The sequence below is a fragment of the Astyanax mexicanus genome, chromosome 11 (genome assembly GCF_023375975.1).
Source record: "Astyanax mexicanus isolate ESR-SI-001 chromosome 11, AstMex3_surface, whole genome shotgun sequence".
Taxonomy (NCBI): domain Eukaryota; kingdom Metazoa; phylum Chordata; class Actinopteri; order Characiformes; family Acestrorhamphidae; genus Astyanax; species Astyanax mexicanus.
This window is the reverse complement of record NC_064418.1, coordinates 26,183,347-26,327,525: the sequence shown is the minus strand read 5'-3', so window position 1 is coordinate 26,327,525 and position 144,179 is coordinate 26,183,347. Positions and strand designations below refer to the sequence as shown.

Below are 144,179 nucleotides of genomic sequence, written 5' to 3'. Positions count from 1 at the left end.
TGACTGCAACTGCATGTATATCTATAAAATATGAAACAAAGGAAAATACAGCACATGAGCATACGTTTTCAGGCACATGTAGTGCTTTGGCGACAAAACGGCTGTAACTCAGAACTGAAAACTCAACTGGGGCAGAAATAAGTAATTATAAGGCAAAATATGTTTCAATACTAACTAAAAATGTATAGAAGTGTGACCAGAACTGTTATAAAACCTCATTTTTATATCTGCTTAAAACAGCACTTTTTTACGGAGCTTCTCAGCTCTGCTTACCTCCTGCGCTGCTTGCAAGCTCCTCTGGAGCTACGGGGGGGCGCAGAGGAATAATTAATAAAAAAAAACATGCAGTTGCCTTGCTGGTGCAGGGATTTGTTGTTCAAAATAAAAGCACAGAAAAATAACTACCTTTTCACTGTTAAAACACATTAACCAACCTCCAACAGGAGTAAAAAAAATATATAACAAGAGTCCCTTTTGTTTACTAAAGGTTAATATAATAATAATTTTGTGAGAATTCATATAATTTTATGCAGTTATTTTTAACTCTGTTACACAGGAGAGATTAAAGGAGGTGGAGCAGGTGAGACGGGATGAGGTAGAGCATGAGAGACTAAAGGAGGTGGAGGAGCAGAGGCTGGAGGAGGTAGAACAGGAGATACAGGAGAAGAAGCCATTTGTGCCAACCCAACCCCCCACCCCACCTCTGAAATAAAAATTTCGTCCAGGGGCATGCATTCACTGTGGCATTGTTTCGATAAGGTTTTGCAATGTCACAATACTTATTTCAATTTAGTGCTGCATTCATTTTTCACCAAGATCTTGCAGCATTGATGATGGTAGAGTCTGACCGCTGCACAAAGTCTTCTCCAGCACATCCCAAAGATTCTCAATGAGGTTAAGATCTGGTGAACAACCCACGTTTGATGTCTCATGCTCCCTGAATCACTCTTTTACAATTCCAGCCCCATTAATCCTGACACTGTCATCTTGGAATATGTCAGTGTCATCAAGGAGAAAAAAATCATTGATGGAATAACCTGGTGTATATTCAGTATATTCAGGTAGTCAACTGATCTCATTCTTCAGCACAAACTGTTGCTGAACCTAAACCTGAACACCTGCAACAACCCCATATCATTTACTTAGTTTTTTTGGCCAGGCAGTCTTTCTTTCTTTTACTTATTTATGTATTTATTATTATTTTTTTAGCTTTTTATTTTTTCAGAAGAAACACGCTTTATTCTTTATTAGCAGTTTTTGACTTCTCTTCTCTTTTCTTCTACTCTCCATCTCCTGTCCTCTCAATCATCTTCTATCATCATCTACTTGCTCTCCTTCTCCTTTTTTCTTTTCCTCACCATTTAACTATCCCTTTTCCTCCCCTTCTTTCTCTTCCTTTACCACTTTTTCTCCCTCACACTCTCACAGAGCTCAGACTGTACAACCAGCTCAAATTCCAGTGGATGGTGGTCACATTCCTCCATCTCTACTATGTCAGTAGTGTCTAGTACTTGAGGTTCTGCTGCATCATCAATTTTATGAGTGGGCAGATCTTCTTCTGCAAGGAAGTTGACTCTTCCGTCTTCCAGCAGCATCGTTTCCACCACACATTCAAGGAGCTCAGGCTGTACAACCATCTCAACTTTTAGAGGATGGTGGTTATGGTGCTTCACCTCTGCCAGGTCAGTAGTGTCAAGTACTTGAGGTCTGTCAGTTTCTGCTGCATCATCTATTTGATGTGTGGGCTAAACTTCTTCTGAGCTTTAAGTATTCAGCTTTCCTCTGAGTTATGTTGCTTAATGGTAGTTATTTTACCTAAAATATCTGTGCTTGTAGGAAAATTACTGAAACCATTAACATTACTATTAACCATTATTACTGCTCTTAATCATTAATAGTGCAGAAAAAGTGAGTTGCAGTGGAAAAAGAACCAGAATATTATCCCCTATTTAAAGCCTTTTTGTTGATCTGAGAAGTAAAAACTGTTAACTGTGAAAATGTATTCTCTCTATGATACTGTTCACAAAATCATTATTTTTGGAGTCCAGTTTAGAGATAATTGTTTATTTGGGATACACTGAATGAAACATAATTTAATACATGCTACATTCAAGCTTTGTTACTGTGCATTAGTTGATCTCAGAAAGCTATACAACAATATAAATACACAGCCATTATTAAATCAACATAATTTTATTATTTTTTTCCCATTTTCTTTCTAATTTGCTCAGCCCATTACCCAATCCACTCATTAGGACTCACCCTATCACTAGTGATTCCTCAACACCAGGAGAGTGAAGACTAGCACAGCTGATGCAGCATTGCTGTGTAGCATCAGCAACTCAGTTCTGGTAAGTCATCTCACAGACGCCTTGTGCTGATCAACATCAATCACCCTGTGATGTGGGGAAAGAGCACCATCTACCCACCCAGGGAGAGCAAGGCCAATTGTGCTCTTTCAGGGCTCCGGTAGCCGATGGCAAGCTGCATGAACACGATTCGAACCGCGATCTCCTGATCATAGTGGCAGTGGTTAGCATGGTAGACCATTCAGAGCCCCAACACTTAGTTTTAACAGTTACAGTTTAATTGCAAAATTATTATTGTCGATTTAACACTGACAAATTTGCTCTGTATTCTTCAAGTTTTTTATGTTTGTAAGTAAAATAAAAGCAATAAAAGCAATCTAAGCAAACAATGGGCGCAGATGGCACTGGGGACGGGGGGGACATGTCCCCCCCAGATTTATAGTGACCTCATCCGAAATCTAGCATCTACAAGCATAAACGTTGGGGTTTTAATTTAATTAACTGTACGTTTGTGGAATTCTGTGTTCCACAATGCCCTCGTTTTTAAACTAGGAAGCGTTCAGTTCAGAGGTTACATTGTTCGGAGCTCCGTGTTCCAGTTCCAATGTAAATTTAACGCACCTTCTCAAGTCCGGGGTTCTAAGGAGCTGGTAACTGCCTGTAGACTACAGACACAGGCAGTTACCAGCTCCTTACGGTACGTGTCCACTGGCACTTTTTTTAAACGCAATCCGCTGCGCTGGATCTCCTTGCTCGTTTTTGAATTAAAATGAAGCAACAGAAGTAGACAGTCATAAGTTTAATATATATATATTTTTTTTTACCAAACTCACTGTAACCTATAGCTCTATAAATCCATATTCTGCCGCTTTCAGCTTCTCTTCTGGGGTTGAAAGGCGCCTGTTCTGTGTGTGTGTGTGTGTGTAAGAGGCTTGTGTGTGTGAAGACGCAGCCTGCTCTTCCCTCATTGGCTGGACGCAGCCTGCTTTTCCCTGATTGGCTGGACGCAGCCTGCTTTTCCCTGATTAGCTGGACTGGACACAGTGCGGCGGCCGGATTTATTTGAATAAAGTTGAGATCTGTTCAACTTTCCTGCCGGAGGGCGGGGCTGCGCTCAACGCAACGCAACATGCGTTGCGGCATGCGGCGGCTCGCTCCATTGAAATGAATGGGATGCGTCGGGGCTTAAGTGCCAGTGGACGCGTACCGGGAGGGCGGAGCTGCGTTAAACGCAACGCAACGCAACCCGGCATGCACCGAGGCATGCAGCGGCTCTCTCCATTGATTTTATGTATGATGTTATTATGATGTTATTTTAGAAAGCAGTCGCTGTTAACTGAAATTATAAGATGTAAAATGTTAACATTGTCTTCCTGGTCTTGCCTAGGCTGTAGCAATGAGGAAACAAAAAACCATAACATATAACAATAACAATATTCTAAAGTTTATTGCAGCATATATATATATATATATATATATATATATATATATATATATATATATATATATATATATATATATATATATATATAGATTTTACAGCTTGGTCCCCCCCCCAGTTCAAAATTTCAATCTGCGCACCTGAAGCAAACTAAGCAATTAAGGCAATACAACAATTAAACAAATAAATTAAGCCCTGACAAAATATGTATAGACCCAGTGGCTTAAATCAATGATTCTAGTTCTGTTACATTAGTGAAACTAAACAGATGTCAAATGGTAAAAAGCATTTAATAAAAAAAAGCAAAATCACAAGCATAGTGTCAAAGCCAGACTGGATCAGAACAGCAATTAGATACATGGACACAAAGGACTTTAAGTACAAACAGTAACAGAAGGCAAAATCAAAATATCAAAATCCAAAAATGAAACCATGCCAAAATGGGAACAATAAATTCTTCTCCTGTACAATGCTGTTTTGGAGACAAGGGTTTTGTCTAACATTAAAGAAATACAGAAACAACAATAAACAGCAATGTTTTTATAAAAAAAATTAATATCAGTAATCCATTGATGTGAAGTTGAGGAGGTGTCTGGTTGGTTGTCTGTGAGCATGTGACTGCTCATGAATCCACCAATACTCATGCCTCAATGTTGTTTGTAGATTAGACAGTGGGAGGACAACGAAACATGCCATGTTCAGAAGTCCTAAAGTAAGAGAGGTAAAATGAATGAGAAAATACAGTAAAAGACATCATTTAAGATATATGGACTATAATACATTAACATGTATGTTATATATAGAGAGAGATGGGATACCATGGTAAAGTTAGTTTCATGCTTGGCATTTATGGTAGATTCAAAATTCTGCTCTTTTTCACAATTTATGAAAATGTAGATTATCTGAGCAATAGCTTAGTTTTGTGTTTAAATCACTCAGGGAAGGGGTAGGTGGTATGGGAGGGGTGATAGCCTCCCCTGGTGCCCCCAAAGTTAAATAAGCATTGCAAATATGCCATCTAAAACAGCAAAAACTAGATTAAGTGCCCTTTTTGACTACTCTTCACATGATGTGTTTGACCATTTGAGGTGTCTTAATAAATGTCCTTCTATGTGTGCCCCCCCAATAGAAAAGGGCACCCCTACGAGTGCAGTGGTTTGGTCATTGCCCCAAAGGGAGCTCTTTCCAGTTAAAAAGAGAGGTGCAGTGTTGTATATGGTACTTTAATAAGTGCTCAATTATTTGCCCCTGTAATAGAGAAATGCACCACCACAGAATTAAAAGTGATACAGTACTGTAATAGGTGTATATCGTCATGTATAAGAAAGAAGTTTAGTAGTGGAAGCCCTGCTAGGTAAGAAAATGTAATGTGGTGCTCAATAGGTGCCTTCACAATAGCATAAAATTGATGTTCCTTACAGCTGCCTTTCACACTCAACAAGGAATGCCTTTCCAAGAGAAAACTAAATTAAGTTCCCTTGCAATATTGAGAAACAGTACAGGTATTAACAATCATTTTTTGTTCTTGCAAGGGGCTAAAAAACATTTACAGCATTAAAAAAGATCTAAAACATGTAGACCCTAAATTTGTTTAACCTCTTAAAATACTTTTAAAAATTGTGTATCTATCTTTGTGATGCATGCAGTGCATGGATAATCCATGTGGGACTGATTATATATTACCATTTGATTTGATTGTTTATCATTTATGTTATTTCTATATTTATAATATTTAAAACTATTTAATGTTTATGGTGATGTTATGGTGAGTTCTCAAAAGTGTGTGTCACAAATAATTATATATATTAACTATAGTAGTCTTAGATGGGCTTGTCTTTCTATAGTTACCTATAAAACCCATAACAGTCACTGAAATAACTTTTCCTAACTAGTTACAAGGCATGAAACTAGGTTTACCACAGTGAAAATAAGGGTGGAATGCTTACAGTTGCTGTCTTGTTTCTCTTAGTTTCTCCTCTACACTGGGTTTTGCTTTCTTCCCAGCCAGTTCTTTTATTTCTTTTTGTATGAGATGGTCAGTCTCATCGAGCACATATTCATCATACACAGACATATAATACTTGTATCTTTCACTTTTGTAACAACATGCACATTTAGCTTTTGAACAGCAATTTTGATTTTCGACGTTTCTTGAATTTTCTGTTGGAACAGCTTGGTCTGCATTTGTTGAAGAGCATGTTGAACAGCAACAACTTAGGAAGTATGAACAGCATGGCCTTTTCAGTTTTGACAAGCATATGCCCATTGTCCATAAAAATAATACAATACACAGGATTCCCAATCCAATGACCTTTAAAAAGAGTATGAAGAACATCATTATAAAATTATTAGGTTATTTTAATTTCTGAATTAATGATTGTTTACATGTTATAAACTTTCCTAATATGTTACTTACACGTGAACGATTTTTCCACATTCTCATGATTGCAAATTCTTCATCATTAGGCCTCTCTTTACAAGCTGGTTGTTCCCTACTAACTGTTGTGTTCCATGATGTTGTTTGAAGACACACCAGCCAGTCTCCGTCCGTCAGCGCCGTGATCATCCATATTGATCCCACAGTCAGAGCTTTTGCTGTTCGCTTACAAAGTGCATAGCATTTACAAGACCATAAAACATCACAACAAATTTTGTCCACAACAATATAAATTAGGGAAAAAATGATGACGGGTAAAATAATGTATATTATGCAAAAGCCTGTATTTTTGTTAGGGTTACACGGACAAATAAACTCCACTTTAAAAATGTACTGGAAGATGGCAAAAAAGAAGAAAATCCCAAATGTACCGCCGGCAGATGCAAATAGTTTGGATAGAACATCAGAGGTGAAGTCTGGATGATTCATTGTTGCTGCTGTTGCTGCTGTGCAGTAAGTGCCTGCTTATATATAACAGGGAGGAGTCAGAATATCACAACAATTTTACACTGAGTTCTATTAAAAGTTACATTTTCTGTTTGGGGATACATTATGGAGACTATACAGGAAATCGAGAATATGTAATCAATTGTGTGCGTGTTTCAGTCCAACATCATTGTACTGTATAAGATTTTTAATGTGGGTTTGAAATAAACAGCGATTATCTATCTAGTGATTTCAGATAACTGAAAGTACGCCAAATGAAAAAAAATGCTGATGTCTGAATTTGTGTTTTGGGTTGTAAGCAATTAGTTTCTTTTGTATAGTGGCTTTAACATTCTTTTGATCAGTTACACTTTCAACTCTTTGTCCTCTACTACTAAATATATATCTCCCCACAAGGGTACAAGGACTAGACTAGGTATAGAGCCATGCACTGAACAGGATCGAAATATGCCAATAGGAGTTAAACATGGAGTACCCTGAGAAATGGGAACTGGAATGATCTGGAATGATGGGAACTGGCACAAGAGTGGATAGGGGAACTAAAACTGAAGGGCTCTAACTTATAGAAACTGATATTGTCTCTTTTTTTGCAGGAACAGGAACTGAAATAACTATTAACACATTTTTACAGAATGAAAGCAGACATATACACCTCCTGTTTTTCACAATGTGTAACTGTCTATAGAAGAGGATCTTGTTTGGAATGTAATATTTGTGCAGTCCTGGTACATTAATGAGTTCTTCCTAAAAAAAAAAAAAGGTGTTAGGGGCAAAGAAACTCCTGCTTCAACTTACAGATCTGGCCACTGGGGTAAATTATGTTAAGTCTGACTTTAGTCCAAAACACTTGATTAAAAAGTTTAAATTCAATCATTTCATGCTTGGCACAGGGATTTGTCAAGGCTATGTACTCGAAAGTTACAGAAAAAGTTATTTTTATGGATTGAGAACTTTTCTTTTGGATACTGAAAAGATGCAAAAGTGCCCTCAGCATATAAATCGCATAGTGTTTTAATCCCTGCTCTATCCCAGTTAATGAATCCTTTATCAAGAGTCAGTGGAAGGAAGAAATTGTTTGAGATAAGTGGACAAGATAGGGGGGATTACTAAAATAAAAATGCTTTCCAAAATGTTTTCAAACTTTCACTGAAAATGTAACATTTTTAATGGTGGCGGGACTGTGGTGGTCTATGTAAAACAGCACACAATCCAACCATAGCCATTCTGGGGGAGACTAAAATAAATTGTAATAGGTCCAGAAGTTTAATTGTACGTGGAAGTGCCATACCACCTATTGATTTTGGTTGTTGTAATAAGAATTGAGTAATAGAGGAGGACTTTTCTTTCAAATGAATCCCAAAATTATGGTATCCAATTTTCGAGAAAAATAAATGGAATAAAAATTGGTAATGCTTGAATGCTAGGCTGTACTGAACCCACCCATCACTCTACACAAACACACAGCACACACACCCTTGGCGCACAGAGACTGAATTGTCTCTATCCCTATGAGCAAGGGAGGGCGGCGCTGGGGTGGGCAGCCTTCAGTCGCACCGCAGCATCATTAACGTTTGTTCTTAGACTCGTGGACAAGCGACGCTGAGAGTCTGACGTTAAGTGAAGTTTAAGGGTTAACTTTACCTAGCACTCAGTTCTATATCTTTAAAACTAAGGCTTTATCTCTGAAAACATTTAGTTCTTTGTGTTTTATAGCTGTAAAATTCACTGTGGGGTGAAGGAAGGTACAGTTCTCTTCTGCAGGGGTGTTAGCCAATAAGAGATTATTAAAAAAAAAAACATCTCACATGGCATACTAGAGACCACAAATATAAATTCATAAATAAATGAAAAAATGATGAAATGAGACATTTAAAACCAATATTAAAGGAAATGATTTCTCAAGTTTATAATTTAATCACCTAAAAAGAATGTATCCATTGCCTATCTATAGCCAAATTTGGAATAATTCAGAGTAAAAATGAAAAGAAAAAAAAAATCCGTGAATGGACCCAATTTGTGATTGCTGCTGTCTAGATCCAGCCTCCCTAATACACATTTTGGTTATACACATCACTGTTATAGCACTTTAAAACTGCTGCACTGTTTGTTTTTTACAATGGTATTGTCTGTACTTCATAGCACATAGTTTGTGTTTTTTTTTCCTTAGTTTAATTATTTGTTTGTTTATTTTTTATTTGTTTCACTTTTATATATATATATTCAAAAGAATTATTTGTTGTTCAATGGTAAAGCAAAAGAAACAATGACACTTTACTCCTATTGCACAGACCATTCATTCCACCTCCGTAAATGTTTTTAGGTTTAATGGGATGTTGGTAAGGGAGGAGTCATTTTGACCACTAACATTTGAGGTAAAGCAAAATAGGTAGTGAAACATTTAAATCATCAGACTTTTTGTGTGGTCACACGTTTTTACAGACAGCTTACTGCCATGCTTTCACTTACAGATTCTTTAGGTTTTCAAGTGTAAAACACAAAAGCAAGCAATCAGTGTGCTGATTCATCAGAAGCTACACAGCCTCGGCATCCATCTATACATATAACTCTGTGACCAGAGACAAAGTAAAACAAAAGTAAATATTTGGAACCCACAAATCATATGAACCCGCAAGATGGACGCCAAACTTTTTCCTTCTGAACAGGTAATCTCTGAATGTCTGTAAGGTTCACTAACCATAGGTGGGTAATTTATTGCCACCACCAGCATAGTAGGGACAGCCATTTCAGTCATTTCAACCAGGCCTGTTGCAACAAGGCATGCAAACAAATCAGTTGCTTAGGGCCCTGAGCTGGCCTGGGCCCAAAGACAACAACTGGATATGATTTAAAGGCAGCATCAAACTGTGAGAACTTATTGGAATCAGTGGCGTGCACACATAGACATCAGGTGGTGCTAAAGCACCACAAACTCTGCCCTAAAGTGCCCTTTTGAAACTGAAAGTGCCCTAAACAACTGAATAAGAACTGCGCGCACCAAACCACCCCCCCTCGACAACTGAATAAGACCCCTCCCCCCCCCCCCCCCCGGGGTCGACAAATGAAGACTTTATTTATTAGCTTCCTCTGTGGGTGATTTTACAGTCTAACATAGTTGTTTAATAACTGTAGAATATATGTTGCAATGATTTAGGGACTGCAATTTTTCATTGGTACCTAACTTTATGGTATACACCTCCAAAGAGCTGCAGCATCATCTTGCTGCATATGGTGTCACTGTGCATCAGTCAACAATACAGCGCACTTTGCACAAGGAGAAGCACGCCAGGTGTGCTTTTGCAGAAAGGTGTGCTCTTGCAGAAATGAGCTTTTGCATACCTCAGGTGACTCTGTTTGCTGGTAGAAATGGCTTCTTTTGCATCACTCTCCCATACAGCTTCTCCTTGTGCAAAGTGAGATACCTGTGGAGAGAGACAAACAGACAAAGAGGTGCATTTAGAAATACATTATAAAGAACTTGCACATAAAAATGCTAATCTAAAATACTGAATTAAATTTTATAAGAAAATAAAAGCAATTGCAAAGCGCTAACAGGCACACATTTCTTATGATCATATTGTAAATAGAAATGTCAGTGGAGGAACAATGGCAGTCAAGTTGAGATCAGGAAGGTCAAGTGAAAACACTTCTTATGTCCTCAAATCAAAATTAGGCTTCAGAAACACCATACCAACCACCTAGTTACACCATAGCAACCAGCATGCAATGATTCTTCATTTCCTTCTGGAAAAGCACTTTGTTCTAGTTTCTAACTGCAAGCTATGGAGTTTCTAATCAAGCTACAGTTTCTGTTCAGAATACATCTGTCACTTAGTTGTGCAGTATCCCAGCTACAAACTTAAGCACAATAACCAATCACATTACATTTAGAGGTTCAGGAATGTAAGTTGAGGGAAAGAAAACATTTTTGTGAAGGACACACTTTTAAAAGACATTATCTTAAACCCCCTGAAATAAGGAGAATGAGGGACAAGGTTGCTGCAACATCAAACATCAACAAAACTGAAAACTGAGTGAAAGTAAAAGAAGTATAGGAGTGGTAGTCGTGGGTTATGTCAGGACATTAATGCATGAAATGCTTGTGGTAAGCATACCGAACATTCTAACATACATAACATTTAGTACAAGATTTTTCTTTTTATTCTGAACAAAATTAATTAGGGTGCTTTCACACATGAAAGTCTGGACCGTGGTCCGAACCAAGGTCCATTTGTTTGCTACATTGTATATATTTGGTCCGCTTATTTTTGTTTTTACACTGCAGTTTACGGAGTGCACCAAAGACATTTGTGTGATACTCCTACATCCTTTCATCATCACTTATGTATCAATGCTTTTTCCTTAACTTAATGCTGATTGGTTTCAGAAGGAAATGCGTCTGACGTTGGCAGATTCATTTCGTCTCTATAGTAGTGCTGCTATTGTGTTTTTTATACCAGCAGCAGCAACTTCAGGCACAAGTTAGTTCAAATTCTCTAGGTTGGTTCACCTCCAAAGAGCTGCAGCATCATCTCGCTGCAGATGGTGTCACTGTGCATCGGTCAACAATACAGCGCACTTTGCACAAGGAGAAGTGATGCGAAAGAAGCCATTTCTGCAAGCACGCCACAAACAGAGTCGCCTGAGGTATGCAAAAGCAAAAGCACACCTCTAGGGACTCTGTTTGTGGCGTGCTTGCAGAAATGGCTTCTTTCGCATCACTCTCCCATACAGCTTTTCCTTGTGCAAAGTGCGCTGTATTGTTGACCGATGCACAGCTCTTTGGAGATGGTCTGTGGATTGTCCTTGACTGTTCTCACCATTCTTCTTCTCTGCCTTTCTGATATTTTTCTTGGCCTTCCACTTCTGGGCTTAACAAGAACTGTCCCTATGCTCTTCCATTTCCTTACTATGTTCCTCACAGTGGCAAATCTCTGAGACAACTTTTTGTATCCTTCCCCTGAACAACTATGTTGAACAATCTTTGTTTTTAGATCATTTGAGAGTTGTTTTGATGAGCCCATGATGCCACTCTTCAGAGGAGATTCAAATAGGAGAATAACTTGCAATTGGCCACCTTAAATACCTTTTCTCATGATTGGATACACCTGGCTATGAAGTTACTATCATTTGAAAGAGGCTGTCCTTGGCTGTCGCCTGTGCGATTTTCAGCCACTTTCACCCTATGGTTGATTTTATATTAATTTTTTTTATTAAAATAATGCTTTAAATTCAATTACTCAAGATAGGAACACACCACGATGACGATTCCACCACCATTTGAAAGAGGCGGTCCGTTGCTATCGCCTGTGCGATTTTCAGCCACTTTCATCGTATGGTCAGTAAAAAGTAGTTAGGAGTATTCAAATCAATAAAATGATAAGGGTGCCCATACTTTTGCATCGGTCAAAGTTTGGTTTAACGCATATTGCACATTTTCTGTTAGTACAATAAACCTCATTTCAATCCTGAAATATTACTGTGTCCATCAGTTATTAGATATATCAAACTGAAATGGCTGTTGCAAACACCCAAATATTTAGAACTAAAAATGATTAAGATTAATAGGGGTGACCAAACTTTTTCATTTGACTCTATATTCACTTATTTTTGTAGTACAATCATTAATAATAATTAATTAAAGTTTTTTTATCCAAATAAAGCAACCCAACAAGACATGGACTAACATGATGTTAAACATTATCTACATACTATTCTACATTCAGACCCAGATTCCCCATGTATTATAATGCATATGTTAATAAATATGAAGCCATAGATATATGATAGATGAAAACAACAGTATACAGTACACAACATACAACAACATACAAGATTCACTCATGTTTACAAAGCTCTCAGTATCCTGTGGTAAACACATCCCTGTCTTTGTAATGCGAGTCCCTCAGTACTCTGTCTGTTGATTTTTACTAAATACAGGTTATATAAATATATATATATATACACTGGACACAGCAGTGCCAGTCCAGTGACCTAAAAGTAAAAATACATATTCTTAACAATATTAAAAAAATTAGCTAATAGCTAGTTACTGAATTAATAAACGTATCCATATCAACATTTTACTCTTTATTCTTAAAGTAAAAAGGTGAGGATTAAAATAAACATTATTTAATAGAATACTTGCATGTGAAAAGATATGTTCAGTTTCCTCAATGATGGTTTATTTATGGTCTTCTTGAAACTGGTTGTTCTGCAGTTTTTGTTATGTTTCGTAGTAAAGCATAGTAAGCCCACACTAATGGCTCTGAAAATCTGTGTATTACAAGAACTCTTCAAAAGAACTTTATCTACTATGATTAAAATTAGCATAAAACTTAGCATAGAACACCCAATTGTTATTAGGCTCGCACGGACAAGTAAACTCCAGCACAGACTATACACAAACACAAACTATAAGTTATAAGTTATTTTAACTGAATTATTTATACCCAGCATATAAATAACTTTACTAAAAAAACAAAGAAAATTATTTAAATAAGTAAACAAGCAGAGAATTTGCATTTTTACTGCCTGTGTACATTAGCACTTGGTTTACAGTAGTACAACTTAAAACCCAGTGTATTTGCAGTGATGCAAATATACTGCATATTGTTAATTCATCACTCTTATTGTACTGTATAGTTCCTTTGGGCAAAATCTGTTAGTTTAGGCCAAAAAAAGCTAAAATAAATGTTGCTTTTACTGTCAAAAACTAAATGAAACTAAAAAGGGGTTGGTTGTGTTTGCACGTGTATAGTAAGAAATGTGGAACTGAAAGTAATGAACTGGATTACTAACATTGTAATGGACCGATCAACAGACCAACAAATGATTCACAGCACAAATATTTTTACTGCTATGCTGCTTTCAGTTTTGATGGAAAATATGCAGGACTGCTTATTTACTGCAGTCACAGTTCATACAATAATCCCAGTTAGTAAAAATCATTTTATGCATGGCTTTTTCCCATCCATTTTCCTTATTAAAACCTGTCACAACAGTAAACATGGAAAAAAGTTTATTCTTATTATTATACTCTATTTCTTTATTCTGTAGCTCCATAAAGCTCCAAATCTAATCCAATATTATTAATATGAACAACATTTCCACATGCAATCACAGTTATTGTGAGGTTTTGTGCAACAAAAAATGTTTTGTATTTTTTATTTAAAGTAGTTGCATATATTAGAAAAAGTGTCCAAAAATGTTGGTACAATTATTTGTGCACAAGAAAAACAGGTAGATTTATTTAATTTTATTTAGATAGTTTTGTCATAAATGTCAGTTACATTTGACAACTGCAGTTAATAAAGCTTAAGCAGGTTTGACAGATAATATTTCCCACTTTTATAGTGTATCTGTTTGATTAATATAAAGACAGTTTTTGCTAAATAAATGCACCCTTTTCAACTTTTTTTCAAGTGTATACAGTATGTGTATTGTAGGGTAATTTACCACAGCACGACTTAGATAAATCTCGGATGTGAGAAATCCCAGAACATGAAATGAAGACCAATGAGTCAGAGCTTAGAATTTAAAATATATTAAAGTTTACTGGAAAAATAGTTTCAGCATTACAGATATATATAAAAGGAACAAAAAATAATAAAAATATATTAGAAAAGAGTAGAAGTACATCAACGAGTCAACACATAGTGTATTAAAATCGTGATAGATCAACACATTCACAACCCAGAGAGTAAGAAAGAGAGAGAGAGAGAGAGGGAGAGAGAGAGGGAGAGAGTAAGAGAGACAGAAACTAAAGCCGGTCCAGGGACAGAGAGAACCATTCAGACTGTATCCAAGCAGTTATACATTTATGCAAATGACATGTGATTGGACAGAATTTATAAATATGATTATGAGGATTCTTGAGATGAGGGACAAAAGATGTCCGAGAGATCAAACTCATTGTAATTCTTAAAATGTGTTTAAAAAATGTCAAATAATTAGATTAAACAATAAAACAAGAACTTATTTATACCACAAAAAAATAATGTTTTTTACACATATATTTTATTTTACATCGCCTAGTGAGTACAATACTTAAATAATTGTTTAAAGTAAAATAAAACAAACACAATAGCTACTGTGATCATGTTTTTTAACCCTTGTGTGGTGTTCATATTTTTGTTACTCGTTTACTTTGTTACTTGTATTTAATTCAGCAAAATTAAGCAATTTTACATTAAAATGCTTTACACATGCTTGCTTCAATTGCAAGCAATATAAACAGCTTACATGGTTAATATTTGCCCTTTACCTTTCTTATGTTACATTTCTTTCAAAAAGTGCTACTCTTTTTTTATTAGTTTTTTAATAAAATGTAAAAGAAAACGAATTAAACTCAAGATATGAGTAGAAAATATGTTTAGTTTCAAATTTACAAATGAAGCAATGTTTATTAGCCCTTGGCCAAACATACTGTATGTAATATAAATGTGTAGGGGGGGTGTACAGTGTGTGTTTATCAAAAACGTGTTTTGATATATGTTTTACACAAAAAATGAGCCAATGCCAATGAGTTTGAGTTAGAAAAAATATTTTTTTTAGTATCATTTGATGAAAAATTAAAACGGGTCCCACAGACCCAAACACCACACAAGGGTTAAGTAATTATTCAAACTGGATATAAATTTACAATTTAAAAAATATATTTATGTACTTTTTACATGATTAAAATCTGTCAACACCATAAGATTTTTCTAAAAATGCAAAAAACAGGCATTATATTGGCCAAATCACACTCTAAGAACCACTTTTTCACTTCCTGTTTGGTGGACATGCCCTGAGGCCATGGTGAGTAAATATGTCACAACCATAGAGTGTCAACACCATGGTCAATATACAATTGAACGATACAATTCAAGGTTTATGTGATTTTATTAAGAAATAAACGTTTAATATAACTTTATTGTTGAGGCCACAAGCAGCTGGAGATAAACAAGATGGCTTCTGCAAAGAAATCACGTGTTATGATGAAAAATTGAAGATTTCGTCAACCCCGTAAGACTCCATCAGATGTCAACTCCGTGAGAAATTTTGTAATGAGGACCTTTTAAATCGGTTGTTGCCAGGTGTTTAAAAATCATGTCATGATATAAGATGAGTTCAAGATTTCTTTCCATTTCCAAAGGCTGAATTAATGTACATTCTTAATGTTTTTCTCCATGATCTGTATATTTGATGAGTTTATGGACTGTTCAAGAGATCTGATATGCCTACTGCCAAGTTCCTGTTTTTAAAGTGGGTGTGAGTGCAAAAATAAGGATTGATGTTAAATTGCCTTTTATCCTGAAATGTTACAGTTGATAAGTTGAGTTTTTGAAGTCCACTGGTCATGTTAAATGAAGTTATCTCCAGTTCTCTTCTAATGCGTCAACACCGTCAACAGCTCGTCAACTCCATAAGATAAGTTTTCTGTTCATTTTTGTTTTTAAAAAGACATTTTATTACATTGTCTCAGATTATCTCAATAAAAACACTGCTTTTCCTAAATAAATTTGTAATTTCTCTGTTGCTGACTATCATTGTTTGTTTTTGAGATTAATAAATAAATGTGTAAATGTACATTTCCCCAGTTATAATAATCAGCAGCTTGATAATTTTAAAGTAATAGTATTAGTTTAAAAACATTGATTGAATAACGCTAGTTACGTATGTAACTGTGGTTATGTGAATAGTGGATGACCGCCAGGGCGGTGCTTAATGTGAATGTATTCCCTGCCGTGCCCACGGCGAACCGAGAGTTGTATACCAACGAAGTCACTACACGTGACACAGCGTGTGACGCAAGCGGGGTATAAATGCCCCCTGGCACTCGCTGCTCCTCCTCAAAACTTGGTCCTTCTCGCAATCCGAGTGACCAAGAACCCTGGCGGTCATCCACTATTCACATAACCACAGTTACATACGTAACTAGCGTTATGTTTCATAGTTACTGACCGCCAGGGCGGTGCTTAATGTGGATGATGCATACCAGCGATGTCACGAGGAGATTCCAGACAGAACCGCCGTAGATAAGCCCTCGGCGGCTGCCACGTTCACACTGTAGTAACGAGAGAAGGTGCATGGTGACGACCATGTGGCCGCTGCACAAATCTCTAGTAGAGACACTCCTTGAAGCGCAGCCCAAGATGTGGCGATGCCTCTGACAGAATGTCCTGTAGTCGGGGCAGGCAAAGGGCGATCTGCAGCCCTGTAGGCCCCCTGAATAACCTCCACCAGCCAGTGGGATAGTCGTTGCTTCGAAAGTGGTTTCCCCAACTTCGCAGCAGAAAAACATACAAACAGCTGGTCCGTTTGACGAACAGCCGTCGTAGCAGAAACATATGCCCGTAGAGCTCTTACAGGGCATAACTTTAGCCTCCTGGTATCAGAATCGTCCCCATAGGCTGGAAGATCAATGGTTTGGTTCACAAAAGCAGGATTCAACACCTTAGGCAGAAACGCAGCGTTCGGCCTCAGTTTCACACTGCAATCATCCAAGCCCCACTGTAAACACAGGGGGCTGATAGACAGCGCATGCAGCTCACAGCTCCGCTTTGCTGTGCAAACAGCCAACAGGAAAGCAGCCTTTAGAGAGATCCATTTCAGCTCTGCCTGCTCTAGCGGTTCAAAAGGAGCCTTGCAGAGAGCGTTCAAGACTAGCGGAAGATCCCAGGGGGGATACCGCGGCTTACGAGGGGGAGCCAGTCTCCTAGCTCCCTTCAAAAAAGCAGTCACAAGCTTATGAGAGCCCAAGGAAGTACCGTCCGCCGGCATCACGTGACAGGCTAAGGCCGCCACGTATACCCTGAGCGTCGAAGCGGCCCTGCCTTCCTCCAGTAGCGTCTGGAGAAAGGACAAGACAGTCTGTAGTGTGCAGAGGTGTGGTACCACACCTTGGTTAATACACCAAGCTTCAAAAGCCTTCCACCTGCCCTCGTATAGAGCCCGCGTAGAAGGAGCTCTAGCATTATCGATCGTGCGTCTGACCTGGGCCGTGCACGAGTCTAATGTGCTGGTGGGCCTAAGGGCCACAGCCATAGCCGGAGTTGCTCCGGACGTGGGTGCCACACCTGTCCGTTCAGCTGTGAAAGCAGGTCTGCTCGACACGGAAGTTCCCATGGAACCCCATGGAGTAATGACAGCAGCGTTGGAAACCATGTTTGACACGGCCACTTCGGGGCCACCAAGAGGACCCGATGCTGTTCCAGGCGTACTCTGTCCAATACAGCCGGAATCAGAGGCAAAGGGGGAAAGGCATAGAGCAGAGTTCTCGGCCAGCTGTGAGCCAGGGCATCCTGGCCCAACGGGCTGTATAGTGCCATCTCCGAAAACCAGAGAGGGCAGTGTGTCGTGTCTGGAGAGGCAAAGAGGTCTACTCGAGCCTCCCCGAACCGTTCCCACACCAGCTGTACCACACGCGGGTGTAGCTTCCATCGTCCTGGGTGAAGAGAACGGCGAGATAGCGCATCCGCCGTGACATTGGTGGCGCCTGTCACATGAGATGCTCTCAGAGATAACACTCTGGGGTGAGCCCACGTCCAGAGTTCTTGTGCCAGCATTAATAGCCTGCGGGACCGTGTTCCGCCGAAGTGGTTTACATGATAGACTGCTGACACATTGTCCGATCTCACCAAGACATGTCTGCCGCGGAGCACCGGGAGAAAATGTCTCAGGGCGAGCACTATGGCACGTAACTCCAGGATGTTGATGTGGTCTCGCGCCTGCCGCATGGACCAAACACCCTGCACTGCGCTGTGGTTCCAGACAGCCCCCCAGCCTGTGGCTGACGCGTCTGTAGTGATCACTTCTCTGCGAGAAGGAATCTGGCCCATCGTTACCCCTGACAGCAGGAAGGGTGCAGAGTTCCAGACATCGAGGGCAGCCAAGCACTCGCTGGTAATGCGAACGCGTGTGTGCCTGTGCCGTGCCGCATCCAGTTTCAGACTGATGAGCCACATCTGAAATGGTCGGATGTGGAGCTTCCCCAGTGCCACCACCTGCGCAGCGGCGGTGAGAAGACCTTGTAGTCGCAAAAGCCTCACATACTGCACCTTGGCGCCCCACCTGAGGCTGTGAATGGCCGATAGTATAGCCGCAGCGCGAGCTGAAGGCAGGGTGGCCAACATGCGACGTGAATCCAAGACCATGCCTAAAAAGGTTATGGACTGAGCAGGAATTAAAACACTCTTGTTCCAGTTCACCGCGAGCCCCAGCGCTTGCGTGTGCTGCAGTAATCTGAGTGTGTCTGTGTGAGCTCTCTGCTCCGAGGGGGCACACAGCAGCCAGTCGTCTAGATAGGGCAAGATTTTCAGCCCCTGAGCCATAAGGGGGGACAGGGCCGCCCGCATACATCTCGTGAACACCCTTGGTGCCAGTGAAAGGCCGAACGGTAGCACTCTGAACTGGTATACCCTGTCTCGGAAGGCGAACCTGAGAAACCGTCTGTGTTCTGGAACGATTGGGACGTGAAAGTAGGCGTCTTTGAGATCCACTAGGGTGAACCACTCCGCCTCGGAAACCGCGTGGAGAACAGCCGCGGTGTGTAACATCCGGAACGGAAGAACTTTCAAAAATTTGTTCAGGCGACGGAGATCTAAGATCGGTCTCAAACCGCCGTCTTTCTTCGGAACAACAAAATAAATTGAGTAGAACCCCTCGGGGTGAACTTGAGGGTCTACTAACTCTATGGCTCCTCTGGCCAGCAGGGAGCCTATCTCCTGGGAGAGACTTGCAGCCCGAACGGGATCCCGAACTTTGGTCACCGTAGGGCGAGAACATACTGGTGGCCGACGGCGAAACTGCAGTCTGTAACCCACTGTCATGGTGCTCAGAGCCCACGGGTCTGAGATCATCTTTGTCCAGTAGGCCAAATGTGATGGTGAGAGCAACAGCGTCACCGGCCGTAGCATGTCAGCGGCGGTCAGCAGCGGCAGCTGCACGCGGCTTGGAAGGGTGGGGGGGTCGCCTAGGCGCTCTCGGCGGGACCGTGGGGCCTGCGGGGCGCGGCGGCGGAGCTGCGGCTCCAAAGCGCCTCTCTCTATCGTGTCCTCGAGTCCGCTGTAGTGGGCGACGAAAACTCTGTGGCTGCCCGGTATTATGCAGCTTTCGAGCCTCCGTCAGGGAGGATCGTCGTTCTAGGGCTTCCTTGGCTGCTGGTCCAAAGAGAGACCCGGGTTTGAGAGGCACGGACCGCAGCGTAGCTCGGCAAGGTTCGGGCAGAGAGGATTGGGCCAGCCACACCTGGCGCCGAGCATGCAGGCTCGTAGCGACGAGCCGACCAGTATCGTGGGTCATGTAACCCGCGGTCAAGAGGGCTAGATTCAGAAGCTCCTCCGAGCTATTTGAGTCCTCCGTGGATGCGGGGGAATTCTGCAGCGCAATAAGCAGGATGCAGAGGGAATTCAGCAGTCTCCCCATCCGCGTCGCTGAGTTGTGCATTTTAACAACCAGCTCGTCCGTGCGCCTACACTCCGCGCTCGGGCAGCGAGGTTCCGGCCGTAGCGCTTCGTCTGGCGAAACCACCGTGGAAGCCACACAGGGGTCGATCGCAGGCATGGAGGCCAGTCCATAGTCAGCCGCTCCGGCCATGGATGCTAGCAAGCGCGCCGTCTCCGTCGGCCGACCTGCTTTTTCGCTCTGAAAGGCAGCCGAGAATTCAGACACGAAGTCCTGACAAGGCGGCACCGCGAAAGCACCCGCTTCCAGGCGTTTAAACAGCGCGTTAGAGCGTACGCTCCCTGCTGCTGGTGTATCCAGGCCTAGCCTAGCTAAGGCTAACTTAAGCGTCTCTTCCACTGAAGCCCTGCGAGAGGCTGCGGGGTGTGTGTCCTCACTTCCCTTGGCTCCATCCGAAGACAGGGAGTGTGGGGGTGCAGGAGAGCTATCGGTCGGAAAAGATCCGAACCCCATCTCGTGCTCGAGAGCCGACCCTTGTGTAAAGTTCGCGTTGGAGGCAGCCGTTGAGAGAACGTCAAACTCAGCCTCCCGCCTTGGCGAAACAGACTCCTTAAACTCGACCGAGGGGCTCTCACCTGCTCGGTCCTGTGTCTGGCTGTTCATAGCTAAGATCAGGTTCTTTAGCTGGTGTAACTCCGATACAACCGAGTCCACACGGTTAGAGAGAGCTCCATAGCCTTTCTTTTTTCGCGGTGGCTCTAACGAGCTATCCGCGCTCCGTTTTCCCCGAGCCTTGGGCGTTGTCGCGGGGAGGGATGCCTCGCTTCGTGCTCCCAGGCCCGCTAGCCGCTCGTGGCGGATAGCCATGGGAATCATCGCGCAGTCGATGCATGGGTCTGTGAGCGCTTCGCGCAGATGGTCCAAGCCCAGGCACGACGGGCACAGTCGGTGTCCGTCGTCGGGCTCCAGGACGGCCTGGCAGTGCATGCAGCTAATCGAGGCTAGCATAGCAGCGCTAGGTAGGCCGCGGCTCCGGGAGGGGGTCTGACAGCCGCTCGCGGTGGCCGCTGGCTCGCTTCGGGCGTCGAGCGCCTCGCTGCCCGCTAAGTCACTCGGTGTACCGAGCACCAGCTAGCTGAAGTAGATAGCTCACGAGGAGTTTGCGCTAGTTAGAGCTACGGTTGAGAGTACTCACCGTGTCAGGCTCCGGCGAAAAGGCACAGCAGTGCTGACAGCCGCTCGGCTGATAGCTACTCGTGGGGCCGCTAGCCTCTGGTTAACCCCGGCGTCGAGCGATTCGTAGCCGGCTAAATGAACTCGGTGTACCGAGCACTAGCTAGCTAGGTCAGATAGCTCGCGAGGCGTAACGCTAGTAGAGCTAAGGAGAGAGTACTCACCGTGTCGGCTCCGGCGAAGACACCACAGTGTAGATAGCCGCTCGTGGGGGCGTTAGCTGAGGCTAATCCCGGCGCCGAGCGCTTCGCTGCGGTCAAAGTGAACTCGGTGTACCGAGCGCACGATAAACTGAGGCAGCGGACGAGTACTGAAGCTAGGTTAGAACTACGGTGGGAGTCCTCACTGGTTTCGAGCTTCGACGGGAAATGCACAGTAACCCGAAGCTTGGAGCCCCAAGCTTCGTGTAGGTACTGGCGACGAGTAATCCAAATAGGAGAAGAAAAAAGGATGATGAAAAAACAGCTCTAGAGGTCGGAATCCGAGCTCTGAAGCGAGCTGCACTCAATCGGTTCTGGGCGAGAAGAAAAAGAGGAGGAGCAGCGAGTGCCAGGGGGCATTTATACCCCGCTTGCGTCACACGCTGTGTCACGTGTAGTGACTTCGTTGGTATACAACTCTCGGTTCGCCGTGGGCACGGCAGGGAATACATTCACATTAAGCACCGCCCTGGCGGTCAGTAACTATGAAACATAACACAGATTAAAACAACATCCAGTAGTCAAAATAATTGCAATAAGTTTATTAAAAATACATATTTTTATGTTTCTTTGTGTCTTACGGTGTTGACAAAATTCCAGGCTTGTCCACTAAACATGAAAAAAGGTTAAAAATGTTAAACCTGGGAGATTGTATTTTCAAAGCATCAAAAGGCCAACACCTGGGACAACTATAATATATTAATATATTTTTAAAAAATCAACATTTTATTTTTAGAAATTAAAAACCCATTGTGTCCCTTGTCTCAAGAATCCCTGATATATAACAGAAATAAGGTTATACATTTTGCTTACTGCTGGACTGGTTATAAGTGATGTACTGGAAATAAAGATTACATTTTACATTTCTACTGTATCATAGTCAAAGATGTTGCTTATATAAAATATTTAGCTTGTTTCACAAATTAATAAATAAAGAGAGAGAAAACTAGCTGTTAAAACTAGCTCTTATATCATGTAAGAAAAACAAGCTGAATATGTCTAAGCATTTTGATTTCCTCATTTCCTCATGTCTGAGTAAATTCTTCTGCTGAATCTACGCTAAAGTCTTTGATATCGCACCTAACAGTTTTCATTCACTTAATTTTTTTCCTGTCTAGAGATATTTTCCTGTCTAGATGTTTTATATTATTTTATTGTATTTTTTATTTTATAGATATTTTCCTGTCTAGATATTTTATATAATGTCATTTTACTTTTTATTTTATAGATATTTTCCTGTCTAGAGATGCCTCAGCATACAAAATACTCCTCACAAAGTGTCTCAGTTCATCAATACATTTTGATGAGGTAAATTGAAACCAAAAACAAATGAATACCAACACATGCATGCCAAGCACTACCCAGACTGGAACAACGTGATGGTTAGGTTATCTCTCTGTAATTAAAGTTTTTTTTTGCTTTCTCTTGCCCCACAGCCTAATAGGAGTTGGTCCCCTGTTTCTTAAAACTCCTCCCAGTTCTGTTTAAACCCCTAAACTCTGATATGTTTCTTAAATATTATATAAATATTCTTATTGCTTTAGATCTCACTGCAGCTTTTAATACAGTTCATTAAATCATTCTTTAATTAATTATTACATTATTCTTCTCTGGAATGTTCTGGCATGGCTTATGTCTAGTCTAAATCCTTAATTTTCATTGTACTGTGAGAAATACAAAGATCAATGTAATGGGAAGACCAGCACTCTATTTTCTGCTTTTTACTATGTATAGACTTTCCTTTGGCCAAATCATTTTGTGACACCATCTAAGATTTCCGTTATGCAGATGATATACAGAAAAAAATATGTGCGTTATTAAACAAATAAACTACCATCAATGTGATTAATAAATATAGTAAAAAGAAGTGGTGCAAATATAAAATATAAAAAAATAAAACCTAGTATATTACAGATTGTGGGTGTTACACAGTAGGTATGAATCACCTGCAGTATCTCTCCTTTCTACATTGTGGGTGTAACAATCTGCTGCTGAAGAGCTGCTCAAGGCCCCCACAGTCTTATATAGAAGGATGAGAGGGGTTGTCCACAATCAGGGGCGTCTCCTGGCATGGGCTTCCGAGGCTTTATCCCCGAATTATTTTCCAGCAGCCCCGAATCGTTTTGCTCAGCTCAGTTGTATTATTAATGAGGAGACAGACCACTGAGCGCTGTGTAAATGGAAAATCTTTTATCGCCAATCACGGAGCCAGTTCAAGGATAAAGTTTCATCTTTCAAGAGAAACAGCCAATCAGCTTGCTGGTTTTGCGGAGCGCGGTGGGCTAGTAGGGAGTGTTCAGTTTGTTGTTGGTCAGGATTTGGAGGTTGTTGCTGGTTGTGTTCAGTTTGTAGTTGGTCAGGATTTGGAGTTTGTTGCTGGTTGTATTCAGTTTGTATTTGGTCAGGATTTGGAGAATGTTGCTCGTTGTGTTCAGTTTGTTGCTGATCGTATTCAATTTCAAAGGGTTCTTCCTCATTGTTTTTTAGGAAGTAGGGGTTGTTTCTCATCAGAATTAGTTAAATTTTGTTGTGAAATACCACGCATCCCTGCATTTTTGGGATTTGCAGTAATTGTTGAATTCTGTTGTGAAGCTCCAGAAATGCCAGACTGTTTAGGATTTGCAGTACGGGATGAATTCTGTTGTGTAGTTTCAGACATGTCAGGCTGTTCAGGATCTGCAGGAAGGTTTAGTTCTCTCAGATTTTCTTCTGCATTAACATATGCCATCTTTTTGGCCTTTTCTTTAATTTTGTCTTCTAGAAGTAGTTCATTCTGCTCCAGCAAATGTTCATCATACAGAGTCTTACTATAATATGTGTGTCCTTTGCATTTTGAACAACAAGAGCATACTGCCCATAAAAGTATTACCCCAGCCAGCACACCCAATCCGGACACCTGTAAGAGTTTGATTAAAATGAGAAAGCACATTCTGTAATATTCTATATAAATAAAACAAATATTTTTGCCATAAGAAGTTTTCAGTAAATTTAAACCGAATAAAATACTTACACGTGATATATTTTTTTGATGTGTGATGTCTGCAAATTCATTGCTGGTAGGTTTTTCCTTGCAAACTGGTTGTTCAGTTCGGACTGTTATATTTTTTGAAGTTGTCATAAGGCACACTATCAAGTCTCCATCCAATAGTGCTGTTACAAACCATAGTACACCAACTGTCAGAGCTCTCGCAAGTCTTTTTATACAAATGAAGTAATAACGGGAACTACAAACTTTCCCAAAGGTTCTGTCTGCTGCAATTATAATCAAGACAAAAATAATAGGTGGTGCAGCAATGTACACCGTGCAAAACCACTTGTTTTCTTCAGGGTCGCACGGACAATCAAACTCCAGTTTAAAAATATACTGGAAAGCAACTAAAAAGATGATGACTACAAAAGCACCACCAGCTGATGAAAGTAGCTGTGTTAGTGCTTTAGTGGTGAAGTCTGGATGGGTCATTGTCACTACGCAGGCTGTAATCCTTTGAGAAATTGTTGTTGAGAAGCAGAGTGAAGGAAAATCAGATAAGCACAACAGAAAAAACCTGCTAGAGAGGGAGGAGTCTGAGCTTGTCATTCTGTTTTCACTTTTATGCTGCTTTGGACTGTTATGTGATTTTAAAAAGATTAAATATTCTTTTTTCAACCTTTATCTTATCAACCTTTTTTCTCATGATACCCCAAATTATTGGAGCTGTTCCTGATTGTCTCTGCAAATGCAAGTGGAGACTTGATTGTTTTGTCTGGCTTTGTTTTAACATACCAGATTTATTGTCTTACATTTTTTTGCAATTTTCAGGGTTTAACATATTACACTATTTACATTGCTAGACACATTGTGAAACTTTGTTTTGAAGAGGTGTTAGCTCAATACAGATTATTATTTTATTATTAGCGATTTCTTGGTTGTAATATGACTTGAACAGCATGTTAGTTTAGTGTAGTAAAAAAACAGATATTATTCATTCATTAAATGTTATATGGACTCTGAATGTATTACAGACAATTTACATCAATTAAACATTTTTACATGCATGGTAAATTATTTATCCATGCATTTCTCAGAACCTTAACATCTGGGTACAACCACATTTACACACTGAGTTTCTGTACAGCTGAATTTTTTATTCTATAGTGATATGCAGAAGCATGAGCACCCCGGGTCAAAGTTTGTTACAGTAAAAGGTACAATGAGCATGTGACAGAGCTAATCTCTGCCACTATACCAAAATATGGACATTGTGATTTAAAAGGGATATTTTAGATACAGACATGTGTTTGTTAAACTAATCTTTATTAGTTGATTAGTTAACTGTTTGATGGTTTTGGGGTTAACCACTAACAGGAAGGGAGTAAACCAGGCAAAAAAAGGCATAATATAATTAATATAATACTTACTGTTTGAATATTTGGTATTGTTATTGGCCACAATGTTGTTTAGATGTGCTTTAGCAAACTATCTTTTAACTAATTAATCTAAAAATTAAGGAAAACATACTTATCTGTGATTATTTGTTTGGGGACATGTTCAGTTCCCTTACCCCTTAGGAAGTATCATAGCTTGTAAACATTTTTTTTATAGCAGCTAAGGGTCTTTCATATTTTTTTTCCAGGATTTTTTTCCCATTCTTACTTGTAACTTGTTTTATCGAGATTTTAATAATAAAAAAAAAAAAATTAAACAATTGGAAAACAGACATTTTTATACCTACCTCACATTATATTATCCGTTAAAGTGCTTAACACTTTCAGTACATAATTGTGTTAATTAATTAATGTCTTATTATTAATTAAGTAACTGTTTAGGTGCTGAGTAGTCCTCCCACCCTGAGGGATCACAATTGGCCTTGCTCTGTCTGTGTGGGTAGATGGTGCTCTTTCCCCTCATCACTCTGAGGTTGATGTCAATCAGCACAAGGAACCTGTGAGCTGATGTATTGGAACCGAGTCATTGCGCTTTCCTCCGAAAATCATAATTATTTAATATCTTGGTTTTAAAGAAAGGCTGTGGTCTTTCATTAAAATTAATGATAAAAATAGCAGACATAACTTAAGATGTTTGGCATTTCTAAAATGTGTCCTTTGGATTAAAGTGCGTTTATATAGCACATCAGAAGACACAGAATATGTTTTTAACTTAACTTAAATCCAACTGGGTGCACTGCTCACTTACAGGACTTTAAAGTGCTTGAAAAGAGGAACTTACTACACTTAAAACCTAACAAATACACTGCTGACTGCCGTGGCTATGCACCAGCTTTTTACACATAACAGACAAAATTGGTGCAATAGCAACTACATGGCATAACAGTCAACAATTAAACACTTTTAATAGGTTTGGAACATCAATTATTTTAATAAGCCACAGTTTAGCATGAAGAGAGGGGCCAGCAGTGCATTATGGGTACTCGTCCAACACACTATGAGCTCTGTCCATTAAGGCTTCATAAAGGCAATCCAGTGAATCGCCATGTCCACTGCTCACAGGCTGATTCTGAATGTTTCTTAATGTATTCTCGGTCATCATCCATTCAACTTTCTCCACAGCCTGCTCTCATAGCTTTTCCTCCAGTATAGCAGAGGTCAAGACAGGTCAGAACCATGCTGCCATCTAGTGTCCATTTATGGATTTTTGATTCTGTTTATCATGTTTTCACTGAAGCTCATTTACACAAACTAATTTTTTAATACAACATAAATGTATCAGTTTCATCTTTTGAACATAAATAAATTCATCACAAGCATAATTCTCCATCTCATTTTAACCATGAACAAAGAAAAATATAATAATTAAAATGAGAAATGTGAGATTCAATTTTTTTAAATTTAAAAACAACATTTCTTCTGCTGTGTTGGTGATAAGATGTTCAGTGATGTATGAGGCCAGTCCAGTACCTGTAGTCTCTTCTTTCACAGCCATGTCTAGTGTGTGCATCATGTGGTTTTGCATTGTCGTCTTGAAAACTAAATGGAAGTGCTGTAAAACAAACAAAAACATGTGGTCCTGAAGGCAGCATATATTGCTCAGTGATCTCAGTGATCTCAGTGTATTTTCCAGTATTAATGCTGCATCACAGAAGAGTACAGAACACCCACATACCATGAGAGAACCTGACTTTTGGACTTCTTGCTGGCATCCATTTCTTCCAAAAAAATATTTGTCATGCTAATTTATCTGACAGCAATACACTCTGTGCGTCACTTCTGCACATGGTTAATGTACGTTTTTTTTCCTGCACTCATCAGCATTTGTGAGATTTTTAACTTATTACTGGTCCTAAATTTCTTCTGTCCCAACTTTTGTATGTGAACCTTTTAAAATTTCATGATTTTCTTCATAAATTTGTCATAAAATGTTATTGTAGTCTTTATCCAAGTAAAGGGTATTGACAAATATAATGTGTCTAAAATAAAAACATAAAATATATATATGATCATTTAGTGCAACCATAAAAACCTCATAGTGTTAGAGGATAAAGTATGTGAACCCTTGAGTAAACTACCTCAAAAAGCTAATTGAAGTTAAATGTTAGCATACCTGGAGTCTTGTTAGGGTGTCATTTCATCATCTTTTCATTCATTATAAAATGTCTTATTGTGGTCTCTAATATGAATGAATGCTATGTAAGCTGGTTCTTGTGAAAAAACAATGCTTTAGCCCGGTGGAGAAGTGGGCTGGAAAAAAACCCCACAAAAAAAATCAGCTCTTGCTCATGAATATTCATATATGCAACCATATCGCCCCTGATTGGCTAAAAGCACTGCAACATTTGCTGCTACACCCCTGCTGAGAAAAAAGAAGAGATAACAGAACAACCGTTTCCTTATCATTTTAAAATGAACTTTTCAGATAAGTAATATTTGCTTATCATTGTAACTTTTCTCATAAAAGAGGTAAACGTTTTTAGCAATCATCATGCTTTCAAGTTGTACAAACAATTAGAAACATTTTAAAATAAAGACATTTTTACACTAATAACAGTCTTTGCAATGTAAATGCAAAGTGCAGTTTAGCCATTGACCAAGCACGGTTCGGTTAAATCGTGCTGTTATCTCCTTTCTGATGAGACGTGTTGCTGCCTGGCTTCAGCGCTGTCTTGTGGGCGGTCGCGAGCCGAGGTCGGAGAGGCCATGAATACTCATTAACGGGTTGAAATTGACACGGGTGTTTTTCCTTATTTTATTTTTTTTTATATATTTCTCTTAGTATCTATTGCTAGCAATGGAGGTAAAGGAGGAGTTTAATGTGCAGTATGCATATACAACTCAGAAAGACCTATTATATTATATTATTTAAAGTGGATTTTAGCAGGAGTGTGAACTGAAACAACTTTCACTGATAAACACTCTAACTTTGCCCTGCACAAGATGGATACATGCATTTAAGCCATGCCTCTCCAAATAGAGCTTTCAGAGGGCCTACAATTAAAAATGATTACAATCTGATTTCAGAAACTTTAGAAATTCACCAGTCTACTGTAGGAAAAACAGATTTGAGACTGTGGCTACTCTGTCAGTCCAGTTAAAATGACCCCAGGATTACAATTAAGATTTATTAGTGAGGTGAAGAAACAAATGTATGCAGAAAAACAAAATGTATACACACTTTTTATTATCACTGTTTATTAACAAATTAAGTAAAACTGAACAGATAAAACAGCTGGTGTTCATAATTTTTGCAATCAAATAGAAGTCAAAGTTAATGAGGAAAACACTGTACTTTTTTTTTGCTTTCCATGCTTTCCCAACGTTTTCCTGATATGAGGTTATATGTGTAAAGCACTTTATGGACCTGGTTTTTAACTCAACCATGTTAAGCAGACTGAAAGCTCTCCACACAACATTTGGTTTAATAATGTGAACCAGTCGTTGGAGCTTTTTTTTTATCCCAAGCTGCATTTTTCCTTTTCAAGCATATGTTTAGTAGAGGGTAATGGAAGAAGGGAGATTTGAAGAGAGCCTTGGATTTAAACTAAGCACATTTCATAAATGCCGGTAATGCTGAAAAAGATATACATGCTTTAAAATATTAATATTGCATTTACCTTAATTCTTGTATTAACATTTTTCATTTGTTTTTTTATAAAGTGAAGCAGAAATCCTTGCCAATACACAACTAGCAATAAGTTTGGGCACCAGAATAATTTTTATGTTTTTCCTTTATAAATTATTGTTTTTTTCAGATCAGCAATTTTAGTTAAACATGTCATATAGCAGATGAACACAGTGATATTTAAGAAGTGAAAAGAAGTTTATAGGATTTACATAAAGTGTGCAATAATTCTTTAAACAAATTAATACAATACTTTGCAATATCCCTTCCCTACATTATATAATTAATAACTGTTACTATTTTTGGTTATTTACCTTTGATTTCCTCAATAAATGTAAAGCTTATTAGTGGCAGATTAAAAATGAAACACTATTGTGGAAAAATGTAAAATGCAATCCAAAGATGTGTTGCTTTTTCACAGGAACATGCAGGATGTGTGTGAAATTACATTGGTTTCACTGCACCTGTTCTCTTTTTTGTAAAAAAATACACAAGAAATTGCATTTTCAAAACCAAAAGCAGAATTGGTATGAAAATTGAATACAACACAATACACCTCAAAATGTAATAATGTGCTCAAGGCACAGCTGCAGAGGCGGTTCTTTAATTAGGCAAACCTAGGCATTTGCCTAGGGCCTCGACCAAATCTGTCCATCCCAGCTACAGTAAATACACCAAAAACAATGTTAATTTGTTACTTATGTAAAGTAAAGAAAAAACATATTTCTATAAAAAAACAAAATAAATATCAGTAGAATACCGAATTAATGTCTAAATACTAATTGTCCAAACACACATACCCCCCAGCTTGCATTGAACTAGTCCATAATATGATGACATAGCAATGTGCGACACGACGTGTTTCCTCTAATTACATCCATGCCAAAGCAAACACTGGTAATTTACACTGATAGTAAATAAACACGAGTGTTACTGATCAAAATAAACGCTTTTTAGGAGAGATATAAGTTATGTGTAAATATTTATAAGACAATACCTGACAAAATCTGTTTTAATGACGTTAATAAACATCACTGTGACAGCGCTAGTCACAGTTTCACTGCAGCAAAGGACCAGGATGTGAATCACTTATCTAACTAGCCTTTACTGATTTCTGCCCCCAATAACCCTTTCAATAACCTCTAATAACCTTTAACAGTCTTCAGTATCCCTTTAACAGTTTAACCACTAAACCTAGTAGATATAATTCTGAGGTTAGCAGCGCTAACTGACCTGTTTATAATGTAATCCGAGCAGTGACTCCGTGACGGCTGCTCTAAACAGCTGCTGTTAGCTGCTTGGGCTGAAAGATGAACTGTAGAGAGCTGTATTATCCATTAAGTGGGGTTAAAACCTTTATTTCCTACACAGATGAACTGTAAAAAAACGCTCCAGACTGACAATGGCTACGTCCGAAATCGCATACTTAAGCAGTACGTACTGTTTTGGGGGTGAGTACGCACTGCTCGCCCGGTAAAGCAGTATGCTCTTTGAGTACGCGAGTGGGTAAGTATGCACCACCTCGGACGCACTACGCCGGCCATTTTACCAACATCACGTGACGCACTACGCCACTCCAACGTCACGTGACGCATTACGCCACTACACAACCAAAAAAAAAAACCTTTAGTCACTTGCAGCACCAGATCCATATAATTCAGCATTTTTTTTACTCTTTAACGCCACCTACCTGTTTTTTTTGGGATGTATCCTGATTTAACATCTTTACGGCGTCGAGCGGCTGCTCAGAGAAGAAACATTCTGAGGAATTTATTGAATTTTTACCTCAGAAACAATGTAAGTGCAATAAAGTCTTCAGGAAAAGCCAGCTAGTTAATCTAGATAGGGTTAGTAATATTAGTTAACTACTATTCACACACAGTTATTGTGATTACATAGTAAAAAATGAATTACATTACATTAGACAGCTAAAACAAATAAATAAAAAAAGAAAGAAAGAATTTTTTTAACACAGAAAAATGCAGTAAAGTCTACAGAAAAAAACAGCTAGTTAATCTAGTACTATTACCTATTTACACACACAATTATTGTGATTACACAGTAAAAAACTCAATTACAGTACATTCAATTACACAGCTAGAACAATAAAAATTACATTTTAAAATTACATTTTAATAACAGTTAATAACAGTTAAATGATCAGAAATATAAAAAGAACAGTAGCTTAATTGAGGATGTGTAAAGCAATTTATTTTTCTTACAAAAATGAAAACAATAAAAATTACATTTTATTAAAACATATAAACAGAACAATAAATATTAAGTAAAGTAAACATAAGTTAACTAAACTATTTACATTTATTTACAGCATGGGAGCCTGACTTGATATTGTTTTTCTATATTACATTTTATAAATACACAGTGAGTCGTAGATACGTAACGTTACATGAAGGTTCTACATCGGCGCGTGTACCATGTGGTTTGTTAGCTTCTAGCTAGTCATACTGGCGTATTTTTTTAGATGGATTCTAAGGCATAATTGCATCCAGTCTTGTCTAACTAAAACTTTAGTAATCTTACCTTCTGTTTTATGGGTTAAATGTGCTACCAATTAATGTTGCCACAGATAAACTCTCATAGCTAGTAGTGAGCTAGGCATCAGTTTTGTTTTTAAGACATAGCTAGGGGTTTAAGACATAGCTAGTCAGCTAACCTAAAAAACAGTTTACTGTCTATACAAGAAGTTAATTGGCTAACAAGATAGCAATATAACCTAGCTAACTAAAACTTGGTTCAAAGTCTTAGTCCTACAAATAAATCTTTGAAGATATCAATGCTTAATCCTCCTATTATGTTCATTTGTTAGGAATAGCAATGGTATTCCCGGGTTAATTTGACCTGGTTCATTTTTAATTATCCAAAAGCTGTCTGAAACCAAAATAATCCAAACCAGAAGAGTAAATATTTTATAACTAACTCCATTGCTAATTGTTCTATCAATATTTAGTGCAATAGTGTTCCCTACCTAAAGAGGTAATAGGTTAATTAAGATAATTAACTTGTTTTTCATTAAAAAAAGTTTTTTTATGTTTCACTACTTTATTACTTTTGAACGACCAACATAACCAACACAATACATAACGTTGAAACACATAACAATTTCGGTTTAGTTTTTGTTTTTGCAGGGGGTGGTTGCAAATGAATTAACCATTTTCATGTTATATGTTGATTACACAAATAAAGGCAAGCAGAAGACGTTTCATACAGAAAAAAATACTTTTACTATTTTACTAAATGGGTCAGTTTGACCTGTAACGTAACAGGAGGGTTAAGTCGATGCACATTTATTACCTTTTTATTGAATGTAGTTACAATTAATGTGCACCGATATAGTAATTGTAAGCTCACGTTGTGTTTTGTTGCTTTCTGTTTTACAGTATCCAACATATGTCCAGGCCACTCCTGACCCTTCACGGTTTTGCCAGTGTGGTGTCTTCAAATGCCCCTGCTGCAGTTTTGACACTGACCAGCGATTTAAATTCAGCCTACATCTACAAAACCACATCAAACTAGCAGTAGAGCATAACGGTATGGGGGAAGTATTTCTTTAAACAGAGAGAGATATTCATTTTATTGGCTATAACGAATAAAAATGTAAATGTATTATCTTGATTCAGCAAATGCACTTACATCTTACACTCAATTGATGGGCAGAATGAGTTGAAGAATATTAATATTTATAGGCTAAATTGCATGTTGTGTGAATTTTGGTCTTACAGGTTCCTTCATCTGTAAATGCAGCAATAATTGCAGACCCACAGCACACTTTCATTGTGTCTATTGCACCCAGACAATAATACGCAAAGACCAGTTCAGACATCATGTGTCTCTGTGCAGCAGTGCAACCAAGACCCCTATAGCAGAAGTGTTTAATCCACAGACTGTTGCTGCTTCTGATGCATGTCCAGCTCCCCCTCCGCCAGCTACTCCTGATACACCTTCTCCCAGTTCTGGTCTTGCATCCTCTGTGCCACTTCCACCTCCGCCACCACCGCCGCCACCACCACCTCCACCTCCGCCACCACCTCCACCACCTCCACCTCCGCCACCACCTCCACCACCTCCACCTCCGCCACCACCTCCACCACCTCCACCTCCGCCACCACCTCCACCACTCCAGAGAGAGAAGAAAGCTACAGTGATGTGTAGTCACTGTGGAATCATCCTTAATAGACGAAACCTACGACTGCACATCCTAAGACGACATGCTCCTATAAAATCAGACATAACAGCCAGGAACCACCTCAGTGCTCATTGTGTTGACTACAAAAATGGTATGTTTGCAGTCTCAAAGTCTTTCACGGCACCCAGCACACCAATACATGTCATTAAAAGGACATGGGGTCCTGACCAAAAAATTAAATGTGAGATGGACATCTGCAGAATTAATGCAGACTGTGCAGAGAGATCAAATCTCCGTCCATTTGAGTGCCACCACATTCAATCCCTCACGTACTGTCCACCATCCGAATCAGACACTTCATCTCTCACAGAAGACATTGTAGATACTATGGTGCGAGACAAGTTGTATGGTGAGGATAAAAAACAAAAATGGTTGGCACGTCAGCAAGAGGCAAATGATGCGGGAGCCAAGTTATCATGTGTGGTGACTGTGTGTGGACCTCCCTCCAAAAAGTATGTTTCTGTGTTTGAGGGAAAGATATCGTATTATAGCAGACTTGGTAGAGTCATGGTCACATATGACTCTAAAAACATTTCATGGCATTGCCCATGTGCAAGACCAAGACAGTCCTGCATCCACAAAATGATTGCCAAGTGGCATTTATTTGAAACTGACCCCACACTCTTCAGAAGAACCAGAAGTGTGGAAGAAAACTTAACGCAACATTTTCCCACTGAAGTTGAAGGCACTGATCAAGCCGAACAGAGCCAATACCCACCTGAGGGCAAAAATCTTTTAAGGATGGTTCAGTACATTTTTCACAAGAAGAAACTGCCTGCAGTGCTACCCCCAGATGTGGTCAAGACCATCAATTTTCCTGAGCATTTCATACCATCAGAAACCTTCTGCACAGAATGTTTAGAGCATACTCCTCTAAGTGAACCACTGCTCATATCATCAAAGGCCAAAATCTTGACCGTCACAGATGTGATAGAAGGTATGTTGTTTGTCACACAATTTTAATAATTCACTTCTATACTGTAGGGATTGTTTCAGTCTTAATTTTCACTTGTTACATTTGTTGTCTAATTAAGGAGGCAAAATGCACTGATTTTAGTGTTAGACATTTCATGCATTAGCAGTGATGAATACATTTAACCTTTACAGTCACTTGTTTTTGTCAGGTCTTTTGTCTGTCTGCTTCTCATGTCTGTGTTATTCTCAGGTCTGTGTTGCATTCCCAGTGTTTTTCCACTCACCTGTGTTCATTTGTAGCTCCGCCCCTTCGTCCCAGGTGTTTCCTGTTTCCTGTGTGTGTGCACCTCTATTTAAGGTCAGTGTTCCATTTCCCAGGTGTCGATCCTTGTACGTTTATCGTCTGTCAGTGCTCCATGTTTTCCCCAGTTTCCTCAGTCCTGTTTTCAGTAAATCCATGTGTATTTTGTATTTGTTTTCGGTAATAAACCCCATTTGGTTTGCATTTGCGTCCGCCTCCGCGTCCTCCCTGCACCCGCACATGACAGTTTTCATTAGGAATTTCTACATACAGCAAATTGTGCTACAGATGTGGCATGGTATATCGATACCAGGAATGGTCTGTTGGCGTCCATAATTTTGATGACCACATACTTCTGTCCATGTACATGTGCCATTTCTTACGCAACAGTCTTCAGGTATGAAACATGTAACATATATAAATGGTTATTTAAAATAATAATTTTTCAAGTTTTTCAATTTCGAACATTAATTTGGCAGACGCACCAGGCTGTTGGTAGTGCCATTGAAGTGTTGGAGAAAACCTCTGGTAAAACCTATCCTTCCAAGCAAAGGATCCTGCATGCCTACTTGAGCTTTGAAGCACTCTCAGACCTCACTTACACATATTCATGTGTATCGTGTGGTTATCATCCAGCAACTGTTGTGATGGACCTTCATAAGAAGGGTGTTTTTAGCATGCCTGGTAAGTTATAATTTATTATCAGGCACCACTGTTTTACCATATTTATTAGGTAAAACTTGTTGACAAATTACTATTTGTCTTTGTTTGTTTGTTTGTTTGTTTGTTTCTTTAGTAAGCAGCATTGAGGAACCGCCACAGAACTTTGATGGCAAAGTGAATGCTAAGGATTTCTGGGAAATGGTTTCTCTTGAAATGATCAGTCGTGGGTTTGTTTTTGCAAAATTGCCTTCAAAATTATTCAAACTCTGTAGCAAAGTAGGTCCATTAGCAAAATATACTAAGTCACAGCTGAAGAGCATTAACTATAGAAGAAGTAGGCTACAGTCCATAACAATAAAAGGGTGCTCTGCTAAGTACTAAAGATTGTTATGAAGGGGTTAAATAATCTGGGATCTGGGATTGCAGTCTATAAAATGTAAATTTTGTGTAAGTTGGAGAAAACACTTTTTACAGTAGTTTTGTTGGGTTATTTAAAAATTTAGTTTATTACTAACTAATTAATACAGTTGTGAGTAGGAATTACTGTATTCTAAGCTTTGATTTATTGTTTATCATAAAATGATGCACTGTTGTTATTTCATCATTTAAAGGTCCTAAGGCAAATCCTTTTGTGGTCCATCCCAGTTACCATAATTGGGCACCGTGGATTGGTCCTCACACTAGAGGTTCGGATTTTGTACTCACAGAGTACAAACACAGAGTACAAAAAAGTCCATTCTCCTTATAGTGCAGTGAAGGAAGCAGAGTTTGACCTCACAGAGGACCGACTGACCGATGAACTTCTTAAGCTCAAGGTTATTTAGTACTCAAATCAGCATCTTCCTATTCTGTCATAGGTGTGTGTTACTAAAGCGTACTAAACAAACTACACTTGTTTTATTATAGATGGAAGTTGTGCGTTCTCTGTGCAAGCAGTGTGGCATAGACCCCAAGGGCTCACGGATGGACTTGGTTGGAAGACTGCAAAATGAAATGAAGAACAGAGCAAGTTATGACAAGGTGTTTTCACAGATCTGGGGACCTTCTGGTAAGCTGTGTTCTGTTACAACTCATACAAACAATTGGTTTACAGGTCTTTGTTGTGTAACATTTTTTCTTTATTTAAAAAATGTTTTTTTTGTGTGATCTGTGGTTTCCTGTAACAGGTGGATGGGCTGTGGTCATCTGTCCTTGTGCTGTGGTGTACAGTGTAAAATTTAACATAAGAGCTGAGAGCCCAAGGGACTTTGCTGATCTGTTGCTGTATGATTTTGCCAGAGGGTTGGCTACACATACAAATTTACGCAAACCGGAAACATTGCCTTTCAGTCCTTATGAGTGTAGACTGCTTGAACCCACTGAAGAAAACATCACACTTGCCACTACTGGGCAGATAAAAGTAAACTTGCCGTGGCTGGTCAACAAGAAGCCTGTACCTGATAAAAATGCCCACCCTCTGACTGGATCATCTAAGCATTATGCTCTTTATGATAGATTTCATGAGGCTAACTCCAAAGATGTCCGGGAGGTCTTGCGCAAGTTGGAACTGGTCCCAGAGTTATGTGGTTGGGTCAACAGCCAATGTGCCAAACAGCTCTTCTCCGGAATGAAGAAAAACAATCATTTTCTAAATATGATGACTCCCTCGTCACACGTCTTTTTGATGCGAAGCATTTTGAATCACTACAACAACTATAGGAATTTAAAAACATTAGAAAACATGAAGAAGAATTTGGGCATTGGACTGGACATACAATTGAACACTACGGTCAGACAGTGTTGGGTATGTATTTATGAATTTCACAGTTTTTTTTTTCATTTCATTTTTTATGGGTGATTTAATAAGATATTTCATTTTAATGTGAAAAATCTTTCATATCTGTATGAAACATTGCTCAGCATTTGTGTTGAAATGAGAAATGTATACAGAACAACATAATAACTCTTGCAGCAGCAGCAGAAGCTCCAGCTGATAGAGCAGCAGCAGCAGAAGCTCTAGCTGATAGAACAGCAGCAGCAGAAGCTCCGTCCGAAGGAGCAGCAGCAGCAGCAGAAGCTCCAGCTGAAAGAATGATTCAAGCTGCTGCACCAGTCCATGTACCTGTGCCATCCACTGGTATGACCACAATATATGATTCTGTAGTCCTGTTTGTACTTTAATATGTTTTATACTTTTCATTATTTTCATGAATGTTTTCACAGGATCAGCAGGGGATATAGTAGTGTGCAATGATGACTGTTGGGGACTATCGCATCTGGACCACATAAGTGCCAAACTCGCGACTGGGGACTTGGAGGTGCATGTTTTACAGGGGGATATTTGTATATGCTTATTGCCTGCTACCAGGCCCTTCCTAGTTACAAAATATCAGGGTAGTATTATAACAGTAATATATATTTGTGTTTGTCCTAATTTGATGGTATCTGATTGTGTTCTTAACCATGTATCTTAAAATGTGCTCTTTGTGATACACATGCAACATTTTTGTCTTTGTCCTTTCTTTTGTACATGTGTGCGTGTATATAGAAAAGGCTTGCTTATGTGCTGGATCCCACAAAAAGATGGGACTTCCTGACCTTAGGATTAAAGCAACAGTTGGAAGCAAAAGTTAGTAAATAGCTATTATGTCATCCCACAATGTTTCTGAATGGATAGATTTTACTCAGTTTTTACATCTTCTCTTTCTCTCTTTCTGGTACAGATTGCCAACTGTTGCTTTGAGATGGTCTGCAGGTTTGCCAGGGAAAAGGTCTGTAAAGAGCAATTTGGTTACAATACACACAGTAACGTATCTTTACTTAAAAATAGTAAGACTTGCTGTTTTAATTTAAGTTTATGTTATCAAGGAAAAGATGTTCACGCAGTGGATGCCTACGTTGTTGCCACCTGGCATCCACCTTGCCAACAAGACCCTTTTCTTGCTCTTCCTGTGAGTGGTGCATTGACATATGCAAAACATGCGGTTCTTTTTATGTTTAGTAGTTGTGTATGAAGTATACAATACCTGTTTTATGGTAACCTTGGAGCATAAAGATATATACTTAATGTTTCAATTGACACTCAAAGGATGATGCTGCATTCAAAGACTGCATCCTGTGTGGAAACCTGGACACTGGTTCCTCTGCGTAAGTATTTCAATATATTTGTTGGGTCACTTTCTTGTTTGCAACTGAAACATGTATTCATTCATACATGATGCACTTGTGTTCTCTAAAAGTAAACAATTGTTTCTGTGAACACTGATGTAAATTCATGCATTGTTGCTAATGGAACAGTTCTGTGCCAAAAATGTCTACAGAAATGATGTGAGCTTGATTCAGCAGTCAGACTGAACCACAAAATCTGGTTCACACAAACACTCATTTCTTTGATTAATAATTTCCCCTGTCATTGTTTAGTGTTTGCTTGAATTAGTATATTTACAGGTTCATCCTTTCACCATGGCTTGCATTTGTGAATCAAAAGTGTAGATTAACCTTCACTACATTACAGTCAGTTTGTGTACTTCTCAGGTCCTGATGCCGAAACTTTTTAGGATTTGTCAGCTCGACTCAGCTAACCCTACTGGTTCTGGAGACACGAGCAGTTTGACTATTTTCAGGTTTAATGTTGACAAAAAAGTAGCTGTTCATTGTTCTATATGGCCACCATTGTATTAAACCAAGCAGCTAGTCATGCAGACCGCTTCTACAAACATTAGTGAAAGAATGGGTCTCAGGAGCTCAGGGAACTCCAGCACTGTGGTAACGTGATAGGCTGCAGCACCTGTGCAACAAGTCCAGTCGTGAAATTTCACTAAATATTCCACAGGCAATTTTCAGTGATATTATAACACAGTGGAAGAGACTGGGAACGACAGCGACTCTGTGCTCTGTCAGTGTAAAATAACAGAGCAGGGTCAGCGGATGCTGAGTTCACCAACTTTCTGCAGAGTCACTACATCACTACACACCTCCAAACTTCATGTAGCTTCAGAGTTCATCACTACACACCTCCAAACTTCATGTAGCTTCAGAGTTCATCATCACTACACACCTCCAAACTTCATGTAGCTTCAGAGTTCATCACTACACACCTCCAAACTTCATGTAGCTTCAGAGTTCATCATCACTACACACCTCCAAACTTCATGTAGCTTCAGAGTTCATCACTACACACCTCCAAACTTCATGTAGCTTCAGAGTTCATCATCACTACACACCTCCAAACTTCATGTAGCTTCAGAGTTCATCATCACTACACACCTCCAAACTTCATGTAGCTTCAGAGTTCATCATCACTACACACCTCCAAACTTCATGTAGCTTCAGAGTTCATCATCACTACACACCTCCAAACTTCATGTAGCTTCAGAGTTCATCATCACTACACACCTCCAAACTTCATGTAGCTTCAGAGATCATCATTACACACCTCCAAACTTCATGTAGCTTCAGAGTTCATCACTACACACCTCTAAACTTCATGTAGCTTCAGAGATCATCACTACACACCTCCAAACTTCATGTAGCTTCAGAGTTCATCGCTACACACCTCCAAACATCATGTAGCTTCAGAGATCATCACTACACACCTCCAAACTTCATGTAGCTTCAGAGTTCATCACTACACACCTCCAAACTTCATGTAGCTTCAGATTAAATCAAGAACAGTAGAGTGTAGAGAGACTCATGGAATGCTAAACGGTGTGCTAAACATAATCAAAAAACAGAGTATACAATGCTAGTCTCATTCGAGTGTTTAATCTTCAATATGTTGTGCATTTCAGTATGGGTTATACATGGCACTCGGTTTCAATAAGGCTTTAAGCTGCATTCTAAACTTTTGTCTTTCGTTTGTTAGCGTGATATCCCACAGCTCCAGAGATGGTGGTGCCGAATTCTTTTAGAGAACATGTCAAATGAAGGGTACTTGCACCTATCACTCAAGCTAAATGTCTTAAGGTTTATACTAGTGCATCTAAAAAAATGTGTATTTGAAAAGTTACTTTATTTTAGTAAATCAGTTCAAAATGTGAAACTCTATGAATTACATAGCGTAATTTATTTATTAGTGTGTTTTCTTTTATTGTTGATAATGTAATGCATACTGCTGTTTGTATACCATTCAAACAAGAACAAGTGGCTTCTCCCAAATCAACACAAAATGACACTTTTAATAATGAATGCAGTCTACTATGCTATGGTTTTACTAATGAATATAATTTGGATTGAGATGTTGAAAAATTAATAGCAACTGTGTTCTATTATAGAATGACTAGCTGTAATGCACCAGAAGAGGCAAGTGAGCAGGATGAGTGCATGAAGAAGGAACCTGCCAGGTGTGGTGGTGTAGTTTGAATCAATGATGGCACATCATAATATATACCAATATAATAGAACGTTTGTTTATAGCAGCTGATAAAGCTTGTAATGTGTTTCGTGGTCCCTTCTTGCATGGTATTAATTTTATTATATTTTCTCTCAGGAAAGTTCAGCGTGTTGAACGTGTGACTGATGAAGGAGATAGAATGGGCCACGTCTCCTTTGACCAGGTGTGTGGGTGTGGATGTGTGGTTTTTATTTCGGGTTAATTTTACTGGGCCGTTTAAAATGTTTTACTGTTGTGGATAGTTTTCCAAAGTCTGAATTGGGCTGAAAAGATAAGTTGACATTATTTGAAATTTCGACTTGACCTAGTGTTGACTAGTCATTTAAAGGGCATTTGAAGCCCACAATCAATTGGAGAGCTATTATTTTTAAGGGATAGAAAAGCAGAGAGCTGTTTTGTTACATTAAGGCAGAGACTAGTCAACAGAATGACACTGACTTGTACAGTCTTCAGGCAAAAATGCAAGCCATTCCTACAGTAATCAGAGATTGGGGATATGATTGAAATAATAAGTGCCAACTCAGATTAGTAGAATACCAAAATAGTAATTGGTTGCAGCCTTAGAATGTTATCTAGTCATTTTTTTAAATTATTATCATTTTCATGAATCAAAATCTACATGCTTCTATGTCTTTCACAGATGCCCCTTATGGTCATTGAGGACTTTCTCATAGACACAGTTCTGGAAGAGGGTGACAAAGCTTTTTTAAAGCTGTCACTGGTTTGTCGTCTCTTCCGGGACATTGTTGGACAACAATCATTCCGGGCCCGGGCACATTTCGAGTGGCTTGACAGTAAGCATGATATTTCAGTACAGTTAAGATATTTGTTTTCCTTTTAGAAAAGGAATTATACTCACTGATTTTATAATCATTTTAAAAATCTTGATTTTTTTTAAACCTACAGGTATAGTGCCATGAAAACATTACAGTGCTGCATATAAAGACGAGTTTCGCAGGATGTATGAACTGCAGTGCTGCCAGAACTGTCAAGAAATTTATAAAGACTGCATACCGGGTATGTTTGTTCTATATACATTTTGATAATTTGTCCTGAGGTCAGAAATTGGTAAGCCAATAGATTTAGGGTATATTACAGGCTACGTTGGGCGTGGGAGACGAGGGGAGCTTGTGGCATTTTACAGCGAAAACGAGCACCCTGCATTCTGCAGCCAGTTCTGCAGCCAGCTTTACGAGGATCTGGGTGTGTGAGTGGCTGTGTGTGTGATTGGCTGGGTGTGTGATTGGCTGGGTGTTACATTTTTAAATAAAGACTTTTGTATTTGTTCCCTTGTGTTGTGTGAGTGGCTGGGTGTTACATTTTTAAATAAAGACTTTTGTATTTATTCCCTTGTGTTTGACCAAAGCATGTAACCAAACATTTTAAAGGCTTGTGTGCCAATAAATGCCAATAAAGATATTGTATTTGATTGGACAAAGTGTTTGTAAATGGAGTTTATTTCTCTGGGAACTACTGTCAGCCATACAAAATTGGGAGAGGAGAAGCAGGAGAGGGATATTATTATTATTATTATTATTATTATTATTATTATTATTATTATTATTGTTGACAAAATATTTATGTATACATATGAGATTTTACTTTATGAAACCACAGCATTTCATATATTGTACTCTATTGTTATACACTATCCAGCATAACATTATCACCACCTGCTTGTTTCTGCTTTTATTGTCCTTTTTTAGTTGCATAATGGTTTACTGGTGTATAATATACAATAGGTATAAAACACTGTTCACTCTATTAGACACTTCTACCTACATCGGCTTTACATTGTGATTGAAAAGTCAGAGCCAGAATCTTTAAATCTGTTGCTGCACAGTTTGTTGCAAATCTGCAAATTCTTCATCAGTGCCCATGGGATGCTGCCTACTTGATGCTGAACACAGGATGCTGCCCACGTGATGCTGGTTGATGGAGCATTTCCTGTCCAGTAGTGACAATGAGGTGTTTAAATTCTTCAGAGGCACTACTTTGTCGGATCCACTCACACCAGCACAACTCTCAACACCACCATGTCAGTGTCACTGTAGTGTTACGAATAACCAACAAGCCACATAATAGCTGCTCTGTGGTGGTCCTAAAGTGTATGCTATACAGTGCAGCTTTGTCATTCTCATCTGAAATATTTTCAGCACCCTGTTGACAGTGAAGATGCAGAATGACTTCTAATAGCATTATTAGATATTAGCTATGACCATGACACAAATAGCCTTCCCCCTGCTGAGGGGGTGATAAGAAGCACTATCTGTAAAAATTAATAATAGAGCATTACAGCACAGAGAACAGCTGTGATCTAACAATCAAACACTTTAACAATCAGATGCACCATTTGACCAGCCTCTGCAAGTGCAAAGCTATTATTGATAATGTACCCTTTATTTCATCTGGAACATTCCCAAAAACTTTATATCATAAGTAAATAATGATTCATATGATAATCAATAATTCAGGAGATATTTACCACATTTAAATCTAAAAGAAATGTATAAAATCTACACACTCTGGCAACTAGTTTAACTAATTTAAATGTGAGCATTAATGCAGTGAAATAATACCTAACTCTGCTGGTGAGTGGGACAGATTAATGTATAATGTATTGTGATATACAGGACAGAGGCAATTGATCTTTTGGAAGCAGCAAACAGCTGTATGAAATGATTTGCTTATTGTATAAAATAAATGAGAAATGGCACATGTGATGAAACTGTCTTTCATCAAGACCACCCCAGAAAAAGAAGAGCATGAGCTCCCTCTGTTGCACAGAATGAGTTACCAGCCTCAGAAACCACAAGTTAGTAGCATGCCATATAAGAAATAATAATAAAAAAAATCATACACTTTTAAGTTTACATGATTCCTTGTGTATTCCTTTATTTACAATGTAGAACCCAAAATAAATGAGAAAGTGTTTCCAAACTTTTGGCTGGTACTGTATATATAGCCTATTTTTTGTGTAATCTGTGCATCACACTACAGCATTTGTATGTCGCAGAAAAGAACAGGCCTAAAAAGTAAACATTACAAATTAACCAACAAACACACACACACACACACACACACACACACACACATATATCTATATATATATATATATATATATATATATGTTAATACAGCCATTGACTGTAATTATTTAGTTAAGTAGTTATTATTTGTGCAGTGCTAAGCAGTCTTCTGTAAAAGTCTGTCACAGTACTTATACATATGTGTTTTTACAAATTTACTATATATATATAAGGCTACGCGGTGGAACTTCTCACAAGAATTGGTAAATTTAGTGCAACATCGGCGTTATATGCGTATTTCACGTGGCACACAGTGTTTCTTGAACAAACAGGTAGGGGGATTGGCGTACGAGAGCACATGTGGGCGGTGTTAGATATGGGCGGAGTTGGATGTGGGCGGAGTTGGATGTCCAACTCCGCCTTCCTACAGGCTGCAGCGAGACGTACTTGGCCGCATTAAGGCAGGAGACTGACCATGGGTGGAGCCGAGACATCGAGGTGCTGGTGTTCCTGTACTGGCTGGCACACGCAGCATCCTACCGCGTGGTCTCCCGGGCCTTTGCGATCCCCAGGTCATCTGTGCACGACATTGTGCACAGAGTGAGCAAAGATGTCAGTGAGATCATCAAAAGGGTCATCACTCTGCCAACTGGTGATGATCTGGAGGTGATAGGAGCAGGGTTTGCTCACTTGGCCGGATCTCCAGCCTTCACAGTGGCAGTGGGTGCCATTGACGGGTGCCACATCCGCATAAAACCCCCATCAGCCAACGCACAGTGCTACCTCAACAGGAAGCTTTTCCACTCCGTCCAGCTGCAAGCCATCTGTGACCACCAGGGAAAGTTTTTAGACATTTTTGTTGGGTATCCTGGCTCTGTGCACGATGCAAGGATTTTAAAGAACAGCCCCTTGTATACCCACCTGCGGGAAGATGCATCCTTGGGGATGGGGGTTATCCGTGCATCAGCACGCCCATCAAGCTCCTGACCCCGTATCGAGAGCCTGTACAGAACCCTGTACAGGCTCGCTTTAACCGCAAGCTCTCTCGGGCCCGGTGCGTCATTGAAAGAGCATTTGGGATGCTGAAGACACGCTGGCGCTCCATTTTCTTCAAGGCCCTTGAGGTGAGCCCTGTCTTCGCCCCAGAGGTCGTGGCATGTTGCGCAGTGCTCCACAACCTGTGCATTGCTCATGGTGACATCATTGAGCCAGATGTTCCAGAGGAGGAGGATGCTCATGCCCCAGAGCCTGCACAAACAGAGGAAAGATCAGGAAACGAGGCACGGGAGAACCTGGCTGCAGCTGTCTCTGCACCCCAGATGGCCGTACCAGCTCTTCTTGAGCATGATTATCTTTAGAGTTGGAATTGGAATAAATACTACATTGTCAATTATAGACTGGGGTGAGTAAACTTTAAATGTCCTTCTTTACAGTTAGAATACTAACATTCTTCTATAATATGCAAATATGCCGTTTCTCAAGACACAATAATACCACTGGACGTGCAAACTGATTTTTAAATGTTTATTTTTTAACAAGAATCCCCAATATTTGCAAGAATCTTTCTTCCCTCTCTCTCTCCTCTCTATCTCTCCTTTCTTCCCTTATTCTCGCTTCTGTCTCTCTCCTTTCCTCTCTCTCTCTGGCCTCTCGATCTCTCCTTTCCTCTCTTGTCTCTTGCTCTCGCCTTTCCTCGCGCTCAATTCTTTCCCTCTCTCTTCTTTCCTCTCTCTCCTCAGCCTCTTGCCATCGCCTCTCCTCTCTCTCTGCTGCCTCTCGCTCTCTCTCATTTTCCCTCTCTTCCATCTCCTTTAAAAAAACTATGAGGTCGGTCTCCCTCTGCCTTTTCCTGCCTGGGGTCTGGTTGTCTCCTGGCCTACAAGAGGGTGTTGAAGCTTCAGCAGCACCCTGGCCAGATGAGGCAATAAGGGTGGGTGGGCTAATTGATGGCCTCCCACCTATTGCCTCATCCATGGCGGTATACCATTTCCAGGATGCTGCTGTTGCTTCACCACCCTCAGTACTCACCCCAGTAGGGGGGCACCTGAGTTCCTACAAAATTAATAACAGTAAAAAAGAAAATAACCTGTGTTACAATGAAATATTCACTAATATTGTTGTTGTATATCTTACAAAGAAAAATGTTTACCTTGTACTTTTGTTTTAGGTTCTCCCATTTCTTCTTTACGAAGACAGGGGTCACCTTCCCTTTCAACTTTTTCTCCAACACGAAGGCTCTATAAACATAATGCACACAACAATTATTACTACAGTCCACACACTGCTTTCAATAAGCAAACGTTTAATACTACAACATTACCACATACACTACAACACATTTAACAGACAATTGTGAGTGTACATTTTGTACAGACAACATTGGGTAATTTGCTGTAAAACATATCTAAAGTTAGGTTAAATAAACAGTTACTTACTTATTACTAGCTACTAAGGTGAATCCACCAACTTCATCACAATTGTATGACAGCTAAGCTAGGCAGCCAAGATGTAAACTAAAATGAAAATGCTAAGATAGCCAGCTAGATTAGCCATCCAACTTCATTTAACATTACTTTATATAGCTAACTACCTAACTAGTTAAACAACGTAACCTGCAAACCACTTACAAGTACATTTGTAGCCAAATTAATTCAGCAATACTTTAAATTACAGAAAAACAGTTCAGGAAACTAGCTAACCTAGATACTTCAGAATGAGCCATTAAGCCACGTTGAACGGTGTGCTAGCGAGATTAATAGAGGTACTAAAACACAAAATTCAAAACTACATTCAGAAGAGAACAAACAAATCTAGTTAGCGTTAGCTAGCTAACACCAGCGGTAGCTAATCCCGCACGTTTAGCCCACACAAACGCTCAACTTACTCGACTCTGTGATCCTAGGTAACTGAAATAGCGCTACATTTCTTTACTAACAATACAACATTAAGCTAGCTAGGTTAGCTTGGCTGGCTAACTAGTTAGCGAGCGAGCTAGCATGACTATCTTAGCTCGTACTGACGGCTAGCCTTAAACACTTGCAAGTTAGCGTTAGCGAAGTTAATAAATTAAAAATCAAATAAAATATGCGTATCGTTCTTCACAAAATTACTCATAGCGTTACTTTGGGTACTTAAATGGTGATATTTTTTATTATTCCGATTACATTCTACTTACACTTGTAAAGACCCGCGTCGCCGCTGTCCGCCATCTTCAACCTCTGCTTCACTTCCGCCGCCCCCCTTGGAACTCTGGGAAATATGAGCGGGTGAAGTGTGCAGGGCTTGCATACTTCAAAATCTGTCCCGGTGCAGTACGTCATCCGGGAACTTTTCGCGTACTTAAACTCGCATACTGCGCATTCGGACACACTACCCCATCTCGCATACTGCTTTTGCGTACTGTTTAGTATGGAAGTATGCGATTTCGGACGCAGCCTGAGCCTGTAGCCCGTGGCATGGCTGTAGCTCTGATTGAGTGAAGAGAGAGCGGGGCTTGTTGTGCTGCTGCTGCTGCAGCTCCGGCTAGTGGTTGGATGAGGAACTGCAGCTTCCTGTAAGCGAGCAGTTTCACCGGTCATCCACACACAGCTCTGATAAACTGCTTAACCCTAAACTCCTGAATCAGACTGGCTAAAATCAGAAGAACATCTGCCGATCGCCGATACAGTATTTTAGCTGATAATCGGCTGATACCGATACACTGCCGATCGATCGTTCCATCTCTAGTTATTTGGTTTATGTGTGTGTTTTAAGAATGAGGGCCCCTTGTTTATATTTTGCCTAGGGCCCAAAAATGGCTAGATCCGCCCCTGCACAGCTGTATTGCTTTTCAACATCTGTTCACTCATTGCTTAGGCCCAAATCTCACCTGTAAGGTCAGCCATGAGCTGCCGATTGTTTTCTTTTGCTTCATTTACAGTGAAAATGTGTAGATCATGTATTATGAGGGCAGATTGAGGAATGCCATTTGCAGATTTATGTGTAAATGGTAAACAAGAAACCAAGGTTTAGTTCCTTCTTGAGTTTAGATTTCAAGGTTCAGTATCTATAAAAACAAATAAAAATAAATTAATATTAAATCTGTACAAACAGTAAGTTAATCCATCTTCTTTTGTCCATTTGTTTTCCTCCTTTTTTAGCACTGTGTGGACATGTCAAATTCGATCTTTTCAAATCTAATTGGAGTCACTTTCTTATGTGGCCCTAAACCAGATTCAACAGATACAACCAGATACCAGAAAACACTGCACTGATTTTGGACTTGATATAACACAGTGGCTCAACACCAGCAGATGACATGGCTCTCCAAACCATCACTGATCATCAGAAAATTGTTCATTTTGTTTGGAAATCAAGGGACCAGAATCTGAAGAAAGAGTGAAGAGACACTCTAGTTGCGAGATATTTGCACACCTGTGTTTTATCAAATGTTTACTATGTTTGCTATTTCTGTTATTTGATCCCTTGCCTGCTTTTTTTACTATGATTTTGCCTTGTTTTTTGGTCTAAATAAATCTGCATTGCATTTGCATCCAAACTGCTTTGGTTGGTTCTTATACCCAGTGTCACATGCTTGTCCTGTCCCTTGTCAGCCTCCATGTTCTTCCCTTCCTTTGTTTGTATTCAAAGCCATGTGCTCAGAGCACAGCTAATGAAATTCAGTTCCATTCAGTTTACTCATAATGGTTCTGTTTCAATTCAAGTACTGTTATGCCCCTAGTTTGGGGCGATTTTGGTGCTGTGTCACATCAATCAAGTTTTCATATAAAAGGATGCATTCTGCATTGTCATTATCCAGTCCAATTAATTCATTTAAAGACTGGGGCATATAATGCACAATATTAAGTCACCATCACTGTGAAACGTAATTTTCCCACATCCTGTATTTGTTACACTAAATGGTTTTAGATCTGCAAAAACGTATAGAACATGAAACTACTTATATTGTATTTATTGAAATAAAAAAGTGTAAAAACACATACTGATGTCTACATATAATATTTTCTTGATTTTGATCATTATTTACTATACAAAATTTTTTTGTGAACATTATTCAAAGTAACTAAAATCGCAGTTTTTAATATGCATTTATTCAAAATAGATTTGAGTTTAATCATACAGATATGCCATAGATGAAATGGATAAATAACTTATACAATCAGTTCTGACCACATACTATTTATGTATTTATTTGTTTATCATTATTATCAATATAAATCAAATCTAAAGTATTGATTCTTAGTAATTTTGTCTGCTTTTCCGTTCATGCTCACTAGATGTCACTGAAGCAGTGGGATTATCACAGTTATTGCTGAATTTATATCTTGATTTAACAGTGGTACAATTGCTGTGTATATTCAGATTATTGGTTAAAAAAAGCATAAAACTTGCTTTAGAAACTCACTACAAAGTTCAGTAACTATTTTAGATCCTTCACAAAGGTTTGATTTAAGATTTTTCAGAGTAGTCAAATGTATGTGTATGTCTAGTTATCTAGTCCCACTTACTAAATTGGGTTATATCAGTGTATTGTCTGAGTAACGAAGAGGGTAGTTACGTTTTCCACAGAGGGTTAGTTCATTTTATTTCTTTCAATAAAGAAAATTTGTTTTTAAAAGTATTTCATGATAAATATCCATCAAATGTAATAAATACGGAACTAATGAAAGTACAATTTGTGGAAATATGTAAATAAATCTGGAATGCCCTTAAATGGGCCTTGTGTACCACAGAATCCCATCTGTGTTTTAATAACCAACTACTTGTTTTATTTCTGCATAAACCGTGATTTAACAAAGGTAAAAATATGTTTAATTAACATTAATAAACATTTCCTTCCATTTGTTTTGTTATTTGTGTATTAGTAATGTTTAGTGAGCTTGTTAAGGTCTGCAGTGTGAAGAAATACATGTACACATAAAATACACAAAATTTAATCAATTAATTTGGAATTTTTATTTCTTGTATACATAGAAAACAAATGGATATACATTTTTTCCATATTTATTTTGTGTTTTTTCTATATAGCAAAAAATGCAGTTGCACATTTATGACAAAGACAAAATGAACATAATACACAGGATAAACTGTTTACTTGATACCTCAACTTTTTTTTGTTTGTTTGATTGTTTAATTTATTTTAAATAAAGAAAGCCTATACAAAACAGTGGATGTTCACCAACATCATAATCATCATCATCATCATTATCTTTATCATAATCATCAATGGGACTACAAAAGATATCTTGCAGACTCTTCCTTCACAGAGGAGAGAAATATGACCAAGCATTGATTTAAACTGCAATAATTAAATTAAATTAGGGATGCACTGATGTGGGAATTCTGGGCTGATTCTGATAGGTATTACACATGTATATATCTGCCGATGTCAGTGTTGACATACACATTTATAACTGACGGAGAGACTAAACAGCCCAGGTATAACTTTAAAACTAATACAAATAAATAAAAATGAACTTACATGAATGTAATTTAAAGTATCAGTCAATACTGATATAATTCCTATATCATTGTGCATCCCTAGTTTAAATATCAGTCAGTCTAGTGGTAACTGAGGTAGTACACTGATTTATTCATTAATCATCAAACCCGCTTAATCCATTGCTGGTCTTGGTGAGCTGGAGAATATCCCGGTAGTCATGTGGAGAGAATGCAAGATACATCGCCAATCCATCGCAGGGCTATGCTGATTCAGAAACGGAAATGATATTTACAGCTTTTGATTGAAACCACAGTAGACCGTTAACCACAGTGCACTATTATACTGTGCAGGAAGGTTATACAGTTCATTTTGCACTTCAGAATATGTGTAAATTCCCCTGTGTGAATCTGTGAACAGGCCTCTTCAGATTTAATTTAGCTAAAGTATGCACATTACCAGCGCTTCCCATCCCTACCAGTTGATAATGAAAAAGTCGTTGTCAGTTAGCTGTCACTCAACTGCTCAAAAGTTCCAAAACGTTCATAACCTGCAGGTGGGTTTATAGGGCCTACATTGTTTCGTATTTGGATCAGTTTGGCCTGTACTTTGTGTTCAGCTCTGGTCTTGGCCAGTTCCCTAAGTTCCTTTCTCAGCTCGTTGTCAGCCTCTTCCAGTAGATATTCAGCATAGAGAACCTTAATATAGAACATGTGCATTTGTCGTTTTGAGCACCATAGGACAAACACCCATGCAAGCAACAGCCAACAAAGGAGAATCAATCCAGTGACCTTAAAAGAAATGTATGCAATGAGAAAGCATAATTAGTATCTTAAACATAAGCTTAATATTAAATCATATACATATTAGTTACATCCTGACATGAATAAAAAAAAAATAAGTAAGTTCAATACTTACGAGTGACAGACTTTGCCAGTGTCTTATATCTGCAAACTCGTCAGCTGTAGGTTCCTGTTTACACGCTGGCTGCTCACTTCTGACTGTGATGTTCAGCGATGTTGTTTGAAGACACACCAAGTAGTCTCCGTCTATCAGTACTATTACAATCCATATTAAACCCACAGTGACAGCTTTTAGAAAGCGCTTCAGAACTACAACAATGTAAGTGAACCATTGCTCATGTTCACAAATCCCCAAAAGTGTGTTGTCCATGACCATCATAAATCCCAAAAAAATGAAGAACGGCACATATATGTAAAGTGCGCAGAACCATGTATTTTCATTAGGGTCACACGGACAAACAAACCCCTCTTTCAGCAAATAACAGAAGGTAACAAACAAGAAGACAACAGCAAATGATGCTAGCGCATTTGCTATGGCTTTAGCATTGAAGTGTAGAGGCGCCATAGTTGCTGCTCAGACTGTGTCTTGCCACCTGCTATATGAAAGTGAGTTTGTTGTGAGTCAGTCGAGAGTATGAAAGCAAGATAGTAGAAGACGTCTGCTTATAAATAAAGGAGGAGGCGTCACAACTGTGTGGTTTTACCCCCAGAAGTGTGCTACATCCTGTTTTCAGTGTAGGTAGTTGATTGTTGCTTCTTGGTTATCTTGTTGTCTTTAGATTTCAGTGTCTTTTATGTTTTCTATGATATTCATTAAGTTTTATTTGCTCAACTTTTTATTTAATAATATAAATCCTTTTCTGCATTTCAGACTTGCAACACATTCCAAACAAAAGTTGGGACGGTATTTTTTATGCATTTAGCACTTTATAATGTTGCCATTTCATCTCACATCACACAAAATATGTTACACTGAGGATACCAAGCTATGATTTTTTTTTGTTTGTTTTATGTGTTATTTTGCCCCATTCATCCTGCAAACACATACGATGTGCAACACTATAATGTATTTTTCTTTATTTTATTATTATTATTTTGGGTTGAAAGTTCTCCACATATTTTGCACTTTTACAGCTCAGAACTGCAGCCATGCCTTTGTAGTGTGTGCTGCTGCATGTAAGGCATGACCTGAGGGCAGCATATATTGCTCATAAGATCATAATGTATTTTCAGATCTTAATGTATTTTCAGTGTTAATGCTGCATCACAGAACTGTACTGACACACCCCAATACCATGACTGACTCTGAATTCTTGACTTGTTGTTGATGCTGATGCTCCTTTTCATGTTTGGTTAGAAGCACATGGCATCCACTTCTTACAAAAAGATTTGGTATACAGATTTATCTGACTGCAATACGCATTTCCACTGTGTGACGGCCCATCTCAGACGCCTCAACTGCATTCTGGACATGGTTAATTTTTTTCACCTTATGACTAGCCCTACATTTCCTCCATCCCAACTGTTTGGGAATATGTTGCAGGTCTGAAACGCAAGAATTCATGTATATTAAGAAATTAAAGGTACTTGAGTAACACTGTACTGCTAGTTTTAGTGTTTTCCTGCTGTAACACACCCAGCCAGTGACGTGCAGACGCTATGGCCCAATGTGCTTGGGCAACTGCCCTTTTGCCGTCCTTGGCTGATATTGCCCTTCAGAGGAAGGGGAAAAAATAATATAGGCAAATATGATTTTATATTTCAACAAGATTTTCTTATAATTCGTAATTTTGATTGAAGTTTCGTAAAACAAAGTTTTCAGAGTCAATCATTCAGATTCAGACACCTCGAGAGAAAAAGGGAGGGGCGCAGGTGTAGCGGGGGTGCCCTTTCTTCAGGTTAGAGCAACTGCCCTTCAAGATTCCTGTGCACGTCCAGGAACCCAGCTTGCCTAAGTGAGTGCAGTAAGTTCAGTAGTTGGATCAGCTGGGCTGTGATATGCTGTAAAAATATGACCGGAGTTCACTACGTTACGCTAAAGTGAGTCCACTGTGCTGTGACGTCAGTTTAATGCCCTGTAGCATTAGTGTAAAGCTAGCATTATTTTAATTGCGACACTTAAATAATCTTCTTATCCAGAGGATCCAGTGATGTTCAGCTAAAATATTTACATAATAAAAAGGAGTATTACCCCATAGTTCAGAAACTTTTAAACCACATAAAAAAAGTTTAAAACAGATTAACATCACACTTTTAAAATGGCCTTGACCTAACTTGAGCTAAAATCTGTGTGTTCGGAGTTGGCCCCATGCTAGGAAACCAACAATTATCTTTTAAATCTACTTCTTCTGCCAAAATGCTGAGTCAAATATTTAACCCAAATTCTGTCCAAAGCTATAGCTACCAAAAGTGTCTGGTTAAGGTGTTACTTGCAAGGGAATATTTGACCAATAATGTATCATTTTGACCTTGTGTTCATTTCACACAATTCTCCCCAAATAATTTAACTTATGCAGCAAATCATTAAAAAAATGCATTTTGTAAGTGGGTCATTCTAGCCTTTACAAATATATTCCACATAAAAACATGTAAGGGTTAAATTTTATTTATATTTTAAAAGCAATCCCCACAGTGATGTGTGAAGGGTGAGTGCCAGTTTTTGTATTATAACTGCAATAATGTACACATGACTATGAAATATATGACGTGTGGTGATGTAAATAAATGAATACCAAAAATATATTATAGAAAAATACAGAATAAGAACAGTTACTGCCCCGAAGAGTCACCCCTGTTATCACATACCAATAGATCTCTTTTGAATTAAAAATACACTGATGGCATTACTTAAGTTCTGTTTACCAATTTTCTGAAGATCTATGAAGTAAAGAACATAATAAGTCCACTACTCTTTTCAGTTCTTGAAAATGTTCTCATTTAATTCAAATGAACTCATATGAAAAATAATAGAATACTAGATTATATGTAACAAAGTTCAGCTGATATATCATGATTAACAACTAAAGTGCTTTGAGGATCATTTTGTTGTTGAAAATAAAAAAAACCTCCAAGATGTTACAAACCCTGATGTTAACTTAATTAGGTACCCACAATAAGGACATTAATGTACAAAAAAGGTAGAAAATAATTGAGCTGTCATTTATGCGTATTCACACAGACAATTAGTTACGTACTGTAGTAAAATAGTGTACGTTTAAATTTAAAACATTTTGCTATTCCAAAAGTGGATGTTTCTACTAGAATGACGCAACTCAACTCATAAAAACAGTAAAAAAAAAAAAAAAAGTTTTGTTTACCAATTTTCTGAAGATCTATGAAGTAAAGAACATAGTAAGTCCACTATTTTTTTCAGTTCTTTAAAATTTTCTCATATATCATGATTAACATGTGCTTTGAGGGTCAGTTTGTTGTTGAAAAAATCACTGAAAGCCCAACACTGACATGACATTCGTTCCCACGATGATGTGCATGTAAACATCTAACCACAACTGTATGTAGAGTAGGTGCATGCATGTGCTCTCATGGTATTGTGAAAAAAAGACGCTCTGTTTTCTTTGACTTTTACCTGTGGTTGGTTTGCACTGTGCCTCATACCAAGGTTTTTTTTGCCAATGCTGAATGTTCTCAAGATGTGGTCGAGGGCATATACTTTCTCAGGCAGAGGCACCGGACCTGTTTACAAGAATTTAACTAATTTCTCAGAATGTGTTAGAAACCAGACTTCACATCTGTACAATCAGCACGTACAGTGTGCAACAACAAAAAATTAAACCTGAAAAAAGAATGATTTTACAAAAAACGTTTCCTTTTCATGCAGGTCTGTAAATGTACCTTAAGTTTCCAATTTGGAAAGGTATGTTGTGAATTAAAAAATATAACCTATATAAAAAGGGAAACCAATTGGTCATCATTCCTTATTAAGTGAAATGTCTTGTTTTCTCTTGTGTATTTTTAATTGCTCTTTAAGCAATCAAACATGTTTTATCTGATTACTCGATTAATCAAAACGATTTTTTCAGTAGAGTACTCGATTACTGAAATAATGGATAGCTACAGCCCTAGATCCAATAAAAAAACAATGTTGACAAAAAAAGGAATAACTGGAAAAAAAACCTATTTTATGAAAAAGAAAAATACAAAATGAGGAGGCTGCTCCAGTCCACTTTTAAGCAGCAAAAGCAGCAAAAGCCTTAGTCTATAATGATATACCTTCAGATTTTGTAAATAACTATTTGGTAATGTTAACATGTAAACTAACTGTGACTAACAGACACTCAGCTGAATGAAGCTGAAAATAGTAAGATATTTTGATTTTTTTCAGTACAGGGTTAAAAAAAGGGTTAGAATTCAGTAACTGTGAACCAACAAAGAGCAAATACCCTACACAAGCAAATGGGAAATTAGAGAAACATAATAAACTCACTTAAATTGACTAAAACTCACTCAGGAGTTAGGAATCGTGCACATCTTATCTTACCTGAATCTGGAGAAAATATATTTTAAGTTTTAACTAGTGTTAGGTGCCTGGTACTATTGGATCTTTACATTTTTTATGCATAGTACATGAATATGTGGGAGACTCCAACATTTTCCTGGAGAAGTGGGATGTCTGGAGTAGATTGGTTTAGGCCTAATTAGAGTCAGTGTATGCAGATAGGTTGCTATAGTACAGGGGTATTTAATTAGAATTCAGTTTGGTCCAGTAAGAGAAAATTTCATCAGTCTAAGGTCCGGACCGTCGCCAATGTTATGTGTTATAATTCAGTGTTTATTCTGTTTACTGAAGAAGCCTATAGTAGTTCTGTCAGTGTTTTATATCAACAACTGAAAGGCAAAACAAATTACACATACTAGTATATTTCAACAATATTTATTGTTAGAAATAGGCCTGTCACAATAATTACATTATCAACCTATCATAAAATAAATGGAAACACCATCAATAATTTAACATATCGAGTCTAATAATGGGAATCTGTATCTGTATCTGTAACTTTGTTTCAAAATGCTTTATTTATTGTATTTGAATTTATTTATATTACATTTAGACCTGCCTGTCATAATAATAATTTCATGAATGATAAATCGTACAATATATGGAGAAATGTTTGCTGAACTTGGCCAAAATATCAGCTTTTTTTTAAACAGTTTTAAAGTAGTTTTTAAAGTAGTTTTATTTTATTTAGTATTATTACTGTAGCAGACTTTATTATGTTGTGGGTAAAACTGATGTGGGGAGTTGCCAATGCTTTTTGTCCCCCGGGGGTTGCCTTAGTGTTGAGGTAGGGTTGTTTTGGGAGTAGAGAGAGCGCGCCTGCCAGCGAGGGTTTTTTTTTCTTGCTGAGGAGTTCTAAGCAGGTGGAATATTTTGCAGTAATGTCTCGGTTGTTTCTCTTTAATTCTTCCAAGTAACACCTCTCGGTTACATTACTGTTAATATGTTTTATAAAGGTAGTATTTTAATGTTTTTTTCTGGTGCGCACCATCTGTATTAGCTTTTCTCGCTTTATTCTCCCACTTCTCACCGCCTGCTTCGCCTGTGTGGCCTTGCGCGCTCGTATCTGCACAGATCTGATTTTACAACACACGTGATTGGTCTGTGAGTTTACTGCGCTGTAAAGCACGTAAACCATAAAGACAATAAACGTTCCGCCGCTTTAAATGAGCACTGTCAGAATTAAATCCTTCTCAGTAGTTGGACGTTGTCCAATCCGGACCCGGACCGCGGTCCGCCTATTAGTGACCCCTGCTATAGTAGAACAGATATATACTTCTAAACCTTTTACAGCTTATCTCAGGATCATCAAATCCATTTAACACAGTCAGTACTCACAGTTATAGTTCAAGTGTAAAGTTTATTAAAACAGCTTTCTGTAATACTCTACAGTACATTTAATAAACATAAATGTATTAATTCCAGTATACATCATTCTGTCAGAAAAACATACAAATACAGACATCATACCATTGCTGTCTTGCCAAAAACTTTACAGAAGCATAAAATAAATAGCAACTTTTTGTGGAATTCATATACAGTTCAGATGAAATTTATATTTTTTACATTCCTGTTGTTAATTTCCTCCTTATAATACAAATGAAAATAAACTGTCACATTTACATTATATATATATATATATATATATATATATATATATATATATATATATATATATATATATATATAAAGAAAATACAGCGTATACATGTGAAGCCTTTAAAGACATACAATAAAAATGTATTTATACTGTAGACCACAATATCTAATTGTATTTATTACCTACAAATTAAATATAAAAATGTTTGAAATTTAAAAAAGACCCAATATGTACATTACAATGACATCTGCTTTCTAGAATTTCAAGTTTCCTACTGTATAAAATTGAACAGATGGTTGTCAGGTTGTGTTCAGTTTGTGGTTGGTCAGGATTTGGAGGTTGTTGAGACTGTAGAGACTTAATCATCTTCTGTGAGTAGGGACTGTTCTTCAGGATTTGCAGTGGGAACTGCATGCTGTTCTGGTAGGCCAACAGATTCTTTAATTTTACACAGTTTTTTGTTTGCAGCAGCTGTTGCCTTACCTTTCACCAGTTCTTTCATTTTACTTTTTAGAAAGTGGTCGGTCTCCTCCAGTACATGTTCTTCATAGAGAACCTTATTTTGGCAACAACCTAAGGCAATTGTCCAACAGACTATCACTACCAACAGCAGTGCCAGTCCAGTGACCTGAAAGAGTTTGTGTGTAAATAAAAACATTCTTTAACAACATTAAGCTAATAGCTAGTTACTGAATGAATGAATGTATCCCTATCCCAACATTTTACTATGCAATTATTTTATTCTTTTAGCTAAAATATGTTGCTCATAAGAGACATTATTTACTAGAATACTTACACGTGAAATAAATGTTATCCGTAAGACAGCTTCAGTTTCCTCAGTGGTAGGATTCTTCTTGCAAACTGGTTGTTCTGTAGTGTGTGTTATGTTTCGTGAAGTTGTAATAAAGCACACTAGGAAGTCTCCATCTATAAATGCTGTTATGACCCATAGTAAGCCCACAGTGATGGCTCTAAAAATCCGTGCACTACAAGAACGACTGCAACAACTCTCCAAAAGAACTTTATCTACCATGATTAAAATTAGCATAAAACTTATGAAGGGTCCAAAAATATAAAAGCTGCAGAACACCCAATTGTCATTAGGCTCGCACGGACAAGTAAACTCCAGCTTAAAAATATACTGAAAGGAAACTAAAAAGATGACGACTACAAATGCTCCACCAGCTGATGTGACTATTTTGGTTAATCCTTCAGCGTGGAAGTCTGGGTGAGTCATTGCTGCTGCTCAGACTGTAGCTTCCTCCTGCTTTGTAAAGTCAGTGTTGCTCAGTATGAAGTAATGGCACCCGCAATGCCTGATTATAAATAAAAGCCAGAGAGGGAGGAGTCTTGAGGTTGGCCATTATTTACATTTACTATTCACTACCTGTTTTATCTTTTTAGTTTCTCATTAAATTATTCCAGGTGAGCACAGGCTGAACACAAACACAAACTATACACAAATTCTCAATGAGTCATTCTTACTGCCTGTGTACATTAGCACCTGTTTTACAGTAGTACAACTTAAAACCCAGTGTATTTTATAATGCATATTGTTAATTCATCACTCTAATTGTGTATAGTTCCTTTGGGCAAAATGTGTTATTTTTGGCCAATAAATCTAAAATAAATGTTCAAAAACCAAAAAAAAAATGAAACTAAAAAGGAGGTTGGTTGTGTTGTGTAGTAAGAAATGTGGAACCGAAAGTAATGAACTGGGGTGCGTTTCCCAAAACGTTCTTAACGCTAAGTACTTCGTAACTTCGTACTTACGAACAATCTTAAAATTACGAGCGTTTCCCGAAAGCCTTCGTAACTAACGTAGTACTTAAACTCGTTCGTAACTTTACGAGTGGTCTGACCCACTCGTAAATAACTAAGTTCTTCTTAACGTGGAATCCACGTGCAGTTCTGACTCAAAAACGAAAGAGGCCGCTTTTGATCCTTAAAAAAATGCATTTAAAGATGCATTCAGCATACGTATTTATAAAAAAATAAACAATAAAAAAAAGACTAAATTCCAGACTATTTAAATGAATTTATTAACCTGCGCATATTTATTCATAGTATTTGGGTTTATTATATGGTTGAAATAATCGTATTCACGTGAAGAAAAAGTTACAATTACCTACAAATATAATTTTTATTCACACATATCACACACATATGGATTAAATTAACGGTTTTCCCCAGTCTGACAGTCGTAGTAGTAAACAAATAAGTAAATATTTTTTTTTCTTAACGTATATAAGTAACCAATTGGAAGGCTGATAATGGTGCGCATTCGAGGAATATGGCGGCTGTCCAAAGAATACTGTTTTTAAATCAGAGACGCCGTTTGAGAAGACGCCGTAATCCACGAGGACAGTTAGTTCGTCCCAATGCTGTTCGCCGTTTAAATCTGGACCTACTAGATCTCCCTGATGATGTCCTGTGTGACAGATACCGGCTGCCTAGGGAAGAGATCATGGTTCTTCTCGGTCTAGTACAGGAGGAGCTGACAAGACGGACGAAGAGAAATTATGCACTTAGTCCCACCATTCAACTACTGACAACGCTTCGTTTTTATGCCACTGGTGGGTTTCTGCAGACTCTGGGTGATGCCTATGGCCTAAGCAAAGCTGCTGTATGTAAATGTGTGCATGCTGTCACTAAAGCGCTCCTGCGCCATGCACCAACATACATTACGTTTCCACGTACCAGGGATGCATTGCAAGGAACAAAAATAGGCTTTCATGCAATTGGAAGCATTCCTGGAATTGTTGGTGTGGTGGACGGTACACTTATCCCCATACACACTCCCAGCCTCTTGAGCCCCATCTACACCTGTCGTAAAGGCTACTCTGCATTAAATATCCAGGTCATATGTAACCACCAAGGCCTCTTTACTGACATTGTGGCCAAATGGCCCGGAAGTACTCATGACTCCTTCATTTGGGCAAATTCCGGAGTGTGTCAGATGGCAAGCCAGGGTGCATTTGCTGGTGGACATGTCCTGGGTGACAGTGGTTATCCACTCCGAAGCTTTATTCATACTCCTGTCCTGAATCCCCAGACAGAGGCTGAGGAGAGATACAACATGGCACACCGCAGAACACGCAGTGTTGTAGAGAGAGCTTTGGGCATTTTGAAAATGCGTTTTAGGTGCCTTCACAAGTCATCAGGAGGCCTCCGGTGTTCACCAGAACGCAGCTGTGCCATAATTGTTGTATGTGCTATGCTTCATAACATTGCGGTGCAGGCTGGTATACACCTTCCTGATGAAGAGAGTGAGGAAGATGAGGAGGATGATGAGGAGAGAGAGAAAGGAAACGTTCCTGAAGTATTACCAGGAATGAGGAGAGAAGGACTTTACCAGGCTGGCTGGCAAGCACGGATGCAAATCATTAGGGATGTGTTTACTTAACTTACTGGAAATAACATGTCTTTGGGATGCAAGACTTCTTTTTGTTTGTGTAATTTTTTATTTTAGTTTTCATTTCACACATTTTGCTTTTCAAAATATTCACATTTTATTTACAGTCCAACATATTACATACAAAATAAATAAATGAAACAGTCATTAAACTGAAAAAAAAACAAACGTGTCCTGGCATCTTTTTTTATATCTGCTGTGGGTTTTCAGTGGAACTGGGGTCTGGAAGAAAAGGTTCATCTTTAAGTTAATGAACACAAAACTGTAAAGTATTTTAAAGATATAGATAAATATATTGTTAGTATGATTACATTTTATATATGAGAGATCAGTAAATTATATGTACACTATTATTACTTGGCAGAAGTATCTTACCTTGTTCAGAGGGCAGTATGATGGGAACGGAGATAGCTGGCCTGGACAGCTGAAATTCAGCCACAGAAAGCTGTTTGGCCATTATTTCAAGTTTAGCTCTCTTCAGGTCCACCAGCTCTTGATGTTGCCTCTCCCTCTGTTGCAGCTTTTCCCTTTTTAACTGGAGCCGCTCCTTTTCAATGTTCAGTCGTTCTCTTTCTATTAAAATTAACTCCTCACTACAGGCACAGGTGTTTCGGGGGGTCTCTGTAGTAGGTGGAGCTCTAAGACTAGTCTGTGTAACGGAAGGGCCAGGAGATGATGCAGGACTGTCTGATGCTGATGAGGGATGTACAGGGGATGTAGGTTGAGGTGGGGTAGATGGGAACTCATTTGAACACACATCTACCCCACCAGAGATCCCTCTGGTTGCAGTTGGCCCTAGTATTGCAAGAGCTCTTTCCTCTTCAGGAGATAGGGCTGGTATAGATGACTGACCCCCACCAGTCTTAGCCCTCTCTTTCCGTATTTCTGCTCCTTTTTTTTTTGCTTGACTGGAAAAGTCATGCCATTTTTTTTTTATGTCCATCGCTGTCCGTTGGATTGTACTACATGCACTAATGTTTTTGCCAATATCCTCCCATTTTTGCCTTTTTTCTCTGTTTGTTGAACTTCCCCGAGCTTTAGAAAAGAGTATTTGCTGATTCTTTTCGATTTCCTCCAGCATGTGGCTTAGTTCGTCTTGTGAGAAATTACGTTTGCGTGGTCGGGTAGACATGCTTCCAGATTGAGGAATGATGTGTCAATTGTGTGCCTATTTATAGGCTTGACGTGTAATTGCAAGTGAAATTTTTTTATAAATGTTATTTACTTATAAGTAAATATATTTTATTTGGCTTTTTATATCATACAAAATTATACCTTTGTGGCTTAATAATGAAGAACTGTATATAAATCGGTGGTCTAGTTTTCATCTGGCTTTGCCTTAAACCTCACAGACACGGGGGCGGAGCCACCAAAGTGCTACTTAAAGGTCCTTCGTAAGTATGGAGACTTAAGAGTGGCTTCTGGAAACAGTCGGAAAAATGGCGTTCTTAAAGTTAAGTCGTTCTTAAAGTTGTTCTTAAATCCCTAAGAACAATCGCTATCGGGAAACGCACCCCTGGTTTGATCATATTTTAATGGGCAGATCAACAGACCAACAAATGATTCACAGCACAAATATTTTCACTGCTATGCTGCTTTCAGTTTTGAGGGAAAATATGCAGGACTTCTTATTTACTGCAGTCACAGTTTATACAATAATCCCAGTTAATACCAAAATCAATCTTTGTTACTGAGCATTTGAGAGCATATGAGGGTCTGCAGAACCCTAAAATAAAATACCGTACACTTCATTTCTTAACTGCATAAGGCTTCAGTCGTGCATAAGGCTTCAGCTTTATCTTACTTTAAAAAAAATTGCAAATAGAAAACCCTTCTAAACAAATGTAGTTTTGTAAAAAAAAAAAGTTTATTAGTTTTAGTCTAGTTTTAGTCTACAAAAACTAACAAAATGGTCTAGATTTAGTGAAATTATTTCTAAAATATTTAGTTTAATTGTCATGTATTTAATGCTGTTACTATTTTAGATATGTGTTTATCATTATTTATTGCTATTTTTTATTAAAACAGTAGTTTTAAGGTTTGTTACATTTACAGCAACTAAGCCAGATAGTGAGACAAATTAAGCCAGTACAGATTTACTATATTCTATTTATTTAAAGTAATATCAGTGTTTAGCTGGTGTGTAAAAGAGGGATGTACTTTGAAAGGGAAGAATCTCTGTGCTTGTAGGTACACAGTTTATACAGTCATCTGTATTTAGTCAAATATCCAGCACAACAAACCCTCTAGCTGTTAAAAACTTTAAAACCGACTGAACAACATTTCACTTCAGTTTATTTTTACTAGATCTTTTAATTTTCTGGTTAAAATAACACGTAATAAGCAGAGCTTTTCAGATGAAGCTGAACAGTTTAATCCTGAGGGATTATAAACTCTGTGGATTTAACTGAATTATTGGTGTATTTAGGACTTAATGCTGAATGATTTACATATTTAACCCTAATAGTATCATGAACTGGTAGGATTTTAGGGCTCCTGAATATTTTACTGCATGTTTTTTTGCCGTCCATTTTCCTTATTAAAACTTGTCACAATAGTAAACATGGTAAAAAGTTTATTCTTATTAAACTCTATTTCTTTATTCTGTAGCTCCATAAAGCTCCAAATGTAATCCAACTATATTTATATGAACAACATTTCCACATGTAATCATAGTTATTGTGATGTTTTGTGCAACAAAAAATGTTTTGTATTTTTGTATTTAAAGTAGTTGCATTCATTAGAAAAGGTGTCCAGTTTTTAGTTGGTCAGGATTTGGAGGTTGTTGCTGGTTGTGTTCAGTTTGTTGTTGGTCAGGATTTGGAGGTTGTTGCTGGTTGTGTTCAGTTTGTAGTTGGTCAGGATTTGGTGGTTGTTGCTGGTTGTGCTCAGGTTGTTGTTGGTCAGGATTTGGAGTTTGTTGCTGGTTGTGTTCAGGTTGTAGTTGGTCAGGATTTGGAGGTTGTTGCTGGTTGTGTTCAGGTTGTTGTTGGTCAGGATTTGGAGGTTGTTGCTGGTTGTGTTCAGTTTGTGGTTGGTCAGGATTTGGAGGTTGTTGCAGGTTGTGTTCAGGTTGTAGTTGGTCAGGATTTGGAGGTTGTTGCTGGTTGTGTTCAGGTTGTAGTTGGTCAGGATTTGGAGGTTGTTGCTGGTTGTGTTCAGGTTGTAGTTGGTCAGGATTTGGAGGTTGTTGCTGGATGTGTTCAGTTTGATCCTCATCATGATTTAAAAGTGGTTCCTTTTCAGAACATCTTGAATTTTCTTGTGACCTACCATGACTGCCAGCGTTTTCAGGATTTACAGTATGGGTTGAATTCTGGTGTGAAGCTCTAGAAATGGCAACGTTTTCAGGATTTGCAGTAAGGGTTGGATTCTGTTGTGAAATTCCTTACATGTCAGGCTGTTCAGGATCTGCAGGAAGGTTCAGTTTCCTCAGATTTTCTTCTGCATTAACATCTGCCATCTTTTTGGCCTTTTCTTTCATTTTCTTTTCTAGAAGTAGTTCATTCTGCTCCAGCAAATGTTCATCATACAGAGTCTTACTATAATATGTGTGTCCTTTGCCTTTTGCGCAACAAGAGAATATTGCCCATAAAATTGTTACCCCAGCCAGCACACCCAATCCGGATGCCTTTCAGAGTTTGTTTAAAATGAGAGAGCACATTTTTTTAACATTCTATTTAAATAAAACTAATTTTTTTTGCAATAAGAATTTTTCAATAAATTTAAACCAAATAAAATACTTACACGTGATATATTTTTTTGACGTGTGATGTCTGCAAATTCATCGCTGGTAGGTTTTTTCCTTGCAAACTGGTTGTTCAGTCCGGACTGTTATATTTTCTGAAGTTGTCATAAGGCATACTTTCAATTCTCCATCTAATAGTGCTGTTACAAACCATAGTACACCAACTGTCAAAGCTCTCACAAGTCTTTTTAAACAAATGAAGCGATAACCGTGTTGTAGAAAAGAAAATGAAAGGTGGGTCAACACCCACCTCTCGTCCGGGGTACAACTCCCCTGCGTGTTCGTTTGATAGAGAGAGTCAGACAGTGGAGTGAAGTTGAAAGCAAACCAAGCATTTATTACAAAGTGCTGAATATTCAGGAGAACCCACACATGAAAGACCGTCTAACAGCCGTCCCAGCATAAGTTCTGACCCCCCTCTGATCTGACTCCATGTTTTATACCCCAAATGACGTGAAACCTGCTGATGAGGCGTTACTAAAATCATCTCATGTTAGCATGCGTAATTTCACGTGTTAGTAATCCGTTTCACGTGTCTGACCGGACCACTAGTGTTTGGCCTTGACTGTGTTCTTCCAGAATTGACCATTGTGGCATTATCTGTGTGAGTGTGCGTCACCCCCCGCTTTGAGGCAGCTGCAGGTTTCAGGGAGGCACCCACACAGAGAAGGTCGCTTTGTCTAAGAGCCTCCTCTGTATCAATTTAGTTCATACAGTGTATCAGTCGAGTTCATACAGAGTGTACCAGTCAATGATTGATGGCCATTAATTAGGGTCATGCAGTGAACGAATGCTTCAAGAATAAATTTCATATGTTATATGTTAATGTGTTAATAACGCGTGGTTAGTCCGCCATATACTAAATCCTATGTGTTAGTAAATGCCTTATGTATCATGTGGGTTAATTTGTCATAATAGATGTGTTAGTCACATGCCTGATCAAACAATGTTTATCTATATGTGTAAATAATATGTATTGTGAGTATTGGTTAATCTTCTATATAAATGTGTATAAAATACACTGTGAGTAATACAAATGATCAAATACAATGTGAGTATTGGTTATATAGAATACAAGGTTTCACACAATGATTATGTAAATACAGATACTAAGATAAGTAATCATAATTGAAAGATATTTGTCAATACACTTAAGGTAAAATAAACAGTTACTCTTCAACCGGAAGAACAAATTTTGCAAAAGATTCTGTCTGCTCCAATTATAATCAAGGCAAAAAATAAAAACGGTAGAAAAATGTAAATTAGGCAAAACCACAGGTTTTCTTCAGGGTCGCACGGACAATCAAACTCCAGTGTTAAAATATACTGGAAAGCAACTAAAAAAATGATTACTACAATGATGACTACAAAAGCACCACCAGCTGATGAAAGTAGCTGTGTTAGTGCTTTAGCACTGAAGTCTGGATGGGTCATTGTCACTACGCAGGCTGTAATCCTTTGAGAAATTGTTGTTGAGAAGCAGAGTGAAGGAAAATCAGATAAGCACAACAGAAAAAACCTGCTAGAGGGGGAGGAGTCTGAGCATGTCATGCTGTTTTCACATTTATCTTTATTAAGTGGGGAAACTATTGTGTTTGTTTGGGAGAACAATTCCCTTACCCCTTAGGAAGTAATATAGCTTGTAAACAATTTTTTATAGCAGCTAAGGGTCTTTCAGTTTTTTTTTCCAGGATTTTTTTCCCATTCTTACTTGTAACTTGTTTATCGAGATTTTAAAGTTTAATTAACTAAAACTATATTAAACTCACATTATGTTATCCTTTAAAGTGCTAAACACTTTGAGAACATAATTTTGTTAATTAATTAATGTCTTATTATTAATTAAGTAATTTTTGGGGTGCTGAGTAGTCCTCCCACCCTGAGAGAGCACAGTTGGCCTTGCTCTGGGTGGGTAGATGATGCTCCTAGGTTGATGTCAATCAGCACAAGGCACCTGTGAGCTGATGTATTGGAACCGAGTCATTGCGCTTTCCTCCGAAAATAGTAATTATTTAATATCTTAGTTTTAAAGAAAGGAAAGCTTTAAAAAGTGTCTGTGGTTCATTAAAATTAATAATATAAATAGCAGACATAACTTCAGATGTTTGGCATTTATATAATGTGTCCTTTGGATTAAGGTGTGCTTATGTAGCACATCAGATATATATATCTATATATATAGAGAGAGAGAGAGAGAGAGAGAGAGAGAGAGAGTGAGTGAAGAGACACTCTAGTTGCGAGACATTTGCACACCTTTGTTTTACACTTGCTATTTCTGTTATTTGATCCCTTGCCTACCTTTTTGACTACAATTTTGCCTTGTGGACTAAATAAACATGCATTGCATTTGTATAAAAACTGCTTTGGTTGGTTCTTCTACCCAGTGTGCACAGCTAATAAAATTCAGTGCATATAATGTGTAACGCGGGGATGAAACGGGAGGCGGATTTAAATGCGGGTAAGAACAAGACTTTAATGAATAATAAACAAACAAATAAACAAACAGGGGAATAACGAATATTTATATATACATAAACAAACAGGGAAAACCAACACAGAGCTAAGCTAAACAGATAAGAACAAAACAAGGTTAGGGAATATATACAAAGGATAAATACGTAAATATATACAAAATAAACAAAGAAACAAACAGGAAAGAAACGTGACTAGAAATATACAAGGAATAAAGGGAACTAGAAATAAACAAGAAATAAATAGAGCGTAACGAAACCGTGAACAAACAATAGCAAACGGGCGAGACAAACGACAGAGGAAGGTGCAAGGTTATTATTGATGTCATAACCAGCGGAATTCTGAGAAATGGAGTCCGGTAGTGTGGAAGGAGAACAAGGCTGCGTGACATAATGCACAATATTAAGTCACCATCACTGTAAAACGTTATTTTCCCACATCCTGTATTTGTTACACTTAATGGTTTTAGATCTGCAAAAAAGTGTATAACATAAAACTAATTATTGTATTTATTGAAATAAACAAATTTAAAAACATACATACTGACCTTTACTTCTTAGTCTGTACATAATCTTTTTTGATTTTGATCCTTATTTACTATACTAAAAAATGTTGCGAACATTATACAAAATAACTAAAATGACAGTATTCAGTATGCATTTATTCTAAATATATTTAAGTTTAATAATACAGATATGGTATAGATAAAATAGATAAAAAGTACTGATTCTGCTTTTCCCTTCATGTTCACTAGATGTCACTGAAGCAGTGGGATTTTCACAGTAATTGACTTAATTGAGGTACAATTGCTGTTCATATTCAAGACTTTTGGTTTTAAAGCATAAAACTTGCTTTAGAAACTCACTACAAAGTTCAGTAACTATTTTAGATCCTTCAAAAAGGTTTGATTTAAGATTTTCCAGAGTAATCAAACGCATGTATATGTCTAGTTAACTGGTCCTACTAAATTGGGTTTTATCAGTGTATTGTCTGAATAATGAAGAGAGTAGTTACGTTTTCCACAGAGGGTCAGTTCATTTTATTTCTTTCACTAAAGAAAATTTGTTTTTTATCATTTCATGATAAATATCCAGGAATAAGGATAGGAACAGGAGGGGGATTCCATTTTCCATGTCATTGTCAAGATCATATATATATATATATATATATATATATATATATATATATATATATATATATATATATATATATATATATATATATATATATGTCAAATGTAATAAATACTAAACTAATGAAGGTACAATTTGTGGAAATATGTAAATAAATCTGGAATGCCCTTTAATGGGCCCTGTGTACCACAGAATCCCATCTGTGTTTTAATAAAAAACTCTTTGTTTTGTTCCTGCATAAACCGTGATTTAACAAAGATAAAAATATGTTTAACTAACATTTAATAAAGATTTCCTTCCATTTGTTTTGTTATTTGTGTATTAGTAATGTTTAGTGAGCTTGTTAAGGTCTGCAGTGTGAAAAAATACTTGTACACAAAAAAATACACAAAGTTTAATCAATTAATTTGGAATTTTTATTTGTTGTATACATAGAAAACAAATGGATATACATTTTTTCCATATTTATTTTGTGTTTTTTCTTCACAGAAACATTTAAACTATATAGCAAAAAAATGCAGTTGCACATTTATGACACAGACTATATTAACATAATACACAAGTAAAACTGTTTAATTGATACCCAAACAATTTTTTTTATTAATTCAGAGTCAGAGTAAGCCTATACAAAACAGTTGATCAAATTAACTTACATTAATGTATTTTAAAGTATCAGTCAATACTGATATAATTCCCATATCAATGTGCATCCCTAGTTTAAATATCAGTCAGTCTAATGGTAACTGAGGTAGTACACTGATTTATTCATTAATTGTCAAACCCACTTAATCCATTGCTGGTCTTGGTGAGCTGGAGAATATCCTGGTAGCCATGAGAGAATGCAAGGTACATTGCCAATCCATCGCAGGACTATGATGATTCAGAAATGATATTCACAGCTTTTGATTGAAACCACAGTAGACTGTTAACCACAGTGCACTATTATACTGTGCAGGAAGGTTATGCAGTTCATTCTGCACTTCAGGATATGTGTGAATTTCACTGTGTGAATCTGTGAACAGGCCTCTTCAGATTTAATGTAGCTAAAGTATGCACATTACCAGTATAAATCTTAAGATATAAAATAAAACATCAGTGAAACCAAATTAATGACCTATTGGCAGTAGCAGAGGCAATATATTGCTCCCAGTGCTTCTTATCCCTCCCAGTGGATTATGAAAAAGTCGTTCAGCTGTCAATCAACTGCTCAAAAGTTTAAAAACGTTCATAACCTGCAGGTGGGTTTATAGGGCCTACATTGTTTCGTATTTGGATCAGTTTGGCCTGTACTTTGTATTCAGCTCTGGTCTTGGCCAGTTCCCTAAGTTCCTTTCTCAGCTCGTTGTCAGCCTCTTCCAGTAGATATTCAGCATAGAGAACCTTAATATAGAACATGTGCATTTGTCGTTTTGAGCACCATACGACAAATACCCATGCAAGCAACAGCCAACAAAGGAGAATCAATCCAGTGACCTTAAAAGAAATGTATGCAATGAGAAAGCATAATTAGTATCTTAAACATAAACTTAATATTAAAACATATACATATTAGTTACATCCTGACATGAATAAAAAAAAAAATAAGTAAGTTCAATACTTACGAGTGACAGACTTTGCCAGTGTCTTATATCTGCAAACTCGTCAGCTGTAGGTTCCTGTTTACACGCTGGCTGCTCACTTCTGACTGTGATGTTCAGCGATGTTGTTTGAAGACACACCAAGTAGTCTCCGTCTATCAGTACTATTACAATCCATATTAAACCCACAGTGACAGCTTTTAGAAAGCGCTTCAGAACTACAACAATGTAAGTGAACCATTGCTCATGTTCACAAATCCCCAAAAGTGTGTTGTCCATGACCATCATAAATCCCAAAAAAATGAAGAACGGCACATATATGTAAAGTGCGCAGAACCATGTATTTTCATTAGGGTCACACGGACAAACAAACCCCTCTTTTAGCAAATAACAGAAGGTAACAAACAAGAAGACAACAGCAAATGATGCTAGCGCATTTGCTATGGCTTTAGCATTGAAGTGTAGAGGCGCCATAGTTGCTGCTCAGACTGTGTCTTGCCACCTGCTATATGAAAGTGAGTTTGTTGCGAGTCAGTCGAGAGTATGAAAGCAAGATAGTAGAAGACGTCTGCTTATAAATAAAGGAGGAGGAGTCACAACTGTGTGGTTTTACCTTCAGAAGTGTGCTACATCCTGTTTTCAGTGTAGGTAGTTGATTGTTGCCTTATAACCATATCTTGTTGTCTTTAGCTTTCAGTGTCTTTTAGTTGTTGTTTTTTTTGACATTCATTTGATTGCAGACAGTATGAACCCAAGAAATTTCATGTTGTATCTGCTCAACTTTATTTTATTCATTAATATAAATCCTTTTCTGCATTTCAGACTTGCAACACATTCCAAACAAAAGTTGGGACGGTATTTTTTATGCATTTAGCACTTTACAATGTTGCCATTTCGTCTCACAACACACAAAATACGTTAAACTGAGGATACCAAGCGATGAAATGTTTTGTGTGTTATTTTGCCCCATTCATCCTGCAAACACATACGATGTGCAACAGTATGATGTTTTTTTTTATTATTATTATTATTATTATTATTATTATTTTGGTATATTTTGTACTGTTACAGGTCAGAACTGCAGCCATGCCTTTGTAGTGTGTGATGCTGCATGTAAGGCATGACCTGAGGGCAGCATATATTGCTCTAAGATCATAATGTATTTTCAGATCTTAATGTATTTTCAGTGTTAATGCTGCATCGCAGGACTGTACTGACACACCCCAATACCATGACTGACTCTGAATTCTTGACTTGTTGTTGATGCTGATGCTCCTTTTCATGTTTGGTTAGAAGCACATGGCATCCACTTCTTCCAAAAAGATCTGGTATACAGATTTATCTGACTGCAATACACATTTCCACTGTGTGACGGCCCATCTCAGACGCCTCAACTGCATTCTGGACATAGTTAACCTAAGGTTCTGTTTTTTACACCTCATTAATTATTTTTTTACCTTATGACTAGCCCTACATTTCCTCCATCCCAACTGTTTGGGAATATGTTGCAGGTCTGAAACGCAAGAATTCATGTATATTAAGAAATTAAAGGTACTTGAGTAACACTGTACTGCTAGTTTTAGTGTTTTCCTGCTGTAACACACCCAGCCAGTGACGTGCAGACGCTACGGCCCAATGTGCTTGGGCAACTGCCCTTTTGCCGTCCTTGGCTGATATTGCCCTTCAGAGGAAGGGGAAAAAATAATATAGGCAAATATGATTTTATATTTCAACAAGATTTTCTTATAATTCGTAATTTTGATTGAAGTTTCGTAAAACAAAGTTTTCAGAGTCAATCATTCAGATTCAGACACCTCGAGAGAAAAAGGGAGGGGCGCAGGTGTAGCGGGGGTGCCCTTTCTTCAGGTTAGAGCAACTGCCTTTCAAGATTCCTGTGCACGTCCCGGAACCCAGCTTGCCCAAGTGAGGGCAGTTAGTTCAGTAGTTGGATCAGTTGGGCTGTAATATGCTGTACAAATATGACGGAGTTCACCAGTGTTACGCTAAAGTGAGTCCACTGTGCTGTGAAGTCAGTTCAATGCCCTGTAACGTCACTTTAAAGCCAGCATTATTCTAATTGGGACACTTAAATAAGCGTGTAATCCAGAGGATCCAGTGATGTTCAGGTAAAAAATGTACATAATAAAAAGGAGTATTACCCCATAATTCAGAAACTTTTCAACCACATAAAAGAATGATTAAAACAGACTAACATCACACTTTTAAAATGGCCTTGACCTAACCTGAGCTAAAATCTGTGTGTTGGGAGTTGGCTCCATGCTAGGAAACCAACAATTATCTTTTAAATCTACTAATTCTGCCAAAATGCTGAGTCAAATATTTAACCCAAATTCTGTCCAAAGCTTTAGCTACCAAAAGTGTCTGGTTAAGGTGCTACTTGCTAGGGAATATTTGACCAATAATGTATACTTTTGACCTTGTGTTCATTTCACACAATTCTCCCCAAATAATTCAAACTTATGCAGCAAATCATTAAAAAAATGCATTTTGTAAGTGGGTCATTCTAGCCTTTACAAATATATTCCACATAAAAACATATATACTTATATATAACACAGTTCAGCTGATATATCATGATTAACAACTGTGCTTTGTGCTTTGAGGGTCAGTTAGTTGTTGAAAGTAAAACAAAATCTCTCAGATGTTACAAACCCTGATGTTTACTTTATTAGGTACCCACAATAAGTACATTAATGTATGCGTATTCACACAGACAAACAGTTATGTACTGTAGTAACATAGTCCAGGTTTAAATTTAAAACATTTTGCTTTTCCAAAAGTGGATGTTTTTACTAAAATGACCCAACTTAACTCATAAAAACAGTAAAAAAAAAAATCACGGAAAGCCCAACACTGACAAAACATTCGTTCCCACGATGATGTGCATGTAAACATCTAACCACAACTGTATGTAGAGTAGGTGCATGCATGTGTTCTCATGGTATTGTGAAAAAAAGACGCTCTGTCTTTCTTTGACTTTTACCTGTGGTTGGTTTGCACTGTGCCTCATACCAAGGTTTTTTTTGCTAATGCTGAATGTTCTCAAGATGTGGTCGAGGGCATATACTTTCTCAGGCAGAGGCACCGGACCTGTTTACAAGAATTTAACTAATTTCTCAGAATGTGGCACAAACCAGACTTCACATCTGAACAATCAGCACGTACAGTGTGCAACAACAAAAAATGAAACCTGAAAAAAGAATGATTTTACAAAAAACTTTTCCTTTTCATGCAGGTCTGTAAATGTGCATTAGAAATATTAAATATTTGAAATGGGTTTTGGCATCTTAAATATCACTGAGCAACTGCAAACATTATGAACACTAAGATGTCATTGAAAAGGTTGGATTCATGTATACTTCAATTAATTTCCAATTAATTGCAGTTGTGTATATGAATATTATTATAGTTTTTTTATGGATTAGCAGAAATTAGATTGCATAATCGGATTCACTTTGTAGGAGTAGATATTTTTTTTTTAGATATTTATCTATTTCAACAGGAATAAAATCAGGTGCGCTATGCCTTCCCTCTCTCTCTCAGTTCACTGTTATGTCATAGTAGCTGCAGTATGTCATTTGGGATCACATAGTGCTCCTACTACCTACCTACAGAGCACATAGTCTATAATAGTCTATGCATCTCCGATGACTAAAGCCAAATGAAAATGACATTAACATTTAACCAAATCTAACATTCACTGTAATTCCCCCAGTTTCATAGTTATTACACTAAAGAATATAATTAGGGGTAGGGGTTACTAGAGGGTCACCGTAATTACTTTTTTTTTACTATGATGATTTGATATTTGATGACTTTTAATAAGAAAAATACTTAACTGTATGTGAATTACGTGAAAATGTAATGTTTCTCCCAGTGCTTAAAATTTTTATTTTTGGATCAAATAGTTAAATAACGGTGTTAAGCAAGAAGCCAGTGATATGAATTTTGGATTTGTATGTTGTAATGAGGCCACTGTCATCACTGTGTGCATCAGAAGGAGTTGTATTTGTTTTAAATGAATATGCTTACAATATGTTTCTTTAGTGCTGTTGATTTATTAAAGAAATGTCTTTTACAGACATCCCAAGTTGCAAAAGTTGTTTTCAGGGAGGTTGACCACCCAAAAAAAAACTTGCACACACACCAAAGGATAACGAAACTTTACTTTTATATTTATTAATTTGACTTTTTTTTAAATTAAATTTAGAGTATTCAGAGGTGAAATGAGTTTTATCTTTTTTCTTTTTGGAAGGCCCTGCCTCTCCTTTTTTTTCTTTTTTTTTTTGGAAAAAAAAGCCTTTATTTGACAAAAATTGACAGGTACAATATCACAAAAAAATGCACAACATCAAAATCCTTTCATATCATATTACAATAATTATTAATATTGCCTCCGCCATGATCTGCTTTCTCTCACTCACTGAACAAATCCCGTCGGGGGAGGGGGGGGGGGGGGGGGGACAGTGCCCGCCCACACTAAAAACTGATTGGCTGTCTCACAGACTCTTTGCAGAGAACAGGCCAATCAGAACCCTCTCTGTTTTCTCTCTCTCCTTCCCACACGTGAATAGAGAAAAAAAGTCTGTGGCCTGTGTGTGCAGTTTGGGGCACTCGTTCTGAATTCCGGGAGATTATATGTGACTCGCGGGCATCAGGGAGCCGCTACCGACATGCGGGAGACTCCCGCAGCTTCAGGGAGACTTGGTTTGTCTGCTTTTAATACAAACATATATTTGTTAAATAAAAAAATACTTCTTCTAATTAGGCTTAAAGTAAATGTTATATGGTGTTAGATATTTTAAAGGAATACACATCTAACAGTATAAACAATTTACAAAAGTGAATATACAACATTTAAGAGCGTATAAATTGTATTAAGAATAATGATGTAAAACTCGAAATAGCATTAGACCCAATTAGGGGTGAAACAATTACTCGAGTAAATCGAGTTACTAGAGTAAAAAAAGTGATTAAGTCATTTTCTGTGCCTCGAGGGATCATTTATTTCATTTAAAAACTCAAGAGCACAATATTTTGAGCTGACTACTTTTAATGTGACACTATGCATTTAGCATTACGTCGCCCATGCAGGAGGCGGCAGAGGAGGGCTGCGTCCAGAAACTATTGCTACTCCTCCTCTCCTACTCCTTCTTTTCATACTTTTCATACTAGGAGGTGGAGGAATGGAGGGAAGGAGTTGTAACTGGAGAAATGGGACAGCTGATCCCTTGTAGATAGGATGTTGACTATGGATCACCTGAGCAAATCACAATGCTCACTTTCAGCACATGCCGGATACTGTGCAGCCAATCACAACTTCTGGATAGCTCCGCATACAAAAATAAAAACGAGAAATCAATAAACACAATTACAGATTCTAGAGATCATAACTTTGACAAGAATATTAAGCTTCAATATGCAGCCTGATTTGCTATTGATGAAGGTTGCATATGTAAATATTAAATTATTTTAATAGTGAAATATAATTTCATTGAATGTAATAAAACAAAAACAAATATTAATAAATAATAAAAATAATTATTAAGTATTATATTTTGCATATATGTTGAAGTGATGTATACATGTACAACAACATGTTACATATAGGATCATTAATATAGTTTTACTAAACATACAGCTTATCTAAACTATAAATTATATTACTGTTTTACTGGCTGTTTAGATAGATAAGGAACCTAGTTAATTAATATGCTTATGACGTACATTTGGGCGTTGCCTTCTCCTTTCCCGCGTGCTTTGTGGGCATGAATGCAGTGATGTCATTCAAAAATCCCTAAACGTCTTCCGGAGTAGGATGCTCTGATGTACCCTCTGTTGGAAGCCTATTGGAGGAGGATTTTAAGCGGCTTCTTTCGTCTCCTACGGTATTCGGACAGGCGGCAAGATGGTGACACAAAATCAGTTTCAGGGTCACGGAGGAGAGGAGGAGGATCGGTAGGAAAAAGGAGGCACTTTGGGGGTTTCTGGACGCAGCCGAGGTTTTTAGTTGAGAAGCAGGAATATGGAAGCGGCGAGGGAAAAAGGGCAATAGTATGGGAGCATTTTAGGCTCGACAGCAATAACAACTCAGTGACATATATTCAGTGCAGCATGGTTCTCGCCTCCAACAACAGCACATATTTAATGCTGCCCCATCTTGGCCCAAGACATTTGAGGGCTGTTCCACGGAGCGAGCTAACTCAGTAAGCCAGGCTTTTTAAGAAGAGCCTGGCTCATTTTGCTCTAATTTCAGTTCCACAAAAGAGGCTAGACTTAAGCTTCGTCCAGTTACTACAGCAACATATACATTTTTACAAACCGCTTAGCTTAGCTTAGCGGCAGCGCTTCTATTGGATGAGCCGTGAGACGCCATAGCCTTGCGGGTGGGAAACATAATCCAGGAACAAGGTTCCGCCACGGTTTTATCCAATAAATTGCAGTGGATGCAGCAGATCATATAATATTTGTATACATTTAATTGAAAATTGTACTGTATTGGAAATGTGTCTGAACATTGCAACTTATTGTAGTGTAAAATGAAACACAGTATTTAATCGTAGTTATTTTCAACAAAAATATATTTGTATAAACTCTATATCACAAAAACACATTTATTAGTATTAATGATGCCCAAGTGCTTTAGATAAAGTTACTTTTAAGTATATTTGTAAGCCCATAATTCTTGTTCAAATTCATTCAAGTGTTTATACAAATGATATCAGTTCACATATGTGATTATATTTGTTCAATATAAATAATATAAATGTTTGTTTAACTTAATGATGCAAAAAGTGAATGAATATAGACAACTACCATATCAATATTTGCATACATATGATATAAATTAGCAAAAAAATGTAGGCTATAAAAAGAGCAGCCAACATTAAAGGCTGTAGGTTGTAGTGATTGACAATGGCATGCCCATTTGAAGACAATCCAGTAGATTAGATTTTGGAATGCCAATGAATGGATAAAATAATATGCTTACACATTTAATTGGTCTCCAATTTCCTGCCAGGCAGCTTCTCTGGCTTTATTAATACAAGAAGTGTTCACTTTCCTTGTTATTATGTTTTTATATTCATCAAACAGAGGTATAAGTAACTCCTGTTCAGCAGGAGAGAAAAAAAAGCAGCACGTTCCTTCACCTCTTTCAACATTTTTTTCTCGGCTTTTCAGGGCTCGATTACTGAGGCTGTTTAAATACCGTGTGCATGTGCATAAGCCTTGATTACAAAAGCCTGGCTTAAATTAGTGGGAACCAGAGACTGTAAAAAAAGATGGACATCGTGTCTCCGTTCCCATTCATTCAGTGAAAATGAAGCCAAAATCTTGCGATCCTGAAACCCGAGTCTGCGCAGTAGAGACCAGAGGAGGGAGAAAGACTGTGGAGAGACACCCTACTCATTTAAGTAACCCCGCCCCTGAGGGCTGCCTCGCGGTCACAGGCTGCAGAGCGAAGCGGAGCGGAGCTGACGGTCTGTTATTGGTCCCGCCCATAAGCAGCCCTTTTACAATAACCACACCTTTTTTGAATAGAGCTGAAAAACATTTTAAAAAACGAATTCAGTGGGGATATAAAAAATTTACAATATAAGCAGAGGTTACACTAGCTGTTGCATTTAAATAAAGGAGGTAGAATTACAGTATATTGGAAAAAAACGTGATTGAAAGTTGTCTGTTTTGCCATTGAAACCTATGGGGATGGGTGGGGTTAAACAGCTTTCTGAAACTGAACAGCAGGGGGCGTCCGACCTGTGGTGGCTTCACTTTTGAGAGACAATGCTCTGTCCAGCTACAGTTGTGGTCAAAAGTTTACATACACTTGTAAAAAAACATAATGTTATGGCTGTCTTGAGTTTTCAATAAGTTCTACAACTCTTATTTTTCTGTGATAGAGTGATCGGAACACATACATGTTTGTCACAAAAAACAGTCATAAAATTTGGTTCTTTCATAAATTTATTATGGGTCTGCTGAAAATGTCACCAAATCTGCTGGGTCAAAAATATACATACAGCAACATTAGTATTTGGTTACATGTCCCTTGGCCATTTTCACGGCAACTAGGCGCTTTTGGTAGCCATCCACAAGCTCCTGGCAAGCTTCAGGTCGAATGTTTGACCACTCTTCTTGACAGAATTGGTGCAGTTCAGCTAAATGTGATGGTTTTCTTGCATGAACCCGTTTCTTTAGCACTGTCCACATGTTCTCAATGGGGTTTAAGTCAGGACTTTGGGAAGGCCATTCTAAAACCTTAATTCTAGCCTGGTTTAGCCATTCCTTTACCACTTTTGATGTGTGTTTTGGGTCATTGTCTTGTTGGAACACCCAACTGCGCCCAAGACCCAACCTTCGGGCTGATGGTTTTAAGTTTTCCTGCAGAATTTGGAGGTAATCCTCCTTCTTCATTATCCCATTTACTTTCTGCAAAGAACCAGTTCCACTGGCAGCAAAACATCCCCAGAGCATAATACTACCACCACCATGCTTGACAGTAGGCATGGTGTTCCTGGGATTAAAGGCCTCACCTTTTCTCCTCCAAACATATTGCTGGGTGTTGTGGCCAAACAGCTCAATTTTTGTTTCGTCTGACCAGAGAACTTTCCTCCAGAAGGTTTTATCTTTGTCCATGTGATCAGCAGCAAACTTCAGCCGAGTCTTAAGGTGCCTTTTCTGGAGCAAGGGCTTCTTTCTTGCACGGCAGCCTCTCAGTCCATGGCGATGTAAAACACGCTTGACTGTGGAGACTGACACCTGTGTTCCATCAGCTTTCAAATCCTTGCAGACCTGCTTCTTGGTGATTCTTGGTTGACTCTTGACCATCCTGATCTCCTCTCGGCAGCATGTGATAGCTTGCGTTTTCTTCCTGATCGTGGCAGTGACACAACTGTTCCATGCACTTTATACTTGCGTATAATTGTCTGCACAGTTGCTCTTGGGACCTGTAGCTGCTTTGAAATGGCTCCAAGTGACTTCCCTGACTTGTTCAAGTCAATAATTCGCTTTTTCAGATCCACACTGAGTTCCTTTGACTTTCCCATTGTAGCTTTTGTAGCTGAGTCTAATCACTGGGTCAAATGAGCCCTATTTAAATGGGCTCATGAGAAGTCAACAGCTGTAGTCAATCAGAATCACTTACAAGAAGTGAAGAGGCCATGACATGAAGCTAATTTGATTGACACAACTCGCTACATCACCAAAATTGACAAATTTTGTTGCTGTATGTATATTTTTGACCCAGCAGATTTGGTGACATTTTCAGCAGACCCATAATAAATTTATGAAAGAACCAAATTTTATGACTGTTTTTTGTGACAAACATGTATGTGTTCCGATCACTCTATCACAGAAAAATAAGAGTTGTAGAACTTATTGAAAACTCAAGACAGCCATAACATTATGTTTTTTTACAAGTGTATGTAAACTTTTGACCACAACTGTATATACAGTCTATGGTGGGAACAGGTTGAGTCTGGATTTCGTTAGTGGAACGGAATTAGCTGGAAGCCCCCCCGGAATGGAGCGGTGGAGCCGAGACTAATATTAATATTAATAGATTAATATGCCTTAATAACATAACGACAGCCCTGTAAAGTGCTGATTATTAGGAACACTGTCTAATATGTGTGGTTAGTTGTTTAGAGCGAAGACAATTCTCAAATTAATACAGGCGTTATGTAACCAGTAAAAACAGCGCTGTGCAGTTCAGAATATAAACATTAAAGTCTGCTGACACGAAGTTAATTTGGCTTGAAACTAAGAGTACTTACTCTCTTTGTGTGGGGTACCAGGGAAATGTGTGTCTCTTGGTTGATGGATAAAATATTAATTTACTACTGTTATAGGGTTCATAAATACACGGCCATAAACATTTGTCTTAATGACGTCAATTATTTAGACCTCTGAGTAGTGCAACATTTTTTATACTTTTGTTGTCACAATTATTTTTACAGATCTTGATATATTTGGAGAACATCCCCTGCCCAGCAAGGAGAATCCACTGACTTGGTGGGAAAAGAATGCAGCGTTTTTTAGTTAAGATGCACAACATAAAGCCAATGTTTATGCCTAGTTTATTTATTAATGCCCTATAGTTTTAATACTTAATTTTGAATTAAGCTTGAATCCTTGTTGAAAATAATTTAACTTAATTAATTAAATCATTAATGATTCCATTATTACTTGTGGTATTTATTTCTATTTTGTGTTTTATTTATTTCTATTTGTGTTTCCAATTTGGAAATGTGTGTTGTAAAGTTAAAAATATAATATATCTAAACAAGGAAACCAATTGGTCATTCATTATTAAGTGAAATGTCTTGTTTTCTCTTGTGTATTTTTAACTGCTCTTTGAACAAACAAATATGCTTTATCCGATTACTTGATTAATCTAAAAATTTACTAAAATAATAGATAGCTACAGCCCTAGATCCAATAAAAAAAACAGTATTGACAAAAAAATGTAATAACTGGAAAAAAACCCTATTTTATGAAAAAGAAAAATACAAAATGAGAAGGCTGCTCCAGTCCACTTTTAAGCAGCAAAAGCAGCAAAAGCCTTAGTACAGTACCTTCAGATTTTGTAAATAACTATTTGGTAATGTTAACATGTAAACTAACTGTGACTAACAGTCTATTCAGCTGTATGAGCTAAAGTAATATTAATATATTTTGATGTTTTCAGTGAAGGTTTAAAAAAAGGGTTACAATTCAGTAACTGTGAACCAACAAAAAGCAAATACCCTACACAAGCAAATAACTCACTTAAATTGACTAAAACTTATCTGAATCTGGCAAAAATATATTTTAAGTTATACAACTAGTGTTAGGTGCCTGGTACTATTGGATTTTAGATTTTTTATGCATAGTACATGAATATGTGGGAGACTGTGACATTTTCCTGGAGAAGTTGGATGTCTGGAGTAGATTGGTGTAGGCCCAATTAGAGTCAGTGTATGCAGATAGATTGCTATAGTAGAACAGATAAATAATTCTAACCTTTTTACAGCGTATCTCAGGATCATCAAATCCATTTAACACAGTCAGTACTCACAGTTATAGTTCAAGTGTAAAGTTTATTAAAACAGCTTTCTGTAATACTCTACAGTACATTTAATAAACATATATTTATGAATTCCAGTATACATCATTCTGTCAGAAAAACATAAAAATACAGACATCATACCATTGCTGTCTTGCCAAAAACTTTACAGGAGTAAAAACATAAATTGCAACTTTTTGTGGAATTCATAGAAAGTTCAAATAAAATTTTATTTTTTAAGATTCCTGTTGTTAATTTCCTCCTTATAATACAAATAAAAAGAAACTGTCACATTTACATTATATTAAAAAGAAAAGAAAATACAGCGTATAAACGTGAAGCCTTTAAAGACATACAATAAAAATGTATTCCTACTGTAGACCACAATATCTAATTGTATTTATTACCTACTTAATGCACAAACTAAATATATATTTGTGTTTGAAATTTAAAAAAGAGCCAATATATACATTACAATGACATCTTTCTAAAATTTCATGTTTCCTACTGTATAAAATTGAACAGATAATCACTTATTTTAGCACAGTTACACAATAAGTGCTGGTTGTGTTCAGTTTGTTGTTGGTCAGGATTTGGAGGTTGTTGCTGGTTTAGTTTCAGTTTGTAGTTGGTCAGGATTTGGAGGTTGTTGCTGGTTGTGTTCAGTCTGTAGTTGGTCAGGATTTGGAGGTTGTTGCTGGTTGTGTTCAGTTTGTAGTTGGTCAGCATTTGGAGGTTGTTGCTGCTTGTGTTCAGTTTGTTGTTGGTCAGGATTTGGAGGTTGTTGCTGGTTGTGTTCAGTTTGTAGTTGGTCAGGATTTGGAGGTTGTTGCTGGTTGTGTTCAGTTTGTTGTTGGTCAGCATTTGGAGGTTGTTGCTGGTTGTGTTCAGTCTGTAGTTGGTCAGGATTTGGAGGTTGCTGGTTGTGTTCAGTTTGTTGTTGGTCAGGATTTGGAGGTTGTTGCTGGTTTAGTTTCAGTTTGTTGTTGGTCAGGATTTGGAGGTTGTTGCTGGTTTAGTTTCAGTTTGTAGTTGGTCAGGATTTGGAGGTTGTTGTTGGTTGTGTTCAGTTTGTAGTTGGTCAGGATTTGGAGGTTGTTGCTGGTTGTGTTCAGTTTGTTGTTGGTCAGGATTTGGAGGTTGTTGCTGGTTTAGTTTCAGTTTGTAGTTGGTCAGGATTTTGAGGTTGTTGCTGGTTTAGTTTCAGTTTGTAGTTGGTCAGGATTTGGAGGTTGTTGCTGGTTGTGTTCAGTTTGTAGTTGGTCAGGATTTGGAGGTTGTTGCTGGTTGTGTTCAGTTTGTAGTTGGTCAGCATTTGGAGGTTGTTGCTGGTTGTGTTCAGTTTGTTGTTGGTCAGGATTTGGAGGTTGTTGCTGGTTGTGTTCAGTTTGTAGTTGGTCAGCATTTGGAGGTTGTTGCTGGTTGTGTTCAGTTTGTAGTTGGTCAGGATTTGGAGGTTGTTGCTGGTTGTGTTCAGTTTGTTGTTGGTCAGCATTTGGAGGTTGTTGCTGGTTGTGTTCAGTCTGTAGTTGGTCAGGATTTGGAGGTTGTTGCTGGTTGTGGTCAGTTTGTAGTTGGTCAGGATTTGGAGGTTGTTGCTGGTTTAGTTTCAGTTTGTAGTTGGTCAGGATTTGGAGGTTGTTGTTGGTTGTGTTCAGTTTGTAGTTGGTCAGGATTTGGAGGTTGTTGCTGGTTGTGTTCAGTTTGTTGTTGGTCAGGATTTGGAGGTTGTTGCTGGTTTAGTTTCAGTTTGTAGTTGGTCAGGATTTGGAGGTTGTTGCTGGTTGTGTTCAGTTTGTAGTTGGTCAGGATTTGGAGGTTGTTGCTGGTTTAGTTTCAGTTTGTTGTTGGTCAGGATTTGGAGGTTGTTGCTGGTTGTGTTCAGTTTGTAGTTGGTCAGGATTTGGAGGTTGTTGCTGGTTGTGTTCAGTTTGTAGTTGGTCAGGATTTGGAGGTTGTTGCTGGTTGTGTTCAGTCTGTAGTTGGTCAGCATTTGGAGGTTGTTGCTGGTTGTGTTCAGTCTGTAGTTGGTCAGGATTTGGAGGTTGCTGGTTGTGTTCAGTTTGTTGTTGGTCAGGATTTGGAGGTTGTTGCTGGTTTAGTTTCAGTTTGTTGTTGGTCAGGATTTGGAGGTTGTTGCTGGTTGTGTTCAGTTTGTAGTTGGTCAGGATTTGGTGGTTGTTGCTGGTTGTGGTCAGTTTGTAGTTGATCAGGATTTGGAGGTTGTTGCTGGTTGTGTTCAGTTTGTAGTTGATCAGGATTTGGAGGTTGCTGGTTGTGTTCAGTTTGTTGTTGGTCAGGAGTTGGAGGTTGTTGCTGGTTGTGTTCAGTTTGTAGTTGGTCAGGATTTGGAGGTTGTTGCTGGTTGTGTTCAGTTTGTAGTTGGTCAGGATTTGGATGTTGTTGCTGGTTGTGTTCAGTTTGTTGTTGGTCAGGATTTGGAGGTTGCTGGTTGTGTTCAGTTTGTTGTTGGTCAGGATTTGGAGGTTGTTGCTGGTTGTGTTCAGTTTGTAGTTGGTCAGGATTTGGAGGTTGTTGCTGGTTGTGTTCAGTTTGTAGTTGGTCAGGATTTGGAGGTTGTTGCTGGTTGTGTTCAGTTTGTAGTTGGTCAGGATTTGGAGGTTGTTGCTGGTTGTGTTTAGGTTGTTGCTGGTCAGGATTTGGAGGTTGTTGCTGGTTGTGTTCAGTTTGTAGTTGGTCAGGATTTGGTGGTTGTTGCTGGTTGCGTTCAGTTTGTAGTTGGTCAGGATTTGGAGGTTGTTGCTGGTTGCGTTCAGTTTGTAGTTGGTCAGCATTTGGAGGTTGTTGCTGGTCATGTTCAGTTTGTAGTTGGTCAGGATTTGGAGGTTGTTGCTGGTTGTGTTCAGTTTGTTGTTGGTCAGGATTTGGAGGTTGTTGCTGGTTGTGTTCAGTTTGTAGTTGGTCAGGATTTGGAGGTTGTTGCTGGTTGTGTTCAGTTTGTTGTTGGTCAGGATTTGGAGGTTGTTGCTGGTTGTGTTCAGTTTGTAGTTGATCAGGATTTGGAGGTTGTTGCTGGTTGTGTTCAGTTTGTAGTTGGTCAGGATTTGGAGGTTGTTGCTGGTTGTGTTCAGTTAGTTGTTGGTCAGGATTTGGAGGTTGTTGCTGGTTGTGTTCAGTTTGTAGTTGGTCAGGATTTGGAGGTTGTTGCTGGTTGTGTTCAGTTTGTTGTTGGTCAGGATTTGAAGGTTGATGTTGGTTGTGTTCAGTTTGTAAATGGTCAGGATTTGGAGGTTGTTGGTGGTTGTGTTGGTCAGGATTTGGAGGTTGTTGCTGGTTGTTGTTGGTCAGGATTTGGAGGTTGTTACTGGTTGTGTTTAGTTTGTTGCTGATTGTATTCAATTTCAAAGGGTTCTTCCTCATTGTTTTTTAGGAAGTAGGCGTTGTTTCTCATCAGAATTAGCTGAATTTTGTTGTGACATACCACGCTTCCCAGCATTTTTGGAATTTGCAGTAAGGGCTGAATTCTGTTGTGAAGCTCCAGAAATGCCAGGCTGTTCGGAATTTGCAGTAATTGTTAAATTCTGTTGTAAAGCTCCATAAATGCCAGCGTTTTCAGAATTTGCACTAAGGGCTGAATTCTGGTGTGAAGCTCCAGAAATGCCAGCGTTTTCAGAATTTGTAGTTTTGGTTGAAGAATTCTGGTGTGAAGCTCCAGAAGTGCCAGGCTGTTCAGGATCTGCGGTATGGTTTGATTTCTGTTGTGAAGCTCCAGAAGTGCCAGCGTTTTCAGAATTTGTAGTTTTGGTTGAAGAATTCTGGTGTGAAGCTCCAGAAGTGCCAGGCTCTTCAGGATCTGCGGTATGGTTTGATTTCTGTTGTGAAGCTCCAGAAGTGCCAGCGTTTTCAGAATTTGCAATATGGCTTGGATTCTCTTGTGAAGCTCCAGAAGTGCCAGCGTTTTCAGAATTTGCAATATGGCTTGGATTCTCTTGTGAAGCTCCAGAAGTGCCAGGCTGTTCAGGATCTGCAGGAAGGTTTAGTTCTCTCAGATTTTCTTCTGCATTAACGTCTGCCATCTTTTTGGCCTTTTCTTTAATTTTGTCTTCTAGAAGTAGTTCATTCTGCTCCAGCAAATGTTCATCATACAGAGTCTTACTATAATATGTGTGTGATTTGCATTTTGAACAACAAGAACATATTGCCCATATCAGTATTACCCCAGCCAGCACAACCAATCCGGACACCTTTTGGAGTTTGATTAAAATGAGAAAGCACATTCTGTAACATTCAATTTAAATAAATAAATAATTTTTACAATAAGAAATTTTCAGAAAATTTTAACCGAATAAAATACTTACACGTGATAGATTTTTTTGGCGTGTGATGTTTGCAAATTCATCGCTGGTAGGTTCTTTCTTGCAAACTGGTTGTTCAGTCCGGACTGTTATATTTTCTGAAGTTGTCATAAAGCACACTATCAAGTCTCCATCCAATAGTGCTGTTACAAACCATAGTACACCAACTGTCAGAGCTCTCACAAGTCTTTTTAAACAAATGAAGTAATAACCGGAAGTACAAACTTTCCAAAGGATTCGGTCTGCTCCAATTATAATCAAGGCAAAAATCAAAATCGGTGCAAAAATGTAAACCAGGCAAAACCACAGGTTTTCTTCAGGGTCGCATGGACAATCAAACTCCAGTTTAAAAATATACTGGAAAGCAACTAAAAAGATTATGACTACAAAAGCACCACCAGCTGATGAAAGTAGCTGTGTTAGCACTTGAGTGGTAAATTTTGGATGTTTCATTGTCACTACACAGGCTGTAATCTGCCTCTTGCTTTGAGAAATTGCTGTTGAGAAGCAGCCCGGTGAGTGAAGGAACATCAGAAAAGCACATCAGTAAAAACCTACTAAAGGGGGAGGAGTCAGGACATCAACACATAAGGTAGTTTTTTCTTGTATGCTGCTTTGGATTGTTATATTTGATACTACAACATGAACTTGATACACATATGATTAAATATTCTGTCTGTGCCTTTTTTTTCAACCTTTTAACCTTATCAACCTTTTTTTGCTACACGCCAAATTATTGGAACTCTCTTTTAGATGACCTCAGAGCTCCTGATTATCCCTGCAAATTTAAGTGGAGACTCTTTGTCAATGACTTGAACAACATGTTAGTTTAGTGTTTAATTTTAAACATATATGATTATTTTTTAATTCATTAAATATTTCATGGACACTGAAGGTATTATACAGAGAATTTACATCAAGTATACATTTTTTGTAAATTTGTACATTTTTACAAACAAATAATTTATTCATACATTATTTAAATAAGGGTATTTTACTCCCTGTATTCTGAATAAATAAGCTCCCCCTTTCTTTAATTTGAATCTGGGCTTATTTTGCTCTGTGCCTCTGTGCACAGTACCATGCTTTCAGCAAGTACACGACCCTACACTGGCTTTTGATGTGGTTGAGCAAGTCTGTTCTCAAGCATCAGACCTGTGAACTACAAATCTGCACAGTTTCTCAGAACATTAGCATTGTCTGGATACGACCACATTTATACACTGAGCTCTGTACAGCTGCATTTACTCAGTCTACTGTGATATGTAAAAGTTTGAGCACTCCTGGTCAAAGTTTCTTTTATAGTGAAATGTTCAATGAGTAAAAATTAATTGATTAGAAACAAACTCCTGTAACATAATTAGTTTCTTACCTCTGTCTTTAACAATTTTAAAATTCCAAAAGAAACTGGGACCCAACACAAAATTTGAGCATTCTACATGGTCAGTTCCAGCACCTATTGGGAAGTATCATAGCTTGTAAACACTTTTTGGAAGTACCATAAAAAAAAAACGTGTTAGTGTTAGTGGATAAAGTATGTGAACCCTTGAGTAAATGACCTCAAAAAAGCTAATTGAAGTTAAATGTTGTCATACCTGGAGTCTTGTTAAGTAAATTAGTTTGAAATGAAAGAGCTGACCGTGGCGTCCCCACAGAGCGCGGGGAAGAGCCGACCGTGGCGTCCCCACAGCGCGCTGGTAAGAGCCGACCGTGGCGTCCCCACAGCGCGCAGGGAAGAGCCAACCGTGGCGCCCCACAGAGCGCGGGGAAGAGCCGACCGTGGCATGCCCACAGCGCGCGGGGAAGAGCCTACCGTGAAGTCAAGTCAAGTAGTTTTATTGTCAATACTGCATATGTACAGGACATACAGAGAATTGAAATTACGTTACTCTCCTTCCCAATTTTACAGCAAGTACAGATAATAGATATAATAAAGGAGAATGGGAGACACTATGTGTACAATACAGCAGGGACACAAATAGACATACATGAGACAAAAACAAGGTGCAGTGGTGTGGGGGAGGAATAGATATATAAATATACATAAGTAAATAAGTAAAAATAGATATATAATTATAATATAAAAGAGTGGGAGACACTATATGTTCAATACAGCAAGACACAATAAACATACGTAAGACAATAGTGCAATATTGATGGTGATTGAGATGGAATGACAGTAAAAATAGTAAATAACAGTAGTGCAAATACGGTATATGGTATATAGCTTAAGGCTGGTAAAGTGAATGGGTGCGTAAGTCCTTAAAGTTCACAGTTTAATTAAGTGGAATTAAAGTGAGTATTGACAGTGCAAGTATATCAGTAGTGCAGGTGTTGTGTAGTGCAAGTCCGTTTGGAAGGGACCAGTACTTTGTGCATTGTAGTGCAGAGTTTCAGTACTTTATTAGTGGGGGGGTCAGGATGCTGAGTGAGTGTGTGCTGGGGGCAGGATTGGGATGGGGGGTAGAGCAGGAAGAGAGTTCAGCATCCTCACAGCCTGATGGATGGGGCTGTCTCGCAGTCTGCTGGTCCTCGCCCCAAGACTCCGCAGTCTCCTCCCTGATGGCAGCAGGATGAAGAAGCTGTGTAGTGGGTGAGAGGGATCTCCTGCCAGACGGAGGGCTTTCCGTGTGAGGCGGGAGCTGTACAAGTCCTGAAGGGAGGGGAGAGAGGTGCCAACAATCTTCTCAGCTGCTCTCACGATGCGCTGGAGGGTCCTGCGGCAGGATGCTGTGCAGGCCCCGTACCACACGGTGAAACAGCTGGTCAGTATGCTCTCGATGGCCCCTCTGTAGAAGGTGGTCATGATGGGGGTGGGGGCTCCAGCTCTTCTCAGCTTGCGGAGAAAGTAGAGACGCTGATTTGCCTTTCTGGCCAGTGACGCTGAGTTGGTGCTCCAGGAGAGGTCCTCTGTGACGTGCACACCCAGGAACTTGGTGCTGCTCACCCTCTCCACAGCAGTTCCGTTGATGAACAGAGGGGTGTGCAGTGTGTGAGTTCTCCTGAAGTCCACAACAATCTCCTTGGTCTTCTCTGTGTTCAGAGAGAGATTGTTGTGTTTGCACCAGGAGGCCAGGAGGCTCACCTCGCTCCTGTAGTGTGACTCATCGTTGTTGCTGATGAGACCCACCACCGTCGTGTCATCCGCAAACTTGACGAAGAGGTTGGAGGTGTGTGCTGGTGTGCAATCGTGGGTCAGCAGAGTGAACAGAAGGGGGCTCAGCACACATCCTTGGGGAGCCCCTGTGTTCAGTGTGGTGATGCTGGATGTGCTGCTGCCAACCCACACTGCCTGTGGTCTTCCAGTCAGGAAGTCTAACAGCCAGTTGCACAGTGAAGTGCTCAGCCCCAGACTGTCCAGTTTGTGTATGAGCTGTTGGGGGACGATTGTATTGAATGCTGAGCTGAAGTCAACAAACAGCATTCTGACGTAGGTGTTCTTCTTGTCTAGGTGTGTGAGGGCTGAGTGGAGAACAGTGGAGATGGCATCATCGGTCGAGCGATTTGACCGATAAGCAAACTGGTAGGGGTCCAGGGAGGGGGGGAGCAAAGACTTGATGTGATGCATGACTAGTCGTTCGAAGCACTTCATGAGGATGGGAGTGAGTGCAACTGGACGATAGTCATTGAAACAGGATGGCGATGCCTTCTTTGGGACAGGGATGATGGTGGTGGCTTTGAAGCATGTGGGAACCACCGCCTGACTCAGAGAGGTGTTATAAATGTCAGTATAAACCTCTGCGAGTTCCCAGGCACAGTCTCTCAGCACACGGCCAGGAATGTTGTCAGGCCCAGGAGCTTTCCGAGCATTGATCCTGCTGAATGGATCACACTGTCTGGGGACAGCGTCAGCACCTGGTCACCAGGAGGAAGGATGGATTTCTGGGCGGGTGTGTTGTTGAGTGGCTCGAACCTTGCGAAGAACCCATTCAGGTCGTTCAGCAGAGATGTGTCACTGTCGCAGGTCTGTGGATGTGGTTTATTGCCTGTGATAGACTGGATACCCTGCCACAGGTGCTGTGTGTCTCTGCTGTCACTGAAGTGTTGGGAAATCTTCTTTGAGTACAGCCTCTTAGCTTTCCTGATCCCGCGGGACAGGTTGGCCCTGGCTGACCTCAGGCCTGCCTGGTCACCTGTTCTGAAGGCTGCATTTCTAGCCTTCAGGAGCTTGTGGACCTCTCCTGTCAGCCATGGTTTCTGATTCGCTCGAACAGTGACGGTCTTGAGGTCGGTTACATCATCAGTGCACTTGGTGATGTAGGCAGAGACAGAAAGAGCCGACCATGGCGTCCCCCAGAGCACGGGGAAGAGCCGACCGTGGCATCCCCACAGCGCGCGGGGAAGAGCCGACCGTGGCGTCCCCACAGAGCATGGGGAAGAGCCGACCGTGGCGTCCCCACAGAGCGCGGGGAAGAGCCGACTGTGGTGTCTACACAGCGCGCGGCGAAGAGCCGACCATGGCGTCCCCACAGCGCACAGGGAAGAGCCGACCGTGGCGTCCCCACAGACCGCGGGGAAGAGCCGACCGTGGTGTCTACACAGCGCGCGGGGAAGAGCCGACCATGGCGTCCCCACAGCGCACAGGGAAGAGCCGAGCGTGGCGTCCCCACAGAGCGCGGGGAAGAGCCGAGCGTGGTGTTTACACAGAGCGCGGGGAAGAGCTGACCATGGCGTCCCCACAGCGCGCGGGGAAGAGCCGACCGTGGCGTCCCCACAGAGCGCGGGGAAGAGCAGACCGTGGCGTCCCCACAGCGTGCGGGGAAGAGCTGACCGTGGCGTCCCCACAGAGCATGGGGAAGAGCCGACCGTAGCGTCCCCACAGAGCGCGGGGAAGAGCCGACCGTGGTGTCTACACAGCGCGCGGGGAAGAGCCGACCATGGCGTCCCTGCTAAATTTGTGAAATAGAAATTCCTCTTAGTGCATTCTTACTGTTGTCTTTTGTAAGTCAAATTAAAGATATCTGTATCACACCAGCTAGGTTTAAATCAAGCTGAGGCGAGACAAATATGTTAGGATTAGTAAAAGTGAGATATTATACCCAGAAGCAATATGCTAAACTGTTAAGCATGGTGGCAGTAGAATAAGAATTTAGAAATGTTTATCAAAACTGTAATTCATCAGCTAGAGTCTGGAACAGTCAAGTTAACTGGCTGTTCCAACAGAACAATGACCCTCAACACATCAGAGGTATTTTATCTTTTATGTATCATATTGATTTAAAAAAAATGATAAGACAATTTAAACAATTTTAACTTGTCCACCAAATGCATGTTGTAACTGGGACATTTTATGGAAATGGAAATGTTTCTCTAGAATATTTATTACACATAAAAAAACATGTTAGGGTTCAAATGATTTAACACTGTAAAATAAAGCAATAAATTACAGGGGTTGGATAATGAAACTGAAACACCTGGTTTTAGACCACAATAATTTATATGTCAATTATATGTCAATTTATTATTGACAGTTCTGGTGGAAACAGGAGAGTTGAGGTGCACATTGAATTCTGCTGTGATTTGGGCAGCCGTGGTTTTATGTTTTTTGGATACAATCCGGGTTAGCACCCGAACATCCCTTTCAGACAGCTTCCCCTTACAGCATCCACAGTTAATCCTGTTGGATGTGTTTGGTCCTTCTTGGTGGTATGCTGACATTACCCTGGATACCGTGTCTCTTGATACATCACAAAGACTTGCTGTCTTGGTCACAAATGTGCCAGCAAGACGTGCACCAACAATTTGTCCTCTTTTGAACAAAACTGTGCTCTTACCCTGCTAATTGAACCTTCACACTCTGCTCTTACTGGTGCAATGTGCAATTAATGACGATTGGCCACCAGGCTGCTCCAATTTAGCCATGAAACCTCCCACACTAAAATGACAGGTGTTTCAGTTTCACTGTCAGCCATCATTCTAGCAATATTTGCTTTTTACTCAATTCTATAGTATTTCAAGCAACATAGAAGTGCCCAATTCATACACCAGAAAAAAACACAAAAAAAATCACTGAAACCCAACATTGACATGACATTCATTCCCACGATGATGTGCATGTGAACGTCTAACCACAACTGTAAGTAGAGTAGGTGCATGCATGTGTTCTCATGGTATTGTGAAAAAAGACGCTCTGTCTTTCTTTGACTTCTACCCGTGGTTTGTTCCATACCCAGGCTCTCAAGATGTGGTCGAGGGCATATACTTTCTCAGGCAGGGGCACCAGACCTGTTTACAAGAATGTACTTCATTTCTCAGAATGTGTTACAAACAATACTCGAGATAACCACACTGCACATCTGTACAACTAGCACGTACAATGTGCAAACTGCAAAAAAATAAAAAAATTGTGTCTTGTAGAAAGATTAATAAAGAACATTCTACTTGCACAGTGCAGTAATTGGTGGTTGTAGTGTTGTGTGTCACCTGTAGAAAATATGGTAAAAATATTTTGCATACATTTTGATTTACTTCATTCAAGAGCGTGGATTCATCTATATTTAACCCTGTGGGGTCTACGGACATAACAGCACGCCAAACTTGCTCTTTCGCAATGTTTTTATGTAGCTTTGTGATAACACTGTAAAGAATACTCTTCAAACACTTTCTGAATCAGTAGAATCTGACCTTTTCATTGCATCCAATCATGAGACCCACAGTTGTAATTAGCAGCTATAAACAATTTTTGTATGTTTGTCTTGACCCTCTCAATTGTTATCGGTCATTGACAGTCACGTGTATTTACGTCACCAAAGGGCCATGGTTAAGGTGTAGATATTGTGAGCTGTGAAGTAGAAGTACTAGAATCAAACTAACATGTATAATCTTTGGATAATTTAAACAATAAAACTGGAAAAACTTAAGTAAAGCAAGGAAAAAGTGCCTCCAGACGAGCTGAGTAAAGATGCCAGTGACTCTTTATCGGATTGATTATTATCTATTAACAAACCTGATAAATATGACCTGACTAGAACTACCTGAAACACTATTTCTGCTGTATCCAGACAAACCAAGTCTCCCTGAAGCTGCGGGAGTCTCCCGCATTTCGGTAGTGGCTCCCTGATGCCCGCGAGTCACATCTAATCTCCCGGAATTCAGAACGAGTGCCCCAAACGCGCACACAGGCCACAGACTTTTTTTCTCTAATCGTGTGTGGGAAGGGGAGAGAGAAAACAGGTTCTGATTGGCCTGTTCTCTGAAAAGAGTCTGTGAGACAGCCAATCAGTTTAAGTGTGGGCGGGCAGTGTTTTTCCCCCCTCCCGGACAGGACTGGTTCAGTGAGTGAGAGAAAGCAGATCATGGCGGAGGCAATATTAATAATTATTGTAATATGATTCGAAATGTTTTTGATGTTGTGCAATTTTTTGTGATATTGTAACTGGTAATTTTTGTCAAATAAAGGTTTTTTAAAAAAAAAAAAAAAAAAGGAAAGCAGAGGCAGGGCCTTCCAAAAATAAAATGATAACTCATTTCACCTCTGAATACTCTAAATTTAATTTTAAAAAAAGTAAAATTAAGTAATATAAAAGTAAAGTTTCGTTATCCTTTGGAGTGTGTGCAATTTTTTTTTTTTTGGGGGGGGGGGGGGGGGGGGGGGCACCAAAAAACAGTCTTACTGTCCTAACAGCAAAGCTAAGGTACTGTTAACAAAGAAACTTCTGCTTTGCATTGCAGATTTAACCTTTTTGAAAAATACCTGGATACATGTGGATGGGCCTGAACATTGTCTTTGGGGGCTATTGTTATTTGGGGAGCATTTGTTTTCACAAAGCTCTAAACATATTTGTCCAATAGTTTAATGATATTTGAGAGAGCTTTAGAGATTCAGATAGCTAGAAACATGTGGTTATTATTAGTGTTTGATGGCGATGGATTATGGAGCGAGGTGTGTGTGCTCTGTGTGTGACGCTGTCTACTGCTCTCACTGAGGCGGCTCAGGGATTATGTCACACACATCGCCGTGCGTAGTGCCCTAGTGCCTGTAAATTTAATGGTCCAATGAAGGTAATTTAAAAACCAGGACATTTCCTCACTTTTTGAAAAAAACCCGGGACACCCGGGACAGGACGTGAAATACGGACATGTCCCGGGAAATACGGACGTTTGGTCACCCTATTTAAGAGAAACAGGCAATAGGGACACAGGAAATCACTAAGGATATGCCTACCAAGCCAAATATCCTCTTGTTCCACAGCCAAACCTATGCAGTGCTTGAAGCATGTAGTTTTGCATTGTCTTCTGCATTGACGTCTTTAAAAAAGTGGTCTTGAAGAGAGCATATGTTGCTTTAAAATCTAAACATACTTTTATGAACTAATTCTGCATCACAAATGTTCACTGACACACTCACAAACTGTGACAGATCCTGGCTTCTGGACTGCTACTATTCTGGATAGTCATTTTTGTGTTTGGTCCAGAGCACATGGTATTAATTTCTTTCAAAAAAGATGTAACACCGTTTTTTCTGACCACATGTTTTCACTGTATGATGGTCCATCCCTGATGCCTACAAACCCAGAGAAGTCTGCGCCACTTCTGACTAGGTAAACATATAGTTATATAGTTATAAGTGCCATTTGTGAATGTAACTTTGTATTGTATACTTAAAAAACATTCCCCAGCGTAATCTCTTGCCCATATTGATATTAGCTGTTGTTGAATAATGGTTCTTTTATATAAATGTTTTATTATGCATATCCATAGCCACACAAAATCGATTTTATATTTCTAGAGGTTCTCTTTAAAAAATCCAAATTTTATGACTAGTAATGACCATGAATAATGGTTCTTGATGCAGTGCTGTCTACGGGAAATCACAGGTCCTGAGCTTAGGCTTTTTGTGAATACTGCCTTTGTACCAAATGTATTTGCGATTTCCATGCTGTCCCGCCCTTTTCTAATGTGAGGTTTAATTACATGCCCTGCTCTTGGTGTGATCTTTATTGGTTGGCCATTAGAGGGAAATACTGGTCTTGAATTTCTCCATTTGTCTGTTTGACTGCGCACTGATGGTGTCCAGGCTCTTTAGAGATGCCTTTGTAACCTTTTTTCTGATGAGCATCAACAACTCTTTCTTATGAAGATCAGACTTAAACCAGGACATCCCACATACCTGACTGAATTTCCCTTTAATATGATCTGCTAATCAAATATTTGTGAAATACTTTTGCCACATATATGTACAATTGTAAATGTTTCCTTTATTCATCTATTTTAGGGCTTGTGTGAAATTCTGATGAGGTTCTGGTGAAATTTATTCAGAAATATGAAAAAGTCTAATGGGTCCACAAACTTTTAAGCATTAATGTATGTATTTTAGGGACATAAACAAAACACTGTAACCATCTTGGCTCAGTTATCAAGTCATGTCAAGTCAAGAGGCTTTCATTGTCATTACATCTGAGTACAGGTACACAGTGTAACGAAATTACGTTTCTCCGAAACCATGATGCAACATGGAACAACAAACAATAGACAACATAAAGTGCAAAAGTGTGACAAATGGGCAACATAGAACTATATCACTACAAAAAATACAATAGACGAGACAGTTTAACAGACAGGAGAGTGCAGTACCGATGCGTTATAATAATTTGCATGGTGAGAATATAGTGCATAGATTTGTAACATACTGTAACATATAGAACATACTTGATCACAGCAGTTACTGAGGTAGAGAGAGTTATAGTTCTTATAGAATGAGCAGCAAATATTGCTGATAGGGGATAGAGATATTTCAGTCTCTGTGTGCTGAGAGCGTTTGTGTGTAGAGTGATGGTGGGTTCAGTACAGTCTTTGTGTGTGTGTATAGAGTGGTGGGTGGAAGAACCTGTTGCAAAGTCTGGGAGTGGAGGCTCAGATGCTCCTGTATCTTTTGCCGGACGACATCAGAGCGAAGAGTCTGTGTGAGGGATGGGTGGGGTCGTCCACAATGCTGGTGGCTTTGCAGATGCAGCATGTGGTGTAGATGTTGGTGATGGCAGGGAGGGAGATTCTGATGATCTTTAATGATCCTTTGTATCAGTCTTTGGGGTTAAAAGTTTTACGCATTTTAAAGTTGTATTTTGCTTGGTTTTTTTTATAAATAGATTTCATTTCAGAATAGACCACAAACCTTTAAGAGAAGATGATTAACTATCTATATAAAGTGAAACAGTCAGTGAGCTTATCATTCAAGATTAAAGTTTATTAAAACAGCTCTCCATAATATTCTTTATCACATCCAAAAAATATATATCTATATATTCTGTTACAAAGTATTCATTTAATAAAGGAAAATAAATCTTCTATCTTCCACATCTAAAATGGCACCTTTACAAAAGAAAAACATCAGTAAAATTCACTATAAAAGATACATATCTTGTCATTTTGAAGCATTTCTAATGGTTCTAATACAATGTAAATTAAAACATGGCATTCATATTATATCAAAAATAAAGAACAAAAGTAAAAATTCAAGGTTTTACCAGAAAATATGTGATATGTTATTATGTATTTACAGTACTGTACAATATTACAGTTAGGGTTGTTCTTCATTGTCAGTTTGTTGTTGGTCAGGATTTAAGAGTTGTTCCTAGTCATATGGTCAAAGGATTTGAAGTTTTTTGCTGGTCTTGTTCATTGTGCAGTCATCATTTTTTAGAAGTTATTGCTGGTCTCAAGGATTTGCAGTAGGAACTGAATGCTGCTGTGGAACATCAGGTAGGCCAAATTCTTTCAGTTTATTTTTTGCAGCAGCTTTTGCCCTTTCTTTGGCCATTTCTTTAATGTTTGTATCCAGAAGGTGGTCTGTCTCCTCCAGTACATATTCACCATACAGGGACTTACTAAAAGATTTTTTGCCTTTTGAAAACCAGAAGACTAGTGTCCATACAAATAATATCCCAGCCATCACAATCAATCCGGACACCTTTAGGATTATGTTAAAAATAAGAAAGCACATTTTCAGTATTCTTTAAAAATTATATTGTTATTTCATATAATAGAAAAAAAACTGAATTAACTGAATAAAATACTTACACGTGATATATTTTGGAAATATCTGATGTCTGCAAATTCCTCACTGGTAGGTTCTTTCTTGCAAGGGGGTTGTTCAGTCCGGACTGTTGTGTTGCTTGAAGTTGCCCAAAAACACACTACACAGTCACCATCTAAAAGTGCTGTTGCAATCCATAGTCCACCAACTGTCAAAGCTCTCAGAACTCTCTTTGTACATGCCAAGAAATAACGGGACGAACAAAGTTCCAAAAAGACTCTGTCTGCTAGTATTATAATTTGAAAAAAAATGAAAACCGGGAGAAAAATGTAAACCAGGCAAAACCACAGGTTTTCTGTAGGGTCACATGGACAATCAAACTCCAGTTTAAAAACATACTGAAACATAACAAAAAAGATGACCACTACAAAAGCACTACCAGCTGATGAAAATAGTGGTGTTAGTGCTTTAGCGCTGAAGTCTGGATGGGTCATTGTTGCTGCTCAGGCTGTAATCTGCCTCCTGCTTTGAGAAATTGCTGTTGAGAAGCAGCCCGTAGAGTGAAGGAACATTAGAAAAGCACATCAGGTAAAGACTGCTAAAGGGGGAGGAGTCAGAACATGTCATCAAGTTGTTTTCTCTCCTACAGGGGCTTGCAAATGTATTTATTCCCCTTGAACTTTATGAGATTTTGTCACCTTACAACCACAAAATTAAATGTATTTTATTTAGATATTAAGTGATAAACCAACACGAAGCAGCACAGAATTGTGAAGAGGAATGAAAAGTAAACATGGTTTTCAAAATTTAATCTGAAAAATCTGAAAAGAGTGCCATGCAAAAGTATTCATCCCCCTTTGATCATTGCTTAGTAGAGCCAGATTTTGCTGCAATTACAGCTGCAAGTCTTTTGGGGTATGTATCTACCAGCCCCTGAAGCTGAGCCCCCATCCCCCACCCCATACCCCTTAAGCTCGGGGGTTTATCACACCTGAGTTTAATTTCTCAAGCCACACCTGTTCTCAGACCTGAACTTCGAACTACGAGTGTCCGCAAAAAGTCCTGAAGGAGAATGTCCGGCCATCTGTTTGAGACGTCAAGCTGAAACAAACTTGGGTTCTGCAGCAGGACAATGATCCAAAACACAGCAGCAAGTCCACCTCTGAATGGTTGAAGAAAAACAAAGTTAAGACTTTGGAGTGGCCAAGTCAAAGTCCTGACCTGAATCCTATTGAGATGCTGAAGCATGACCTTAAAAAGAAATTTCATGCTGGAAAACCCTCAAACATGGCGGAATTACAACAATTCTGCAAAGATAAGTGGACCTATATTCCTCCACAGCACTGTGAAAGACTCATTGCAAGTTACTGCAAACACTTGATTGCAGTTGTTGTTGCTGCTGAGGTTGGCCCAACCAGTTATTACACTTTTTTTTACACAGGGCCATGTAGATTTGTTTTTTCTCCCTTAATAATAAAAATCTGCAAACATGCAAAAGAAAATAGGAAACATAAAGTGTATTTTACTCCCTGTATTCTGAATAAATACGATCATCCTTTCTTTAATTTGTATCTGGGCTTATTTTGCTCTGTGCCTCTGTGCACTGTACCATGCTTTCTGCAAGCACACGACCCTACACTGGCTTTTGATGTGGTTGAGTGAGTGTCTGTTCTCAGGCATCAGACCTGTGAACTACAAATCTGCCCAGTTTCTCAGAACATTAACGTAACAATCACGTCTGGGCATGACCACATTCACACACTAAGCTTCTGTACAGCTGCATTTTCTCAGTCTACAGTGATACCCAGAAGTTTGAGCAGTTTCTGTTTCGGTTAGTAGTGAGTAAAAGATTAATTGACCTCAAAAAGTCACTGATTTAGAAATTACACAGTAATTTTATTTTCATAAGCAAGATTTTAACCTTTTTACCATTTTAAGTGTACAAAAGAAATCAGGATAAAATGCAAATTTATTAGCATTCTACATGGTCAGTACTAGCACCCATTAGTGTAAGTATCATAGCTTGTAAACATTTTTTATAGCCAAGTATGAAGGGTCTTTCATACTTTGTAAGGGATTTGTTTTGCCCATTCTTACTTATAACTTCTAGTTTATCCATCTTTATTACTTCTAACTTTATTTATCTACATTTCATCATTACAGAGCTTTCAATGTTCTGTATTTATTAGAAAATCAATTAAGAAAAAGATTCTGTTAGATGTTCGAAAGAATACATGGATTGTATATTTTTCGTCCTAGGAAGGCCACAGATTGTTTTTTGTAAACATTTACTGCTAGTTAATAAAAAGTTATACTTTTTATATAAATTTGATATACTTTTTATATAATATTTTAATAAAAATGTTCTACTGCCTACTAATACCTCAGTATTAAAGACTGTTAGAATTCTGTGAAATATGGTAAATAACGACATTTCAAGCCTTACTGTAGTGTACAGAATAAACAAAACACTAATGTACATTTTTTTTTAAAGCATCTGTAAAAAAAACAAAATCCAGTGAACATGATTTACCACTTGCTTGGATTCAGTCGATCAGCTAAGACATGTTTTATAGCTGCAGTTTGCTAATAAACACTGTTCTAGACTGTCACAATAACTGTTTTTGACAGACGATAAATTGTCCCAGGACTTTTCCCAGGATGCTATAAACAATTTTATTGTGTGTATGTTTGCGTTTTTGTATGTGCCTATACAAATACACGTACACACTGTTTTTAAATAAAGTCGACATATCAGCTCAATCATAAGCTCATGCACACGTTCAGCAGCAGCACTGGTTGAGTTTGAGTCAGATACAGTAAACAGCTGACTGACTGACTGACCACACATTTTCAATTCAAATGCTGCAAGTCCACAACCTGATCGCATAAAGATCCGGAAAAGTTCCTTGAATCCATTGATTAAACAGTGTGAAAGCCACCAACAGCAGTAAATCTGAATGTGTGTGTGTGTGTGTGTTTGTGAGAGAGTGTGTGTCTGTGTGTGTGTTTCCTGCTCACTCTCTCCTCCCCTCTCTCTTCTGTCAGAGCAGAGGGAAGAACAGTACAGAGCACTTGGTTAGGTGTATTCTGTTAAGTACATGCAAATAAAGACAACATTAGAAATTATTGATTAATCGCAACAGGCCTATCATCATCAATCAATCTCCATAAAAATGTAAAATCTTAATTAATTTGCTGTAAAACATATTTCCAGCACAGCCCATAATGAGCAGAATGATAGCACATAATGCACCGTGGTAAAAAGGTTTTGCTTATTCAAATTGACTAAATGGAATGAATGACACCCAAGTCTTTCCATAAATTACTTTTCCGGGAGGATGAGGTGTAAAAGTTTCACTGCAAATTACACATGACATATATAGATCTCTCTAGTTTGCTTTTTTCATTACCAGTAATAATCATGGTAGCCTACATCATTTTTTGCCTGAATTCCGTAACCGTGCATGTCATTTGTAACATTTTTCAATCAAAACCTGTATTTCCTTTATTTTAACGGACAAAAGCAAAGCATATCATGTGCTGAACCACATCAATTTGTCAGCAAGATAAATAATGAATATCTGCATTCGGTTTAAAGACTGACAGATGTTCAAAGTTGGATTTATTAGTGGAGAAATTGGTTCAATGTTTATCAGGCACCTCAGCCCCATAGCCTTCTCTGTGTCTTTTTAGATTAACTGCATCTAGGTTAAGTCATAAATCATGTTCATGTGATTATTTTTTTTACTTCTTCAAATACCCTGGACTGATCTGACATTCTGCAGCAACCAGGGCTAAGGGCTAACATACACGGATATGTCAAAAGTCATGGAATAGCAGTATGTAATTTGACACTGATGTATAACCTCAGGGCGTAGCTTAAAATGCACACACCTGTGTAAGTTGTGAGGTGTTATCTTGTGAGTGAGATCGAACAATGACCAGTATACTCATGGCAAGGTGACTGATCCAGGCCTGAAAATAGGTGCCAGATGGATGGGTTATTAAAGCATATAACATCATAGAAGGCATTACCACCCACAGTGGACAGCACAGTCAGTTACTAGTGGTTCTGGCTAGAATTGTCTGTAAAAAATATATAAAATTAACTCACATATTCCACAAGTCAGTGCAGTGTTCTATAACTTCCATGGGACATGGCAAAAGTCACGGGACACAATACTAGTTCCTGTTCCAAGACGTGGCAAGTCACTGCATTTGACCATGTCCTTATACCGTGCCAACAGTGCAGGACAACATGCTATGATACTTTCAATTTATCAAAAGAAGTTCAGTGTAATACTATAAAACGTCTCACATACAAAACATCATTTTAGAAATAACCAATCAAGCATCTATCTAGACATTTAGCAAAAACTCAACAATCTGTGAGTTGAGCCTATGATTTGGCAGCCTAGATGTTACCAGTTTTAGAGTTAGTAAAGCCAGTTCACTTGTATATAATAAGCACTTGTAGTTTTTGTAGACAATAGAAACAGTTAGTGTGGAGTACTGAAATGCATATTTCAAAAGGTGTGCCTTTCAGGCTAAATATAAAATTACACAATTACAATTGCACAAGGTAGAATAGCTAATGTTAGTGTACAAGATAGAAATATCCTCCTAACATATATTAATACTTGTAAATAACTCAAAGAACTGTAAACTGAGAACACTAGTGCATTTCTCAGGTAGAGTTCAAAACTTTTGGCTTTTTAAAAAATATAAATATGTTTTGAAAGTCATTCACTGTGTAGATTTCATTGGAGTGAATTGGGTGTCTTGCTTATGAATGGGTCCTCACTCCCATTAAGTGGAATGTCGGATGTGAAATTGTCCTCCAAACATTTTCATCTGCAACCCCTATTGGCTGGTACTGAACATGACGGGCATCGCCCTGCCCACTGCTCACAGGCTGATTCTGAATGTTTTTTATTGCATTCTCAGTAATCAGCTTGGCTCTCTCCACAGCCTGCTCTCGTAGCTTTTCCTCCAGCATAGCAGAGGTCTCCTGCTCCACATAAACCTCATACAGAGACTTGTAATACGGCTTCCAACAGGTCTTGAGAGATGAAATTACAGTCAACAGGAGTGAAAGTCCCAAAATGAGAATTAGTCCAATTATCTGAAAGACAGAAAAAGAGGAGTTGTAATGTGTCAATGTGGCCTGCACTTAATAAAATAACAGAATAGCAATAATCTTGTTTTAAATCAACACTGCCTTAGAAAAGTCATCTCAACCTTTAGTTTAGGTGTAAATAGATGCCAATGTTAACATTGTGTTCAAATGTCCTCAAGAAAGGACCAATGGTCCAAATTGGTTCCATAGCTTAAAACTGAAGATTTTGGTAGCACAATTTATTATATATATTTATTATATATATATATATATATAAGTTATCCACTGCTCTGGGCATGTGTGTTTACAGTGTGCACACACTAGTGTTTATGTGTGTGCACAGTAGAGTGTATGTGTGTATTCACTGCACAAATTTGTTAAAAACCCTTCTGGTAGTTGTGGTTGTCTAAAAGGAGTTTCTATTTTTATCTGATAAAGGCATTTAACAATTTAATGCATCAAGTGTTTACATTTTTACAGAATGGGAGCCTTTTGCCATTTTGTATTAGTAACTTCACTCACAACAGGTCAGGTCAAGATTTATTATTCCACTATTTGGAAGAGATTGGGTGGAAATAATCCCTGTGGTAGAATTTCAAAGCAAAATGTTCATGGAATAATGTTCCTAAAGGGTAAATAACCCCATGATTTAAGCTAACTTCACTCTCATCTTAAATTTGAAATATGCTTAAATTGAAAGTGGTAGATTAGGAGAGTCTCTAGGCGATGTATGGGTTTAGGTGTGGGTAGAAGGAGGAGCTGATTGGGCTGAGCAGTCTACCTCATGGGCCTCAACGTTACAGCATACTTTATTCTCACATGTGTCCCAACATGAACCCAATGTGCAGTGTGCAATCCAGATAGGGGGCATGTTTAACCACTTCTAGTCCTAAAGGCTCTAAGTAGTCCAGTGAACTAAGCAGCTGGAGTCCGAGAGAGCACAATTGGCCTTGCTCTCTCAGGGTGGGTAGACTGGCTCCCCAGTAATGCAGAGATTCAATCTTGCGGCACAGCAGATAGACTTGTGTTTACAAAATGTCCAAAAACGGACAGTTATACCACATGTGAGACACTTTAAAAGTACTTTACCTATTTAATGAGGTAAATTATGTATGTATATATACAACTGAATACATACAATTTGGCTAGCTTTTAATAACAGTCTAAAGTATCTGTGACATTCAAAATGTGTCTTTGAATTAAGTCTTTTTGTACATAAAATTAGCTGTTTAACAAACTGTTTAAAATAGTAATTCAGTAGGACTGTATGGTGTGTAGGTGCTTGTGTGTTCAAATGTGGTTAAACGTTTGCTTAGCTAAGCTCAATTGTATATTGTAAATATACAAACAACAGGACATGGGCAGTGTTTCTGAAGAGTCCAGCCAGCAGCACAGAGCTAGAGCTGCTGACAAGGGAGCTGAGACTGACTCTAAAATAGTCACTGAATTAAGTCACTTTTGTAGGTAAAATTAGGGGTGTAACTTGTTAAAAATAAGACACCACACCAAACCCCAAGACCTGCATTGACTATATAAGCTATGGCTAGCTACTCACTCGGGACTCGCTGTTGTACTTTCTTAAAGTTTCTGCCTCTTGCGGGGTTGGCAAATCCTTGCAGGCGATTTGTTCCCCGGTGCCGTTCTCCACAGCGGTCCGGACACACACGTACCAGTCACCGTCCAGAAAGGCCACTACGATCCAGAGCGATGCCGCGTAAAACACGTTCAGGACATGTCCAAATATCAGCGCGCAGAAATACCTGCCCTCCTCCCCGCAGCAGCTCGCGGGGCGGTAACTGTGTCCTGCAGCACAGCAGCAGCAGCACTCAGAGCAGCGGCTCCCCGAGCCGACACAGCACCTACACCCACAACACTGACACGCCTTCAGCAGCCGCGGGTCCAGCAGAGCCAGGATAAAGAACACGATCCCCACCGGCAGCAGCAGATACAGCCAGCAGTGCAGCACGGTCTCCGCCGGAGCGGTGCACGGACACGAGAACACAAACTTAAACACAATAACCGTGAGCAGCACAGCCACGGCCGTCCGCACAGGCAGCCACGCCTTTCTGTCCAGGCTCGTCGGACTACAGTTAAAAAACTGTGCCATTTTAATTCTCTATATAAACCCAGCGCTTTAACAGCACTGATTATACGAGATCACGTGCTGCGCTGCACATTTTGTTAGGAGCCGCTTTGTGTTTACAAACGCAGCAGAGCGACGACGGCACGAATCTCCGCCCAGCTTCTCATTGGCCGCTCTGAGAGAAACAGGGCGGGCTCACCGGGACTGAGCCAATCAGCGGTGTACTTTGCTGCGAATGCCACGCCCTCCGCCTGGTTTGGTGACGTATGCAGGTCCATGCTTCAGGCTGTTATAATCTAAAGCACGGGACACTGTGTGCACTACAAACCATGGACTGTAAAGTATAAAAACAGTTATAAGATAAAAACAGTTACCTAATCAATTCCATGAATGAAAACACATATATAATATAATATATCAAAAATAAATTAGTCAACTGGCAATTTAGGTCTAAAAATTTAAAGCCTTAACCCAAAAAAAATGTAGAAAGTTCCCTATAGCATTCTGTCCATCATTTTATCTCATGAAGTTTGTGAATTTGTGTTTGTTTGTCTTGCTTATATAATGTAGGAGCATTGGGTTAGTGCTGGAGTTAAAACTGGCTCTTTTTGAAAGTGTATTTTAGCTTCTACAGCTCTTTTCTATTCATTCAAATGTTTTACATTTTACATAACTAGTTATGACACTATTTTTAGAACAAAATGTTAAAATACAGGTTATTAAATTGGATTTTACCCTTCAAATATTTACAGTCATGTTCCCACATGAAACTAAACTGAAAAAACTGTTTTTTTCTGATTTAATCTGATTTAATTTTGAATGTAGTGTCAATATTCAGAAATGGGTCTGAGCTTATATATGTTTGTTAACTGTTTGTTTAACAGTAAACATTTCGTTAAGTTTTAAGACAACCAGTTCTCTCAGATTATTTGAGTGACATATCCAGGCCAGAATTATCTGAATTCCCAGCAGTTACATAACTGTATACATACTAAACTAATGAATTCGACTTGGGAATTGGAAGCTGCTGTATTGTTTCTTTTTAGTTTGGAAGTACACAGTTCTGGGCATTTAAATTTTGTTGTCTTTGAGTTTGATAGAATATGCTAAGTAATGTTCAGTTTTTTTCTCACCCTACCACAAACGGCTTGTGGTAAAATTAAATTAGATCTGTTGTAGCAGAAACAAAACATGTACTGGCAGGATAATGCATTGCTTTTCTTAGTTGACAGTCAGGTACAAGTATTTGCACAGTGCCATATTTGTTTTCCTAAATTTACCTCAGGATCAATAAACTGTCTGTCTGTTCTGTAATGTTGCTTCTGTTATATGTTTTTGCATACAGTGTCCTTTACAACAAACAATAAAACATCACTTAAGATGATGAAACTCTTGGATGGAATCTATCTTTTCACAGAGTCAGTCTACATATTATTTATATATCTTTGAGTGAATCTTTAGCCAAGAAAAAAAAAAGGATAGAAAAAGGTCTCCTGGTCTGTATGCAACTTTAAACCTTGTGGAACAGGAATATGTAGGCCATACTGAGTTGAGATTATGAACTTGTCACTCATGGCTGGTTGTCCTGTAATTTATATTCTTGAAACTAAGCTCATAATTTTCTGTTTTTCCCAACACAGAAAAGGAATCCTGATAACATCTGAGAACATCTCAGTTCCCAAGGTTTCCCAATCCTCCTCAGAGATGGCAAGGCAATAAATGTGCAGCTAAAACACTTAAATTTCAAAATCCTGAATAGTCATTGTGACACAGGTAAAGAGATTAAAGGTCATGCTTCCCTCTGTATTATTGACTAATCATTTGGAAGAAGTTTCCAAACGGTCCCTAAGGGGAAAAATCCCAAAAGGGTTAATGCATAATTGTTGTTAAACCCCTTAGGTTTAAACTGAAAGATTACATAGTCATCAGTCATATTTTGCTGAGGTAATCAAAAATAACATTTTAATGGCTGCATTTAAGTTTGTTGTAGTGATGTAGAGTGGGCAAAAAATATTTACAGATTCATAAGTCTGTGTCACATAATACAATGTCATATAGAGAGGAAGAAGACAAATACCTACAAAACTTTGTATGTTTCAAATCATGTCATAATATTTTAATATCCTGTGTATTTTAAATGAATACAGTCTCAGTATTCAGCTATACAGAATGAATGTGATGCTATCTTTTGTGTATTCAGACTTGTGACTTCAGTAGCGTAAAATCAGTATAATCAGTTTAACACTTTAGAGATGGTTGTTGAAATGTTGCGTCATATCTTGTCAAAACTTCTTTTGTTATCACAGAGCAACCTTTCACACTCTGTCTTTTTTGACTGTTGTCCTTAAATAAACAAATAAACATTTGTACAAAACATTCCACGAGTATTTAAGTACTATAGGTATCTATAGGTATGTGTACACCACAATTAACATTCTATAAACTACTGACGACATTGTAATTAAGAGCATTTATTTGCAGAAAATGAGAAATGGTCAAATTAATTAATAAACTTGCCAAGAAAACCATACTAAACAACAATACTAAAGTTTTATCTAAGGAAGAGTTCAGAATCAATAATTGGTAGAGTAACCATGATTTTCAATCACAGCTTTCATGCATCTTGGCATGCTCTCCACCAGTCTTTCACATGACTGACTTTAGGCCACTCCTGGTTCAAAAATTCAAGCAGCTTTGTTTGTTGGCTTGTGACCATCTATTTTCCTCTTGATTACATTCCAGAGGTTTTCAATGGTGTTCACACCTGGAGATGGGCTGGCCATGACACTGTCTTGATCTTGTGGTCCTTCATCCACACCTTTATTGATCTAGCTGTGACAAATTGAGCATTGTCCTGCTGTTAAAGACAGTCCTCAGAGTGTAATTCACAAAGACCAAACTGCCCAATTCCAGCCTTGCTGAAGCATCCCCAGATCATCAACAATCTTTCACCAAATTTCACAGTGGGTGCAAGATACTTAGGCTTGTACACCTCTGCAGTCTCTCTACATCTAAATATTTGATGGCCAGGTGTTGAGCAAAGCTGAAAATTGGACCTTACTCCAGTCCTCTATTGTCTAATTCTTATGATCTTTTTTGCAAACTTTTTCTAGCTTCAGTCCTGCCTCTAAGAGATTGTTTTGAACTGTTATTTCCATGCACCTCACCCCAGCTGCCATTCTTTTTATAGGTCACTCAATGTCATCCTGCAGTTGCTGACTGACATTCAAAAAAGTCGCCGGTTAATCTCCAGACCTGAATCCCATCGAAAAACCTTTGAATGTAATTATGCAAGATGTAAGCTGGTCACAAGCCATCAAACAAAAAAAGCTGAACTGCTTAATTTTTTGTGTCAGGAGTGGAACAAGGTCACCCAAAATCAGTGTGAATATATACATTGATCAATCTCAACAAACAAACAAATACACATTTGTTGAAACCACACCAAGAAGCACCAGTGTTATTAAAAGATTCTATAAAATAAATAAAGCAATTAATACAGATGTATAAGAAATATAACATCAAGTAGCTTCAAGTAAATCATATTTAAATATTCTACTGACTTGTTCCACATATCATAGTATCATTTATGTTTTGTAAATTGCAAAAAATCTAAATTTTTTATGATTTATAAAGTTAGTTCGGAGGATGTTGCCATTTTTCAGAAACAGAAATAAAAAAGAAAAGGGAAAGCCCTGTCGTTCCCTAACCACTAGATGGAGACAGAGGCGCGCGTGCGGAGGGGGCGTTGTCTGCGGGGGGGGCGTGTCCTGTCCGGGAAGTGTTGTTCAGGCTTTTAGTCTGAAAGCTTTCTGCACCTTTACCGCCACCAGCACAGACATACGACTTCTGATTAATACTCGCTGCAGTACGAGGTTAGTAAGAGTCTTTATTCCCAGTATAAACAATTTTAACGCCGTTAGTGTTGTTAGATTTTAGCTTTATGGGTTTATGGGGGTTTATGCTGTGGGCTATTTAAAACCTTTCTGTAACGATAAACTTACTGACTAACTGCATCTGAGTCATCTTCTCACTAAGTTTACTGACAGAGTTCGGTTACAGATTAAATACCATATTCAGGACTGTTACTTCCTCCTTCCTGGTAGTCCCTCCCCTCCCTTCTCCTCTCCTCCTCTCAGATCGGATCAGGTTTTGTTTCTGCTTCTGATTTTTTTATCAGTCCCTCTCTCCCCTGCTGTATTTACTTATCTCCTTCAGTGATCATGGCTGTATTTGAGGGCTGCTCTGTGGTTCTGGACCTGAAGAAACTCCCCTATAAAGAGAAGAAGAGACTGATGTCAGCTATAATAGATTATGGAGGAAACATTTCATACGTAGTCAACCAAAAGGTAGGTGTTGTCTTTTTCTCCTGGTCTACTGACGGTCATTTTTTATATGATATGGGAAATATTCTTGTGGTTGAAATACACTGTGCTGTGCTGTTACAACTCCTCTGCAATTACCTATAATACAGTAACTTAAAGCAGATAATATGGGGGTAAATGCAATATCCAGGTACAAAATGTTTACAATATTGATATGTTACACACATGTAAAATACATTTTTATTGTTTATTTTTTATTTAATAGTTTATTTAACAGGGACAGTGTACATTAATTACCATTACTGTAAATGCACCAAAATTTGCCTAAAGGCTATTTTTCATCCGTTGTCCCCAGAAATTGGGTGCACCAAAATTAATTTTTGGAGCAAAACCAAAGAAGATTTGTTAGTTATTTACCTAGAACTATAATTAGCTAGATAATGTTAACTATCTTGTTAACTAAAATTATCTATCTAACTAACTATCTAGTTAACTATCTAGTAAAAAAAACTAACGTTATTTTGCGAACTAACTATTTAGCTAACTATTTAGTTAACTAAAGTTACCGTTATTTGGCTAACTAACTGTTAGTTAACTAATTATCTAGTTAACTAACCTACGTTACCTAACGTTAGCTAACTAACTATCTAACTTAGCTATTAACTATCTAGCTAACTAACTATTTAGTCAACTAACTAGCTAACTAACTAGATAATTGTCTAGCTAAGTAGCTATCTAGCTAACTAGCTGCCTAGATAACGAAATATCTACAGAACTAGCTAACGTTAGCTGACTAACTATTTAGTTAACTAACATTATCTAGCTGACTAACTATCTAGTTAACTATCTAGCTAACTAACGTTATCTAGCTAACTAACTAGTTAACTACTAATGTTATCTAGCTAACTAACTATTTAATTAGCTATCTAGCTAACAAACTAGTAATCTAGTAAGTTAACTAGCTAGCTAGCTAACTCGATAACTGTTTAGCTAAGTAGCTATCTAGCTAACTAACTGTGTAGCTAACAAACTATCTAGAGAACTAGCTATCTAGCTAATTAGTGTTAACTAACTAAGTTAACTAACTGACAAACTAACTAACTATATCAATAATAATGAACACAACGTTTAGGGAAATTAAAAAAATACTAGTTTTTGCATAGATGTTTTTGTATTTATTCTATTACTGTTTTACTGAGAAAATTGATTTGATTGCTTACTGCTCAAATAATGAGCCACTAATTAAAAATATATGTATATAAAAATTAGCTCATTCTCATTAGGTTGTAAATGTTTTTTTATTATTATTTTCATATTTTGCCTTCAACTTTATTTCTTAAACTTTATATAGACATAGACATATTTTTTTAAAAGGCAGTCGAAGTATGTTCTTCGGTAGGATAATTTTTATGTGAGAGCTCGGAGATAAACTGAGCTCTGATGAATCCTCAGTACACAGACAGCTGTGTGTTCTGTGCAGTGTTCTTTTGTGGTGACGAGCAGCCTGGAGGACCTCAGCAGTAACAGATTAAGAAGTGCCCAGAAGCACCAGATCCCTGTGGTTGGGCTGCAGTTTGTGTGGAGCAGCCTGGAGAAAGGACTCCTCCTGCCTGCAGAAGAGCACGGCTTAAAGCCAGAGCCGTCCGATGTCACACACCCACCACCGCCACACCCAGGTATTACAGCATTACACAGCTTTCCTTTATGCAAACACCCCTCCTCTCTCAAACAGACATGTAAAGAGGGTTGCTACACATCTGACATTTTTTAAACGTGATGTGTTCAGCAGTTTCTCAGCTGTAGAGATAAAAAGAGGGAGGATACCTGTTCAGGAGAGCTCTCAGTAGTTTGTAACTGTCACAGCTTGATTGTTATGTGTTATCATTGGGCGTGTATGGCTCTGGGTGTCCTATGCATGTGTCAGAATGGCCTACTGTGTAGAAAACATCTGCTTGTGTATCTTGCATTAGCAGTTTTTAAGCCTGACACTGACGCACTGTGTGCACTATTGTTCTTATGTTCACAAAGGTATGAAGTTGTCCACCCTGTTTCCAGCTGAACTGAAGTCCAGTAATCAGATATCAACCAGATTATGCAAGGAAAATGATCTTGATGTACCGGAATTTCCTTTGCATTTCCAAGTTGCTAAATATACCATTTTTCACAAGGTGAGTTTATTGGTGCATCCAAATTATTAAAATTGTACTTTACACTCACAAAATAGTTTAGAACTCAGTTAGCCTACAGTATATGGATTGTATAACCCTTATCTTATCTCATATGCTATATTTTCTGACACTGTGACTTGCATCTGTAACTCATTTTACTCTGTTTCTTGAATAAATAAAGAAGCAGGCATGCTTACATTGGGAATATTACATATCAGAACGTGGAAATGAAAATTTCCGTGTCCTAACATGTATTGTTTAATTAACAACAAATCATTGTTGTTTTCATAAGTTAAAAATAATTCTGTGTAAAGATCATGTTGCTGTAATGCTTATTTTTATTGTCAGGCATATACAGTATATTTAAAACAGAACAGTTAAAGAATAAACTCTTGCATGAGTCACTCTCTCTACATGTGGCAGCAGGAGGGTGGGCTGGACATACAAGATTATAGTTACCATAGCAATATGTTAAACCATCACAGTTCCCACAATACCTTACAAATCCAAATACCTCTATCGTTACACCCCTACGAAGAATGTATTACATGCTTGTCTTATCTAAGTAACAATAAATGTTACTAAAATTTGCTATATATTCCTTTTTAGATGTGTGCTTGGTCAAAACTGTAGTTTGTGATATAAACCAAAACATTATAATAATGTTGCAAATTTATTTCAATAAATGCATCAACACCACTAAGAAATTAGCCATTTAAAGAAGAATAGTAAACTTAAAAGGTAGACATAGCTAGGGCTGAACGATTAATTGCATTTGCGATAATTTTGCGATATTTTAAAACGCGATTCTCTAACCGCACTGGCTGCGATTTGACTGGTCACGTGACTTGGGAGCGAGCCAAGCCGAGGACGAGCGGAGCATACCCGAGCAGAAGGCAGGGAGGTGGAGAAGCGAAGTCAACACGGCGCACTTTAGGGCGTTTTCACACCAGCACTATTTGGTCCGGTTAAAACGAACTCTAGTCCGTTTGTAACTTTAGTGCGGTTCGATTGAGCAGGTGTAAAAACAGTAATCGCACTCGGGTGCGGATCAAAAGAACCGGACCGAGACCACCTCCTCTAGGTACCAAACGAACTCTGGAGCGGTTCGCTTGTGGTGAGAACGTGATCCGGTCTCGATCGGATCCACCTATTAAATATAAGCCATTTATTTGAGCTAAACTGCTGATAAAGCAAGCATAGTTTAAACTAATATATTAGCCAGATAACGCTAATTACCACAGCTGTGAACAAACAGGCACGCGCTGCATTCACTGCTCTGTTTATTATGTATAAATCTGCGCTGCATTCATAGCTCACAGCCGCGTAACTCTGTTTATTATGTATAAATCTGCGCTGCACGCAGAAACACTGTGTTTGAAAGTGCAGTGTTTCAGCGTTCAGTGTTAAAGCACAGATATTTGCGCTGGAACACAACATCTCGCTGTATTTACTTTTTTCGTATATTTATATTTAATGTACTCCCGGTTCAGACAGCTCTGACCAATCAGAGGACACAGGCTGCTCGCGTGGTTTATTGATGCGCATTTTGGTGCGTTTACATTTATGCCTGTGGGAAACCAGACCGAACAGAGCGAGAAAACGCTCCAAGTAAACAAACTCATTAGAAACTAGAACTAGAACTACAGGTGTGAAAACGCCCTTGTTGCACAATGGCTTCAGGCTCGAAGGAAAACATCAGTTGTGTAGAATTACTTTGGCTTTAAAAAAGAAGATGCTGCTCAACGTCAGGTACTGTGCTAAACGTGCCTTGCTACTGTTGCTACGACGCGAAGTAACACTACAAACCTTTTTCAGCATTTAAAAAAACACCACAAAGCCTTGTGTGGTATTTGCAAGGCTAAAATGCCAACGACCAGTGCTGCATCTTCAAATACAGAAAATAACGAGTTGGTTAAAGCAGATTCTCTTTATGTTTTTTGCACTTTAATTTTTCATGATGTTACTAGCTGGAGAGCAGTAAGTTAAAGTAAGGTAACAATCTATTGTTTTTCCTAATTAAAAAAAATGTTGAAAAGGAAAAGCTATTTATGTATTTATTTTTCTATAAAAAAAAATGGTGAAAAGGAAAAGCATAGATTTTTTTTGCTTTATTGTTATCTGTGCTTTAAATAAATCTGACATTGTTTATTATTAAACAGATTGATTTATTGCTTCTGTTGTTGAAAAATACTTGAGAAGACAAAAAAAATCGCATTTTAAATCGCAGTCGCAATTTATAGATAAAAAATTGCAATTAGATTATTTTCCAAAATCGTTCAGCCCTAGACATAGCCACTATTTGCACTGCATAATGAGTAAATTTATCAGAAAAAATGTTCTATCTTATTGTGTTTTTTATGTTAAAGGCTGCATCTAAGGTTTGGTCAGTCCTGGAGCTTCAGAGTGCAAGAGGAGAGAAAGGACAGCAGTATCGTATTGTGAAGTCTGTCTTGCATGAGACGGTGGTGAGCACTCCTGAATCCGAAATCACCCTTACCCTCAGACATTCATAATGTTAATAATGTTGTTACTGTATTTGTTACCATGTAAAAGCATATTATGCAGCTGCATAATAAATTCTTAGATTACAACACTGCTGCTTCTGAAGAAATAATATTGTTAAAAATATTTTGTAGGAATAAAAAGTCTCTTTACGAATAGCACAGATTGGTTAAACCTTTGATTTGCCATAATTTATTAATAAAATATAGCTTTTTATTCTGGCTTTTCATTTTGTTTATCATATATGTTGATTTCTGACTGTTTCTTTAATAAACTGCAGAGTGTGTAGTGGTCTTAGAAAGTTAACTGTAGGATAAAGGTGATAAGAAATGAATGCTGCTTTAATTGGATGTCATTGATTTTCTCTTCAAGAAAACTGCAGAAAAGGATAAGCAGCTGCAGAGCTCCAGCTCTGAAGAAGCTGTGGAGGTGTACCTGATATGGCGTGAAGAGCTCATTGGAAAAGGTTTTACACAGAAGCAAACTCTTCCTCCAGTTGCTGAAAAGCTGGCTTCCCGTGGCCTGCAGCAGGTCAGTGATTTTTTTTTGCAGTATGACCATAAGCTAGATAGTAACAGTAATATTATTTTTTTGTGAAATGACTGTGCTTGCAACTTTAATAAATATGGCTTGAGACCTCATAAGGCTGTGACCATGAGTTAAATTTTGTTGGACCGTTTTTTTTATTTTTATTTCTGTATGTTTTACTTTTTTAATTTAAGATATTAAGTATGACAAATTCTGGTGCACTGATGTTTGCAGAATTGTTTTAGTTCAGCTGCTTTTAGTGACAAAAATGAACTCCCAGTTGAGAGATGCACTTGCTTTGGATGGTTGTCTTTCTGTATGACCCAGCTGCAATTTAGCTTTATCTTTAGCTTCAGATCACAGACAAATGACCAAATATCCTCCTACAGAATGTTCTGCTATAGAGCAGAAGTTATGGTTTCAAGTTACCCAGACTCTATAGCAGCAAAGCATCCCTTTTCCATTACAATACCACCACTATATTTGACTGTTGAAACCAATTTTCACCTGTTCATTTCATGTGACTCATATCTGGATTGTATTTAGATAAGATTTTAACCACATGCTTTTACACTTGGTAGACAAATAGTCTCCAGTTAGTCAGAGTAAAATCTGATTTCTGTGTGGGATGGAATATGTAAATTCACTCATGCAACAGCTAGTATTGCTAGTGTTTCATTTGTGCCAGAAGGAGATTTGGTTGTATCTATTTTGGGTGTGTTTACAATTCAACCAGTTGATAACAGGGCCTTTGTATAATGTCCTTTGAGTGAAATAATAAGATTAGCTGTATACACAATTTAAGGGGACCCCTATCCAACTTCTCAGTCCAAAGAACATTATGCCAAGCGGCTTGAGTGCCATTAGTGTGTTTTTATTTGTTTTAAACAATTTTAAGACGACAATGTTGCAACTACTCAATGGATACCTGTTTTTAAACATCTGGCCTGCAGTTTATTGTATGTTTCGGTGACTTGTAATTTTTGGAAAGGTTCAATTCAATTGGCAATAAACAAGCCATAGTGTATACCGTACTGCTAATTTGATACCAGTTAACTTATACTAGTTTAACATTTGATTGCGTAACAAATTGTGTACTCTGTAATTGGCAGCTTTTGTTGGAGGAGAAGTTGAACTGCAGTACAGTCACACAGGAAGTGGGCACCTTTGTGGAACTGATCTGGACAGAAGCCCTTGGGTCACTCAACAGCATTCTGACTGTTCCTGTCTCCAGCATCAGTCTTAACGATGTGAGTAGTGTGGCAACTCTCATGTCTGCATTTTACTTTTTTAAAAGTGATTCATGTTACCTGTCTTAAATCACTGAGTGTTTTAGTGTCATATGCCATTTTGTGTGTATTTGTATGTGCATGTGTACATGTGTGTGTTTACAGGTCAGCAGAGTGGAGGGTTTGCTGCTGCAGGCACAGAAGCGTGAGGGGGAGGTTGAGGTGAAGGCTCTGCTGGACGAGGTTAAGACCCTGTTACCGCTTGTAATGGTGGACCCTGACTCAAAACAAAAGCTTATATCTCAGAAACTGGACCTATGTCAGGTAATAAATATGAAAAAAAATCACACCATTTCACCAACTGCATCATATCATGTCACATTCACATAGTCCTCTTTACACCTGTAGCTGATCCGAGATATTCTGAATATGAGTGAGGCGACGTTGGGAAACCCCTCTCCATCCTCTCTGGGCAAGTATCGTGCACTCAGGTGCAGTATTGACCAGGTGCCGCCCCAAAGCCCAGAGTTTCAGTCTGTCTCACAGCTTTTGCAGGATAGGTACGTGCAGTATGTGCACAATATACTGAACATTTATTGTATATTGTAAATTTTTATCCTCACATGTATTTGCACTGTAGTTTATTTGTGTTTAATTGTCAAACAGGCCAGTCAAAATTCAGCAGATACTGCGTGTGAGCAGAGGGGCGGAGGTACATATGTTTAAAGAGGAAATAGGCAACATTAAGCCCCTCCTCCATTCATCTCGCCCCAGCAGTTTTATGGGAATCCTGTCACGGTGAGAGTCCTTTACACTCATATGCATACACCTGCACACACACATGCACACATACATGTTGTGGCTAAATTAAGTGGATCTGTTTCTGTGTACAGGGGCCTGATGCTGCCCAGGGTTGGAGTAGAACAGCATGGGATTGAAAGAACAGACGTTGGGAATCTGGGAAGTGGAATCTACTTCAGTGACTCCCTGTGGTTAGTGTTTTTTCTTGTCTTTAAACAAGAATTGTCCTTTAATATTTATGTTGCAAATCATTGATTTTTCAGAAGAGCATGAAGTGCCTAGAGTCTTTTCTGGTGATCTTCTACTTTGGAGAGTTTACTTTCAGCAAGCTGAGCTTTAGCATTTAGCCAGACTTAAAGGTGTGGAGAATGACAAACACACAAACACAAACAATCACATCCCCCTTTTAATATTCAAACGTCACTACTTTCTTAAATAACATTAGTAAATGTAATTATTTCATAATATCCTTATGCTTTAATTCATGATATTTTAGTAAAAGTCTTATTGTGTATGAAACAATTCTGTAACTAAATACACTTGCAAACTACACAATTTAACACAAGTTATTCAGTGAGCATGTGCAGAGCAGCGGTGTGGGAGAACTTTCCAGACATTGAACTTGCACTTTAAATTCAAGCATCTTTTGGTAATTTATGCAACTTATTGCAATTTCCGGGCTATAAGCTGCTACTTTAAACACTGCGGCTTATAAAATGATGCAGGCTAAGAAGCTTCATGCCACCAAAACATTTAGCTTAAAAAATATATAATTAAGCTTTTTTTCAATAAAAAACAACAATTCATGTAAGATTTTGTAGTTGATAATGTTTGTACTAATGAACATTTTAAAATCGCTTTGCTCTTTGTGTGGACCACGTCTTTGTCAGACTTTGTCCTGTGTGGGCATCCAAACTGATTACGTTAGAGTAACATGGCGGCACCTTTCTTCACACTAAAAGCAAGTAAAAATAGCCGCTTCTTTACGGAATTGCGGTGCACATCCCACACAGTTTTTTACACACAGAATTACAACATTGTTAGTGATACTAAAATACTTTTTTATGATGTGATTGGGTATAATATGGACAGCTCTGGCTTATAATCAGGTATATGTACAAATTCTTTTTTAAATTTTCTTTTTTTTTTAATTAGTGGGTGCGGCTTACATTCAGGTGCGCTCAATAACTCAGAAATTACTTTTAAATGCCAATTTACACTTTTTAACTTGTTCGATAAAATATTTAACCTAAGTAATATGGCACCATATTAGCCCATGCACCTTCTCTATGGGTTTCCTTTTATCATTTTTTTTTTTTTGCAAAATGCACATCATGCCCCCACCACTAACTCACCATCAGGGTGCAGTCTTATCCAAAAGGGCTTCCTTCCTTCCCTGTGAATTCAGTTTTATACGTTTTATACAATGGTTGGCTGCCTAGCTGTAATCCATAAGTGCATTAAGTAAGCATAACTTGAAAATAACAGGTATATTTACTTACCAATTTCAAATTCCACTTATACAGTCTACCTCCAATCCCCTCACCAGTTTTTACTTGTGTTATACATGTGTTTATTCCATTTTTACCTGATCCATCTTCAAATCTTCTCCCTTCTCCCCTCTGCCTTTGACAGTGCCTGTGGTGCCCCTCCTCTTTCCCCATTATGTGTTTTTAGTATGCAAATAGACCAGTGAGCTAGAAAACCATGAGGAAACATTCCCTGGATTGTACAAAAAGGGTATTGAATTGAAATCATATACAAATCCTGTAATGAATAAGAGGGGTCAGAGATGTATGCATATTTTCATAAATAGTAGGGTTTGGTTTTACTGAACTCGAAAAGGAAATAAGCTTATGGTGTTCACTATGTTGACACATCTGAAAGGGCAGTTGTGTTTCATGTCATCTTCAACATTGCTGAGATCTCACATTCCTCAACTCCTCTAGCACTAATTATTGGTGGGAAAATTCCTTACTGTTTTAATCATTAAATCCTTTTGTTGTCATTTATTATTTTAAATATCATTTGTAGTTTAAAACAGCCACAGTAAGCCACCTGAGAGCATTCACTAAAAAACGAACAGCCATTTTCCTACTAAGTAATTTAGTTTTACCCTGCTAAATACTCTGGCTGTGTGAATGTAAGCCTTGAGGTACCTTATCCGTAAAGCAGAATGCAAATGCAGACTAGTGACAGATTCCTTTTTTTTTTTTATTTGGAACACAAAATTAACTATAAATGAACTGTAATAATAAGTACCTAGAAGCAAAATCTCCTTAGACCAGGTTGGATCATAATTACAGAAGATCATGACTCAGAAGACATGAAACAAAGTCATGAAATCTCTTGGGACCAGAACCAGACTATAACTGAAAATGAGCATGTCTGTACATGTCTTTTGCATTCAATCTATCAGTCCTCAAGTGTCTGTTTTGTATTCCAGCACTTCTATCAAATACTCCAAACCCAGTGAGATGGATGGCTCCCGGCTGCTGCTGGTGTGTGATGTTGCTCTGGGTCAGTGTAAGGACCTGCACTGGAGAGACATCACTCTGACCAGAGCTCCTGAGGGCTACAGCAGCGTGCATGGAGTTCAACAAACCCAAAATACACACACTGACTTTGAGGTGACTCTGACCCAAAACATTTGTTTGTGGGAGAAAGATCTTTGAAGATCTGTGTAGAGCTTAGGTTAACACAATGTGTTTGTGTGCTTGTGTGTGGGTGTGCACGTTACAGGATGATGAATATGTGGTGTATAACACAGACCAGGTCAGGATAAAATATGTAGTTCGGTATACTCTGGAGGAGGACCAGATGAAGAGCTTTCAGCCTCATGTTGACACGTCTGTAGAGCTCGTAAACTCTACCGTAAGCGCTGAACTCTGTGAGTATATATCCTATTCATCATTTCAGTCATTTTGTCCAGATCTCAGACTTGACCATGTCTTTCTTTGACTATGTCTGTTTTTGACTCCCTAGTGTCCATTGATGACACAGAGAGTTTGGAAATGACAAAGAACCCTCTGGAGGAGGTCACTGCTGGTTTGTTGGACAGCAGTGGTCAGACACTCCCACTACAGGCTGTCCATGTGAGGTGTAAGCTGATGGACCTCTTGTCTCAGGTATAGCAGAGTAGTAGCAGTAATAGTGTTAAATAAATATATCCTCTTATTATATTTTGATATGGAACTTTTTTTCTTTCCTTCAACAGGTTATCATTTTCCAGACGTACACCAACAACAGCACAGTCCCCATTGAGGCAAAGTACGTCTTTCCTTTAGAAGAGACAGCTGCAGTGTGTGGCTTTGAGGCCTTCATTAATGGAAAGCATGTTATTGGAAAGGTGATCAAAATCAACACACTTCTCCATGTTGTTCTACAGTTGGTTTATCCTAAAGTGTCTTATTACTCTACTCTCCATATATGTTGCACTTTCTCCCTTTTGCTCACTGTCTCTCTCTCACACTCTTTCTCTCCATCTCTCTCAGGTTAAAGAGAAGGAGCAGGCTCGTAAAGAATACAGGCAGGCTATTGAGAAAGGCCATGGAGCGTACCTGATGGACCAGGATGCACCTGTATGTTTCTGTTCTTGTTCTGTACACATTTTTTAAAACTTGGAAATGTTTGAAACTTAAAGGAGAACTCTGTTGAACTGTTGAATAGCCCACCTTCGCTCTCCCCCAGCTTTCTGAGATCCAGAATTTTGTGAATCACTTTTTCCACCGTTATCCAGGCTCAAAGTAGCTCCACACCTCATTGGTAGAATCTGGAGACCACTTACATTTAGAACTTTGAAACTGCACAAGAAGCTTATTAAAAAACACTGTTTACATCCCATAGTGTTGTTCAAGCTCAGGGCACCGGCATCTTAAATTTAAGTTACAATAAATCAGCCATTGAGCACGAATAGTAAATCAGTTTAAGCACTGGTTTTGTAATCTGTTGTTGGTTCTTTGCATTCTAATATAGACATAAAACAGAATTTTTTATCTGGAATTCATGCATTTTCAAGGAATTAATTTTGCAATCTGCTTAAATATCCTGCCAGTTGACTTATTGTTACTTAAATTTAAAATGGCGGCACCCTGAGATTTACCTAAACTATGGGATGTAAACAGTGGCTTTTAATAAACTTCTTATGCACTTTTAAAGCTCTAAATGCCTCGTTTAAAATTTAAGGGCTCTCTGGAATGTACCAATGAAGTGTGGAGCTACTTTGAGCCTGGATAATGGTGGAAAAAGTGATTTATCTGCAGACGCAAGGCATGTCCTGTTTCATCCATTCTACAAGCATGGTGGGCAAAGTGCACAACAGTATTCTGTATCTCAGAAAGCTGCGGGAGAGTGCAGGTGGGCTATTCAGCAAAGTGTGTCATAAACTTTGCTAAGTCGGAATTTTTACAGTGTAACTAAAGTTCAAGAGCATCTATTTACTTCAAGCGCACATGCAAAATGTCATTTAACTTTTTTGTCTTAAATGTATTATCAAATTATGTATTTCAGCACAAAAAATGTGTTAATACTATGTTGAAGGATTTTGAGTATGGCTCATTAAGGGTGCCGCTGCATTCTGTCTGAATTCTTTGACTTTTCTCTGTATGTACATACACATAAACATAACTCTATATGACAATCATCTTTGCAGCATAACAGACAAATATATATGTGAAGTGTCAATTGCATAAATGCCTGACTTATGTAAACCCAAAGTGCACATGGTTGACCAAAGCACAACAGGACAGATATTAAGGCATTAATGCAAAAATCTCTGTTTTAGCTATTATTTTGAAATATTAATTTGAAAATGACTACAGATCCTTTACAAAGAACTCACATCTGCTAATTGGAATGCTTTTGTTTTTGCTAAATTTGACATATTGGAAGAATAATAATACACACATAGAAATAAACAGAAATTGTGATTTCCATTTCCATTCTTTTCTTTTCCCTGTTTGTGTGTGTGTGTGTGTTCAGGATGTCTTCACCATCAGCGTGGGAAATCTCCCCCCTGGTGCCACAGTGCTGATCAAAGTGACCTTCGTCACTGAGCTGGTTGTGAGAGCAGGCAGCATCCTCTTCTCTCTGCCAGGCAGTGTAGCACCATGGCAGCAAAGTGCTGCTCTCAATCAGAGAACCCAGGTACAGCAGGACAGTTGGTACTTAATATTTTTTAATAATCTCTTTTAGAAGATGTATAACCTGGTATATTAACACACAGTTAAGTGTCCTCTTTTAAAATTCATGTTTTTTGGATGAACTAACCCTGATGACGAGAGTGTGTTTGTGTGTTGCAGATGTCTGTTGAGAAGGTGTGCGTAAATGAGCTCCAGCCATCAGGGTAAGAATTGTATTGTGGACATTCATAGATCACATTTTTTATAGAAAACCCATGACTGAAATCTTTTTTCCTGTCTGTTTTTTTCCTTCCTTCTTTTGTAGGGAGTTTTCTCTGAGCATGTCCATTGAGATGCCATATGAGATCAAAGATCTTGAGTGTTCCCATCGTATTCAAATAAAGGTATGTAATTTTTTGTTTGTTTAGTATCAAAATTTTAATTAGTTTGTATAATATAAATATAATGTTGTTTTTTTCACAGTTAATAAAATATCATTCAGTCGTGATGTTTTCTGTATATAATGGAATGAGCTGGAAATTGTCGTGTCTTTCTCCTAGAGGACAGACTGTAAGGCCGTAGTCAGCACAAAGCCAGAGCAGACTCTAAACACTGATGGCTTTCAGCTCAGCTTCACTCTGTCTCAGATTCACATGCCCAGGATGTGGGTGGAGAAGCATCCAGATAAAGATAGTGAGGTAAAATGATAGAAAATAGTGAATTTGATGATACTGAATGTGAATGGGATTATTCTGTGGTCAGTCTATATCAAAAAATATCTATAAAATAACACTGCTTTACCTGTGCAGGCCTGCATGTTGGTGTTTTATCCAGACTTTGAGTCCACTGGTGTTTCTAGTGTGAGTGATGTGGTCATTCTACTGGACACATCAGAGTCCATGAGAGGAGAGGCCACGCTGAACGCACGCAGACTCGCTATAAAGGTTCTCAACTCACTGGATCGTTCACTCCGCGTCAACATCATCTCCTTTGGAACAGGTCAGTACTGTTTTTACGAAAACTAAATCTCATCAAACATGTTGTTAATGCAGCTGTGGTTTACTCATTTAATGTTAACCCAAATTAAGTGCTTTATAGGTGTTTGTGTGTGTGATAAAACAATGATAATGACAATGATAACATATAAAACCCATTCATAGCAGTATAGTTATTATAACATTAGCATTAATTGCATAATTGTCCATAATGAAGTGTGATTTATTTTTTTCCAAAGAAAAAAAAAATCTAATTATGATCTAAAATTTTAGGACAGGTTATGTGGACAGCACAAACTGAAAGGTCAATATAGCCTAGTTAAAAAAAACAGATCCACTTTTTTTAAATATCTAAGATTATTTGAGCTTAAAGTAAGAAATAGAGCTTTATTAGAGAGATGTATTAATAACGTAAATATCATTATCCAGTGTATATTATTCTTTTTATCCTCAATCCAAAGATCTAAGATAAAAAAAATCTTAAAATCTTAATAGACATCAAAACTTTTTCTTCTCTAGATTGTTTGGTTTGATTAAAGCTTTTTTGGTGTGATTGAAGATTTTTTGTTTTTTATTTACAACTTAACAATCACATAAGACAGTGTAGCAACCATTTGGGATATCATAGCAACTCCCGAGCAACCACCTAGCAATACCCTAGCAACTAAACTAATACTTTAGAAATACTTTAGAAACTACAGTATATAGCAACAATCTAAAAAAGGGGGAACCATTTGTTAGAACATCTATGTTTTCCTTCAAAAATGCACGTTTATAGTTCTATAATTTAATATAATGTGTTTTCATCATGATCATTTTTAGAAGGCATAAACCACAGTATGAGTAAAAGGATATGCATTTATAAATAATATTACACTCTTTCGCACTTTTATGCAACTATATTTTAAATGTGGCATCCCAACTTTATCATTTAACAGATTACAAAGAGGCCTTCCCCTCAGCAAGTGTTCTAGACAACAAGGATGTGTTTAAATCAGCCAAGACGTTTATCATGGTGAGTTATGTACCTTCAAAGCTAATGCTACTTTTCTTAACAGGCTAAGAAACATCATGTGTCTCATTTTGCATACCACTGTGATGCCCAGTGAGATTCAGAGGTTACTGAAGTACAGTAGTGTACAGTGTATATAAATTATTTCATCCCAACTTAGTGATGGGACGATACACTTTTTTCAGCTCCGATCCGATACCGATATAAAACTGATATAAGATTGCCGATACCGATACAAATACCGATACTTTTAGTTTATTAATAGTACTATGATTAAGGTTAAATAATGAGGCTGAAACAGACCACACAGCCCTTTTAAGAGTATCCACAGGTGCATTTAATGTAAATGCATTCAAAAGTCATTTATTTGACACACTTCATATGCAATTACACAATAGTTTCCTTTCAAATAAAATGTTTGAATTTTTATTAAATATAAAAAAGTAAAATATTAAATACGTTAAATATTAAATTCAGGGCATTTTTTGCAACGGTTGTGCAGGAGACTTTTATTTTGACAGGTAGCATAGAGGATTAGCTGCAATAGCTAACAGCTTACTGGCGATGCTAACTGTATTTCCGAGCTAAATTAATAACTGTTTTTTAATAACAGATTTATTTCTTAGTGCTGGTTAGGGTTGGTAGGATCTCTGGTTTGATATTAGATGTGGATTATGGCTGTAGTTCACTTAAGATAGTTATTTATTACATTCACAATGCCGGAATGATTTTGCTAGCTAGGCTAACAGACTGCAGATCTTAATGGAGATGGCTAACGGCTAAGTGGCAATGCTAACTGTATTTCCGAACTAAATTAATGACTGTTTTTTAATAACAGATAGGTGTGTTTGTGCTGGTTAGTGTTTGTAGATGCTGTGGTTTTATAGGATATGTGGATTATGAATATAGTTTACTCCAGTCTGTAGTTATAATACCTTCACAACACCGGAATGCAGCTGCTGTCAGTTCAATGCTAGCTAGGCTAACAGACTGGCTGCCCATGCTATAAGATTCTATGAAACAAAAATGAGATTCTATCTTCTGCAGGATTTTATACCCCAATTTAAAGATGGGAAAATAGTTTTTTGAATTAAGTATAGACATATACATTAGGCCTGTCACAACAATAACATTATCAACTTTTTCTTCAATAAATGGACACTACCTGAATAATATTTGATAATCATGATATCATGACACGTATGTTGTGTTTATTTGAATGTTTCTTGACATATATAACAGTAAATAGTATTATAGCCAGTCATGCAATGACCAATGCTACAATAACTGCGACTCCATACACAGTGTGGACTGCAGCAGGTAAAGAAAAATATTATTATTTAAATATTGTTGTTTATAAAAGGGTATAGTTGCTTTTTATTGCTGTACTATTACATTAAATCAGTGACGTTTAAATGGTCTTAAAATTACAGCAATATCGCTTATCACAATAATTTTTGGGGTGATATATCATCCACAGAAAAAATGCATTCGTGACAGGCCTAGGTTACCTTTTTTTTGTTGTCAAGTTATTTTACCAACATTATATTTGTTTGTGAAAATAAATAATGCTTAAATGTTTGTCACAGCCAGGCAGGAAAGGGGCAGGTGTGGATAAAACAAAGAGGTTTTACTAAAAGAGGAAATGCAAAAGAGAACCCTGAAATATATTTCAGTTCATCAATGTAAAGCAGATGTAAAAAAAAAATGCTATAAAAGTATAATAATACTTACAAAGACAATGCAAAATTAACGAAAGAACAAGTGGGAAGGGTCGATACATGGAAATCACAAAAAGTACAAACAGCAAATATATAAACAGAGAAACACAAGTGGATGTAATTTAGAAGTCAGGTGATCTGCACCAGAGCAGAGACATCGATGGAGTGATCGATGAAGTGTGTGATGCAAGAGACCTGACATTATGGAAAGTGAAGTATGTAGGTATGGGTTTGTTTACTGAGACAGGTGCAAGTAGGACAGGAGTGTCAGAATTGATGGGTGAGACAATGTGATATTAATGTAAAATTGCAAAATAATATGTTTGAAAACTGACTGAAAATTTACATTTAAAAAATGAATAATTTTATTGTTATTCAATTTAATGCTGATGTAAAAAAGTTCAGTTATTGAAATATATTTTTGGTCAAAGTACAGTAATTATTTGAGTTCAGTTCAGCCACCATTTGAGTAATAAAAATGATTCAAAGATGTATAACTGAAAAACTGCTGCAAGCACAGATTTAATTATTTTCATAGTTTATAGCATGATTTTCATCAATAGTTGATTCAGTTCTTGAAGTCTTAAATTATTTTATTGTCCCTTAGGGTATCAGTGACACATAATGGGCATTACTTACCCTATATGTCCAAATATTTGTGGACACCTCTTCTAGTGAATGCATTCAGTTACATTAAGTTGCACCCATCGCTGACACAGGTGTGCAAAGGTGCACACACAGCTTGTCCAGTGCTGCCAATAGTATAGGACCCTCTGGAGCGGATAATCATCATGCCTGATGCTTGGTATCGGTTAGAGGTGTATAAATCCCGCAGCATTTAGCTGTAGAGCAGTGAAAAGTTAGGAATGGGGTGAGGTGTTGATTATCCACTCCACAAAGGGCTAAAAAAATATTTTTAAATACCCTTGATTTTGAAAACAAGCGATGAATGAGCAGGGGTCCTAATACTCCTGTCCATATTGTGTATTTACCCAGTAGTACATCACTTTTCTAATTTCAAATAAATTAATATATTTATAAAATAAGCTGTTAATTACTATATTTTTTGTTTTCCTGTTTCATCATTAGTCCTCTCCTGCTGTTGGTGGTAGCACTGAGCTGTGGAGGCCTCTGCGTAGCCTGAATCTGCTGCCTCCATCGCATGGTGTAAGGAATGTGCTGCTGGTCTCTGATGGGCATGTGCAGAACCAACCACAGACCCTGCAGATGGTGCGAGAAAACGCCCGCCACACACGCCTCTTCACCTGCGGCCTCAGGTCAGCACTCTGCAGCTTTAGACATTCATTAAACAGAAAGGAATGGTTCCTAATACAATAAATATTTTATATACCCTTACCCTCTCCAAATCCCCAAATTCATCACCTGTTATTCCCAATGTATCAAAGGGTGTTTTTTCACACCTTAAAGACCACACAAAGGTTTGTGTGTTTTTTACATCATATAGATTTGGTCTGGATAGTTTTAGTTTCACACTGCAGTTTAGTGAGTGGCTTAGGGAGTTTTTTACATCCTGTCTTCAGCTGAGTCTATTTCTGGATTTGACACTGATTGGTTTGCAGAATGTTGTCAGTTTGACTTCAGACTTTCCATGTGTTGTGCCAGATTGTGCTTCATATCATGCAGCAGAATGAGCATTAAAGTTTTCCCTCTGATGTAGAGTTAATCTACAGTAACAGTGGATACAAGAATCATAAGCATTATCTGTTGCGATCAAACTGCTGTGTGAGGCACATGCACATGAAGGGGAGTCAGATTTTGACACATCACCTGTTATTTTGCGTATTCGATTGTGTAATGAGTGATAATGGACTGCTTCAACTTCTGGTGATTGTCCCAAAACCGTGAACCATCTGGAAAGTAGTGGTACAGTAGATACGGACTAAGACTGTCTCTTTTGGTCAGACCAAGTTTTGGCCCTTAGGTCTGAACTGTATTTCAAGTCACCATTTTACACATTTTGGTTCTGACCAAACTTAAATTACCCAAAGAAAAACATTAATGGTCCACAGATTGCTGTATCTGATTACGTGCTTATGCTTGTGTGCAGCCCAACAGCTAATCGGCACATGCTGAGAGCTCTGGCTCAGGCAGGTGGAGGGGCATTTGAGTTTTTTGACACCAAGAAAAAACACATCTGGTCTGAGAAGGTGAGTTCCAGTTGATTAACACATATCACATGAATGTGTATGTATGGGTATTGCAGAAGGTTGTGATACATGGCTGCTTGGGTGTTCCAGGTGAACTCTCAGGTGAAGTGCATGGCATCTCCAGGCTGTAGCTCAGTGGCAGTGAAGTGGCAGCAGTTCAGTCCTACAGCGCCCTCTCCTGTTCAAGCCCCCTCCCAGCTCCATGCTCTCTTCAGTGACTGTCACACTCTGGTCTACGGCTTTGTTCCGCACTGCACTCAGGTACATCATCATGTATCACCTCTAAAATATGATAGCATGTTGCCCAGTGGATTTAACTTCATCATTCATGAGCTCAAAGCTGTTATTCTTTATCTAGGCTACTCTGTTTGGTGATCTAAGTGGACAAGAAATTAAGACAATGGTTTCCACCACAGAACTGCAGAAGACTAGAGGAACAGTAAGATTCTGACCTTTTTATATTTTATAGTGCATCATCTAATATATGTTCTGTTAATATTAAAACTGTGAGTGTTAAATGTATGGTGTTGTGTTTTTGTTTTGTGTTTCTATGCTCTAGTTTCTTCACAAACTGACAGCAAGAGCGATCATCAGAGACTATGAGGATGGCAGTCTTGGCTCTAGCGAAGCAGAACATGAAGTATGGACCATACACTTAATTATTTATAATTATCCATCTTTGCTTACTTTGTGTTAGATCTTCCAGTGTGGCAGCATATCTGTTTATTGATTACACTGTAACCAATTTCTGTATTTCTTCAGTAAATTCATACAGTAAATAACTGCTTAACAATGTTTATGTAAAACTGCAGCAACATGTGTGGAAAAAGAGGTGGCTATACAGTTCTGGAAAAATTAAGAGACCACTTCAGTTTCGGAATCAGTTTCTCTGATTTTGCTATTTATAGGTTTATGTTTCAACATTTCTCCCAAATTTCAAAAGAAATTATTGTCATTTAGAGCATTTATTTGCAGAAAATGAGAAATGGCTGAAACAACAAAAAAGAAGCAGAGCTTTCAGACCTCAAATAATGCAAAGAAAACAAGCTCATATTCATAAAGTTTTAGAGTTCACAAATCAATATTTGGTGGAATAACCCTGTTTTTATCACAGTTGTCATTCATTTTAGCATGTTCTTCTCCACTTTATGCCACGCTTGGTTTAAGGTGGGGTTTAAGGGGTTAAATGTCTAAATTTAAAGCATCTACCCAAACTCCCTTATGTCTACTCATTCCATTTTTTGGATGGTAAACAATACCAGAACACTCTTAACAAGAGAAATGGCTGCTTATGAAGCTCTTAGGTTAGCCCTTTGGCTAACATATACCCTGACAGTCTCACAGAAACTGATGTGTCTGCTTTACTGGAGCTTCATAGGATTTTCCCCTTCACAAAATTGCAAGAGAAGACGTTTGGATGTTTAAGTGAATGTTTTAAATTTAGTGCCTTCAACCATAGATGCAGCTCATCTTCTTTTGTACAGTGGTGAATATAAGTTATATGGTGTCTTACAACCTTCTGATCCTTGTGTATTGTGAACTATATGAACTGCTCTATGAGAAATTAAGATAAATCTTGCTCCAACCAAAGTATCAGTCACTAACAGTAGCTTGTCCAGGTATGTGAACGTTTTGTGGAACATTAATGATTAACTGCATCTGTAGACATAATTCCAGAGTGTGTGATATCAGACAAAAATACAGGATTTGAAACACTAAGGGCTGTTTTTTAGCTAAAGCTCTCCATTATCTCTTTAACATCTCTAACACCTACTCACCTTCATAACTCAGAACCTCTTTCTACATTAGGTACAGCTCCACACTGTCTCTCTGTACTTTTGTTTGTTTTTACTCTGTTTTTACTACTGTTGCCACTACATCCTTGCCACTGTTGGCATCACTGTGGTGCTCATGGAATTGAATTAAATGTTAAGATTGTTTTTCTGCTGCTTTTTTTAGGGGAAGAAAGCCGAGCTGAAGTCCTACATCATCGAGCTCAGTAAAGAGTTCTCTATCCTGTCTCAGTTCACCAGCTTTGTTGCCATTGAGGAAAGGGTATGATTACTGCTGACTGTAATATTGCTGTCATCATTTAAGTGTTAATACAAATATAAAAGCCTGTTCATAGAATTTTATCGGAACAAAACATTTTTAATGCAGTGGAACCTTTACACCAAGTCTGTTGCATTGTCTGTGCTCTATAAACAGGGCTAGACATTGATCTAATGTGGGAATCTATAGTTTGCGTTGTTTGTAGACATAATAGACTAGACACTAATAGACCTGTGCTGACCAACAGCAAACTAGAAGTGATGTGGGGAGGAAATGACATCAACCCATCCCAGAGAGATCAATGTTGCTCACATTTACCGTGAACAGCTTTGCTGTTTTTCAAAGAGTAACTGAATAAGCTCAGTGTTGTGAGATGTGCTAAAATACTGCGCAAGAACACACTATATCTCATTTAGGAGTCTCCTTTCCATCCTCATCTATTTGCAGGACAAGGATCAGCCTGATTCTGGAATCACTGATGTCCCAAAGATAATTGCAGAGGAGGATGTTGACATCTTGCCGTACATGGGCTGGACTGAAGAAGAGGACATGATTGTGGACAATGGGGTTAGGGATTTTACGGGTTCATTCAGAAATAAAATGTTAATCTTAATATCAGTAAATATATACAAATCATTGTGGAAAATTAAACTGGATTTTTTTTTTTAAATAATTTTTGTTTTATCAAATGAACAATGTAAAATATTTCTTTGGAATTGCTTTGTTCATAGTTTTTCCTTTTCTTGCAGGAGGAGTGGGGTTATGCGTTCGATGAAGAAGAATACGAAGAAGAAGATTATGATGAAGTAGAATCAGACATTGACGCACCTCCAGATGAGGCAGACTTTTGTGTTGCATTTTATGAACCTGTCTGCTCTCCTGCATATGCTCCCACCTCCCCTTCTGCAAGTAGTATAGAGGACAATGCGTATGCCCCAAGACGTAAGATACAATCTAAGATATGTAAGAAAGCAGCATCAATACAGTTAGAGCAAACCACCTCTCAAATATCAGATATCCGTAAGTCCTCCTTAGTTCAGGAAAATCCAGAGTTTGAGGTCTTGTGTTACCGTGAGCCAGTTAAAGCTACCCCTTCTGTTACTCCTGCAGCTGCTGCTGTTAATATGCCATTCAAATTTGGAGAGAAGCTTGTATGTTCTGATGCCCTTCCTCAATCCCGCCAGGCAGTTCCTCACCTTCCTCCTGGTGCTCCTCCCACTCAGTCTTTTGTTCCTTTTCTAACTGCTGCTTCTCCTCTTCCTCCTCCTGCCACCACCCAACCCATTTCCAATTTATTTGGATCCGTTGCCACTGCTTCTTCTGGTCTTTTTGGCCCCACTTCTCGTTCTGCTTCCTCTTTCGCTCCTCCTCCTCCTCCTCCTGTCACCCAACCCATTCCTGAATTAGAGTCCTATACCAGCTCTGATTCTGGTCTTCGACACGACCTTCCTCCATCTATTTCATTTTTCGCTCCTCCTCCTCCTGCCACCACCCAACACATTTCCAATTTATTTGGATGCGTTGCCACTGCTCGTTCTGTACTTTTTGGCTCCACTTCTCGTTCTGCTCCTCTTCCTCCTGTCAACCAACCCATTCCTGAATTAGAGTCTTTTACCACCTCTGATTTTGGTCTTCGAAATGACCTTTTTCCCTCTTTTTCATTATTTGCTCCTTCTCCTCCTCCTCCTCCTCCTCTTGCCACCACCCAACCCATTTCCAATGTATTTGGATCCGTTGCCACTGCTCCTTCTGCTCTTTTTGGCTCCACTTCTTATTCTGTTTCCTTTGCTCCTCCTCCTCCTGTCACCCAACCCATTCCTGAATTAGAGTCCTTTCCCACCTCTGATTCTGGTCTTTGCCACGACCATCCTCCCCCTGTTTCATCTTTTGCCTCTCCTCCCATTTTGCCTCCTATCTTGCCCAAACCTTCTGCTGTCACACCACAGTTTTCTCTTCCTCCCGCTGTCATATGTCGCAAGTCTTCTTCTCTACTCAAAACTCCTGATGCTGCCATCACTCCCACTCCCCCTGATCAATGGAAAGAAGCTGTACATGATATATATTCTAAATTATCTGAACGCCACCGTTTTGCCCCCATGCATTCTCTTCCTGCATCTTCCATTCTCGCTGCGGAGGGTTCTGTTGATGCACCACTTTTGCCAGAAAGAATGTCACGTCTATCAAGGCATCAAGGTAAGGAATAACACATCAGTGTATTTATTTATATATAGCTCTATAGTGTAAGGCTAACCTATCACTGTACTTGACTCTTATTAGGGTTGGGCGGTATCCATTTATTCATACAGTCATACGAGTCCAAAATACGCATCATGTTAAATGGTATCACCAGGGGTGGGGACTTGTATAAGCTTGGCAAGTAGCACAGATGGCCCTGTATTTTTGCGGCTACTATACCATCAATTTTGCATTATTTTAAAATTGAAAAATGATAAAACAGAAAGTACACACGTTTAAGTCAATCATTCAATAAATGTTAAAACTATTACCCTGACATTTACAGACATTTGCAAATGTTTAGCTAACTGCTGCGAATCAGAGGAGCTGACTTATGTATCATGATTAAATTCCGTTTACCACAGAACACGCTCAAGTCCGTCTGACTGAAACTCTACTTACAAGTTCAGCTTACATGTGATATGACATCATCACAGTGGGATGAGAATGACTCAGATTGAGCGAATGCTGTTGGATGAATTACATTTTGTATCCGTAGTGTGTTGGTTCTGTAGCTCAGCTACCTGGCCAACCAGGTTTAAAAAAAGTTAACATTAGCTAACAGGCTAAACATTCTAGCACAGACTGTTATAGCTAACTGAGGCATAAATCACACAACGAAAGAAGAGCACACAGTGGAGTAAATGGTCCTAGGAGTGTTTCAATTGTTTTGAGGGACATCTTACAAACTGGTCATTCAGGTTCAGTGGCTCTGCTTTTAACTTTAACTCAAAACACTGTTAAATTTACAACTACAGAGAAGATTTGCTATTTTGGCCACTTACTAGGTAAACACAAAACAGAAATTTGGCACAGCAGATATGTTGGAATTTTAAAATGCTGTCATAAAAAAAGTCGTAAGTGGTATGCAGTGTTATTGTTACAACGCTCAACCCTAATTGTTATGTGATGGCTGTGCATGACCTAAATGGATATACGTTCTTTCCTGTCTTGTGTAGATGCAGATACCTCTGCTGGTTTTGGAGTTTTTTCAGGAGGTCGTTGTGGGGGTCGCCGTCGTAGACGTAATTTAGTTGACCAAAGTGAAGCTGAATTTTCATATATTTCACATGTACAATGTGGGAGTATGGAATACCGACCAACGAGGTTCAGTTTGAGAGAACGATTAAGAAGTCCAGACGGGATCAACTGGGAGGAGCTGTTTACACTTCAGCATCAGGTATCTATGTGACTGTGAGATTCACACAAATGAGATAAGTGAGTAGATACAGCGCCCTCCTTTCTCTACTGTGAAAACAATACAAGTTAAAATGATATGCTCAAACTTTAAATCACAGATAAATATATTAAAGGTTTCCTTTCGCTAAAATCCACTTTTTGAAATACGATAGGTCTCTCTGAGTTGTATATGATGCTGCACTTGAAACTCTTCCTCAACCTCCATTGTCAGCAGTAGCTAGTAAAAGAAAATAAGAAAATATTCAGAAAACCGAGTCGATCAGGGAAACACTGTGTCTGCGTCTACCCGTGAATTAATATTCATGGCCTTACCCACCTTGGCTCAGGACCGCCCACAGGCAAAGCTGAAGCCACGCAACCAGGCACATCTCATCAGACAGGAGCTTACAGTGCTAGGAACAGCATGGCAGTTTGTTCCTCTGTTATTTGTGCAAATATCACATCACATGGTTAGAATGGTTAGAATTTGTCTTTAGAATGCCACCAGCGAAGTAGGTAGATAGGTAGATGTATTTTTAGAACAGTTCTGTTTACACTAGTTAAAAGTAAAAATCCACCCCAGTGTTTTGTTACAACTGCCTGGGTGGCTCAGCCAACAAAACCCTGCGGTGGAATTTTACTTTCTGGACCTAAATTAAGTAAGTAACTAGATATACATAGGATCTTCGGTGGATTTGGCATTTCACAGAGACTCTAAGATTAGTTCAGTGGCTGAATTGCATTTTAGCAGGGCATTACACATGTTGTAAAGTAACAAATGACATTGAAAAGACTGTTATTAGTGTAAAAATGTCTTTATTTTAGTACGTTTCTAACTGTTGTTCGTCTCGCTGCCTTGCAGTACTGTTAGCCAATCAGAGGTGATTTGTTTGCATGTATGAATATTCATGAGCAAGAGCCAAAATCCTATCGTTACCTCCTACCCACTCCTCTACCGGACTAAAGCAGCCATATACCGGATCACCAGAGCACTTTTTTTCACAAAAACAGCTCACATGGCATTCATTCATTTTAGAGACCACAATTAGACATTTTAAAATGAATGAAAAATGATGGAATGAGATTTTTAATGTACGAATATGAGTATAAGTACTTCTTTACAGAGATTAAACAAGCAGTGTGTGTGTGTGTGTGCATTTGTACATCTGCATTAGCAATGAGTGTAACTTAAAGGAGCTGAATGCGATCTTTAAAAAAGGAGTCCACAAACATTTGCATTGTAAGAGTGTTTTATTAATGCTCTGGAATGAAAATTTCTTATTGAATTCCATAAAGCTATCAGAATACGTAAGTGCTTTATGTATTTAATAGATTTTTTATGTTTTACTGAACACAGGACGGCTACTGGGAATGTACCAGGAGTCTGAGTAGATTCCTTGGCCTGGATATAGACTTCTTCGCCAACGTCTTCCTGAAGGAGAAAGGCATTTGCTCTTTGGGTAAGCTCAGCTGTATATTTTGCGTTATTTTATTTTGTATTCTGTTTGTTGTTGATGTAAAAGTTGGTCTGTGCAGTGCTGTGTGTCCTTGTATGTGTACAGAATCCAGTCTACGTGCACTGAGTGTTTGCCTGTAGAATACACTTTATATTGTAGTGTACAACATAAAAGACACACACACATGTATTTTCTCACTGTCTGACATAAACTCAGAATAAACCATTCCCATTTTAGGTCAGTTTATTTATATTTATATTTGCAAAATACCAGAATAATGAGAAGGAGAGAGAATTTTAAAGGCATTTTTATTACTTTCTGCAAAGTATACATACAATAAGATTACTATGCCTTTAAACTACCGTATTTTTCGGACTATAAGGCGCACCGTATTATAAGGCGCACGATGAGTGAACGGTCTATTTTTAGTGTTAGTCCATACACAAGGCGCACTGGATTATAAGGCGCACTAAATGAAACTTTATTTATATCAGTAACAATAACTCTGAGCAATAAATCCTTCACAATATCTGTGAAAAATAACATCTCTGAGCAATAAATCAACAAGCACAGCAAGTAACTTACGTATTACTCCGCGACGCTCCTGACAACGGTAGCCGCAACGCTCCGACAGACCATAATATTATGTTGAAGCACAGCAAGTACGTATTACTCCGCGAGGCTCCTGACAACGGTAGCCGCAACGCTCCGACAGACCATAATACTACTTGAAGCACAGCAAGTACCGCATTACTCCGCGAGGCTTCTGACTATAATAGCGTGTTGTGCCGAATTCGGTGAATAAAACGGTTTTAAAACAGAGATAAAGATTGGATAAGTTTCATTTCTGGATGAAGTGATTTCCAGCGCTGTTTGGATATAACTGTGGATTACAGGAGACTGGATTGATGGATTCTCTTTAGTCTGGACGCGTTTTGAAGGTAGGACCTGTGGCTGAGCGCGGGTGTGTGTTCGGGGGGTGGCGGCAGTGACCGGAGGTTACCCCAGGACAAAAGGAGAGCCTTTTATTACTGGAAACATGCGCTCTGACGCAGCTCTAATTCATGAAACATACATCCTACAGTAAAAGCACAGTTCTGGAATCCGGAGAGCCAGACGGTTCGAATGGTGTATGACATGACCGCATTCGATGAAATATGGACGAACGATAAACGCAAATATGAGAGTTATGAATTATTAAAATCATAACCAAGGCATATTTCGCCCTAAATGTTTATTTTCTGAAAGGATATTCCGCTAAATAGGCTAAATAGCTCAAAAGCAGAGATTCTAAGCTTTAAAATGGTTTATTGGATGTCTATATTGAACCTGTAACTGTTCATAACTATTCAGAAACACAGCCAGTTATGAAATATTAAATATTTCTGGCCCGCCGGTGGGCCAGCGCGTGTTAAGAGGTTAACTTTACTTAGAAGTGGGCGCTAAAAAGAAACAGTTTGTGCTATTACCCCAGAACGGGTGGAAAGGAAAGTTTACCGGCACCTTGTTCTGGCCACGGAGCTACAGTGGAAACTAGCTACCTTGAGCCACAGCCGAGAGGCAGTACGGCAGTCAAAGGTAACCGCGCGCTAGCCCAAGAGGGGGATCTTTTTCTGGCGTGGGTGAGGAATTCTGCACAACAGAGCGCCGTGTACCACATAAAAATCGAGGTCAGTAAACACAAGCAAAATCCATACACAAGGCGCACTGCATTATAAGGCGCAATGACGATTTTTGGGAAAAAATAAGTATTTTAAGTGCGCCTTATAGCCCGAAAAATACGGTATGTAGGGCAGCTCGTAGGATGATGTCATGTCCTGATGGGTGTAACACCTCAAACACGTGGCTTCTTTGTGTAAGATTATGGGAAAGTCTAAAAAATCAGCCAAGATATCAGGAACAGAATGATGTGTGGTTCATCCTTGGGTGCAAAATCCAGATGCCTAAAGGTGCGTCGCTTATCTGTACAAACAATTATATGCAAGTACAAAAAAGATGGAAATGTTCAGCCATCATACCGCTCAGAAAGGAGACGGGGCCTGTGTTCCTGAAATGAACATGCTTTGGTCTGAAAATGTGCATATCAACCCAAGAAAAAAAGCAAATACCTTGTGAAGATGCTCCTGAAGCTGGAAAGAGACAGTGAAATGAGTACTGTATCGACATGGGCTGAAAGACCACTCTGCCTTGAGTAAGCTATTAATTAAGAAGCAAATGCACACAGGAACAAAAACCTTCATTTTTGGAGTTCTGTGGTCTGATGAACTAAAATCAAACTGTTTGGCCATAATGATCATCGTTCCGATTGGAGGAAAAAGGAAAAAGCTTGCAAGCCTGAGGACACCATCCCAACTGTGAAACACGGGGGTGGTAGCATCATGTTGTTGGGTTGTTTTGCTGCAGAAGGGATTGTGCACATGTTAAGACATCAGCCAAATGACTCAAATGACCCCAAGCATACTGCCAAACCGTTTACAAAGTGGCTTAAGGATAACAAATTCAAAGTTTTGGAGTGTCCATTGGTAATCTCTGACGCTATTTACACTGCGTGGACGCAAGACGTTAATATAGACTGTTCGCAGGGTGTAAAATAGCAACGAGCATCGCGGCGCACCTTGCGCAGGGTGTACGTTAGGGCCCAATGTTTTTAATAGAGGTACACACACTAATGCACTTAAGGACACAGCACACCACACACTTTATGTTCATTATTACATTAAATAAAAACACAATGATAACACAAAATTTGACCATATGTGACTTTTTATTTGTAATTTACATCAAATCAAGAATTGCAAAAAAAAAATTTTTTAAAGCTGGCTGGCTCGTACACTGCTGTACAACGTGAAATTTTTTTGCAGAAAACTTCCTTATGGGGTATGAATGTGGAAAAGCTAATGAATTACCTTAAAGGAGAACTCCTGTGTAAATTTGACTTTTGGTGTAGTAAACCATGATAAAATGTACTTACCTTTGATGAATAGCAAACCTCCGTTTCTCCCACAGCATTCCGAGGTCCCGAAGTTTTAACAGTTGGTCCAAACACTCTTCAGACTGGGTGACACGGGGCATAATTTTCCCTGATAAATTGCTTTTTCCACCGTTATACAGATTCAAAATAGCTCCACGCCTCCTTGCTAAAATCCGGAGAGCCCTGTCATTTAGTAGCTTATTAAAAAACACTGTTTACATCCTGTAAAGCTAGCTTCAGCTCCGAGGGCTGCCATCACTGAACTGAAAATAACAGACATATGCGTAGCAGCCTGCGTCAGGAGGCAGTGTTTGGACAAACTGTCAAAATTTTTGGATCTCGGATCACTGTGGGAGAAAGTAGGTGTGCTATTCATCAAAGGTAAGTACTTTTTATCATGTTTTACTACACCAAAAGTCCATTTTACACTGGAGTTCTCTTTTAACTAACACTATGGCCAGAATATAAAGTTTGATTTCATGGGTGATGTTGCTTAACCATCAGCAGCCTGAGCCCAAGAGAGCACAATTGTTTTCTCTGGGTTGGAGGGTAGTTGACACTGTCTCCCCACATTTCAATGCTGTCTGGAACAGGCATCTTTTAGCGCATGTATCAAAACTAGGGTTCAGGCACTTTCCTCAGAGCGCTTTGGATTCCTGTTGATGCTCCATTGGCAGCAGTTTCAAAAGAGTTGGTCAGATCAGGCTTGTGCTTGTCCTCTCCTTTCTAGTTTTGGGAGCATTGCAGCAAGTGAAAAGGCTCTGAGGGAATGGGGGGGGGGGTTAATTGCCTCAGCGATACTTGGTTAAAACAAAAAGGAATGGGAAAAAGGTTACAAAAGGTTATTCGAGCCATGCCATAGAAGGACCACATTTGGTACCATAAAAAAGCATTTTTTAATATTGATGTTTGGGTTTAAATAATTATTAAATAGATGATTATTTATTACATCAAATAAAGTATTTTTTAGACCTATGAAAAATTATTCATCTTATCTCTGTAACAAATTCCATCATTCATAGGACCTGTAGCACTTTTGTAGCAGCTTTATGTTTAAGAGTGTAGGGTAATTAATCACATCTTGACTAAGACAGCTTAGAATCTAAAGACTGATGGTAAAATCTGCTGTGTCATTGTGTATGATAAAGTAAGTTGTCATTTCATTATTTGTAAGGTATCATAGCATTACTTGACATCATTTTCTGTAAGGTGGAGGTGTGACTCTGTAACACTGTAACAGCCAGAAGCAGTTATATCCTTCTACATGTTTGCTTTGTCAGGTGTGAAGGCTCATGCTGACATCCTGAAGCTGGTGGCCACACTGCTGGTGCTGCAGCTGATGCGAGTGAAGAAGATGGTGGATGTGGAGCTGTTTCAGTCTCTCTTCCGCCTCTCTGAATCTCCTGAGCCCAGGTAAGAGTTTTTTTTTGTTTGTTGTTTTGTTTGTATTAAGCACTTTTGAGTGCATGCATGTACAGCCCAGATGTTGATGCAGGCACATCCTGGTCCCATCACTGACCCCTGATATTCCAACATAAAGCCCATAGACAGAACTTTCTGGGACCCAGTTGGGCTAGCCTTAAAGGCCACACATGAGAATGCTCTCTGGAATGTGTAGGTGTCTAATTAGTTTTGTCAATATAATGTATAATTGTACTGTGGTATCAAGATTTACACTGTAGATTGGATTCCCAGTCAGGGATTAAGACTAGTCCTAGGCTAAAGTTTCATTTCAGTGGGAAATCTATCTTCAAAATGCTAAATCCCCATTAGACTTAATCCCTGTCTGTGGCAACCAACGCTATGGGGCATTAACAGCATTTTCAATAGAGATTTATATTAAAAGGAAAATGTGGTCGTCATATAGGCCTCATCTTTTTCCAGAAAACTTTTCCTAAATATCCAGAGGTGTCCAGACACCATTTTTATCGACTATATGCTATAGTTACTCATTGTTAAAGTAGGCTTTCAGAAAAAAATAAATACTTATTTATAAGTAAGACAATATTTTATTATATTCTGATCATTTTTGTTAGGGCTACACCTGGTGTCCCACTAAATACTGTTTATTGTCAAACTGTCTTTACATATTGTAATATAATATTTTACTATAGTGAAGCCTCTAAAACAATACACATGATTTTTTTGAAAGACAGGACATAGTATATTTGTACAGGATGCAAAATATTTTTTCAATTCGCAGGACTGAAATACTAGGTGGATAGTCACTGATGATTTCTACTATCTAAATAGATCTCTATATTTTTAGAGCTCTAAATTAAAGCAATATTAGACATTGTTTAAACATTAGATCACTGAAATCCATCTCAGGCTGCAGCTAACTTCACTTGATACTTTTAGCATGCTTCACAGGTTTTGCAGATATGTAGTACCTAGTTATGTGCAAGTAGTGTATACAGAAGGTATGCAAAGTATTCAGACCCCTTAAATTTTAAAATTGCAAAAAAAAAATATTTTATTTCTCATTAATGTACACTCAGCACTCCATCTTGACCTTTTTATTTTAGCAAATAGCTGCAATGAAAAAAAGAGTGAAAAATGTAAAGGGGTCTGAATACTTTCTGTACCCATTGTAGTATGTGCTGTCTGTAACTGTGTTTAATGTCCTGCTGTGTCTGTATATTTTATCTATAGGCCAGCCTGCTATGATGCAGTGAAGAAGGCAGTGGACTGGGTCTGCTGGGCAGACAGACAGTATCCGTGTGTGTGCAGCAGACTGGAGTTCGGCCTTAACTGGGAGTCCTGCACACGGCAGCTGCTAGGACTGGACTCCCTGCCTCCCTGCTCCCCTCTGATCCCTGTCCTGCAGAGGAGCACAGGAATATCAGTCATGTAGAACACAGCACATTCATGACTTAGCTTCAGTGGAACTATATATATAAAAAAGCTAGAGTTACATAAATATTAAGAGCAGTAATAGTCAACTAGGTTTTACTTATGTGGTACATTTAAAGGTGCTGTATATGATTCTGGAGAATAGCTGTTGATATTTGAGCTCAACATCAAAGCAAACACACCCTCCCTTTAGTGACAAATATTGTATGATCAAATAACATAATATAATTTTAAGTTAGCTTTAGCAAACTGTTGCTACAATTACTGCTTCTAAGCAAATCAGATTATCTGTCAAACATTCTCAAACAAGAAAAAAACAATACTGACACACACAAGACAATACTATTTCTTAACACTGTTAAGAAATTGTCAGGCAGAAATAGAGTACTTTTTGAGTGTAAAATAAAAAGATACTAATGTTCACATATGTCTGATCCAAGAACTTTTTTTAACCAGATACAGTCTCCCCTTGCTCCCCCATCCTGTGCACTAGTATAAACGCTCTCTGTTGCTGAATGGCTGGAGTGGTGTTGTGTTTCCCATTACACACCACTTTGTTTGTTTCCCATTTAAGGTTAGAGCTACCAAACTATGAGGAAATCATATACAGCACCTTTAAAAGTGTACATAGAATGCACAACTGCTAATTGGATACAACTGAATTCATAGGTATTCAACAAAAGACAACAGTAGGAATGCAAGACAGACTCATTGCTTGCTGTTAAAAAGTGAAATACAAGAATATTCTAAGGAATGGCGCCCTCTGATGGACAGATGTTATAAAAAATAGGAAAAAAAAGTGAAATACAGTATAATGCAACACAAATGCTAAGCGAAACTAGCACAGTTTATCTAACCAATATCAATTAAACAGAATGTTTTAATTGAGATTTGAAAGATGAGATGAGAGAAAGAGGAAATGTGGAGTATCTGTAGGATTTTATGTGCCATCAATGACCTTGCCAAATGTGGAAGAGATAAGATAATAGCACCTTTCGTAACAGACATTTTGCATATTTGTCTGTGATATGGCAGGATCACACTGATGTATTTGTTTGTTTTGCATGAGTGAACAGACCATTTGTTGTATTTGTGGTGACCCCACAGAAGTTTAGCACCTGCAATGATTTTATCACATCGTTGATTTGTTTTATGTGTAAACGCCACTGGTGCGTAAACATATAGCCCAGGAGTCAGATCCAGACTAATAAAGGTTTTAACATGAGTTTAAAACCATAAGCTCTTTTACAATTTAATTCAGACCCTCAAATAAGAAGTCCTTCATTTCTATACCAAATTAAAGATGTTCCAGTTTATTACTGCTGCCTGAGAACACTTTCACACCTATTTTTGGTTTGCTCTGGTTCAGGTCAGCTGTAAACTTAGTTTACAGTTTGTAAGCTTAGAGTGTTTTCCGCTTGGTTTGGTTTGTTCCACACAGGGAAAATGTAGATGCATCACAATGTGTCACAACAAACCAAGAGACCATTCTCTCTTCTTATTGGTCCGACATCTCTGGGGCGGGAGCAAAAAAAGTATTAGTATAAAGCGCATTTTCTGTGAAGTAAAGTAAGAAGTCTTGCGAAGTGCACTGATAACTAATGAGTAAGATCACAGTTTCATCACAGACAAACTGCTTCAGAGTTCATTTGGCATCAGAATAAGATCCTCTGAAGAGTCTTTATTTGGATGTTTTGATCTGTATCCAAGTGTGATTAACTGCATTCACACCTGTCCAAACAAATCACACCAAGTTTAAAAAGTGATAGGTGAGAGAGAGAAATCCTTTTCATAAGTTTTTTTTTATTATTATTTTGACGCATTGGTCTATTACTGGAGCTGTGGATCTAAACATTGGCATTTGCTATTTGTTTATAAGTTAATCTTTAACCTCTCGTTTTCATCAGAGATGTTGCACTTTGGAAAATTGTTTGAATGTATTTAAAGCAAAAAAAATGATTGTCTCTTTTGGGACAAAGAAATTGATACAATGACAAATTCTCCAATAATTAAAGTGTGTAGTGGTTCAGGGGGTAATCCTTTAAATATTTAGTAGCCAGTGCATGCTTCAATGCAGTGCAATACAACATTACAGTTTAATGACCAACTGACTTCCACTTTTTATAGCATTTATATGTTAACAGGTTCATATATCAGTGCATGACACACTATACTTTTGGCTTAATGCAATCCAGCACACAGCAAAGTATCTATTGTGAAGCCCATAGGAATGCTGTGATGAAAATAAAAATGTATTTCATTAGGTAATAGTGTGTAAAAGACATAATAGGGATGGGCAAATCATGAAACCATGTAATATTAGGGGATTTTGTAAACTTTGCAAATTTTGCAAATTTGCCATGTCAGTGTCTTGATTTATGTAAATGTATCCTTACACACATATATATACTGACATGCCAAAAGAAATGGCACAATAGCCAGTATTGTGTTCCATAACTTTTGCCAAGTTCCATGAAAGCTAAAGAATGCTGCACTGACCTGCGCTATATGTGTGGTGTCTTCTGATTTTAATGTGGATGTAATTCAATGCAGGAGACAGATTTGCTGTCTTGTCTGTTAACATGGACAGTTCTAGCCAGACACTGCTGCTGTCGCTGTGACTGCTGTCACAATAACGCCTTCAATTATGTATTCCTAGTACCCACAAAAAACTATGGATCGAGGAATGTTAAATGCCTGCACAACTTCAGCTGGCCAGTGTTGAACCTCACTCAAAAGATAACACCTCACAACTTATACAGGTGTAGGCATTGTGGTGGAAAATAATGACAGGAAGAAAGAAATTTTCAGAGTCTCTGAGTCTTGATCAGAATGAGTAACAAGATTTATTGAGAAGACACACGTATGAATACAGAGTGATCTCCTGCCTTGCAAGAGTGCCACGCTCTTTTTATACCCCACCCTTACTATCTTGCTTCCCAATTATGGGCACAGTGCCACCATTGTGACACGTCAACTTCTTCTGACAGATGGTATGACATAATCCCTTAGTGGGCATATCAGGCTGGTTCTCAAAACATTGCAAGCAGAAAGGAAGATGACCCTGGCGCCAGAATTTGTAGACAGAACAACTGTGACGTGCATTCCTTAACACATACACATAGACACACACTGTTTTCCCCAGATAGAAAAACTCTCACTCAGCATCTTAGATATGCTCACTGAGGGAAGAATGTTAAGTTCAGTTAAACTGAGTACACATTATCATCGCATGGAATAAAAAGTAATATCATTAATAGTCGTCATTGTTTATGAATTATCACACGTCATTGATTATGAATCATTTCAATAAACACCTTCCATCACACTCCCCCCTTTGATTCTGAATCAATAATAATTTTCTTTTTACAGCTAATTTTATTTACCTTCATTAAACAAACGGTCTAGCCCAAATGCAGTATCTAACTCTATTGTATCTACTGTAACTTGCAGGAACTGGCCTTTCTTCTGCATATGGCGGAACAAAAATTAATAGATATATATTAGAAAAGAGTAAAAGTACATCAACAAATAAAATCTCGATAGGTCAACACATTCGCGCGCGCGCGCGAGAGAGAGAGAGAGAGAGAGAGAGAAAGAAATAAACTAAAGCCAGTCGAGGGCCAGAGAGAATTCCTCATACTTCATCCAAGCAGTTATACATTTTGCAAATGACATGTGATTGTACAGAACTTATCAATATGATTACGTCAGCAGAGTCCAGTTAACAGCATGTTGTCCAGTTTTAATGACGTGATCCGCTCCAGCCTGTCTGAGCAACAGGTTCTTATCATGATGTTGTTCAGCACTGTGTCCTTCATGAACACAGCAGACAGTCCTTAAGTGTCCTAAAGTCTGTGAGAAGATGAGACAGAGGAAAAAAGTGGATGGAAAGATCTTCTGGCTATCTGAGGAGAGGTTTCCAGCACTTCACTCAGATAACTTGTTGTCTCCTAGTTCATATGCACTGGTCCCAGAACAGCAGAACAGCAGTGAAGCTTCTCTGCCACTCAGGGTCACGTTCTCCTCACAGCTCTCATTGTTGATGAAAACACTCTGACCTTCCTGATTCCTGAAAAAGTAAAAACAACCTCCAAAGCCTTGTGTCGCCGTGACAGTTAAAAAGAGAGCAAAGATCATAAGGTTATTAAGTGAATTATAAAGTGAACAGTAAAAATAATAACTGTATATATAAATGTATAAAACATTTAAGAATAAGAGTGTAAAGGTGTGGTTATCTCCAATCACACCGTTCACTCCCCCCTTCTAGACCAAATGGAATCATCCAAGATTCCATGATGGTCTACATAACGCCTAAGAAGCCCCGGGAGTAATGACAAGTGTCCGCATACAGAGTATGAGAACAAGTGTTTCTTCATCTCAGCTGTGGACATGCTGGGGCCTATTGCACACCAGTCCCCACGCCGGACTCTCCCTGCCTCGTCATGCCCACCATGGATCTGAGAAGATTCATGAACAAATTTTACTACATTAACTTTCTCTTTTTTTTTTCCAGAATTACAACATGAAGTTTAAAAGTGTTAAAATCAAGTCAATGTTTTTCAACATTGTCACTGTTTTCGCTCTAGACTATAGAATACATAGTCTCAACATTTATTTATCAAATGCCTTCTTATTTTCTTTTAACCTTTCACATTGTCTAATTTAATCTTCAACCATAATAATGTATATATTTTTATACATTAATTAGACATTTTCTTACACTAGATGCTGAGAAGCTGATCTACACCTTTGTTTTGATTAGACTATTGTAATGCATTATTCTCTGGATTACAATTATTATTCTCTACAATTTACAAATTACATCGTGGTCAAAATGCTGCAGCTACAGTTCTAACTCACACACATAAAAAAGAGAGAAGATTATTTAGATTGGATTTTAATATTCATTTAGTGTAAAAAGTGTAAAAATCTCTTAACTGCTTAGCAGCTAAGTATATATCAGGACTCCTGACAGATCGACAATTCCAGCTCATTTGTTGAGAACATTTAGCGTTGCATTCTGTATTTATGCACCAAAGATTTGTAACTCTCTATCAGTTTATATCCATCAGGGATCACCCAGTTCTTCCTTTGAAGCACATCTAAAACTTATTTGTGCACTTCAGATTAATCTTAGTTTTATTTATTTTAAAATAGTTTGTTATGTGCCAAAATTCTTAATGCCAATCTGTAGACAAACAATCCTCAACTTTACACATACTCAGAAATCCTTAAAGCATTGTTCAGAATATTTAGTCTGATTAGTGCTGTTATTTGAGGGCGAACACACAAAGAGCATAAAACACCCCCTTTTTATTTTAGTTATTGAGTAGAGAGTTCAGTTCCTCCAAAACTCTGATGAGTATGATGCAGTCAGTGCATTTCCTCTATATCCTTCGTAAACTTATTTTCCATCTGTTAACTTGAGTCTAAAAACATTTGGCTGATGTTAGAATTTTAATGTGTGTGGAGTTGTGTCCACAAGCTGTTGTAGGCATGGTCCACCTAAGTTTAGACTAACTAGTTCCTATGACAGTGATTTTGAAGCTATGAGCTGCAGTGGTCCTGTTTGAAGTTATTGGCCTAATATTTATTTTCCTT

At 38.4% G+C, this 144,179-nt stretch overlaps 4 protein-coding genes, 4 long non-coding RNA genes and 1 pseudogene across 9 annotated transcripts; 5 read left to right on the top strand and 4 right to left on the bottom strand.

Annotated features, from left to right (window-relative positions):
• Positions 1-33,593: 33,593 nt before the first annotated feature.
• LOC125804975 (uncharacterized) lies at positions 33,594-37,500 on the top strand (annotated as a pseudogene).
• Positions 37,501-40,452: 2,952 nt separating this feature from the next.
• LOC125804951 (uncharacterized) lies at positions 40,453-41,145 on the top strand. Its single transcript, XR_007441171.1, has 3 exons — positions 40,453-40,497; positions 40,842-40,910; positions 41,057-41,145. It is a non-coding gene; the product is annotated as an uncharacterized LOC125804951 (long non-coding RNA).
• Positions 41,146-41,895: 750 nt separating this feature from the next.
• LOC125804950 (uncharacterized) lies at positions 41,896-42,247 on the top strand. Its single transcript, XR_007441170.1, has 2 exons — positions 41,896-41,977; positions 42,059-42,247. It is a non-coding gene; the product is annotated as an uncharacterized LOC125804950 (long non-coding RNA).
• Positions 42,248-44,279: 2,032 nt separating this feature from the next.
• LOC125804974 (putative nuclease HARBI1) lies at positions 44,280-45,347 on the top strand. Its single transcript, XM_049485106.1, has 3 exons — positions 44,280-44,283; positions 44,420-44,831; positions 44,921-45,347. The coding sequence occupies exons 1-3, from the start codon at positions 44,280-44,282 to the stop codon at positions 45,345-45,347; spliced, it is 843 nt and encodes a 280-aa protein (XP_049341063.1).
• A 23,161-nt stretch (positions 45,348-68,508) lies between these two features.
• Positions 68,509-70,213, bottom strand: LOC111197126 (uncharacterized). The gene is made up of 2 exons (XR_002652359.2): positions 69,717-70,213; positions 68,509-69,588 (listed from the first exon to the last, which is right to left on the bottom strand). It is a non-coding gene; the product is annotated as an uncharacterized LOC111197126 (long non-coding RNA).
• Positions 70,214-83,862: 13,649 nt separating this feature from the next.
• Positions 83,863-85,581, bottom strand: LOC125804948 (calcium homeostasis modulator protein 2-like). Its single transcript, XM_049484905.1, has 2 exons — positions 85,080-85,581; positions 83,863-84,965 (listed from the first exon to the last, which is right to left on the bottom strand). The coding sequence occupies exons 1-2, from the start codon at positions 85,527-85,529 to the stop codon at positions 84,138-84,140; spliced, it is 1,278 nt and encodes a 425-aa protein (XP_049340862.1). The 5' UTR covers positions 85,530-85,581; the 3' UTR covers positions 83,863-84,137.
• Positions 85,582-94,441: 8,860 nt separating this feature from the next.
• On the bottom strand, positions 94,442-96,704 carry LOC125804949 (uncharacterized). The gene is made up of 2 exons (XR_007441169.1): positions 96,093-96,704; positions 94,442-95,982 (listed from the first exon to the last, which is right to left on the bottom strand). It is a non-coding gene; the product is annotated as an uncharacterized LOC125804949 (long non-coding RNA).
• Positions 96,705-98,558: 1,854 nt separating this feature from the next.
• Positions 98,559-103,501, bottom strand: LOC103037945 (uncharacterized). The gene is made up of 2 exons (XM_007251653.4): positions 102,726-103,501; positions 98,559-101,176 (listed from the first exon to the last, which is right to left on the bottom strand). Exons 1-2 carry the CDS (start codon positions 103,275-103,277, stop codon positions 100,838-100,840), a joined length of 891 nt encoding a protein of 296 aa, XP_007251715.3. The 5' UTR covers positions 103,278-103,501; the 3' UTR covers positions 98,559-100,837.
• A 3,510-nt stretch (positions 103,502-107,011) lies between these two features.
• On the top strand, positions 107,012-139,831 carry parp4 (poly (ADP-ribose) polymerase family, member 4). 2 transcript variants are annotated; one of them, XM_049484752.1, is made up of 35 exons: positions 107,012-107,128; positions 107,472-107,602; positions 109,059-109,254; positions 109,607-109,746; positions 112,116-112,214; positions 112,624-112,782; positions 113,892-114,029; positions 114,174-114,332; positions 114,417-114,568; positions 114,675-114,806; positions 114,902-115,000; positions 117,256-117,439; positions 117,552-117,699; positions 117,795-117,937; positions 118,027-118,158; positions 118,304-118,390; positions 119,790-119,954; positions 120,110-120,153; positions 120,255-120,333; positions 120,490-120,627; positions 120,739-120,928; positions 121,863-121,939; positions 124,747-124,934; positions 125,726-125,825; positions 125,916-126,086; positions 126,184-126,264; positions 126,385-126,465; positions 127,785-127,880; positions 128,325-128,444; positions 128,627-128,669; positions 128,730-130,070; positions 131,072-131,292; positions 132,649-132,751; positions 137,000-137,132; positions 138,375-139,831. In XM_049484752.1, exons 2-35 carry the CDS (start codon positions 107,477-107,479, stop codon positions 138,574-138,576), a joined length of 5,667 nt encoding a protein of 1,888 aa, XP_049340709.1. In that variant the 5' UTR covers positions 107,012-107,128; positions 107,472-107,476; the 3' UTR covers positions 138,577-139,831. The 2 variants fall into 2 exon arrangements, with proteins under 2 accessions (XP_049340709.1, XP_049340708.1); XM_049484751.1 differs by having other exon boundaries at positions 128,627-130,070.
• Positions 139,832-144,179: the final 4,348 nt, after the last annotated feature.

Bases quoted from the DNA above. Each gene is read 5' to 3' on its own strand.
- LOC125804974 (XM_049485106.1), top strand. The intron at 44,832-44,920 runs GTTTTTAGACAT...ACCTGCGGGAAG, and splicing joins ATCTGTGACCACCAGGGAAA to ATGCATCCTTGGGGATGGGG.
- LOC125804948 (XM_049484905.1), bottom strand. From the start codon at position 85,529: ATGAAACATCCAAAATTTACCACTCAAGTGCTAACACAGCTACTTTCA. The intron at 84,966-85,079 runs GTAAGTATTTTA...AAACTCCAAAAG, and splicing joins GCCAAAAAAATCTATCACGT to GTGTCCGGATTGGTTGTGCT.
- LOC103037945 (XM_007251653.4), bottom strand. From the start codon at position 103,277: ATGGCACAGTTTTTTAACTGTAGTCCGACGAGCCTGGACAGAAAGGCG. The intron at 101,177-102,725 runs GTGAGTAGCTAG...TCTGTCTTTCAG, and splicing joins AGTACAACAGCGAGTCCCGA to ATAATTGGACTAATTCTCAT.
- parp4 (XM_049484751.1), top strand. From the start codon at position 107,477: ATGGCTGTATTTGAGGGCTGCTCTGTGGTTCTGGACCTGAAGAAACTC. The intron at 118,391-119,789 runs GTATGTTTCTGT...GTGTGTGTTCAG, and splicing joins TGATGGACCAGGATGCACCT to GATGTCTTCACCATCAGCGT. The intron at 126,087-126,183 runs GTACATCATCAT...TTCTTTATCTAG, and splicing joins TTGTTCCGCACTGCACTCAG to GCTACTCTGTTTGGTGATCT.